The 116,387-nt window shown below is 41.2% G+C and overlaps 5 protein-coding genes across 5 annotated transcripts in view; 2 read left to right on the top strand and 3 right to left on the bottom strand.

The window, feature by feature from the left end:
* Positions 1 to 2,883: 2,883 nt before the first annotated feature.
* Positions 2,884 to 16,446, bottom strand: LOC106088754 (tetratricopeptide repeat protein 37). Its single transcript, XM_013254423.2, has 14 exons — positions 16,311 to 16,446; positions 16,037 to 16,251; positions 12,093 to 12,291; positions 11,431 to 12,026; positions 11,291 to 11,368; positions 10,912 to 11,227; positions 10,724 to 10,840; positions 5,114 to 5,481; positions 4,860 to 5,042; positions 4,595 to 4,800; positions 3,696 to 4,524; positions 3,453 to 3,627; positions 3,199 to 3,386; positions 2,884 to 3,114 (listed from the first exon to the last, which is right to left on the bottom strand). The coding sequence occupies exons 1-14, from the start codon at positions 16,398 to 16,400 to the stop codon at positions 2,961 to 2,963; spliced, it is 3,714 nt and encodes a 1,237-aa protein (XP_013109877.2). The 5' UTR covers positions 16,401 to 16,446; the 3' UTR covers positions 2,884 to 2,960.
* A 5,487-nt stretch (positions 16,447 to 21,933) lies between these two features.
* On the bottom strand, positions 21,934 to 37,853 carry LOC106088758 (inorganic pyrophosphatase). Its single transcript, XM_013254428.2, has 5 exons — positions 37,591 to 37,853; positions 23,321 to 23,439; positions 22,678 to 23,225; positions 22,507 to 22,616; positions 21,934 to 22,142 (listed from the first exon to the last, which is right to left on the bottom strand). The coding sequence occupies exons 1-5, from the start codon at positions 37,832 to 37,834 to the stop codon at positions 22,111 to 22,113; spliced, it is 1,053 nt and encodes a 350-aa protein (XP_013109882.1). The 5' UTR covers positions 37,835 to 37,853; the 3' UTR covers positions 21,934 to 22,110.
* A 10,741-nt stretch (positions 37,854 to 48,594) lies between these two features.
* Positions 48,595 to 66,087, bottom strand: LOC106088753 (E3 ubiquitin-protein ligase ZNF598). The gene is made up of 6 exons (XM_013254421.2): positions 65,673 to 66,087; positions 65,445 to 65,590; positions 64,759 to 65,328; positions 63,439 to 64,696; positions 58,132 to 58,329; positions 48,595 to 49,668 (listed from the first exon to the last, which is right to left on the bottom strand). Exons 1-6 carry the CDS (start codon positions 65,931 to 65,933, stop codon positions 49,471 to 49,473), a joined length of 2,631 nt encoding a protein of 876 aa, XP_013109875.2. The 5' UTR covers positions 65,934 to 66,087; the 3' UTR covers positions 48,595 to 49,470.
* Positions 66,088 to 77,175: 11,088 nt separating this feature from the next.
* LOC106088756 (zinc finger protein 181) lies at positions 77,176 to 83,184 on the top strand. Its single transcript, XM_013254426.2, has 3 exons — positions 77,176 to 77,432; positions 77,704 to 79,465; positions 82,481 to 83,184. The coding sequence occupies exons 1-3, from the start codon at positions 77,256 to 77,258 to the stop codon at positions 83,044 to 83,046; spliced, it is 2,505 nt and encodes an 834-aa protein (XP_013109880.2). The 5' UTR covers positions 77,176 to 77,255; the 3' UTR covers positions 83,047 to 83,184.
* Positions 83,185 to 110,097: 26,913 nt separating this feature from the next.
* LOC131997949 (caspase-1-like) overlaps positions 110,098 to 116,387 on the top strand; it is a 15,385-nt gene continuing 9,095 nt past the window's right edge. Inside the window, exons 1-2 of the mRNA XM_059369840.1 lie at positions 110,098 to 110,278; positions 116,156 to 116,387. The exon at positions 116,156 to 116,387 is cut by the window's right edge and continues 44 nt beyond it. Of these exons, the coding sequence (XP_059225823.1) occupies positions 110,098 to 110,278; positions 116,156 to 116,387 (413 nt within the window). The remainder of the gene's footprint in view (positions 110,279 to 116,155) is intronic.

Genomic DNA, 116,387 nt, shown 5'->3' with positions numbered 1-116,387 from the left:
TATAAAAAAAGATCTTCTCCAGCAGGATATTAAAGAGATCACACGACAAGCTGTCTCCTTGTCTGAAACCTCGTTTGGTATTGAATGTTTTGAAGAGATTCTTTTCCCTTCTTGCTGAGGAGCTTGTATTAGCAAGTGTGATCCTGCAGAGTCGTATTAATTTTCCAGGGACACCAAACTCAGACATGGTTTGAAATATCTTGGAACGTATAGGGCTTTTGAAAGCGGCTTTGTAGTCAACGAAGGGATGCTACGAGTTGACTTGTCCTTCTCAGGTCTTTTTCAGGATTTAGAGCAGTGTGATATCCAAATTTGATATCCAAATTTGATACCCAAAACAACCTCAAACCCAAATAAGTGGCAATATACAGGGTGGCTGATGAATATTGCTACAATGATGAATATTGCTACATTTTTTTTTCGGTGTATGGAATACATTTTTCTTTTATTCATGTTAAATTAAATTATTAAATTAATTATTAAATTATTATTAATTAAATTAATTAATTAATTAATTAAATTAATTATTAAATTATTATTATTAAATAGAAAAAAAGTTATTACATTTTTTTTTGGTAGCGGCTTTCATCAGCCACCCTGTATGACCATTTTTATACCCACCGCCGAAGGATGAGTGTATATTCATTCACAGCTGCCATATACAGCGATCTCCCGATTTAAGGTCTTGGGCCCATAATAGGATCATTTATTACCCGATTTCATTTAAATTCTGCCCAGTAGGCTATGTTAGATCCTTTAACATCCGTGTTCAGTATGGCCCCAATTCGGCCTATAGTTCGACATAGGTGTCATATAGACCGATCTCTCGATTTAACGTTTTGGGCCCATAAAAGGCGAACTTATTGTCCGATTTTGCCAAAATTTGAGACAGTGAGTTGTGTTATTCCCTTCGACATCCTTCTTATATTTGGCCCAAATCGATCAAAATTTAGATATAGCTGCCATATAGACCGATCTCCCGACTTAAGGTTTTGGCCCCATAATAGGCTCATTTATTGTACGATGTCGTCGAAATTTGGGACAGTGACTTAAGTTAGGCCCCTCGATATCTTTCTGCAATATGGCACAGAACGGTCAATATTTGGATATAGCTGCCATATAGATCGATCTCTCGATTTAAGGTCTTGGGCCCATAAAAGTCGCATTTATTGTCCGATTTTGCTGAAATTTCGGAAAATGAGTTGTTTTGGGAACTTCAACATTATTCTTCAATTTGGCTCAAATCGGTCCAGATTTAAATATAGCTGTCATATAGACCGATCTCACGATATAAGGTTTTGGGCCCATGAAAGGCGCATTTGTGGTCCGATTTCGCCAAAATTTGGGACAGTGAGTTGTGTTAAGCTCTTCGACAACTTTTGGCCCATATGGGTCCTGATTTGGGTGTAGCTGCCATATAGACCGATCTCTCGATTTAAAGTCTTGGCCCCATAAAAGACACATTTATAATCCGATTTCGAAATGAAATTTCACACAGTGACTTATGTTAGGCTTTTCGACATCTGTGTCGTATATGATTCAGATCGGTCTATATTTGGATATGGCTACCAAAAAGACCAATATTTTGTTCTGCAAAATTGAACATTGACTTGTACTTATTAGACCACTCAATATCCATATAGAATTTGGTCCCAATCGGACCATATTTCGATAAAGCTGCTATGGAGAGTGGAAAGCGAATATGATATTTAATTTATTTTGGAGCCGCGTCACCCCCTGAATACCAATCAAACTCTTATTTACCCAAGACACTTACCCACCCCCGGCACGGGATGACTGAGCACCACACCTGTTGGAACTCTCAGCCACGATTTGTGTGGCGTTCATAGTCATTATGAGAGGCTTAGCTGGGAGCTACTGGGAGACCGGCATCGGCCCTTGCTTAAACACTGAGTGCCTATTATACTCAATATGATAAGGCGAGTTATTGGTGCCTTTAAGTAACCAATGGCCATCACGTACCCGCGGTCCAACTGTGAGCACCACACAGACAGGAATATTAAGGTCTGATTTGTGTGGTATTCATGGCTGTCATGCTGCGAGCTGCAGGGCGCGTCCACATTTTGGAATGCGGATAAGCTATACGGATGGTATCGAGCGGAGAGTCTCAGTGAGAGGCCGGGCGGCACCAGCTTTTTCACAAATACTGAGTGCCTATGATGCTCCATATGACAAGGCGGATTTTTGGCCCCTTTGAAAAATCAATGGCCAACCTGTTCCCGCGGCGATCGTTCCTTTGGACCGGAACGAGCTTGCTCACCTACAGGAGCTTGACGAGGATCGCCACCTTCACATGAAAATATGGTTACAACAATAACAATGGACCGGAACCAGCTTGCTCACCTATGAAGCTTGACGTCACCCCCACATACCAATGTGGTAACGACAACAACAACATATTATTTAAAGACTACGGCTATGTTGGGTTCAAATGAAAGGTATTTGTACTTAGGCACGAATCTGATATCAACTTAGCTCTCAAACAGTAGAATAATAATAAAATAATATAAAAATATATTCAAATATATTGTCCCTATATTGTAAAGGAGCAGGCCACCGTATCGCAGATGTTAGCATGTCTGCCTATAGAAAAAATTGTCAGCGGTGGTTATCTCCTCCTAATGCTGGCGACATTTGTGAGGTACTGTACCACTTGGTATGGCAGACATGTTCCCAAAGAGGTGTCGCACTGCGGCACGCCATTCGGTCTCGGCTATAAAAAGGAGGTCCCTTATTGATTTGTGAAAAGTTTACCCCTGTTCCGTTCCGGAGCGTGTCAGCTCGTTTTTGGTAAAAAAATCGCTTTTGGCAAAACCGCCCATGAAAACCCTTTAGAATGTGGTGAAAATAGAACTCGACTGATTTGTCATGGTATAAAAGAATATAATTTTTATCACTATTTCTCTCTCAACACAATAACTTGAGTCTTATATCAAATTTCAATGGACTGCCAATAAAGCATTCCAAGCATTTACATTTCTTGGATGCAGTAGAATGGCTCTCTGTATCAATTTCAATGAGCGATTTTTATCAACAGGCTCTAGAGCCTTGCTGGCAACCAATAAAGTTTGAGAATCTTCCATAGCATTGCTCCTGAAAAGAGAATAAAACAGATATAGAAACAAATCACAAGGGCTCCTCTTAGGTTAGAGTTCGTGCTAAAAAAACTGAGCATACTTTTTTGTTTTGCTAGCATGCACCAGTGTTATGGCACTCAATGCTATTTGACTGGTTGCATTTTCGTATTGACGTTTGCCACCATAGTTATCCAGAAGGAAATTGGCCAATACCTTACGCAGTTGGGAGCAATTGGGGAAAATGTGCACCCTAGTCATCAAATAGGACAAGGCCTTGCGTGGTTGTTTCTGCAAATATGAAATGAAGGATGGATAATTAGAATTTGCATTTGCAATATTTTGCAGAGTACTCACATTCACCAAATAGTATTGGGCTGTTAAGAAGGCTATATCGGCAACATGCTCTTCCGAGTTTTCCCGTTTCTTCAACTCGGTCAATATGGTTTCGGATAACTGATTGTCTTGATGTAAAATGCCCAAGGCACAGGCGGAAAATAAGGCCTGTATAGGAGAATCCTTCAAAAGAATGCTACAAGAAAACCAGACCATTTTTCCGTTTGCAATTCTAAGGCAAATAATGCTGTACCATAAACTCACCATTGATACAATATTGTCTTGGTATCAGCTTCGCCCTGAAAGGCATAGACCATTGAGGCCATTGCCACCAAAATTCTTGAAGCTTTGTCATCTTCAATGCCAGCAACGGTTTTCAGCACTGACTTATAGACCGAATATGATTCTTGATGCTGACCTGCTTTATAATATGCCAAGGCCAAGCCGATCATTGGCTTAAACGAAGCATGGGCAATTTTGTTGAAAGCTATTATGGCCTCGTTTGGTTCGTTCAATCGCAAATGACTATAGCCCAAATTGGTATACATCAAATCGCGCTCCGCACCACTGGATCTTTCAGCTGCTTTGGCGTAGGCTTTGGTTGCCAGCCTATAGAGCCTATGTCGATCACACAGAAAGCCCAGAAATGACCAAGCACTTGTGGATGCTTCGTTTTCCTCGTTGATGGTATACCAGTTTATGGCATCAAATGCCACAACATCAGCGTACATGGAGTCCACGGCATGTTTATAATGGGGCAGCATACATTTCTCCTTGTCCGATAGAATATGGCACACCCAATGCGCATAGCCCAAAGACGATTCCGGATGATACTCAAACTGTTGACAATGACGGAACAGATCGACAGCTTCCTCCTCTTCGTTGATGCATTCAGCAATCATAGCTTGACCAATCCAGGCATTGCCATAAACAGGCGACGATTGTTGAGCTCTTTGGAAAGCTTGATTTGCCATTTTGATTTCATTCAATTTCAAATACAACACTCCCAAATTGGTCCATGTGGTATAGGATTTGCGTTCTAAATTCAGAGCTTGGACAAAGCAATGCTGGGCCATAGGTAAATTGTTGACAACTGAAAAAAAAAATGAATCATGGAAAACACAACATCCTTTTTCCAAACTATCCTCTACCCATTAACCTACGTAAATGCAAATTTATGACCCCCAAAAGATTCCAATTGTGCCATCTATTTGGGTCTTCCTTAATAGCCATTTGACAAGCTTTGGTGGCCATTTCCAAATGGGACTGTCCGTCTTCCGTCAAGATATTTGCACTGTAGTAAGAGCACAAGGCTAGCTCATACCAGAGATAAGTGTTTTGTTTCAACTTCAAGGCACAAGTGTAGAATCTGAAAGAAGAACACAACATTTAAAGAGCAGAATTGGCCACATGACATTGACACTTTACCTCAAAGCTAAGTTCAGCAAATCTTTGCGTGTTAGGAATGCAATGTCCGAATCTCGCTTGGCCAATTTTCCGCTAACATCCAGATTGGCCAAAGACTCTGGCATTCGGGCGGTAGAAACAAAAACTTTCGCTGTCAGGCGCCATAACCAAACCATGTTTAAGTTTTCAGGATTCAAGAAACATCTGCATGATGGAAACCAATGCCCCAAATGATACCATTTCTATGAGATATTTATGGTTAAGCGTTTTCTTACCTCTGTAGCATATTAACGGCCATTTGTAGATGATCCTTAGCACGGCCATAACGATGTTCCGAATTAAGAAAATTTGCCAAACCTATATGAGCTTCTGCCTTTCCCTTCAGGGCAGGCAAATAATCGGTGTGTTCCTTGAGCAGATTCTCAAAATCCTCTATAGCATCCGAATACATTCGTATGGTGGTTTTCATTATGGCCATCTGCAGTTTGGCATAGATGTTGGTAGGCTCCATTTCCAAAACTTTTTGAAATACTCTTATGGCCGAATTGTAAGAACCTCTAACGGCGTACGCATCTCCCAAAGACTCCCAATAAATCATGCAAGATACGTCGTGTTTAATGGCATTACGGAAGCATTGTATGGCCTGGAATAAGATATGAAAAAAATGTTTGGCACTCGGGGGTAAAACTAGCCATGCTCATTAACAATCTAAAGCTATTCACTTGAAATATTGCACGCGTTCTTCCTTTGTATGTAGGTCGTATGGTACGATTAATTGGACAAATATCGGCTTCTCCTTGGATAACCCAGGGGCGGTAATTATTCAGCATGAGTCTCAAACCTGACCAAGATTGTCCTTCTGAGCCGATAAAGTGGCTTTACTCCGCTGAGATCACTGGTGGGTAGTAGTTCAGGACCTGTTTACAAAATTTGGCTTGGAGCCTACGAATATTCTATTGAGGAACAGGGGGCAAACTTCACACATAGTTCAAACGGCGTGTCGCAGGGCGACACATTTGGTACATGACATAGTACCTCACAAACGTTGCCGGCATTAGGGGGGATAACCGCCGCTGAAAATTTTGCTGATATTTTTGCCAGGTTATTCAGCATTATAGGCGGTCCTGCTAACCTCTGCGCTACGTTGGCTTCCGGGTTCACTTTCCCTTATCCTTCAGAAACTTTTTGCAAAACTATTTTACTACGGTGATAAAATTTTTATACCCACCGCCATAGGATGGGTGTTAGTTATTCCGTTTAAAACACCTCGAAATATTTATCAGCAACGCCGTAAAGTCAGTTCGTCCGCCCGTCTGTCGAAATCACAATTAAAGCTAGCCACTTGGAAATTTGCACAGATACTTCTTATTAATGTATGTTGTTGTTATTGTAGCCACATTTTCATGTGGAGGTGGCGATACTCGTCAAGCTCCTGTAGGTGAGCAAGCTCGTTTCGGTCCAAAGGACCGATCACCGTGGGAACAGAGTGACCATTGGTTATTTAAAAGGCGCCATTAACTCGTCTTGTCATATCGAGCTTCATAGCTCCTCAGTATTTGTGCAAGAGCCGGTGCCGCCCGACCTCTCACTGAGACTCTCCGCTCGATACCGCTGATTGTTCGCGACTGCCGTTGCAGCTGCCCCATGTCGAGCATCCCACTATACGCAACCAGTGGACGCGCCCGGTAGCTCGCAACTAAACTTCTCGTGACAACAATGAACACCACACAGATCGGACTTCAATTTTCCAGCCTGTGTGATGCTCACAGCTATCCCATGCCGGGACTAATGTATGTCATTGGGGATTGCAAATGGGACATTTCGGTTCAGATCAAAGTGGTCCTTTGACTTGTTTGGCCCCTACAAACCGCAATTGACATCCGCTTGGGCTGAAATTTTGCCTTGAGTGTTCTGTTATGACTTGCAACAACCGACCCAAGTACGATTCAAATCCGTCTATAACCTGACATAGTTCCAAATAAACCGATTTCGCGATCGCAAAGCTGCAATTTTACGTTTATAACCTGATATAGCACCCATATAAACCGCCTGGAAGCCGTAATTTTTGTCCGATTTGGCTAAATTTTGCACATAGTGTTCTCTTACGCCTTCTAACAAGTGTGCCAAGTACGGTCTAAATCTCGATTATCCTTGTTATACCCTCCACCCTAAGATGGGGGGTATACTAATTTCGTCATTCTGTTTGTAACTACTCGAAATATTCGTCTGAGACCCCATAAAGTATATATATGCTTGATCGTCGCGACATTTTATGTCGATCTAGCCATGTCCGTCCGTCTGTCCGTTCGTCCGTCCGTCCGTCTGTCTGTCGAAAGCTCGCTAACTTCCGAAGGAGTAAAGCTAGCCGCTTGAAATTTTGCACAAATACTTCTTATTAGTGTACGTCGGTTGGTAATTGTAAATGGGCCATATCGGTCCATAACCTGATATAGCTGCCAAATAAACCGATCTGGGGTCTTGGCATCTTGAGCCTCTAGAGTGCACAATTCTTATCCGATTGGAATGAAATTTTGCACGACGTGTTTCGTTATGATATCCAATAACTGTGTCAAGTATGGTTCAAATCGGTCCATAACCTGATATAGCTGTCATATAAACCGATCTTGGGTCTTGACTTCTTATGCCTCTAGAGGGCGCAATTCTTATCCGATTTGAATGAATTTTTGCACGAAGTGTTTTGTTATGATATCCAACAATTGTGCCAAGTGTGGTTCAAATCGGTTCATAACCTGATATAGCTGTCATATAAACAGATCTGGGGACTTGACTTCTTGAGCTTCTAGATTGCGCAATTCCTAACCGATTTGGCTGAAATTTCTCATGAAGTATTTTATTCTTACTTTCAACAATTGTGTCAAATAAGCTTCAAATCGGTTCATAACCTGATATAGCTGCCATATAAACCAATCTGGGATCTTGACTTCTTGAGCCTCTAGAGGTCGTAATTATTATCCGATTTGCCTGAAATTTTGTGCTACGGCTCCTCTCATGACCGTCAACATACGCGTTTATTATGATCTGAATCGGTCTATAGCCCGATACAGCTCCCATATAAATCGATCTCTCTGTTTTACTTCTTGAGCCCCCAAAGGGCGAAATTCTTATTCGAATTGGCTGACTTTTTACGCAGGTCTCCAACATGTAATTTAATTGTGGTCCAAACCGGAGCAAATCTTTTCTTATATCCTTTTTTGCCTAAGAAGAGATGCCGGGAAAAGAACTCGACAAATGCGATTCATGGTGGAGGGTATGTAAGATTCGGCCCGGCCAAACAGCACGCTTTTACTTGTTGGACTCTAAAAGCTTTAGTTATTCATTTTGTCATCCCGTTATCATCCCATTTCCGACCCTACAAACTATATATATATATCGGATCATCCTAAAATTCTAAAACGATTTAACGATATCCGCGTGTCTGTCCAACAGATGTAATCACGCTACAGTCTTCAAAATTTGAGATATTGAGTTTAAATTTAGCACAGGCTCGTATTTCTGCTATACGAAGTTTAAGTTCTTAAACGGGTCACATCAGACCATATTTGGATATAGCTGCCATGTAGACCGATTTGGCGATTTAGGGTCTTAAGTCTATAATGGGCGCATTTATTACACGATTTCGCTGAAACTCAGAACAGCGAGTTTTATTAGACCCGTCTATATCCAAACTAAATATGGTCCAGATCGGAACATATTTGAATATAGATGGCATATAGACCGATCTGCCGATTTTGGGTCTTAGGCCTATAACAGGCGCATTTATTCGCTGAAATTTTGCAAAGTGAGTTTTTTTATGCCCGCCAATAACCGAACTAAAAATGATCCAGATCGGAAATTTGAAACAGTGAGTCATGTATTGTGTGAAAAAATTGTAAAAATTTCTCCCCCAAAAAGGTGTCGCACTGCGGCACACCGTTGGGACTCGGTTATAAAAAGCAGGTCCCATATCATTGAGTTTAAACTTGAATTAGACAGCACTCTTATTAGTATCAATACTAACATGAGGGACCAAGCCTTGGCGGAGTTCTTGAATACTAATGACCTAATAACACTCCCCCTTACCCTAATTTTTAGAAACGCTAGATCCCGGAGTGGGCTGGTGCGATTTAAGCGACATTATGTGTGTGCTCTCTTAAAATAACGTAAAAACAAAAATTTGGTGTCCAAATTTCGGATGGGGTACCTAGGGGGGGCCGCCCCACTCCCAAACCCTACTAAATATATATATTGACCTATCACGACAATATGGGACTCAAATGAAAGGTATTTAAGAGTAGAAAACGTATCTGATATCCAATTGCCGGACCAACTGTTAAGGGGACTACCCCATCCCCCAAAACAGTCCTAAATCGGACATATTTACCGACAATGGCAATATGAGACTCAAATGAATAGTATTTGCGAGTAGATTACGAATTTAATAACCAAATGTGGGACCAAGTTTCTTGGGGTCCACCCCTTCCTCAAAACACTCCCAAAAGGGAACAAATTTACGACCATAGCAATATGGGGCTCAAATGAAAAGTCTTTGGGAGCACGAATCTGATATCAATGTTCCGGAAAAAGTATTTATGGGCCACCCCATAAAACCACCCAAATAGGACTACCGCAAATGAAATAAGAGTAGAAAACGTATCTGATATCCAATTGTCGGACCAACTGTTAAGGGGACTACCCCATCCTCCAAAACACTTTGCGAGTAGATTACGAATTTAATAACCAAATGTGGGACCAAGTTTCTTGGGTTCCACCCCTTCCTCAAAACACTCCCCAAAGGGAACAAATTTACGACCATCGCAATATGGGACTCAAATATGAGGTGTTTTAGAGTAGAACAAGAATCTGATACATATTTTCAGGGACAAGTCACTGAGTAGCCGCCCCATCCCTCAAAACAGCCCCCAAAACGGTAATATTTGACGACTATGGAGCTCGAATGAAGGGAAAATGGGATTAGACTACGAATGTGATATCAACATTCGAGACCAACTGTCTAACCGACGTCCTACCCGCAAATAGGAGGTGTTTGCTCTCGATATTGATAGTTTTTAGGGCCCATACTCCAAACCAGACATATTTGCTGACTTTTGCAATAAGGGGTTTAAATACAAGGTATTTGAGATTAGCAAACGTATTTGATATTCAATTTTGAGGCCAATGGCAATATGGGGTTCAAATAAATGATATTTGACAATGATATTTTCAGGGCTAAGTGTTTGGACGACTACCTCATTCCACAAAACACCCCTAAACCGGACATATTTACCGACCATGTCAATGTGGGTATTGGGGAATAAAGCACGAAATTGATACCCTCTTTCGGGGCCAATTTTCTAGGTGGCCAAAAACACCCCACAAACGAAATACGAATTTACCGATCATGGTAATATGTGGCTCAAATGAAAGGTATTTTAGATTTAAAAACTAATTTAATAAACAATTTGGGGCCAAGCGTTTGGGGAACGCCTCATCCCATAAACACCCCTTAGACCAATGGCAATATGGGATTTAAAAACATGGTTTTTGAAGGTAAAGCAAGATGCTGATCCTGCAATGGAATCTCAACAGGTAGAGTACGCTGCTAATATTTTTTCAGGGCCAAGTGTCTGGGGGACCACCTCACCCCAGAAATTTGGCTTAAATAATGCCGTTGAACCCCGTTTACACTGCTCATTAAATCCGGATTTAAGGCTTTCGTCAGTGAAGGGAAAACAGATGATCGAGCCATTGAATTCGGATTTAAAGAGCAGAGTAATCAAGGTTATATATGTATTTATAATAGATAAATTATTATAATTTTTTTTTTTAATTTAGATAATCAAAAGTTTGAAGTGCAACTTCTTACAAACAATGAACTGCTTACTTACCTCATCGCAGTTATTCACATTCAAATAATGTAAGCCAAGTTTATAGTGAATGTGTTTGAACTTCTTGGGAGTTTTTAGCCGCTTCAGAGTATTCAGAAGTAAGGCAACATTCAAATCCTGATAAAAGAAAAAGTAAATAAATTCCCCTGTTAATAGCTGATCTTAATTCGCCCGCTTAATGTACAAACCTCTTCGCCAAATTGCTGATAAATGGCCGAAAGACTTTCCACAGCATCCTCATTTAGGGGATTTAAGGTTACACATTTCTCAAAGCATTTACGAGAACGTACCAAATCGTTCGAGGCAAAATATATTTTTCCCAAATGATAAAAACATTCGGAGCTATATGGACGTAAGCGAGTTGCTTTCAGAACACACATCAACGCACTACTGTAGTCCTGCAACTGATAATAATAGTTGCCTCTTAGAACGAGGGCTGGAAATGTTTCTAAATCTTCCCAAGTTGAGCCCAGAAATTGAATAGCCTCATCGGGGGAATCATAGCTGGGAGAGGTTTAGAAAGTCTTTGAGCCTATTACAAAAAAAATATTGCAGATCTAAACTTACTATAGGAACTCCGCTTTACACAGGTCGCTCATTTGTAGACGATTAAGATTGCGTGCGTCCCCCAACTTAAAGTAGCACCTAAGATAAGAGTAGAGGAATTACACGGAATTTGTGTACTTATAGAAAACAAACAAACCCACCTCGCTAAACCTCTTACAACATCTTCCGATTTCTCTTGGGCCTTCAGAATCTCCACAGCTGCGCTTAGTTTTTCCTGATCTTCGCCATAAGACACACAAATTGCATAGTCAACACTAGTTGTATCGCTCAACTGTTGCCACAGTGCATCTGCCAAGCCATAGGCTTCTAATTGCATTTCTGTGCAAGCCAATAGGCGCATAGCCACAGAGTAGTTTGGTTGTATCACAAGCACTTTATACAAACAATCTCGGGCAGCTACATATTGTTCGGCTCTATATTTGTCTATGGCCTGTATGAGTAGGGCCAAACCTGATTGTGGATTTAATACTGAAAGTTTTGAAGCATAAACCTCAATGGGTTGTGCGAGATTCTCCAATAAAGAGCTATTTCCAGTGTCATAGTTTTCACAATAAATTTTGCATATCCATTCGTAGGCATAAATATCATCGGGATAAAATTCAACCAGTTTACATGCATTGGCCAGGCATATATCCAATTGCTGTTGTTTGTAGAGTAGCTTGAGATAACGTTTGTGGGCAGGCAAATGATCGCCTAAAGTGTTATCGCTTATAATTTCCTCCAAACATGATTTATACTAGGGCGGGGAAGTCAAACAAAGGGGAGTAAAGGATGTGACATCACCGGTTTCCGTTTAACTTACCACACTTTCATCCTCTGCCTCGATGGAAAAATCATATCGCATTACCACTCTACCATAATACTTGAGTAGAATAGCCTTATGCGACTCCAAATCCGGGTTCGCAATAAGACGTTTGAAAATCTCCAAGCATTCGGGAGCAATTTTGGCATATGATGTGGAGACATTGTATAATTTTTCGAAATAATCCAAATGCTTTTCTCTGAAACAAAACAATGTGTCACAGAAGAGGAAAAAGTAATGTGACCAAGCTATCAACAAAATTCCTTATAGATCTATGTATTGATGGGAAAACAAGTAAAAGCGTGCTAAGTTCGGCTGGGCCGAATCTTATATGCCCTCCACCATTTGTTGAGTTCTTTTCCAGGTATCTCTTTTTAGGCAAACAAAAGATAAAAGAAAAGCTTTGCTATGCTATTGGAGCTATATCAAGTTATGATACGATAGAATTGAATGTAAGAGACCATAGAAGAAGTCATTTTGTAAAATTTCAACCAAATCGAATAGGAATTTGCGCCCTTTAGGGGCTCAAGAAGTAAAATAGGGAGATTGGTTTATATCAGGCTGTAACCGATGCAGACCATATTTGACACGTATGTTGAAGGTCATGGGAGAAGCCGTTTCAGCCAAATCGGAACCAGATCAGTTTATAAGGCAGCTCTAAAAGGAAGTCGTAACAAAACACGTAATGCAAAATTTCAGCCAAATCGGATAAAAGTTGCGCCCTCTAGAGGCAGTTTATATGACAGCTATACCATAACAGCTGAACCATATTTGCCAGTTGTTGAAAGTCATAACAAAACACGTCCTGCAAAATTTCAGCCAAATCGGATAAGAATTGCGCCCTCTAGTGGCCAAATCGGATAGGAATTACGCTCTCTAGTGGCTCAAGAAGTCAAGATTCAAGATGGGTCTATATGGCAGCTCTATCAGGTTATGGAACGATTTCAATCATACTTAGCACAGTTGTTGGAAGTCGTAACAAAACACCTCATGCAAAATTTCAACCAAATTGGATAAGAATTGCGCCCTCTAGAGGCTCCAGAAGTCAAGACCCCAGATCGGTTTATATGATAGCTATACCAAGTTATTGATCGATTTCAAACAAAAATAGCATAGTTATTTAATGTTATACTTAAACGATATGTGCAAAATTTCAGCTTAATCGGATAAAAATTGCGCGCTCTAGAAGCTCAAGAAGTCAACACCCAAGATCGGTTTAAATGGCAGCTACATTAAAACATGGACCGATATGGCCCATTTACAATCCCAACCGACCTAACATACTCCGTCGAAAGTTAGCGTGATTTCGACAGACAGACGGACGGACATGGCTAAGACGTGGGTCTTAGACGAATATTTCAGGGAGTTATAAAAAGAATGGCGAAATTAGTATACCCCCATTCTATAGTGGTGGGTATAACAAAATTAGTTTATAGGCGAAAAAAAATATAAAAACCTAGTTGAGAAAAGAATTGGAGCTAGGGTCAGAAGTTTCATATCATTAGAAAGTTTTTTAAGGCATATTGCTGAACCACTGTTCGTGGTTGTGGGCTGTGAAATCTTTTAAACCCTATAAGTCGATGGTGCCGGATGGCATAATGCCTGATATGTCATTGTTGTAGCAGTGTGTTGTACACTGAGGCGGATTCCATCGGGTCAATCCGGTATATATAACCGGCTGCCATGGCTGATATGTTGCAAAGGCCAGTATCGTGGGCCCGCCGATTCCTTGAGATTATTTTTTTTAAGGATCATTTTGCTAGTCTATGTGCGAGGCGGGGGGTAAGATTGTGTTTATCCTGAAGCGGAGAAACCGGTCCACTCTCTGCCCAAGTACTACAGACGAATCACTCTAATCCTACGTCTTAAAAACCCTGAAAAGACTACCAATTATAGATATAGAGAGAGAAACCTTCAAGATCCTTCAAAGGTATTTCGCTATCAGCATACTTACACAAAGGGTCAGTCGGAAGACAGTGCAGAGATGTTGCTTATATGGAATCAGTTAGACCTCCCCTTTCCAAACTTATTGTTCGAATGGCCGCTTTCTACGACAACCTCACGAATGAGTCCTGGACAGATGCTGTGAGTTGCAGATTGCCTAAGGACCCTCGGCGGAGTATCTCGCAAAACCGGATATCGCTTATCCTGCTGCTGAGGAAGCATTACTTGGGGCTGCCGATAGGAGTCCTTGCTGGTCATTGTAACGTTACCTCACGATGGACTCCTAAAGGGTATATGATAAGGTGGAGTTGAAGATCGTCGAGCACCTTTTGTATCACTGCCCCGGAATTGCACATATTCCTCTTGTCGTCTTAGAGTTTCAGCTGGCTGGCTGGACCATAGAATCAACGATTCGCCTTGTGACTTTTTATCCCCGACTTCTTTCTCCTTTACTACTAAATTTCCCATGTACAATCAATCCATTAGGGAACGGGGAATACTTCTCTCAATGAGTGCAGTTCGATTAAATTTTAAGCTCAATGATAAGGGATCCACTTTTTTATGCCGAGTCCGAACGCCATAGCGGCACTACTTGGTAAAGAAGTTTAAACATGGCAGGATACCTCACAAATATAGACAGCATTAGTAAAGGGATAACCACCACTGAAACCTTTCTGATATTCACGACGGGGTCTGAATCCAGTCCTTCGGCGTCACAGGTGGACATGTTAACCTCTGCGCAGCGTTGGCCACTTCTTCTATTGTTTTTGTCGCTTCTGCTTTGCTTTCACCTTCTTGGTGTGTATCTCAATCTGCTTTTCTCCGTCTTCTTTATTTTCAGACCTCTGCGTTTGCAGCGGAAACTTTAGGTTTATTACATAAACCAGTTATGTTGGGGTCAAGTCTGGATTTGCACTATATTTGACATTAAGTCGATCTAGCCATGTCCGTCCGTCTGTCTGTCGAAAGCATGCTAAGGAGTAAAGCTAGGCACTAGAAATTTTGCACAAATTCTTCTTATTAGTGTAGGTCGGTTGGGGTGGCAAATGGGCCAAATATAGCTGCCATATAAACCGATCATGCGTCTTGACTTTTTGAGCTTCTAGAGGGCGCAATTCTTATCTGATTTGTATGAAATTTCGCACATATTGTTCTGGAATGACTTCAAAGAACTGCTTCAAGTGTGTTCAAAATCAGTCTATATCCTGTTATAGCTGCCATATAAACCGATCTCCCAATTAGACTTCTTGAGCTTCTAAAGGGCGCAATTGTTATCTAATTTGGTTGAAACTTTGAACATGTCGTTTTGGTATGACTTCCAACAAATGTGTCAAGTAAGGTTTAAATCTGTCTATAACCTGATATAGCCGCTATATAAAAGGGCTTAATGCTTATCCGATTCGGCTGAAATTTTACACGTGATGTTTTGGTATCTATGCGAAGTAAGGTATAAATCAGTCTATATCCTGAAATAGCTGCCATATAAACCGATCTGCCCAATTGATTTCTTAAGTCCTAGACGGCGAAGAACTGTGCCATCTTGGCTAATTTTGCATATGTCGTTTTGAAATGGCTTCCTACAACTGTGGAAGTCATTCCAAAACGATATGACTTAATTCAGTTCATAAACTGATATAGCTGCCATATAAACCGATCTCCCAATTTGACTTTCTGAGCCTCTTAGGGCTGAAATTTTCGAGGTGATATTTTTCTTTGACTTGTACAGCATGACAAGTATGGTCCATAACAGCCAATAATTTGATATAGTTCATATATATTTGAAAAATAGTTCAAAGAAATTGACAAATGCGATCCATGGTGGAGGGTATATAAGACTCGGACCGGCCGAACTTAGCACGCTTTTACTTGGTTTTTTTAATACTCGAAATCTACTCAGTGTCAAAGGTCCTTTGCCTCAGTGTTATTTTCTAGGAATCAAACACATCTATGTACCTAATTCCATCTAAATCTAAGTTTTTGCGAGTTCAGTTAACACTTACGGCACCAGCTGTATCAACTGTTCATAGATTTTTGGCAATTCCTCGGTGGGGGCACAATTCGACAAACCCTGTAGAGCAACAGTTGGCGGTTGGGGTGATGAATACTCAACAGCTTTCCGTAAATATTTGGCTGCTTCTTGTTTATTTGAATTTTGGTAAGCAGCTCCCATCAAAAGATGACCCATATAGCTTGTGGGTTCAGTCTTAAGCACTTCCTAGGGAATAACGTTTTTAAAAAAAAACAATCAACTATGACTATTTCGTTTTCTAATACTTGACACTTTTTAATGGCCTCCTCATATTTTTCTGATTTTATAGCTTCTCGTATTTCTTTTAAAAGAGTTTTCATTTCTTTAGTAGCCATAATTGTGTCGTTTCTATATCGCAAATTTAGTTATTGCGGCAGAAACGCAGAACACAGCTGTTCCGAGTTTCCAATTGGATAATTCACAATAGCACACAACAGTGATGAGCATTCAATGTTACCACGAATACGAATATGCACACAACCATAAAGGCTGGCGTCTGACTTGAGATTTCAGTCCACATATTATAAATACATTTGAGCCTCGATTATCCGATTCGCTCGGGACCGAGCTTAGCAAGGAAAATAGAAAACACGGCTAGTAGATATTTTTTTAATTTAATTATTTTTATGTTTTTTTGTTTGCTTTTTAAAACACATATACATACATAAGGTCTATTCGCGTACTTTTCCAGCAAAAAATTGCAGGAGAGTAAGAACAGGCTTTAGTCTCTTTTACTATTTATTTGAATTAAACAGCTGTTCGATGCTGCAAATTTATGCTACGAAAAAAACCTCCCGTAGAAATTTACAAGCTCTCAATTACCAAATACAATGAGCATAAGAGGTAGCAACTAGCAACTGAGTTTTCTAGATGAATTTCAACCTACCTAATGTATGATTGGATATAACTAATCTCGTTATTTTATTTGTAAAATGTTGTATTATTGAATATTAAATGCCGCCGTAGCTTCTTAGTTCATCAAGTCGGCATAGGTTCGAGCCTTGGCGAATGCAGCGGAAAAACTTTTTGAACGCTGATCACCCACCAACTTACTTACAACTAGGTACCACAACAACAACAACCAACTGATGCTGGTGCTATAAATGGGGTTTTCAGCAAAGCTTTTCTACGTAGAATGGTAGATAACGCCTCTCGCTTTATTCCAGCGGCCCAAATTCCCGCTGATACGAGCGGCATTCGTTGCTTCGAAACTAAATACGGAAATTACATGGGTTCTCAAAGACCATAAGTTGAATAAAGACACTCGTTTGAGAATATCCATTTACCCAGCATCAATATTGATTTTATAAAGTGCACAGGTCTGATTCGCATGCCATTACAGAAGTAGACACCAGTTCGAGCAATGTGAACTTAAAGGACAAGAAGAAACAACGATTTTCCCCATGTGGGGCGATATCCCCGACACTGTTAAACTATCTATCCCAATCCCTCATTGCAGCGATCCCATATTGATTGCAGAGATCCGGGAGACAAAGCTGTCCAACACCTGCAGCCTGCACCAGGCCTGTTGTCAGCAAACGTAAGGATCGCTCAAGAAATGGAGGTGGAGGATTGGCCTTCGTGTTATACCATTCCGTGCAATATACACCCATCTCGCCTGCGCCTGGCGCTAGTGACCCCTACATGGAGTGTATGGGGATAGCAGTCAGGTCCGGTATTGCCGGATAGAGCTATACAACGTGTACATACCGCCGGTTGGTAGCTGTGTCCCAATTATGGCCAAGCTTACAACCCAAACATAAGTGGGTTAGTATTTGCCCATAATCGTCTGGTTCTAGGGTACACTTTAATGCGCATCATATTTCATGGCATTCCCCTCTAGGCATGGCATGGCTTTGGCAGAGTAGATTGACGGCTCCACGTTTTGCACGGTAAATGAGGATGCCCCCACTAGGCTTACGAAGAGGTATAGCAGCTCATTAGACATTTCCATTGCATCCCCCGATCTCCTGAGTGACGTATCCTGGCAAGCCGTCGTCTCTTGGGGGTCAGACCACCTCCCCATAATTCTCACCATCGACCGACCACCCGACTTCATATCTCTGAGCGCCGGACGGTTATCAATCAGAAGAAAGCCGATTGGACTGTCTTCAGAGAGTACACCAATCGCTGTTTCAGGGAACTATCACCCCCCTCGGATGTACCAGTTGCCGAGAGGAAATTCCGAGACATCATCAAAGCAGCAGCCGCTCGCTTTATACCAGCCGGTCGAATACCCCAAGTGCGACGCAGACAGTGGTACTCACAGACGAGCGTGATAGGATTCGTTGTTCGGACCCCACTAACACCAGAATCAGTGAGCTGAATTTAGGCAAGCTGAGGTCTACTGTTAAGTCACTCTCAAACCCTGATAGACGGGGTGACAGAACCTCAGACACTTGTGGCGAAGTAACCGTGACTGATCCGCCAGGTTGCTCAACCGTCAGTTTATTGTAGATCCCGGGAGTGACAGGGCAAGGAGGAGAGCCATTCGCCGTATCCGTGGTCTCCGAGTCGATGGGCAGCCATCACAATTTACTCTGGGCGAAGTTACAAATGTCATGGCGCCAAATCATCCAAGGCGTTGGACCCCGACGGAAACTCTACATTGATGTTGAAGAATCTGGATTCACCTGGAGTTGAGTACCTTACTACTGTCCTCAAACTGTCTTTGAACACTCTTATAGTTCGCAATGTCTGGAAAATGGGCAGAGTGATCCCGCTACTGAAGCCTGTAAAGGACCCGAGTTTGGGGGAGTTGTACAGACCGATCTCCCTTCTCTCACCAGTATCAAAGACGCTTGATGCATTACTCCTTCCGAGCCTCGTAGGAGAATTTCCATTTGCCGAGCATCAACATGGATTTCGAAGACTGCATAGCAAAATAATAGCTTTGCATGCCATCACCGCACACATTTGCCGTGGTTTCAATCAGCCTAGGCCATGTGATGGGACGGTCCTCGTGGCACTGGACCTATCGAAGGCATTTGACACGGTCAGCCATGCCAAAATATTTGAGGACATCGCTAACACGTCCCTCCAGCCAGGCCTGAAACACTGGGTCGCGAATTATCTGTGTGGCCGCCAGTCATTTGTGGAATTTAGGGATAAGAAGTGGAAGCACCGCAGAGTGAAACAGAGAGTTCCCCAAGGTGGGGTGATATCTCCGGGACTGTTTAACCTCTACCTATTCTCCATTCCACCCCCTCCAGATGGCATAGAGATCGTATCATATGCGGACGATTGTACGATCATGGCCACCCATTGATGTCATCTGCGATAGGTTGAACGTCTACCTTAAGGAACTAGATTTCCACCGCCCAGAAGCCTTAGGGTAGATCTACAGGATCTAGAGCGTGAGGTTCAACGCTACAAGAGAGAACCTCTAGATCAAGCGGCATATCAAGCGGGTCTGAACAACATTCATGCAGACACGGTAGCAGACGCGGTAATTGGCTACCGGGTGAATGTAGTCCTTGGAGAACGACCGCCACCCATTGCACCCGAAGAAATTGACCTCCCCCGGCAAATCAGAGTGGTTCTGGCTCAATTACGTTCCGGCAGATGCAGCCGCCTCAATTCCCACAGAGCTAGGATTGATGTCGACGTGCAAGATGTATGTCCCGATTGTAACCAGGGACCGCACGATACACGTCACCTGTTTAACTGCCCGGCCAGACCCACTCGATTCAGACCCAGATCCCTGTGGACGCACCCCATCTTAGTCGCAGAGTTCCTGGGTCTTGACACTCAACAGAATCAAGCAGACGAAAGATAGAACACAATAAACTGCTACAACAACAACAACCTATTAGTGCATCTGTGTTAGGTTAGACATCTATCTCAACGAGCTTGCCTCTTATTTCACTGCAATAAATCTTCAGCCACATTGTTCACTACCAATACACGTGAACTGAATGATGCGCTAAATGTGAAAGTCGATGGCCGCTCTTGCATATTCTCGCCACACGCCACAGCAATTTGGAATAGAAGCAAGTTCCTCGAGTCACTAGCCGGCAGCACTTGGGATGCTGATAGAGAAACCTACAAGGCAATAGTTGGTTATGCAGCGCCAGTAGGGTCACGTCAGCTATGTGACACGCAGTGGAATAATTGTGTCTCAGTTCATATAATTACATGCTGTCCAAGCAATACCTTCTGGGCTGTTATCGCAGGGACCATCGAAATCACCATCTTTTGTATAGGTATCCACCACCCAGAAGCCTTAAGATAGATCTACATGTTCTAGAGCGAGAGGTGCAGAGAGAACCTCTAGATCTAGACGGCAGCAGAATAGCTACCAGATGAATGTGGATCTTGGAGAACAAACACCTTTCTTATCATCTGCAGAAATTACCTCCCTCAGCAAACCTGGGTTCGAATCCTGGCGAGAGCATCAGAAAAATTGTTCAACGATGGTTTTTAGGTACTTTACCATGTAAAAACTTCTCCCCAAAGGGGTATCGTAGTACACGGCACGTCGTTCGCACTCGGACCATAAAAAGGAGGCCCCTTTAATTACATGCAGTCCAAGCAATACCTTCTGGGCTGTTATTGCAGGGACCATCAAAATCACCATTTTTTTTGTATAGGTATCCACCACCCAGAAGCCTTAAGGTGGATCAACATGTTCTAGAGCGAGAGGTCCAGAGAGAACCTCTAGGTCAAGCGGGTCTAAATAACATTCATGCAGACACGGCAGCAGAATAGCTACGGGGTGAATGTAGTCCTTGGAGAACGACCACCTTCCTTATCATCTGCAGAAGTTAACCTCCCTCGGCAAACCAGAGTAGTTATGGCTGAACTAGATTCCGTCAGATGCAGCCGCCTAAATTCCTATCGGGCTAGAATTGATGGTAACGTGCTGGATGTGTGTCCCATGTGTGAACTGGCACCACACGAAATACTTCACTTACTAACACCCAAGTCGCGGATATTTAGCAGAATCTAGCAGACGAATGGAAGGCTACCGTAGCTCAGAGCTTAACATTTCTGCCTATGACGCTGAACACCTGAGTTCGAATCCTGGCGGTGTGTGAACTGGGACCACACGAAATACTTCACTTACTACCACCCAAGTCGCAGAGTTCCTGGATCTGGATATTTAGCAGAACCTAGCAGACGAATGAAGGGCCACCGTAGCTCAGAGGTTAACATGTCTGCCTATGACTCTGAACACCTGGGTTCGAATCCAGGGACCACACGAAATCTTCACTTACTACCACCCAAGTCGCAGAGTTCCTGGATCTAGATAAATCCTGGCGGTGTGTGAACTGGGACCACACGAAATACTTCACTTACTACCATCCAAGTCGCAGAGTTCCTGGATCTGGATATTTAGCAGAACCTAGCAGACGAATGAAGGGCCACCGTAGCTCAGAGTTTAACATGTCTGCCTATGACGCTGAACACCTGGGTTCGAATCCTGGCGAGAGCATCAGAAAAAATTTTCAAAGTTGGTTGTAAGGTACTTTAGCATGTATTGAGTTACCCAAAAAGTAATTGCGGATTTTTTAAAAGGAAGTAAATGCATTTTTATAAAACTTAGAATGAACTTTAATCAGATATACTTTTTTACACTTTTTTTTTCTAAAGCAAGGTAAAAGTAACAGCTGATAACTGACAGAAGAAAGAATGCAATTACAGAGTCACAAGGTGTGAAAAAATTTGTCAACGCCGACTATATGAAAAATCCGCAATTACTTTTTGGGCAACCCAATAAAAACTTCTCCCCAAAGAGGTATCATAAAAAAGAGGCCCCTTATAATTGAGCTCATACTTGAAGGGCGAGTAGCTTGCCCCTGTTCCTTATTGGAAAGTTCATGACAAATTTGCGATTTGCATACATTAATTAATCAAGAAAATGCATATTTTTTGCGGTGCAAAACTTTGCCATTGTGTATTTAGGTAATATGTTTTAAATAAGAATGCCTCTTAAACTTTTCCTCGTGTTCATACGATACTACATACATAAGTATTTTAATGGGTTTTATGCCATTTTATGTTAACATTTTTCAAAAATATCAGAGTTGAGCCTTGTTTGTTTCACTTAAGATGAATAAAATGCCATTTATCAACTGAAATGAGAGAAGGGAAAAAACAGTAGGAATTACATCAACTCGAATACGATCGATTGTTGAAGGAAACAAAATTAGCTACAGACATAAAAAGCTTTATTAATAGAAAAAATGTGATACTTAATTATTTACAAGAAAAACTTATGGGGTAATCAAAAGTATGACAACTTAAAATTAAATGTTAAACCAAAAACCAATATTAAGCAAAGCATTTGTTAAAAAATAGGCCAAACAAAAAAAAACAATTTAAATTTCGAACTATTAATAATGCATTTGGGGCATACATAGGTGGGCATACTATTGTAGTAGTTATAGCTATACTACAGTTTAGAGTAGATGTTAGAGGGAAGGAAATGAATCTTACCTATATCGGTTACATCCTCAACGTCTCCACCTTCGGCAGCTTCGGATATAATTTTTTCAGCCTCTTCGGTATTTGTAAGGAATGGTGAATCGGTCACTGTTGTATTTAACCTAAATGGTAAAGTGTCTTCTTAGACTGTTAACAATTGGAAGTTTGAATGTTTTTAGTTACCGTGAGATGGAGCCTCCGTCCAATTGTTGGCTTATCAATCCCTGCCAGAATTTGTGTGTTTCAGACACCACATTGGTGGCAAAGGCGGCATTTTTGGCATCTCCATTGAAGGCAAATTGATTTTCTGGCTTGCCATCAGGTATCTTGTATATCTTAAACCATTCCACAGTTGCCCTCAGTAGACCGGGGAAATGTTTATCAACATCACCAATGTCATTCATTTTCTCGGCTAAAGGATCATTCACATCTATGGCAATAACTTTCCAATCGGTTTCGCCCTCATCGATCAAAGCAATGGTACCCAAAATTTTAACTTGTACCACATCACCACGCTTGGCTACACGATAACCAATTTCCAAAACATCTATGGGATCATTGTCGCCCTTGCAACCAGTGCTAGGTTCAATGTGATCCGGATTCTCCCAGGTTTGTGGGAAAGCACCGTAATTCCAAATGTAGCCCTTGTGTGGGAAACAGTTGGCCACAAAACGCAGTTTTCCCTTTTTAACATCTTGTTTGATGGGATTCAAAGGATTTTTCAAACTAATCTAAATGGCATAGACAATAAAAATGAGCACGCAATATGGCAATCAATTTCTCTTTAATTTCTAGAGGTGGGTGAGATTGTCATAACCAATATTACCTCCATTTTAGCGTTTGTCCAACGTGGCACTTCAACCACCATATTGTAAATTGTCTTCTCTTCATTGGCATACAGGGGAATGTCGTGCAATGGCGAGACACCTTTACCACTAGCAGTTTCTGCAACGAAAAAAAAATTTAACTTGTGAAAGTAAGCAAAACTTGACTAATTTATTTGGTAAGCATGCTGGTAACTTGTAAAATTAAGTAAGTCAGGAATTGTGGTATCCACACTCAACTGTCTTAAATATTCCATTTGAAGAACAAACGGAAAATACTCTTGCAAATCGCCTTATGATTGTTGCTGTTGTTGTTGTTGTAGTAGCAGTGTGTGGTACACTGAGGCGGTAGCCCTAGCCGATGAAGGAATTCATCGGGTCTAACCGGTAAATACAACCGGCTGCCATGGGATTGATCGCCTTATGGTGGTAACATCTAAGGGCTGAAGATGTCAAATAGGGAGATAAGTTTATAGAGGAACTATATCGGAATATGGACGTATTTGACCCGGTACGGGGTAGCTGGGATCACCACACAGGCCGGAACATTGAGGTCCGATTTGTGTGATGTTCATTGCTGTCACAAGAAGCTACGCTGCGAGCTACCGGGCACGTCCACAGGTTGCGTATAGTTGAATGCTCCATACGGAGTAGTTGCAACGGAAGTCGTGGACAATCTGCGGTATCGAGCGGAGAGTCTCAGCGAGAGGTCAGGCGGCACCGGCTCTTGCACAAATACTGAGTACCTATGAAGCTCGAATGACAAGGCGAGTTAATGGCGCCTTTAAATAATCAATGGACATCGTGTTCCCGCGGCGATCGGTCCTTCGGAACCAGTATACTCACCTACAGGAGCTTGGCTAGTGGACAAATCCCATGGCGGCCGATTGTACGCACCGGACTGACCCGATAGAATCCTCATCGGCAAGAACTGCCGCTTCAGTGTAAGTGTTCGTAATTTTTCCGTCATAGGAGAGGCACATCCCAAAGTTCCTTTCCCGCAAGCCTCCGGCCCTTGCCGGGATGGAAAACAATCCCGGACCCTGGTTTTGTTCGGTTTGCCAGAACCTCTTCCATCATCGCTCGGTGTCGGTGAGGTTTAACCGGTGCATGGAGTGGATACATATCCGATCTTGCTCTGGCCTTACATGAACTACGGCAGTATATTTAAACCGAATACATTCCAAGTTGCTGTGCGAATATAGACAGTGTCGGTGAGGTGTAAACGGTGCATGGAGAGGGGTCCATTTTCGAGAACAAGGATTGATGCCGACGTGCAAGATGTATGTCCCGACTGTGACCAGGGACCACACGATACACGTCACCTGTTTAACTGCCCAGCCAGACCCAGATCCCTCTGGACGCACCTCATCTTAGTCGCAGAGTTCCTGGATCTTGACACTTAACAGAACCAAGCAGACTAAAGATAGAACACAACAAACTGCTACAAAAACAACAAAAACAACAAAAACATTTCCGATCTTGCTCTGGTCTTATGTCACTACGGGAGTATAGACACACTAAATATGTTCCAAGATGCTGTGCGAATATGGGAGAGGCGAGGGCTGCCGCCTCAGCGTCATCGTCGCCTTCACCGTCATTGTCGTCGGACTATGTGACTCTCCCGTGCGGCAATATATGCAATATCCCAGCCCCAATATTGCCAGGCCAGTTCCGGGAAGTGATCATTTTTAACAATTAAATTGCAATGATCTGAGAGGCAAGATTTTATGAGTCCGTAGAACATATTGGTTACGGCGATCCAACAAACTTGACCTACACTTGCAGCTTGCACAAATGTCACGGATACAATGTGCTACGTAAAGAACGCTTAAGGAATGCAGGTGGGGAATTGGGCTTCGTGATACGTCTTTTCGTGCAGTATAGACACATCTCGCCTGCGCCTGGTGCTTGGTGACCCTAACATGGAGAGCATGGGGATTGCAGTTAAGACCGGTACTTCCAAGATGGAGCTGTACAATGTGTAAATACCGCCGATTGGTAGTTGGGACCCAGTTAATGGCCAGGCGTACAAGCCTGAAATAAATGGGCTATGATGAGGATGAGGGCATTTCCATTGCATCCCCTGTTCTTCTGAGTGACGTATCTTGGCTGGAGGTACACAAAGGTAATTTTCATTCCAAAAGCATGGAAACCGTACCATACGAAAGCGAAAGATTTTCGCCCTATTGGTCTGTCATCGTTCATTTTGAAAGTCAAGGTTGATAGAAACTTATCTTTGGGCAAAGATCTCTAGAGATCGCCTGTCTCCTGCATTGTAAAAATAATTGGACTTGAACCCAAAATAATATAACCCTAAGCACCCCTAGAAGGCCGTGAAACATGGTGACACCTCATTGATGATCTGTGGTTGTTTTTCTGTATTTGGCCCGTATCCCATTTTCAGGATTTGGGGCACAATGTGCGTTGAAAATCTCCATCCTATGGTGGAGGGTACACAAAATATTTCTCTAAATATTTCAAACCCATGTAAGTACAATAGTAGGGCGCCCCGGTAGCCGAGTTGGTAGCGTGCTTGGATTACCAGTGCAGGAGTCGTGGGTTCGATTCCCGCCAGAAACCTTTGTCTGTCGCTACTGTGGTATCACAATGGACTTAAAATTGTCTAAGTGAGTCTGTAAATGACTGCCACTCTTACATAACCTAACCATAGTAGATTCAATAGTATAAAAGTACCACGGCTTCTTGCTCTACTCTTAAAGTCCCATATTACCCCGATTGGAATACGTGTCCTTTAGATGGGTTTTGTGACAGCCCTCAGACACTGGTCCCTAATATTATTGTCAAATTCGTAATTTTTGGGTTATGGTCCCGAATTTAGAAACCAAACCAGATTCTTGTCCCCCAAATTCATACATCAAATTTGTGCCTTACTCTCAAAGTACTTTCGGCAAAAATGCAGGTTAAAGGGCGCAGCTCCCTATTTCACTAAAATTTTGTATCTAGATGTGGGTTGAGCCCAGGAACACGAATCAGAAGTCGGTTTTTGGGGCAAAGGCCTCTGGGCCGCTGAAGGACCAAAACTCCCCCTCATAGATTACAAATATGCTAAAACATGCCTAAAAAGTTGGACCCGGGAAGAACCTACGGCGTCTTGAAAATTTTGCACCTTGTCCACATAGGTAATGTAAAGGGTGATTTTTTTGAGGTTAGGATTTTCATGCATTAGTATTTGACAGATCACGTGGGATTTCAGACATGGTGTCAAAGAGAAAGATGCTCAGTATGCTTTGACATTTCATCATGAATAGACTTACTAACGAGCAACGCTTGCAAATCATTGAATTTTATTACCAAAATCAGTGTTCGGTTCGAAATATGTTCAAATTTTGACAAATTTTGTTCAGCGATGAGGCTCATTTCTGGTTGAATGGCTACGTAAATAAGCAAAATTGCCGCATTTGGAGTGAAGATCAACCAGAAGCCGTTCAAGAACTGCCCATGCATCCCGAAAAATGCACTGTTTGGTGTGGTTTGTACGCTGGTGGAATCATTGGACCGTATTTTTTCAAAGATGCTGTTGGACGCAACGTTACGGTGAATGAACACATTTCGAACCGAACACTGATTTTGGTAATAAAATTCAATGATTTGCAAGCGTTGCTCGTTAGTAAGTCTAATTATGATGAAAGCATACTGAGCATCTTTCTCTTTGACACCATGTCTGAAATCCCACGTGATCTGTCAAATACTAATGCATGAAAATCCTAACCTCAAAAAAATCACCCTTTAGGTATCAAATGAAAGGTACCAAAGAATAAATTACGATATTTATGAAAAAAAAATAAATTAAGCTCCTAAAGGAAAGAAAATTTTATCAAAAAAAAAATTTTTGCAAATCTATCGTAATTTACTTCTTCGTACCTTTCATTTGATACCCATATTGCCTATGTTACCTGGGTTACAAATTCTCAAGAACCCTTAGGTCCTTCGCGGGTTCAATTTTTAGGCATGTTGTTTGTTTTTTCGTAATCTACTATTGTCGAGTAGATTTAACAATAAAAAATATAAAAAAATTGGGGGTGCACCCTGTAAAGTGCATTTTTCCCTTGGTCCCTAATATTAACGTCAGTTTCTTTTTTTTTGGGTTGTGGCCCAAACAAATTGTAATTCTACACCCAAGCACCTATTGTGTCCGTTATTATTCCGATGGCACAACATTTCCGATCCGACGTGTTGACATCAGATTTTTATTCTACTCCCAAATACCTTGCAGTCCCATGTTATCCCGATCGGTCCACATGTCCGTTTTAGGTGATTTTTGAGGCGGGGCAGCCACCTATGACTTAACCCCAAATTTTTATATCATTTTCGTTTTCCACACTCAGATTCATTTAAAATGAATCCCATGTTGTCCCGATCGTCTTTTATTTTGACTGGCACTTTTTTGACAAAAAGGTGATGGTCCGATATCCAACAAGTAAGAGCGTGCTAAGTTCGGCCGAGCCGTATTTTATATACCCTCCACCATGGATCACATTTGTCGAGTTCTTTGCGCGGTATCTCGTTTAAGGCAAACAAAGAATAATGAATAAGAACTGTTATGTTAGTGGAGCTAAATCAAGTTATAGTCTGATTCAGACCATAAATGCATTGCGCCCTCTAGAGGCTCAAGAAGTCAAAATCCCAGATCGGTTTATATGGCAGCTATATCAGGTTATGCACCGGTTTCCACCATACTAAGCCGGGTTTTGGGAATCATAACAAAACACCTCATGCAAAATTTCAGTCAAATTGGATGAGAAATGCGCCCTCCAGCGGCTCAAGAAGTCATGATGATGGTTTATATGGCAGCTATATCAGGTTTTGAACCGATTTAGACATGCTTAGCACAGTTGTTGAAAGTAATACCGATATTTCAGTCAAATCGGACGAAAATTGCGCCCTCTAGAGGCTCAAGAAGTCAAAATCCCAGATCGGTTTATATGGCAGCTATATCAGGTTATGCACCTGTTTCCGCCATACTAAACCGGGTTTTGGGAATCATAACAAAACACCTCATGCAAAATTTCAGTCAAATTGGATGAGAAATGCGCCCTCCAGCGGCTCAAGAAGTCATGATCCCAGATCGGTTTATATGGCAGCTATATCAGGTTTTGAACCGATTTAGACATGCTTAGCACAGTTGTTGAAAGTAATACCGAAACACCGCGTGCAAAATTTCAGTCAAATCGGACGAGAATTGCGCCCTCTAGAGGCTCAAGAAGACCCAAGATCGGTTTATATGGCATCTATACCAGGTTATGTACCGATTTGCGTCATACTAAGCGCATTTTTTGGGAATCATAACAAAACACCTCACGCAAAATTTCATCCAAATCGGATGAGAAATGCGCCCTCCAGCGGCTCAAGAAGTCATGATCCAAGATCGGTTTATATGGCAGCTATATCAGGCTATGAACCGATTTGAAATATATTTAGCATAGTTGTTGGAAGCGATACCAAAACAACGCGTGCAAAAAAAATCAGTTTAATCGGACGAGAATTGCGTCCTCTAGAGGCTCAAGAAGTCAAGACCTAAGATCGGTTTGGCCCATTTACAATCCCAACCGACTTACATTAATAAAAAGTATTTGTGCAAAATTTCAAGCGCCTAGCTTTACTCCTTCGAAAGTTAGGGGGCTTTCGACAGACATACGGACGGACATGGCTAGATCAACTTAAAATGACATGACGATCAAGAATATATACTTAGACGCTTATTTCGAGGTGTTACAAACAGAATGACCAAATTAGTATACCCCATCCTATGTCGAAGGGGTATAAAAATAACGAAGGGGTATAAATAACCTAATATTCCTTCCAGAACATTCTAAACAATCTGTGAGGTACTTGATCTTTGGGTTACTTTTACAGTACAATAAAGGTTAAGGTTATACATATAAAGGTTCATAAAAAAAATCGGGGCTGAAAACTCCAAGCCATTTTGGGGTTTTGCTCTACCAACCTAATACAAACAATTCCCCAAAATTGAAATTTCTCAACCTCCAGACCATGACCCTGAAATTGTTCCACAACGTAGTAATGGTATAGGTTTTTCAGTAACGGGAACATTCTCTCCTCCCAAGGAAACATTTTCGGCCGTGGGTTCCTCTTGTGTCTGCTGCTGCAAAGAACAAATTCTATTTAAATGGATTTACGTCAGCCCACTTTGCTGCCGTAGTGAGAGCTGAAATCCTCAGCGTATTTTTTTGTCACCCTAATGTGGAGCGAACACCAAAAGTTATCCTACCATTAAAACTTAACAATTTTTTTTTTTTTTGTAAAACATATGTTTAATAAATATTTTGTTTACCTTAATATAAAGAACTAAAATCACCATTTTTGAAAGTTAATGAGAATTCGTTCGTGGTTTGCAAACAAAATGTTTAATTCAATTGCCCAATTTGTATACGTAGTGTGTATTTCAATTCCCAGAAAAAGTTTTATCTTATTATTGTATGAGGAAGATAAGCAGCATACTAATAATTTTAATCTATATGTGTGTATATAATAAATAGGAATTTCCGATAGGTGTCAACTATATAAGGACCGTAGCAAAGTCCATGTCCACAGATAGTCGAAAACACTTTCGATGAGTATCTCGGTATGGTTGCCAGTTAAGGTATAAAGATGTTATCACACTATATGTTCTTGTCTTATGACATGTCACTTTCTATGTATCATACAAATTTCATTCTCAATTTACGTACGATTCATCATTTTTGCTATCACCATGGATCGCATCAGTCTTGTTCTTTTCCCGGTATCGCTTTTTAGGCAAACATATGATAAAAACAAGAAGTCAAGATCCCAGATCGGTATATCTTGTTATGGACCGAACCATATTTGGCACAGTTGTTGGAAGTCATAACAAAACAGCTCATGCAAAATGTCAGCTAAATTGGATAGGAATTGCGCCCTCAAGTCGGTCAAGAAGTCAAGATCGGTTTATATGGCAGCTTTTTCAGGTTATGGCGAAAGAAATACGTCAAGCGAAATGTCAGCCAAATCGGATAGAAATTGCCCCCTCTTGAGGCTTAAGAAGTCAAGACCCCAGATCGGGTTATATGACAGCTATATCAGGTTATAGAACGATTTAAACCATAAATGTCACAGTTGTTGGAAATCATAACAAAACATCTCATGCGAAATTTCAGCCAAATCGGATAAGAATTGCGGACTCTAGAGGCTCAAGAAGTCAAGACGCAACTTCGGTTTATATGGCAGCTATATCAAAACATGGACCGATATGGCCCATTTACAATCCCAACCGACCTACACTAATAGGTAATTGTGCAAAATTTCAAGCGGATGGCTTTACTCCTTCGAAAGTTATCTTGCTTTCGACAGACAGACGGACGGAAAGACTGACGGACCGACAGACGTACGGACGTGACTAGATCGACTTAAAATGTCACGACGATCAAGAATATATATACATTGTGGGGTCTTAGACGAATATTTCGAGGAGTTACAAACAGAATGACGAAATTAGTATAACCCCCATCCTATAATGGATGGTATAAAAATTGCAACATTTGTGAGAAAGCTGGCCAAATCATTAAATTTGAAGTGGCTTTTAACCGATTGACAGCAAAAACAGCTGATTTCTTTATATTTTTATCAGAAAAAATAGAGCACCGCTCCAATCGAGAAAATAAAGTGAGCTATTTTGAAATGTAATTGTCTTATGTAAGTTTCATTCATATTACACTATGTGTGCAACTTTAATATATATGTCGTAAGACAAGAACATATGGTGTGATAGATCCTTAACTAGTAGTTTGTGAAGCCGTCATTAAGCGACATGTAGTGGTCTTATGACTTGTCACTTTTTATATTCACATGTAATTTAAAGTGTTTGTCAAAATTGTCAACTTACATAGGATTCAACGTTTTTGCTTCACAGCTGTTTGTTATTTTCGTATAACATAACCTAAAAATGTAAGCAAGTCTGACTTTTTTATGCGTAAAAATTGTTAAGTTGTGAGAAAGCTGGCCAAATCATAAATTTATTCAATTATTTAATTAATTAATTAATTATTTAACAATTCAATTTAGGGTTGCTTTCATTCGACTGACTATAAAAACAGCTGATTTCGTTATGTTTTTGTCAGAAGGAATAGAGCACGCTCTACTCTACACCAAAGAATTGCATGTGCTATTTTGAAATGTGATTTTCATATGTTAGTTTCATTTGTATCACACAACATGTACAACTCTTCAGGTGCTAAATTTGAAATGTCATAAAACACTTACATACCGTGTAATAGAGCCTTAAGCATTATGTATTAAGCATATATGGTACACAGTTACTTATTATGGCGGCCACCGTGGCACAGAGGGTGGCATGTCCGTCCATGACGCCGAATGCCTGGGTGCAAATCTCGGAGCGAACTACAGACAAATTGTCAGCGGTGGTTATCCCCTTACTAATGCTGGCTACATTTGTAAGGCACTCTGCCATGTTAAAACTTCTCTACCAAGTGGTATCGCCATGCGGCATAAAAAATGAGGACCTTTTTACCCACCACCGAAGGATAGGGGTATATTCATTTTGTCATTCCGTTTGCAACACATCGAAATATCCATTTCCGACCCTATAAAGTATATATATTATTCATCAGCGTAAAAATCTAAGACGATCTAGCCATTTCCGTCTCTGTTCAAATCAGGCTACAGTCTTTAAAAATAGAGATATTGAGCTGAAACTTCGCCCAGCTTCTTGTTTTGCCTATAAGCAGGTTAAATTCGAAGATGGACTATATCTTGATATAGCCCCTATATATACCGATCCGCCGATTTAGGGTCTTAGGCCCATAAAAGACACATTTATTATCCGATTTTGCTGAAATTTTGGACAGTGAATTGTGTTAGGCCATTCGAAATCCCATTTCAATATGGTCCAGCTCGGTCCAGATTTAGATAAGGCTGACATATAGACCGTTCGCTCTATTTAAGGTCTTGGACCCATAAAAGGCGCACTTATTGTCCGATGTCGCCAAAATTTGGGACAGTGAGCTAAGTTCGGCCCTCGACATCCCTCAACAGTCTGGCCCAGATCGGTCCAGATTTGGATATAGCTGCCATATAGACCAATCTCTCGATTTAAGGTTTTGGACCCATAAAAGTCGCATTTATTGTCCGATTTTACCAATATTTGGGACAGTGAGTTGTGTTAAACCCTTCGACAGCCCTCTTCAATTTGGCCCAGATCGGTTCAGATTTTCATATAGTTGCCATATAGACCGATCTCTCAATTTAAGGTCTTGGCCCGTTAAAAAAGCACATTTATTATCTGATTTCGCTGAAATTTGAAACAGTGACTTATGTTAGGCTTTTCGACATCCGTGTCGTATATGGTTCAGATCGGTCTATATTTGGATATGGCTACTAAAAAGACAAATAATTTGTTCTACAAATTTGAACAATGACTTTAATACATATGGCTTACATTCTGTTAATTCGGATACTCCAACTCATTATACAAATACATCTGAGACTCTATTGGATCTTTTTCTTGTTGGGTCAGTGGATAAGGTGCTGCTTTATGACCAACTTTCTGCTAGTTGTTTCTCCAGGCATGACATTATTTTCTTAAATTATAATTTTACTATGGAATACGAGGATAAAACTATTTGGTATAGAGACTTTAGACATGTAGACAACGAGAACTTACTGACGGATCTGCTCTCAGTGGAATGGAGTGCGATATACCACTACGTGGATGTGAACGAGAAAGTAAGATTTCTTGAAGAGAATGTGATCCGCCTCTACGAGAGATACGTGCCTTTGAAACGTAGGGTTGTCAAATCAAGGCAGCAGCCCTGGATAACCGGACGAGTGACTGAATTGATTTCTAAAAGAAATCGGGCTTACAGTAGGTGGAAGAGGTTCAGGACTAAAAGACTCCATGACGAATATAGAACACTCAGGAATCAGGTTGTAAAGGAGATCCGGGAGAACAAGATGTCGTTCTATGGTGAAAGGTACAACTCTGCTGTCACTTGCAGGCAAAAATGGGGCGTGATCAGAGACATTGGTATCGGAATTGGAAAGAAGACTGGCGAAGATGCGAATCTTTCCAAACCCGAACTCGATGATATGAACCGGCAATTTTTGGCCATTAATGTACCGTTTGCGCAAGGTAATGTTTACTTGGGCGGATTGCAGACTGACGTGAATGGCATTGACGAGCAATTCAGATTTCGACTTGTTGATCAATGTGACGTTCTGGAGTCAATTTTGAGGATAAAATCCAATGCCACAGGTGTCGATGGTATTGACCCTAACTTTCTGAAACCAATATTACCGAATCTTTTACCATTTATTACACATATATTTAACTATATACTTCTGTCATCGATCTTTCCCAGTGGCTGGAAGAGGGCAAAGGTTATTCCGGTACCTAAGTCCAATAATGATTTTAGACCAATAGCGATCTTGCCATTCTTGTCTAAGGCATTTGAGAATATTGTGTATGATCAGATAAATACATTTTTAAACAGGAATTTCCTTTTATCAGATAGGCAATCTGGGTTTCGTAAACGCCGTAGTTGTACGACTGCACTTATTGATGTAGTCGAAAATATTAGACGCAATATTAATGATAACCACGTAAGCTTTCTTGTCCTATTAGACCACTCTAAGGCATTCGATTCCGTGGATCACACGATATTGGCATCTAAACTTACAACCTTGTTTAATTTTGACGACACAGCAGTTCGGTTTATTGCATCATATCTGGACAGGCGCACACAGGCTGTTTACTCTAACGGTATGATGTCTGATTTCTTGGAGCTTACTCGTGGTATTCCTCAGGGTTCTGTGCTGGGACCACTATTATTTTCATTATATGTCAATGATATTGCAAGCATACCTGATGGATATGACATGCACATATACGCTGATGATGTGCAATTGTGTTTCTCTTGCAGGACGAGTGATACAAGGTCATATGTGGCGTGGATTAATTTGCAGTTAATTGCCATCAGTGATTGGGCAACCAAGAATGGCTTGAAGTTGAATCCTGATAAGACGAAGTGCATTGTTATCTCGAGAAAGTCTATAGATACATTGTCTTTGCCTAGGCTTGCCTTAGGTGACAAGACCATAGAGTATGTGCAGACTGCAAGGAATTTAGGGGTATTATTTGACAATACTCTGTCCTGGAATAGGCATATTGAGTTGGCTATAGGACAGATTTATGGTATGTTACGGACTCTTTGGTCTATTCACCAATATATTCCATTCAGTGTGCGTCACGCAATTGCTCATGCCTATTTACTACCTAAACTTTTGTATTGTTGTGAGATATACGCAGAATGTGACTACGTCCATAAGCGTAAATTAAAAGTAGTTTCGAATGACATTACACGATTTGTTTATAGTATCAGACGTGCGGATAGTATATCATCGGCTTCTAGACAGTTTTATGGGATGGAATTTGAAAATTTTTTGAAATTTCGTGCACTGACTTTCATGCATCGCTTAATTTATACACATGAACCCAAATATCTTTACGACCGGTTGGAAATCTCACGATCTTCTCGAACCAATTGCATGGTTCCACTGCAAAGTAACTACTTGGTATGTGACAGACAATTTTTTGTTTACACCATTCGTCTCTGGAACGCCCTCCCAATCAATTTAAGAAATAGTCCTAATGAAAAGAACTTTAAACTTAAGCTAAAACATCATCTCACTTAGGAAGTAATTTAATTTTGACCCTTTAAATATTAGCTCACATTTATTAATATATACATCAAATTACACTAATAATTATTTATCTTCTGTATAATTCTTTAATCATTAATTTCTTTGTTTATACTTAAATACCTATGTAATAGTATTATTTTTGTGAAACTATTAGTTATTGACATATATCGGATAGTACTGTAATTTATAAGTAATGCTTGTTGTACTATCATTACATTTTTATCAAATAAAAAATAAAAAAATAATAAGAGTACTTGTACTTATTGGACCACTCAATGCCCATGCTGAATTTGGTCCAAAATGGAACATATTTCGATAAAGCTACTATGAATTTTTCATTTTTATGCATTTTTCACCGGATTGTGAAGAAAGGCGGTTTACTTATATACCCGAGATGGTGGGTATCCAAAGTTAGGCCCGGTCAAACTTAACGCCTTTTTACTTGTTACCATTTAGCGTAAACTTTAATCGGACTGCCCTCGTTGATATGAGAGAAATACCCCCTGTTCCTTAATGGACGAAGCTCATTTTTGGCTCAATAGGAGCGTCAATAAGCAGAATTGTGGATTTTGGAGAAAAGATCAACAAGAGCTACCAATGTATTCAGAAAAAGGCACAGTTTAGTGCGGTTTATGGGCTGGTGGCATCATTGGACCGTACTTCTTCAAAGATGTTGCGAATCGTAACGTAACAGTTGTTGTTGTTATAGCAGTGTGTTTTGCACTGAGGCGGCAGCCCTTGCCGATGAAGAACTCCATCGGGTCAATCCGGTACGTACAACCAGCTGCCATGATGAGCACTATCGTCAGATGGATATCCAACTTTTTTTGCCCAAAATGCAAGAGCTTGACTTGAATGGTATGTCGTTTCAACACATGCCACACAGCACGCGCAACAATGGACTTATAGAGAAGCGAGTTCGGTAAACATTTTATTTCAAGCTCGGGACCGATCAATTGGCCGCCTAGATAGTGCGATTTTACGCCTTTGCATTATTTTTTGTGGGGCTATGTTAAAGATCATGACTATGACAAGCCCGTTTCAATTGACACATTGGAAGGCAACGTTGAAGAATTTTTCGTGAGATACCGGCGCAAATGTGGGAAAAGGTACGCCAACTAAGTGGATGGACCATTTGAGGCCCCGGCACGCGATAGCTGTGTAGTGTTCATTGTACTGTCTTCCAAGACCCATTCTCAAATTGTTGTTTAAACTAAAACTGAATTTTTCTTGAGAACATTTTTAAACCCAAACTAACGATAAATGTGATTTGAAAAATGTCAACCTGTGTTTAATGGGCAGGAAATAAATATGAATGGACACCTACTGACCGAAACATAAGAGGCATGTTTCAAAAACCGGTTATGTTTGTTTATCTCTAGAACCAAGTACTTTGAACAATATCTCTTCACAATAGCCGCTATCAAATGTCGCAATGAAATCAGTTTTAATATCTATCTGATTACTAAACACGGAGATCGATTAGTCACGCAGGGAAAGGAATAAAGTGGAATTTTTGAGGCAGAATGTCTACGTGACAAAAAAAATTCTTAGAGGGTTGGATTTTTTAACTTCGCCGTTGGGTTTATAACACCCTTAAACATTGATCTATGTATGTAAGAAGATTTGTGTCTAGGCTAGCTATGTTAGGTTTAAGTGGCAGCCTGTAATCAGACTCAAGCATTTAGTCCATACTAATAACACAGGAGCGGGTGAAGGAATATGCCTTCAAGTTCTTACCATTGAACCACAGCCAGAACGTTTTAAAAATCCCAATCAATAGCGAATGCTCACAATCGCTGATTTAAACAAAGATATGACAACCTAGAGTAGAACTACTCAAAAATGTTCAGTAGCAAGCTTTAGTCTAACTGCTTGTTTTCGCAGTTTTGCAAGTTTGTTTGCTCCACCATTTCCTTAGATATATCAGTAACCCGCACCCAGAAAATGTGAATTTTGAAGATCTTTAGATCAAATATGGTACTTGGCTTGATGCAGCAAAAGTAATCTGAAGGTGTCATTAGACCCAAATACCGCTAGTGGCCCAAGCCACAAAAACCCCGTTGAGCTAGAACGTAGGCAATATGATATTGTACTAAATGGAAGACATTGTTGCGAATATGCAAAAAATCAATAAATAATCACTCAAAAATTTCAAAACTTAAGGACAAGTAAAAATAGAACACTACTTTTGCAAGCACAGCATTGCAAAAATTTGAAAAACAATTTATCATGTGCTACATACGGGTTATTTCCCTTATTTCCCACAGTACAAGTGCTACCACAACAGCAGTTGGATGATTCGTAATGGGCTCTTATCAATAGTCACCATCATTACTGTATACAAAATAAAAAAAAAGAAATTGCATAAGCCTATGCCAGCGGACGGACGACGTTAATAAGAGTTAATTATTTGATAACAATAACTAGTTTAGTCTTCAACTATTTTATTTGATCCTATTAAACGGCAATGCTGTGGGTCAAAGTCATCACCGTCACTCACCACCGGACACATTGCAAACATTTTTTAAAGCAAACATGCCATACTTACTGTAGTAAATGCTGTAATTTGTTGAGTTGGGAGCACCCTTTTCAATTATCTGATAGTTGGACATATTGCGAACGGATTTAATTGCAGCACCAACTATCTTAAAGGACTTTGTTGCGTGGAATAGACAAGTTTTCTGATTATTTGATGACGAGAACAATTTATTTCCGAGAGAGAAGACAGCCGGTTTGCAAAGCACGTTATGCGAACCGGACGAAAGTATTTTTGTGAATAAGCGTGTCGACATTTGGCAATAGGTAAAAGGTAGTTTTACTGGACTTTGCAATTCGTGCATTGATAGCACGGTTTCAGTGTTATTGTGAATGATTGACCTACACTGTTTCCATTGTTCTTCAAAGTGGGAAATTTATATGTAAGATTTTTTGTACAACAAATCGTAATTTGAAGAAAGGAAAGGAACTTTTTACTTTCGGTATCACATCCTGAGGAATACTCAGGGTGCACTTATAAGGCGAGGACATGCGAACAGCTGAGTACAACTTTTTTATGATTGTTTTGATTTTGCAGTAAATCTAAATGTCAAAGGCTTGATAACACAGCTGTGATTCTTTCTTAAATCTTAAAAATATGTTCTATTTGGCCCCATATGCCACACATAATCAAAAAAACAGTGTTATAATGAAGAAAATACATATATAAAACACATTTGAAGAAGCTAAGTTGTAAAACAAAGTTTATTTCTAAAACCACTTTGACATATCAATTTTCGACATTTTCCACTCAAGGTAGTTTCGTTGGGGGTAGATTCTAGTTGTTGTGCTAATGACAATACCTCTTAATAGTGCCATGGGAATACTGCTTGTTCACAAGCAAGCATGGCGAAACAATAGGTCTATTCTCGTACTTTTCCAGCAAAAATTTGCAGGAGCAAGAGCCATTTTACTCTCTTTAAAAAATTTGCAAGCAAAAGTACGCAAACGACTTCCAGTAAAAATTTGCAGAAAAACAGCTGATTTTTGGTTTCGTTGGTTTTTTATTTGCTTGCTTGGAAAACGATTTTTTTTAACGAATGCTGGCGTTACTTGTGAGGTATTTTTCTTAGATTAACGTCAATTTATTGACCAGTGAGTGAAAAGGCTAGCCATTCGTATAGCTGTGATCTCCGTGCCGCTGGATAGCCATCACAAATTACCGTGCAATCCCTTGGCAGCGGGTTGTACGTACCGCATTGGCCTGATGGAGTCTTTCATCGGCCCGATGGGGCCTTTCAGTGTACAACACACTGCTACAACAACAACAACAACCGTGCACGAAGCTACGAATGTTATACATGGCGCCAAGTCGCACAAAGCGCTGGTTCCAGACAGAATCTCTACACTGATGCTGAAGAATCTGAATCTGCTTGGAGTCGATTACCTTACAACTGTCCTCAGCCTATCTAAACACTATTATAGTACCCGATGTTTGGAAGATGGGCAGCCTGATCCCGCTACTGAAACCTGAAAACGACACGAGCAAGAGGGAGTCGTACAGACCAATCTCCCTTCTCTCGTCAGTATGCTTTTGGAATGCTTCCAGCCCAAAGCTACATCTCCGGGAAGACAAACTCCAATTCGCCGTTAAAGAAAGATTCGCCCGGTACACAATCCGTCGCGTCGCCAATGCCATGTCGTCGTCCCAAGCCATCGGCCTTCCGCAGAACAAACGAATGCCCGAAATCCGAAGAGTGCCATATCCCTGACTACATCAATCAGAAGGCAGACCTCAACGACTCGCCCTCCGTGCAAGTGCAAAGGTGTCAGAGTATCGCATTTAGTGCTGCTCTCGGAGCACTCCTCCTCGCCCCCGATATCAGCATTGCCGCAATACCCTGTACCTTCTCCACCATACCGAGTAGACTCACCCTCTCCACGACACGGTATCACACCAAGCGCTCATTGGTGAAGATCAGTAAACCACAGCAAAGTACATTTAGTGGACCGCTCGTAGCCTATGTTCCAGACTCCGTTTAACTCTCCCCTCAACGTTCATTCTTCCGTTCTAGACAGCTCCACTCCATTAAGGACCAGTCCAATAAGGACTCGTCATATGTCCTCCTTCTGGTGAACAACACCCGCTCCGTCTTTCTGAGCTTTATGCCAAGCCCATTTGCCCTTGCCCATCTATACAGTTTTCTCACCATACCCTGAAGGGGATCTATTGACCTAACTTCCACGCCTGGGTTTAACGTTTGTGACTCATACATGGAACGTATGACGATAGGAGTCGGTGTTATTAACAGTTATTTAGTTATTACATCCTTATTTTCCCCTGGGGAATGAAGATGAGGCTTGGCGGCATATTATAAGCGGCGCGAATGCTTACATATCAGTGAGGCTGAAGGCTCTGACGCCGAACTATGTGAAGTAGAAGATTCAAAGAGCTTCTTTGACCATGGGAAGGGCGGAGCCGGATCTTATATACCCTCGACCATGGATCATGTGTCAAGTTCCTTGGCTGTTTTTTTAAGCAAACAGAGGATAATGGATTTTAATTGCTATGCTGTTAGATCTATACTAGGTTAAGAACCTATTCGGACCATTAATGGTTTTGATATTGAAGACAATACTGGAAGTCATTATACAAAATTTCAACCAAAACGAATAAAAATTGAGCCCTATGAAGACTCAAGAAATAAAATCGGGAAATCGGTTTTTATGTGAGCTAATGGACCGATTCAGACCATATGTGGCACCTACGCACAAAATTTACCCATATAATCGGGAGATCGGGTTATATTTCTTTAGGTGCAATGGATGGCGGTCTTGTTCGAGGTACTATATTCACTCGGTATCTGTCCGCCGCAACTGCCACCGTGTGGGCATGAATTTTGTCTAGCCCCGCTTGATACGCCTCTTTGTATTTTTTCGTGTTATGCTGCCAAACATACAGGATTTTTTTTTTTTAAATTTTCTTCAAAACAAATTGGACACCTTGTAGTTAAAATTTGTTTTAAGTTTGGTTGTCATTCGTAAGATAACAATGATGTCAACATACAACTGCTTACTGTTGCAAAAATTGTGAGATTTCACAAAATTAAATTGATGTTGAGCAACATTTCCGCATAATCGAAGTCAATACTAGGCTTAAGATTAAATTCAACATAATGACATATCGACTTTGAAAGCATTTATCAATGACAATAGATATCAGTTAATGTTTTTGCACATTTTAGAAAAATTACCACTAATTCATATCGAAATCTTATCAAAGCTATATTTCTACGAAAGAGTACACCACTATGCAAAAAAATCAAAAAACAATTTCTTATTAAATTTATATCGAATGATAGCATTCTAAGAAATTATTTTCATCAGCAAGTGTTAATTTAAGATTATTATAACTTGCCAACAAGCCTGTTTTTAGTATGTGCAAAACAAAATGCTGAAATTTATTCAAAAGAAGAAAGACGAGCCTGAAAAAACAGCATTCTTCGCTATATGTAGTGTTTAGAAATATATCAAATAAATAAATTAAAGCGTTAAAAGTTAAAAATTGATCTTTAATGACTTTAATGACATAATAATGACTTTAATGACATAACTCACACACTCAAAAAAAGTGACCCCATGTTTCAGTTAAAATTAACTAATTTCTAATAAAATTGAACTTCATACAGCGCTAACGACATTTTTATTCGATTTTAGCTTATGTTGTTGTTAACAATAGCGAAATCATATAAACTTCTTGCTAGTTTAACGATAACTTGATCAAGTTAATTTTTTCTTTATTCTATACATGTGGTAAACAATCGTGTATGACAATTTCAACTCATATATAATTAATTATTGGAATCAAATGTTTAAAATTTTTAATAATAAATTCAAATTTACAATTATTTTGCAAAATCTGTTTTTCTATTTGGGCCACTTTTAACTAAATCACAAGAAAGAATTCGTTAATGCGAACATATGACAAAGAATCGAGTAAGAAAATTTTAACTCGTTCTAAAGTAGGTTAGGTTAGGTTGAAAAGAGGGTGTAGATATTAATCCGCCCCATGCCACTATGGACATACACCTAAGTCAGTAATCTGCTTGTTGTGCACTCTAAAAACTATAAAGTAACCTCTAAAAAGAAAATTTTAAGTTAGTTATTCCGTGCTACTTACAAAATCCTTAATTGTTTTCAATATCACTCCCCTAAGTTGGTTCATGTCTGATATTGTGTCTCCACCTAAGTACTGGTATCTGTTGGACGCGAAAGCCGGGCAATGACAAAGGAAATGCTCCAACGTCTTATCATCTTCCCCGCATGCCCTACACATGCTATCACTTGCTGCACCGATCTTACATAAGTGAGCTCGTAGTTCTATGTGTCCCGTTATGATACCAATAGCTATACTGAACTTCTTCTTGCTTACTTTCAGTAATAGCCTCGTCTTTTCACGATCTGGATCCCCCATAGGATTTTCGCCGTCCTACCGACCGTTTCGCTGTTCCACAAAGTTGCATGCGCATTTGTCGCCCACTCCCTTAACTCGGTCTACGTCGACCCGAAAGGATTCGGGTTAATCAAGTTTATTGACGGCAGTCCTCTGACCTTCACCGCCATATCGTCTACCCTTTCATTTCCCCTTACTCCGTTATGGCCCGGCACCCAAACGATGCGGATTTTTCCATCCTCAGAGAAGGCGTTAATCTCCTTCTTACACTGCAAGACTGTTCGTGACCTTACCGTCCTGGTTGTTATTGCCCTTATGGCAATTTTTCTGTCGGTACAGATGTTCACACGCGTTAGCACCACACCACTTCTCGCATTCCGCGATCGCCCGGATCTCCGCCTACAGGACCGTATTATGGTCAGGCAGTCTGAAACAGATCTCAGTCCATGGGTTCTCAATGTAAATCCCCAGGCCCACTCTGTCCTCTAGCTCTGATCCATCCGTGTAACATGATCTTCCAGATGGCAATACTAGGGTTCCATCCAAGACTGTGCCGATGGCAACAGTGCCTCGCACTCGAGTTCAAGGTTCATCTCAGGTATTCGATCGGAAACCTCTTCCCTTCCTTCCAGGTTTCCTATCATCGCCTCGATTATACCACGATGGTATGAGCTGCTCCCATCCTCAATCCATTCTCCCAAGCCCAAGGCTGCCTCATACTTAATCTGTATGTCAATGGGTCGGATATCTAGAATAATCTCCAGTGGCCTAATGGGCGTGGTCCCCACCGCTCCGCCTATATTCATGTTCTCTGAACCTGTTGTGTGGTCCTTATGTTGCACTTTTTCTCCACGCTCCTGTAGAGCCAGTGGACTATCCTCGGATTCAGGCCCCATTTCGAGCCTACGGCCCGTCTACATAGTGCCCAACATCTGCCTTCTCAGTACGCTCCTGAATGTGACAGTTCCAATTCAGTTTCCTGTCCAACATCACACCTAAGAATTTGACCTTGTCAGATATCGAAATCGTCTTATTGAGGAAACGTGGTGCATTAAATTAACCCATTTTCGTCTTCCTCGTGAACAGGCATATTTCAGTCTTCTCTGGGTTAACATTGAGACCTCTGGGTCTAGCCCAGTCATATACCATAAGCAAGACCCTTTCGGCCCTTCTGCATAGCTCGTTCGGATCCTTACCCCTTAGACGTATTATAACATCGTCTGCGTAGCAGACTGATTCAAATTCCTCTTCAGTCAGCATCCGTAATAGGTCATTTATGGTGATCACCCATAGGAGTGGCGATAAATTGCCCCCCCCTGTGGCGTGCCCTGTGCCACTTTTTCCCTTATATTTATGTCATTAGACACACAATTTATCCACCTGTTCCTTAGCATATGGGTTATCCAGTCTCTAAGGACGGGATCAGTGTGTACGTTTTGGCATCGAAGGATTCTTCTATTTTATGCACAATCTCGTGCAGGGCAGTCTCCACCGACCTTCCCTTGACATAGGCACGCTGTTTGTATTTGAGCAGTTCGCTGGATGTCATACTCTTTATCATGGTGTCCACAATACGTTCCATCGTTTTGAGTAGAAAGGAGGTAAGGCTTATGGGTCTGTAAGCCTTTGGTTTCGCATAATTTGCCTTGCCGGGCTTGGGTATAAACACCACCGTTGCCACCTGCTAAACTTTCCGAGTATATGAAAGTGCTAGGGACGCTGTGAAAATTTTGGTCAGACGTGCGCCAGATAGTCTGTCTCTTTCTGTAGTAACGCCGGAAATATTCCATCAGGTCCGGGTGACTTAAATGGTTTGAAGCTCCTCAAGGATTTCTTCACCATAAGTTCCGTTATTATAAACCTTCGATCAACGTCATTATTCCAAGATTCCGGTGTCTCCGTGAGTCCCTTCGTATCCTATGGCAAATGGGTTTTCATCAAAAGCCTCAACATGTCCTCCGTTGTCTCTGCTCTTACTCCCATGTCGTTTACTAAAGTTTAAGTTTGGACATGGGTTTTTGAGAGAAACTTTTTTATCGTGGCGGCGTCATTAACGCTATCGACCTGTTCGTAGAAAAGCTTCCAGGAGGCACGTTTTTCCGCTCTGGTAATCTTATTGTATTCCTTGAGCCGTGTGTAATACACATCCCAATAAACTTCCGCCTTTTTACGACATGCTCTGTTAAAAAGTCTGCGGACCTCTTTCCCAATATCCCCCGTCGTCTAGGGTTTTTCTTGGACTGATTTCCTTTCCCGAAGAGGACAACTGTCTTCGAAGGAACCCACCAGTGCAGTCGTAATCCTGTTGACATTTTCGTCAATGTCTTCTTTGCTTGGACAATCTTAATTATCTTGCCCAAGTTTCCTTCTAAGTAGCCTTCCGAATTTTGTCCAGTTGGTTTATCGGATTATAGTCTGTTCTAAAGTAAATGCTGGAATGAAAATTTTCGATCGACGTTTTGCCAACACACACAAAGAAATTTGTGTGCGTGTATGTATACGTGTGCGTACATGAGCAGAGAATATGCGAGAAAGAAGATAACAACAAAGAGAATGCAAACAAAAATCTGGCATCGTAATATCGTCAAACCTGGCCATCTGTCTGATTTTGCTAAAAATTTATACAAAATTAGTTGAAGAGAATAATTTTACTCTACGTAAAACTTCTGTTAAACCATCAAAAATTAAAGCTTCTAGGAACCGAACAAGGATGATCGAGAGACCGGTTTGTACGGGAGCTATATCAGGTTATAGACTGACTTGGACCGTAAGTTATACAGATGTTGGAATTCGTAACAGAATACCGCATGCAAAATTTCAACCAAAACCAACAAAAATTGAGCTTTGTATGGACTCAGGAAATCAAATCGGGAGATCAGTTTATATAGGAGCTACAGATAAGGTCCTCCTGATGGCTGGGGGATTTGACGTGGTTCTTATCCAGGAACCATGGGTGTGTGGAGGAATGGTACGTGGACTAAGAATTCCGCGATTAAAACTTCTCAATGGTACCGGGAATGGGAGACACAGAGCCTGTATTCTTGCAAAGGGTAGTCTAAATGTTTTTCTTCTTCCGTCGCTTAGCACGAAAGATTTAGTAGTAGCCAGTCTTGAAATAAACAAGTCTCATTACTGGCTCAGAACAAATCCTGGGTAGGATACATCCGAAGCCTCTAGGCTAAGATTCTGTCCTCGAGACCTATTACGGTGGGGTATATCCTGAAGTCAGAGAATGCATGGACAATGTCTAGTGAGGAAACACTAGAACTACTTGTTGATACACATTTCCCGGGAAATTCTCCAACGGACAACGTGGCGCCAGAAGAGGTTGTCACTGATATGCATTCGTCGGAGGCCATTAAAAAATAGTGTCTGAAGCGAAAATCCTTTGGGCGATAAGAAGTTTCGATGGAGGGACACGAAGGTCGCTTTCATTCCGAAAGCAGGAAAACCCTACCACACGAAGACGAAGGATTTTCGTCCTTTTAGTCTGTCATCCTTAATGCTGAAGACTCTTGAGAGGTTGATAGAAACATATATTAGGGCAAAGATCCCTGGAGATCGCCTGTCGAGGCAGCAGCATGCATATAGTAAAAGCAAATCCACTGAAACAGCCCTCACGACCTAGTCGGCTACAAAGAGGCATATATAACGGTAGCATTTCTTGACATTGAAGGTGCTTTCAATAATGCAGAATCGACGTCAATCATGAAGGAGTTGGAGTTTCTAGGCATCAACTCTACCGTAAGAAAGTTATTAATAACGTACTTACTAAAAGATGCATTACGGCAGGCTTGGGATCTGTGGATCTAAAAGGATGGGTCAGTAGAGGAACATCTCAAGGAGATAGCCATTAACAATATATTATTGTCTCTGAAAGAAAAAGTCGTAAAAGTGGTCGCGTATGCTGATGACGTGGCAATTGCGGTTAGGGAAAAGTTTTCCAGTACTCTAAGAGATATACTTCAGGAAGCTTTACGTGCAACAGCAAAGTGGGCTACCGAAAGTGGTCTGGGTATAAATCCGTGCAAGACAGAAGTAGTTCTTTTCAGCAGGAGGTACAAATTGCCTACAGTGGAACCAGTCTCCTTGGGGGAAGAGGATGTTCCATTTACAGAAAGCGCAAAATATCTGGATGTTTTGCTGGACAGGAAATGTAACTTCAAATCCAACATTTTGGAAAGGGCAAGAAAGGCAACTTTTGCCCTATACACCTGCAAGAGAGCCATTGGCAAAAGTTGGGGGTTTGGACCGCGTGTTATGCAATGGGTATATACTACAGTTGTCAGATCTATAATGCTGTATGGTGTTGTGGTCTGGTGGATGGCGCTTCAAAAATCCATCTACTGCTCAATACTTAACGGGATCCAAAGGATGGCTTCTTTATGCATCACAACCGCACTGAGGACGACATCATCCGATGCACTGAATTTAATGCTACATCTTATGCCTCTGGACATTGTGGCTACCCAAATTGCAGCGACCACAGCCGTGAGGTTAAGGGAGCTTTCTCATTGGCCATGTGGCGGCTACGGACACTGTATCATCCTTGATATAATATCCGATGTTCCAGGCAGTGTGGATTACACGCTAACTGAGCCACTTTTTGATAAAACTTACTGTACCTCTATTCCTGATAGAACCGATTGGAACTACGATATCCCTAGTAACAGAAGTTATATAGACTTCTATACGGATGGTTCCAAACTAAACGACCAGGTGGGCTTGGGGTGTACTCTAAAGATCCAAAACTGGTCATATCGAAAAGGTTACGTGACCACTGCAGGTGTATCAAGCAGAGATCCTTGCAATTAAGGAAGTGGTGGAATGGCTAAGATATATTGCCATTACGACGATTGGCATACATATCTTCTCAGACAGCCAGGCAACCATTAAATCCCTGGAGAACGTATTTCTGAACACAAAAACCGCCCTCGACTGTCGCAGATCTCTCAAAGAGATGGCTGAACAGTTCAAAATTCACTTGTTCTGGGTGCCGGGCCACAGAGATATCCCAGGGAATTGTAAAGCGGATGAGCTTCCGAGACTAGGAACTACCCTACACATTTCAGGGACACTGGAATCTGTGGGTATGCCTCTAGCGACATGAAAGCTAAGTTTTCAGGACCAGGCCTGAAGGACAACGAATGATAGATGGTCATAAAGAGGAGGCTGTGAGCATTCCAAAACTATGTGGCCTAATCCAGACTTGAAGAGGTCTACTGCTTTGCTGTCATTGGCTAGAACAGACGTCTCAGTCATTGTATCCGACAGGTTGCCAGCAACGACTTTTGCAAAAGCTGTAGGGGCATCGAAGAAGAGGAGACTATAGATCACCGTCTGTGTGTGTCCCGCACTGGCTGTTAGAAGGAGTTCCACTTTAGGTTCTCATTTCTTTGAGAACCTGTCTGATTTAGCGGATGTGAACATTCGCAAGTTATTGGGCTTTTTAAAGCGATCTGGATAGAAACTAGAAATCATCTTCCTTCTTCTGTTCCTGTGGCATCCCAATGGACGAAAACGTCTGAGTCTGATGGCAGACTGCCACTTAAACCTAACCTATATCAGGTTATAGACCGATTCGAACGTACACACTCAGTTGTTAAAAATCATAACAGAACACCACGCACTAAATTTCAAAAATTGCGCCTTTCAGGGGCGCAAAAGTCAATACGGTTTATATGGGAGCTTTATCAGGTTATATACCCATTTGAGCCGTAATTGGCACAGTTGTTGAACGTCATAACAGAACACTTTGTGCAAAATTATAGCCGAATCGGACAATAATTGCGGCTTCCAGGGGCTATATCAAGTTGTAGACCGATTTGGACCGGTTGTTTGAAGTCTTAACAGAACATTAAATGCAAACCTTCAGCCAAATCGAACAAAAATTTCGGCTTGCAAGGGCACAAGAAGTCGTTCGACCACTATCGTGCTTTCGACAGACGACTCAGAACGTCGAGACGATCAAGAATATATATATTGGGTTGCCCAAAAAGTAATTGCGGATTTTTTAAAAGAAAGTAAATGCATTTTTAATAAAACTTAGAATGAACTTTAATCAAATATACTTTTTTTACACTTTTTTTCTAAAGTAAGCTAAAAGTAACAGCTGATAACTGACAGAAGAAAGAATGCAATTACAGAGTCACAAGCTGTGAAAAAATTTGTCAACGCCGACTATATGAAAAATCCGCAATTACTTTTTGGGCAACCCAATACTTTGTGGGGTCTTAGACGAATATATACTACCATCCTATGGTGGTGGGTATAAAAATATGCCACTATGGATGTGATGAAGAAAGCCATTGAACGAGCATAGACCATAGATTACATTGGCGCAGCTTGCAACTCAGTTTTGGTCAACTCAGAACATAGTCAGAGCAAAAATGAATGGATTTGGAAATTTAGATTACTTCCACACATATTGGTCATTTGAATAAAAACCAAATATTCTACGTTTATTTGTTTTGGCTACTAGAGCCGGTCATTTGAGTAAATCCTTCTTTCGTGCGTTTGCTGACCACGAGAATGTGCCGAGGTTACCATGTAAAAGAAAAGAATTCAGAAGTAGTAAAGCCCCGGATTTGCCTACCTGGAGCTGACAATAAAGAGGCCACTATATACGGTATTTATTTCATCTTTATTCTTCTGTTGGAGTGTATTTATCTTTTCTTCCCGTTTTCTTTGTGTTATCTATTTCTTTTTTATTTTATCAAATAACATTTCATTGTTTCACATACACATTTACTTATATTTGTTTATATAAAAAACTAACACTCTTTGTTTTATATAAATTATATATTTTTGATGTAGTTTATATAACGTAAACAGTATTAAGTTTTCTTATTTTATTTTGTTCTGAACAAATTGAAATCACCATTTGTTGCACAATATATGTATGTATGTATGTATGTATATATTATAATGTATTGTTGTTGTTGGTTGCTGTGATTGTTTGCATCATCATAGACGAGAATTTTGTTAATTCAGATATAGACCAAATTATTTAAAACCTAATTTGAACTTAGCAATTGTAAATAGTACACAACGACTGATAGAGATAAAACATAGGAATATTGTAATAGTAATTTTATAAATTCAGAATTTGCGGACCAGCAAAAATAGTTTTCATTTGTTTTAAACAAAGTATTGTGGGGTCTCCGTTTTCGTTTTAGAAGTGTTCCAGCTCTTAATTAGGATAGACTTAAATAAAGCTTTGAGAAACATACTTTGCGGAAACGTACATAAAATAAATACGTAAAAATCAAAGCGTTGTAAATCGTTTTTCATAAAATAAAAAAGATTTTTTAGATAAAAATTAAAGTAAAAACAGAAAACTGTAAAAGTATGCATGTGTATGCATTTACACATATGCTATAGTAGTATGTATATAGAAAACTTATCCGATGATTTATTAGAGCATATTGAAGCGAATTTATCATCTCAACGAATGAACGAACGAACGAACGAACGCACGATACATGATCATTATTCCATCTATGCCTTGGTAGTGGTTTTACGATTACCGCTTAGCTCTGGGAAATTCTGTACAATATCATGCATTTTTTTATGGTCAGCCATATCGATTGGCAGCAATACTTGTTTGCAGGTTGAACATACTTCCATCGTGGGCAGATTTTTACGTTGAGCTGGTGGCAAGGTATTTAAACGCTGTTGATGTACCAAGTAGAGAGACTGTAAATGAAAAAAGGTAAAATTAGTTCACATAGTGTCAAATATATGTATATGGAGGCCACCGTAGCGCAGAGGTTAGCGTGTCAGCCTATGACGATGAACTCCTGGGTTCGAATCCTGGCGAAAACATCATACAAGTTTCCAGCAGTGGTTATCCCTTCCTAATGCTGGCCACATTTGTGAGGTACTGTATGGCAGCTATGTAAAAACTTCCCCACAAAGAGGTGTCGCACTGCGGCACGCCGCTCAGACTCGGCTATAAAAAGGAGGCTTCTTATCATTGAGCTTAAACTTGAATCCGACAGCACTCATTGATATGTGAGAAGTTTGCCCCTGTTCTTTAATGGAATGATCATGGGCAAACTCGCATTTGCAGTGTCAAATATATAGGAAAAAGTCTCCTTCCCATCGTATACAAGATACTTTCGAGTATACTGATTTGGGAGTAAAATCTAAAGTCATCGAGACAACTGAATCCCATCAATGCTCAGCTGAGAGCTGCAGGAAGCGTCCACAGGCAAGGGATGGTGGAATAGAGTGTGCATAGTGTTTTCTCATGGACAGTGATAGATCTATTAGTTATTTGCCATTCCTAAGACTCTATCGACCTCCCTACACAAAACTTCTGGATCCCTTCCCCTTACTTCAAATCTCTCATTGGCAAGGCTTCTCAGCAGACCATTCATAGTAGTTACCTATGAAAGCGGCTACAGAATAACCCTTGCGGCGTACCATTAAATATCCCGCCCCTCTCCTATATGACATGAGATCCTCATCGTAACTATAAAATTAAAACGGATTGGGTATATTGGTTTCGAGTAATTGCTACATGCGCATGGTTCTCCGTAAAATTAATAAACAAATCTGTGCTGATGGAGAACATGGGCGTCATATGGCCCATGAACAGTATGATGTCGTTGACGTAGTTTATGTGTCAAATCTGAATCGATTTGGGCCAAATTGAAGAGGGCTGTCGAAGGGCCTTACACAACTCATTGTCCCGAATTTCGGCGAAATCGGATATTAAATGCGCCTTTTATTGGCCCAAAATCTTAAATCGAGAGATCGGTCTATATGGCAGCTATACCCAAATCTGAACCGATCTGGGCCAAATTACAGAAAGTTGTCAAAGAGCCTAACGCAACTCACTGTCTTAAATTTCAACATAATCGGATAAAAAATAAAAAAAGCATAAAAATAAAAAGTCCATAGCAGCTTTATTGAAATTTGGTCCGTTTTGGACCAAATTCAGCACGGGCATTGAGTGGTCCAATAAGTACAAGTTATTGTTTAATTTTGTAGAACAAAATATTTGTCTTTCTTCGTAGCCATATCCAAATATAGACCGATTTGAACCATATACGACACGGATATCGAAAAGCCTAACTTGAGTCACTGTTTCAAATTTCAGCGAAATCGCATTATAAATGTGCTTTTTATCGGGCCAAGATTTAAAATCGAGAGATCGGTCTATATGGCAACCATATCCAAATCTGAACCGATCTGGGCAAAATTGAAGAGGGCTGTCGAAGAGCCTAACACAACTCCCTGTCCTAAATTTCGGCGAAATCGGACAATAAATGCGTTTTTTACGGGTCCAAAACCCTATATCGAGAGATCGGTCTATATGGCAGCTATATCCAAATTTTAACCGATCTGGGCCAAATTGCAGAAAGTTGTCAAAGAGCCCAACGCAACTCACTGTCAAAAATTTCGGCGAAATCGGACAATTAATGCGCCTTTTATGGGCTTAAAACCTTATAACGAGAGATCGGTCTATATGGCAGCTAAATCCAAGTCTGGGCCGATCTGGGCCAACTTAAAAAGAATGTCGAAGGGCTTAACGCAACTAACTGTCCTAAATTTCAACAAAATCGGATAAAATATGAGCCTTTTATGGGCCCAAGACCTTAAATCGAGAGATCGGTTTATATGGCAGCTATATCAAAATCTGGACCGATCTGAGCCAAATTGAAGTAGAATGTTGAAAGGCCTAACACAACTCAATGTCCCAAATTTCGGCGAAATTGAATAATAAATGTGCCTTTTATGGGCACAAGACCTTAAATCGAGAGTCGGTCTATATGGCAGCTATATCCAAATCTGTACCGATCTGTGCCATATTGCAGAAAGATATCGAGGGGCATAAATTAATTCACTGTTCCGAATTTCGGTGACATCGGACAATAAATGCGCCCTTTATGGGCCCAAAACCTTAAATCGAGAGATCGGTCTATATGGCAGCTATATCCAAATCTTGACCGATCTAAGCCAAATTGAACAAGGATGTCGAAGGGCCTAACACAACTAACTGTCTTAAATTTCAGCAAAATCGGACAATAAATGCGCCCTTTATGGGCCCAAAACCTTATATCGAGAGATCGGTCTATATGGCAGCTATATCCAAATCTGGACCGATCTAAGCCAAATTAAAGAAGAAGGATGTCGAAGGGCCTAACACAACAAACTGTCGTAAATTTCAGCAAAATCGGATAATGAACGCGCCTTTTATGGGCCGAAAACCTTAAATCGAGAGATCGGTCTATATCCAAATCTGGACCGATCTGGGTCAAATTAAAGAAGGATGTCGAAGGGCCTAACACAACTCACAAATTTCAGCAAAATCGGATAATAAATGTGGCTTTTATGGGCCCAAGACCCTAAATCGGCTGATCGGTCTATATGTGGGCTATATCAAGATATAGGCCGATATAGCCCATCTTCGAAATTTATCTGCTTATGAACAAAAAAAGGGTCTGTGCAAAGTTTCAGCTCAATATCTCTATTTTTTAAGACTGTAGCGTGATTTCAACATACAGACAGATGGACATGTGTAGATCGTCTTAGATTTTTACGCTGAAAAAATATATACGTCTTTATAGGGTCGGAAATGGATGTTTCGGTGTGTTGCAAACGGAATGACAAAATGAACATACCTCCATCCTTCGGTGGTGGGAATAAAAAGCATTCTTATACCCTCCACCATAGGATGGTGGTATACTCATTTCGAAATTCCGTTTGTAACACATCGAATTATTGATCTGAGACCCAACAAAGTATATATATTCTTCATTGTCTTGAAAGCACGCAAACTTTCGAAGGAATAAAGCTAGGCGCTTGAAATTTTGCACAAATATTGGGTTGCCCAAAAAGTAATTGCGGATTTTTCATATAGTCGGCGTTGACAAATTCACAGCTTGTGACTCTGTTATTGCATTCTTTCTTCTGTCAGTTATCAGCTGTTATTTTTAGCTTGCTTTAGAAAAAAGGTGTAAAAAAGTATATTTCATTAAAGTTCATTCTAAGTTTTATTAAAAATGCAATTACTTTCTTTTAAAAAATCCGCAATTACTTTTTGGGCAACCCAATACTTCCTATAAGTGTAGGTCAGTTGAGATTGCAAATAGGCTATATCAGTCCATGTTTTAATATAGCTGCCATATAAACGGATTCTGGTTCTAGACTTCTTGTGCCTCTAGAGAGTGCTATTCTTACCCGATTTGTCTTAAACTATGGTCTCCAACATTCAAACCATATATGGTCCGAATCGGCCCATAGCCTCAAATAGCTCCCTCCAATAGCATAGCAATTCTTATCCGTTATCCTTAGTCTGCACACAAAGAGATTTCAAGCAAAGAACTTGACAAATGCGATTCATGCTAGAGGGCATATGAGATTTGGCTCGGATGAACTTAGCACGCTTTCATTTGTTGAATATGAATCTGACGGTTTACTCAGAAGAGAATGACCGATCGGCGTTTCTCCAAATCCAAATTCAAAATTTGCTCATGAAGATTCCAAAAGGGCAAAGTTTTCGCATATCAACGAGTGCTGTCCGATTCAAATTTAAGCTCATTAATAAGGACCCTTCTTTTTATAGCCGAGTCCGAACGGCGTGCCTCTTAGTGTTAACGTTTTTACATGGCTTCTTTGCATGGCATAGTACCTCACAAATGTTGCTAGCATTAGGGAGCATAACCACTGCTGAGTATTTTTCTTCTCGTCAGAATTCGAAGACAGAGGATCTCAACGTCATGCTTGCCTCTGGGCTACGGTGGCCTACGGCATTTCTCCAACGACTGAAAGCCCTTGCTCTCTATAGGGAGCTTGTCAATCATTCCTGTCATCATTCCGTGCAGTATAGAGCCATCTCGCCTATACCTGATGCTAATGACACCTTCTAGGAATGTATCAATCCCTTGGCAGCCGGTTGTACGTACCGGATTGACCCGATGGAGTTCTTCATCGGCCAGGGCTGCCGCCTCAGTGTATAACACATTCCAACAACAACAATAAGGAATGTATGGGGATAGCAGTCAAGACCAGTATGGCCGAGATATCCTGGCAAGCTGACCACCCCGTTTCGCCGTATGTTTAGGAATCAGAAGAAGGACGACAAAGGACGCTTCAGAGAGAAAATTCCGAGGGGTGTTCGACCGCAGCAGCCGGTCGAGCACCCCAAGTGCTGCCCAATTTCACGCGCAGGTTTTACTCACATACGAGCGTGACGGGATTCGTTGCATGAACCCCACTACCCACAAACTCAAGTGCGGCCCAATTTGCCCCGCAGACGGTACTCACATACAAGCGTGACAGAATTCGTTGCATGGACCCTACTAATCCCAGACTCAGAATTTATGGCTAGAACATTGCAACTTAGGCGCCGGTTGAGGCAAGCTGTGGTCTACTGGTAAGTCACTCTCGGATCCCGGTAGAAGAGATGGCAGGATCTCAAACAACTGATCCGAAGAGATGCATCAGGTTGTTTAATCGTCAATTTATTGAGCATCACGAGAGAGACAAGACTAAGAAGAGAACTATCTGTCATATCCGTAGTCTCCGAGCCGATGGACTGCCATCACAATTTACCGTGGACAAATCTACGAATGTCGATAGTGGCGCAAAGTTGTTGTGACCACAGGTCTGCATGCGGAGGTAGCGTCAAGTTCCTATAGGTGAGCAAGCTCGTTCCAATAACTCGCCTTGTCATATCGAGCATCATAGGCACTCTCACTGACTCTCCGCTAGATACTTCGTAAGGAGCATTTCACTCACTATCCGCAGGCTGTGAACGCGCCCAGTAGCTCACAGCTAAGTTTCTCGTGACAACAATGAACAACACACAGAACGGAGCTCAAAGTTCCAGCCCGTGTGTTGCTCATAGTTATCCCAAGTCACTTAAGGCACCGGCCCCCGACGGAACCTCTACACTGATGCTGAATAATCTGGATCTACCTGGAGTCGAGTACCTTAAAACTGTCCTCGATCTGTTTATAAGCACTTTAGTACTCGATGTCTGCAAGATGGGCAGAGTGATCTCGCTACTGAAGCCTGAAGGGGTAGTCGTACAGACCGATCTCCTTTCTCTCAGTAGTAGCCTCCCCAAACTCGTTGTAGAATTTTCATTCGACGACCAACAGCATACCCGGTAAAGCATTGTACCATGCCAAACTACCTGAGGACATCTACAACACATTCTAAAAACTACCTGAGGACATCTACAATACCTTTTGGGCTGTTATCGCAGAAACCATCCAAATCATCATCTTGTGGATGGATACCCACCGCCCAGAAGCGCTACACGAGAGAACCTCTAGATCAAGCGGCATATCAAACGGGTCTGAACAACATTCATGCAGACACGGTAGCAGACGCGATAATTGGCTACCGGGGGAATGTAGTCCTTGGAGAACGACCGCCACCCATTGCACCCGAAAAAATCGACCTCCCCCGGCAAACCAGAGTGGTTCTGGCTCAATTACGTTCCGGCAGATGCAGCCGCTTCAATTCCCGACGTGCAAGATGTATGTCCCGATTGTAACCAGGGATCGCACGATACACGTCACCTGCTTAACTACCCGGCCAGACCCAGATCCCTGTGGACGCACCCCATCTTAGTCGCAGAGTTCCTGGGTCTTCACACTCAACAGAATCAAGCAGACGAAAGATAGAACACAATAAACTGCTACAACAACAACAAGTCAAGACTAGAAGGCTGGATCACGAATTATATGTTTGGTCGCCAGTCGTTTGTGGAATTTAGGAATAAAAAGTCGAAACCCTGTAGAATGAAACAGGTTGTTGTTGTAACCACATTTTCATGTGGTGGTGGCGATCCTCGTCAAGCTCCTGTAGGTGAGCAAGCTCGTTCCGATATAAAGGACCAATCGCCGCGGAAACTTGGTGGCCATTGGTTATTTATCGATCATCATAGGCACTCAGTATTTGTGCAAGAGCCAGTGCCGCCAGTCTCACTGAGACTCTCCACTCGATACCGCTCATTGTCCGCGACTGCAGTTACAGCTACTCCATATGGAGCATTCCACTATCCGCAACCTGTGGACGGGCCCGGTAGCTCACAGATAAGCTTCTCCGTGACAGCAATGAACACCACACCGATCGGACTTTAATTTTCCAGCTTGTGTGGTGCTCACTGCTATCCCATGCCGTGAAACAGGTAGTTCCCCAAAGCAGGGCTGTTCAACCTCTACTTATTCTCTATTCCAACTCATCCTTACGGCATTGAGATCGTGCCATGGCATTGGCTCCCATCTTTGGTGTCATCAGCGAAAGTTTGACTCAACCAACTCAACGATCTTGCAACTAATTTTGCTGCCAGAAATTTGAAGATATACACGCATGAGGTAAATGATAAGCTGAATGTGAAATTCGATGGAGTAAAGTTTCCGACCATTGAATGTTTCGAAACAGTTTGTGCCCATTTTGACAGCATTAACACTTCCTCTGCACATGCCACTGCAATTTGCGATATGGTCAGAAGTATGTGGTCCTGGGAGATGGAACGGCGCCTATTGCACACGAAGAAATTGACATTCCCCGGCAAACCAGAGTAGTTCTGGCTCATTTGGGTTACGGCAGATGCAGCCGCCTAAGTTCCGTCAAAGCAAGAATTAATGTCAAGGTGCGGAATGTGTGTCCCGGTTATGAGCTGGGCCACACGACACATGTCATCAGTTTAATTGCCCAGTCCCAACGTAGTAGCAGGGTTCCTGCATCTAATCAATTATCAAACGAAAACAAGTAAAAAGGCATTAAGTTCGGCCGGGCAGAACTTTGGATACCCACCACATCGGGTATATATATAAACCCCATTTCTGTTATGAACCCCAGAACTGTTATGCTATTGGAGCTATACCAGGTTATGGTCCGATTCGGACCATAAATGAATGCTGAACATTGTAGAAGTCATTGTGTAATATTTCAGTTCATTCGGATAAAAACTGCGTCTTGTAGGGGACCAAGAAGCAAAATCGGGAGATAGGTTTATACGGAGCCGTATCAAGCTATTGATCGACTCAGACCACATTAGACACGTATGTTGAAGGTACAAAATTTCAGCCAACTCGGATGAGAATTGCGCCCTCTAGAGGTTCAAGAAGTCAAGATCCCAGATCGGTTTATATGGCAGCTATATCAGGTTCTATACCGATTTACGCCATACTTAACACAGTTATTGGAAGTTGTAACAAAAAAACTCATGCAAAATTTCAGCCAAATCGGATGAGAATTGCGAGCTGTGTTGGCTCAAGAAGTCAAGATCCAAGATCGGTTTATATGATAGCTATACCAGATTATGAACCGATTAGAATCATGCTTAGCACAGTTCTTAGAAGTGATACCAAAACACTACGTGCAAAAATTCAGTCAAGTCGGACTAGTAGTGCGCCCTCTAGAGGCTCAAGAAATCAAGACCTAAGATCGGTTTATATGACAGCTATATAAAAAAAAGACAGATTTAAGCCATACTTAGCACAGTTGTTAGAAGTGATACCAAACCACCACGTGCAAAATTTCAGCCAAATCGGATCAGAATTGCGCCCTCTAGAGGCTCAAGAAGTCAAGACCCAAGATCGGTTTATATGGCAGCTATATCAAAACATGGACCGATTTGGCCCATTTACAATACCAACCGACCTATACTAATCAAAAGTATTTGTGCAAAATTTCAAACGGCTAGCTTTACTCCTTCGAAAGTTAGCGTGCTTTCGACAGACAAACGGACGGACATGGCTAGATCGACTTAAAATGTCATGACGATCAAGAATATATATACTTTTTGGGATCTCAGACGCATATTTCGAGGTGTTACAAACAGAATGAATACCCTACGGTGGAGGGTATAAAAAATAGTAAAACTTTTACCAGAAATCTTCCTCTCAAGAATTTTGAGATAAATGTTTGTTTGAATTTTTAGCTATAAAAAAAATCCTTTACTCTCGTCTAGGCAATTTGTCCCCAAAAACTTGAACTTATATGATGGGTTAACCATTTTTTCCATAAGTTTCATTGGTCCACTTTACATCAATTGGGCATAAATGGAAGGAGAGATTGTTTTTATGAGTTGAAGAAAAAAATTGCCTGCTGCAAACAATCAGGACACAGATATTACAACACTTACCATATATAACACTCATTTTTTCTTTTTTGTTGTTCAGTTATTACCTGTTGTTTGTTTATATCCGGCAATAGCACTACTAGTTCCGGAAATACTCCATCAAATTTATCCTTTAAGGCAGCTTGGCAATGTTCATAATAGCTATCAGCTTTCACCACACCATCTCTATACATTTGAGATATATATCGGAACTCTTCTAATGCTTCCATTGATTCCAGAATATCTCTAAAGTATAAAATTAATCTCTAAAAAAAAGAAGTAAACAAATTGCATTTTAATTGGTGTTTGTATCGGTTTAGATGATAATAAAACTAGATTATAAACTCTATGGTGTTGTACACAGAGGAAATTTCCTTTCATAAATGTAATGAACCGGGTTTCATAACCTTTTGTTCATAAATATTATGAAATGTTTTATTATATTATTAAAAAAAAAGTCTTATTTATTTATGAAAATTCCTAAAGAAAAATATTATGAATATCATTTATGAAAAAAGTTCTTATATTTATGAAACGTTGTTTCATACATGTAAAGAAAATTTTCATAATATTAATAATTTTTCAAGTTTTTTGCCTGTTAGGGCGAGATCTTTAAATTTTTAAAATTTTTGTTTGTTTCTCTTTCGAGACGAGCTCAATGATCGGAGATGCAAACGGAAAAGGAAAGCCAAAGATAGCAACACACACCAACCACTATGGGACGCGTTTCGTCTTTTGTTAGGAGACTTTTTAACCATATTATGTGTGATGGCTTCTAGGGCTGCGCGTTGGTATGTTGTATTTGAATCGTAATAATAGCGAAAACGCATGTATGATACAATTACCAAATTAACCACACTCGACAACCCTGTCTATTAGCTGTACTTTTCCTAATGCATGTATTTTAGTGTAATGACAGACATTCTTTCTGAGACAAATAACACTTCTTCCGTACTACACATGATTTTGTAAACCTGTTGGAAGTTGTATTGATGGCTTCGAACTCTAAGACAACGGCAATGGCTCTTGCTGTTGCTCCGTATGTCAAGGTTCGAATCCTGGCCGGACTCTGCCGAATTTTTAATTTTTTTTAGTTTTTTGTGAGATCATTAAAATTTTATGTTTTTGAAAAATTTCAAATTCGGCAGAGCGGTTAATGAAATAAGCCTGAGGATACGCGATATTTTCAATTCCATAATTTAGGTTAGGTTAGGTTTAAGTGGCAGTCTGCCATCAGACTCATTTAGACGTTTTCGTCCATTGTGATACCACAGGAACAGAAGAAGGAAGATGCCTTCTAGTTCCTACCGTTGAACCATCCAGATCACTTTAAAAAGCCCAATAACTTGCGAATGTTCACCTCCACTCAATCAGACAGGTTCCCAAAGAAATGAGAACCTAAAGTGGAACTCCTTCTTACTGCTAGTGCGGGACACACACAGAAAGTGTTCTATAGTCTCTTCTTCTTCGATGTCCTCACAGCTTCTGCAGTTACTGGCAACCTTCAATCTTTCAGCATGTTTTTCGATAAGACAGTTGTTGTTGTTGTAGCGGTGAGTTGTACACTGAGGCGGCAACCCTAGCCGCCGGTACATACAACCAGCTGCCATGGGATTGACAGTGACCTGTCATGGCGGACACAATAACAGCAAAGCGGTAGACCTCTTTAAGTCTAGATTAGGCCACATAGTTGTGGAATGCTCACAGCTCCCCTAGATTAGCCCACATAGTTTTGGAATGGTGATATATAATATCGGAAGCGGACCCTCAGCCTTACTACAAAACAATATGGAACTCAAATGAAAGATAGTTGGGAGTAGAGTACGAATTTGATGTAAAAAATATGGATCCAGGTATCTAGGGAGCCATCCCCACCCTAAGCTCCCTTTGAACACCCATATTAGCCGATAATGGCAATATAAGACTCAAATGAAAATTATTGATGAGTAGAATAGGAGAAATGGAGGACACCGTAGCGCAGAGGTTAGCATAGCAGCCTATGGCGCTGTACGCCTGGGTTCGAATCCTGGCGAGACCACCAAAAAAAAAAATTCCCAGCGGTGGTTTTCCCCTCCTAATGCTGGCAACATTTGTGAGGTGCTATGCCATGTAAAACTTCTCTCCAAAGAGGTGTCGCACAGCGGCACGCCGTTCGGCTATAGGCTAAAAAAAGGAGGCCCCTTATCATTGAGCTTAAACTTGAATCGGACTGCACTAATTGATATGTGAGAAGTTTGCCACTGTTCCTTAGTGGAATGTTCATGGGCAAAATTTGCAATTGAATGCGAATATGGTATTAAAGGTATTTAAGAGCACGAAGCTGATATCTATTTTCAGGATCAAGTGTCTGGGTGTCGGCCACATCCCTAAAACACCTCAAATGTCGGATATATTTGACGATCTTTGCAATATGGGGCTCAAAAGAGAGGTATTTAAAAGTAGAACACGGATTTGGTATCCAATTCTGTGCTAAGATATTAGGCGACCGCCCCACACCCTTATTGCCATGGTGTGATTGGCATTTGGCCCCACAAGCGGATACCAAATTCGTGTTCTACTTTCAAATACCTTTCCTCTGAAACATTTTCCACACATTTTCTTTTGGGATGGGGCGGCTTTTAGGGGAGAGTCCGTCCCCTTACGATATCAACCAATTGTATGGCATATTGCTCTTTCCAGACCAACTTACACAATCTGTGAAAATATATCACTTGATCCCAACATAAATTTCATAATATTACGATTTGAGGATTGATTTAGGGGTTAACCAAGTTTATTGACGGCAGTCCTCTGGCCTTCACCGCCAAACCGTCTGTCCTTTCATTTACCCTTACTCCGTTATGGCCGGGCACCCAAACAATGCGGATTTTGCCATCCTCAGAGAAGGCGTTAATCTCCTTCTTACACTGCAAGACTGTTCGTGACCTTACCGTACTGGTTGTTATTGCCCTTATGGCAATTTTACTATCGGCAAATATGTTCACACTCGACGTCTTCGCGTTAGCACCACACTACTTCACGCATTCCGTGATCGCCCGGATCTCCGCCTGCAGGACCGGACCAATCCAAGACTGTGCCGATGGCAGCAGTGCCTCGAACTCGACTTCAAGGTTCATCTCAGGTATCCGATCGGAAACCTCTTCCCTTTCTTCCAGGTTTCCTAACGACGCCTCGATTATACCGCGATGATATGAGCTGCTCCCATCCTCAATCCTTTCTCCCATCGCCTTAAATCTCATAGCCGCAGTGGCTGCCTCATAATACTTAATCTGTATTTCAATGGGTCGAATATCTAAAATAGTCTCCAGTGCCCTAGTGGGCGTGGTCCTCATCGCTCCGCCTATGTTCATGTTCTCTGAACCTTTTGTGTGGTCCTTATGATGCTCTTTTTCTCCATATCAGTCCACCAAACTACTGTGTCGTATGTAAGTATTGTTCTATTCACGCTCCTGTACAGCCAGTGGACTATCCTCGGATTCAGCCCCCATTTCGAGCCTACGGCCCGTCTACATAGTGCCCAACATCTGTGAGCCATCTCAGTACGCTCCTGAATGTGACACTTCCAATTCAGTTTCCTGTCCAAGATCACACCTAGGTATTTGATCTTGTCAGATATCGAAATCGTCTTATTGAGGTGCGTTAAATTGGCCCACCTTCGTCTTACTCGTGAACAGGCATATTTCAGTCTTCTCTGGGTTAACATTGAGACCTCTGGGTCTAGCCCAGTCCTATGCCATATGCAAGACCCTTTCGACCCTTCTGCATAGCTCGTTTGGATCCTTACCCCTTGGAAGTATTATAACATCGTCTGCGGGTTCAAATCCCTCCTTAGTCAGCATTCGTAATAGGTCATTTATGGTGGTCACCCAGAGGAGTGGCGATAAAATTCCCCCTTTGACGTGCCCTGTGCCACTTTCCCCCTTATATTTATGCCATGGGACACACAATTTATCCACCTATTCCTTAGCATATGGTTTGTCCCATCTCTAAGGACCGGGTCCACCCGGTACTGGTCTAAGGATTGGATCAATGTGTTGGTCCGCACATTGTTAAAAGCCCCCTCGATGTCAATGCATACCGCCAGTGTGTGCCTTTTGGCATCAAAGGGCAGTCTTCACCGACCTTTCCTTGACATAGGCATGCTGTTTGTATTTGAGCAGTTCGCTGGATGTCATACTCTTTATCATGGTGTCCACAATACGTTCCATGGTTTTGAGTTAAAAGGATGTAAGGCTTATGGGTGTGTAGGCCTTTGATGTCGCATAACTTGCCTTGCCGGGCTTGGGTATATTGGGTATAAACACCACCCTTGCCTCCTGCCACGCTTTCGGAGTATATGCAAGTCCTAGGCACGCTGTGAAAATTTTGGCTAGACAAGGCGCCAGATAGTCTGCCTCTTTCTGTAGTAACGCCGGAAATATTTCATCAGGTCCGGGTGACTTAAATAGTTTGAAGCTCCTCAAGGATTCCTTCACTATAAATTCCGTAATTATAAACCTTCGATCAACGTCATTATACCAAGATTTTGGTGTCTCCACGAGTTCCTTCGTATCCTGTGGAAAATAGGTTTTCATCAAAAGCCTCAACATGTCCTCCGTTGTCTCTGCTCTTACTCCCATGTCGTCTACAAAAGTTTCAGTTTGACATGGGTGTTTGAGAGAAATTTTTTGTCTTGGCGGCGTCATTGACGTTGACGACCTGTTCGCAGAAAAGCTTCCAGGAGGTACGTTTTGCCCATTTTTGATAAAAAAAAAACCATTAAATTTATACTTTTTTCCAACTTCCTTCTATTTGTTTAGGGATTCTTTCCCAAATTTTATCGTCTCATTCTCCCTTTTATTTCGATTCAGAAACCCTACTTTTTTCCCTGGAGGATAGAAGTTTGTTTAGAACAAGGGAAAAGGGAGTATGGAAACAATCCCAGGACAACTCCCAATCCCAAAAAACTCACCGGGAATTGTTATTCAGAATAGGGCTGTATAATTTAATCATACTAAACCTGTGTTGCTGCACATGACAACTAGACGAGCTAAAGAATTTAGCAGCAGTTAGATAAGAATAGAAATCAATCGTTTAGACCCTATGGAGATTCAGGAATTTGTAGAGTTTTTTCTATAAAGTCGACTGTTCAAAATATTATCACATTAACTGTCTTCAATCTAAGAATGGCGTACCCCTGTGATGTTGGACGCCCGAGTTCAGATTCCAACGGGAACATCATAGAAAAATTCTGCTGCGATAATCCCCATACTGCTGCTGGCATATTTGAGATATCCAGCAACTAAAAAAACTTAATTGGTCTGAACGCATTGATAGCAGAATACTCTGTTCCTTAATGGAATATTTATGGGAAATATACACACAATTTATTATACCTGATTTCGCAGCATAGCATCTGTTGGGGGCGTAAATGTATGAGTAGGTAAAATGCTGTAACTCTCTCCCAACGAACTGGTAAATGTCAGGTTATTTGGTGACTTGGCTACCGAATTAACGGTAACATTAGAGTGATACTCCGCCGGTGTTGTTTTATTGGTCTGCGGCGATGGCGGTGGAGATGTGGATGGCTTTTGAATATTGTTATTTACATGATTGTTCGTCGCTTTATTTTCGATGTTATTATTGTTGTTTGGTTCCTTGGCTTTTTTCTCCTTAGCTTTCTTATCCTTTTTATTGTTTGCAATATTTGTAGCATTGCTCTGTAGGTTACCATTGGTTAGGACCGGAGGCGATGATTTAGGGGTGGTAAAGCTATTCGTTTTTGGTAGAACTGGTGCAGGAGCCACTTTGTTTTTGCGATTTTCCAATTCCTTCTGTCGTTTTTCATTGACTACAGCCTTGACCCAAGTATTAGAGGCAGGTGCCGACGACCTTACTGGCGCTGCACCACCTAAAGAAGGAAAATCTTGAGATGTTAGTTTAGGAGCACTTCGGGCTTCGGCTTCTTTACGAGCTTTTGCTTCAAGTTCTTCTTTTTGGACCATTTGAATTTTCTGAAAATTAGCAGGATTAGCTACAGAAACGTAGTCATCTACCAGAGTGCGATGCTTGGCAGCCACAGTAGAAACGGGCAGTTGTAAACCTGATGTGGACATATCTTCATTTAAGGCAACTGCTTTGCCCTTTTTCGATTTGCCAGCAGGCAAAGCAGGAAAGTCCATTGCGCTGGGTTTCTTTGCGGGACCTGCAGTAACGTTGGCTGCTGGTCGATTTGAAACATGAATAACCATTCCACTGCTTGTACTTGGACCATTCTTTGGTGCAGGTGTCCGTGGTACAGCACCGGTGGCAGGAGTTGGTTTCTTCTTGAGCATTGCCGAAATTGGTTGTTGTTGTTGAGTTTTGGCTGCATTGTTAAAGCCACCGCCGTCGCCATTGATGCCACTGTTCGCACTATTACCACCCAATGCAGGGAAATTTTCCTTTGTTCTGGCCAAACCGGACACACGATTATGATTGATAATGGTGGGTGGCGGCGGTCTCGTTAGAGATAGACTAGGGGCACTAGAACCACCGGCAAGAGATGGAAATTCTTGTTCACTGCCGGGATTAATATTGGGGCGAGATTGCGCTACACTCGGTTGGCTATAGGCAGGCTCTTCAATTTCAGGTTCTGCTTCATTGTTGTTGTTCCTGCAGAAGATGATGATTATGGTACAAAAAAAAAATTAAACAATTTTTTATCGTATACTCACCCTCCTCTGGTTCTCATATTTGCCACCCCCTGCTCCGTTTGTCCTGTCCTACCTCGTGGTCCCAGCGTAATTTCCAATTGCAACGTTCGCGTCTGCTTGGCCTGTTGCTTGTTCATGCCCCTGCCATGAACATTTGCCACATGAGCTTTATAATCGATCTCAGAACGAAATGCGCCAGTAAATTCCACCGTAGCACAATTTCCCTCCTCGCACAGGAAGTGGTCTTGCCGAAAATGTTCAACCAAAGCCGAATAGTCGCGATAGAATTCATTGCATCCATCCGCATCACAAAAGTGACAATAGTAATGATCAAGTCTCAAGTGACGGAACAGCAAATCCCGATCTAAATATCGCTTATTACAATATTCACATAGAGGATGGCCGCGATGCGAACGATTGTCCGGATCACCTTTGGTCCGATGTATGCCCAACTCTGCTTGCGTATAGCATCGCCGTTCAAAAGTAAATATTTTCAAATGCTCCACGCACAAATCACAATAGAAATGGTCATGCTCTTTGCGAACATGATTGCGAAGACCTTGGAAAGTACGATAAGGTGGACAATTGCAACTGCAAGATATTTAAGAAAACAAAAACAGTGTTATAGATTGTTTAGAAGAGAACAAGAGAGAGCATTGAAGCCAAAAGAGATATCAACAATTCGCATGCAGTAGTGACTCTCTTACTTGGGACAGGGGTGATCGAGTAACTCGAAAAACTTTTGCTGTATATCACTGGTGTAAAAACAGATCTTGTACTTTTTACTATAGAACTCTGACCGATTTTTGGCCTCCAACTCACGATATGGCAGCTTATCGTAAGTGAATATAACCTAGAAAAAAGGCCAATTAGTCACAAAATATTACTTTTCTTATTAGAAATCCGTTTTTGCACGTTGTCGCAGACAAGATTACCTTTGATAAGACCTGTCGACAGATGGGGCACTCATTCTGCTCGCACAATACCCTCATTCGAGTGGAACATTCATAACACACAGGGTGGTCGCACTCTCCTATCGAAAAGATTTCCACAGTTTTGAAACAAACGACACAGGCATTGTCATCCGCAGTAGAAGCGATGGACACATTGGTAGACGACGCAGTAATGGGTCGTTCGGAAGGTGCTTTTCCAGCTTGGAATGGCTTCTTTGAGGATTTCTTGTTTTCAGCACTCATAATGGTACGTAAGGGTATAATTTATAACGTTTAGAGTAAGATTTTAAGTAAATTGTTCGACTTTATGCTCCCGTTGGATTACCACGAATGTTGTCTTTTCCCCTTGGTTATGACGTGAACGAATTGTCTGTGCCTGTCACTTGTCACTTTACACATACACACAAAAACGTCGCCTTTATCGTACGGTGAGAGTGCACACTAATATTCAATAAAATTCAGATGCGTTCACATAGTCATGGGTCGTCCCTAGGCAAATTTATACAAGGTAAAGCATAGATATTCAATAGGTATAGATATGCCATCGACTCTTTTAAGAGGCACTATAAATAAACTAAGAAAATTAAGAGAAAAACGAATTTCAAAATAACTGTATATGAACAATGAATGAGTTCTCAATGGATTGTGGAAACTTTTTCATTTTTAAACTTTAAATTATTTTTACAAAACAGATTTTAAATTTTATTGTTAGCTTCTTTTTTAATTAACTTGTGTTTTTCTGCAGTTTTAGCGTTCATCCAATTCCATTTGTTCCTCTCTTAGGTGACACTTAAAGCCAAAGCAGAATGATCGCGTTGAGCTTGGGCGTCGCGTTGCATAAATACAAATTTGCGCATGAATCCCACAAAAGCGACACAGAAAATTTAAACAAATTTTAAATTTGACGCTTGACTGCGAGCGTCATTGCGTGTTGCCACATGTTTGGTAGTGTTTTTAATCGTCAAAGTCAAACATTGTTTAACTTTTGCGAGTTCATTTTTAATATTTGTTGGCAAAGTTGAATTTTTCAACGCAACGCCCATTAACGGCCCTTAAGAATGAAACAAAAGAAAATGTCAGATCTCTAATCTTAGTTCGCCGTTGTTATAGCAGTTCGTTGTGTTCTATCTTTCGTCTGCTTGATCCTGTTGAGTGTCCAGATCCAGAAACTCTGCGACTTAAGCTGACTATTCTGTTCAGCTTTTCAAGCGGAATGCTGTCAAACTCCATATAAAAAAAACCTCGTCGTCGAAACGTTAGCTAAAAGTAGGCGGATAAGTAGTACTCTGTTTATAGTGAGGAAAATTATAAAAAATCAAAGTGGCAACACTTGAAAGCATTGCGGTCATCGTTTTTGTATGTTTTATTGGTTTCAATGGTTCGATTTTCTTCATTTATTTGCTGTCAAATAAATTAAATAGTGAAAACAATAAGTGCAGATAAAAAAAAAACGTGTTTTGGAATGGAAACAAAAACATTTGATTGCTGTTCCGCTCGCGGAACAATTAAAAAATTTAAGCGACTATTTCGAAAGCAGAATAGAATACCAAACGTAAGCGTGGGTCTGGTTGGGCAATTAAACAGTTGACGTGAGTCGTGTGGTCCGTGGTCCCAATCGGGACATACATCCTGCACGTTGCCATCATTCCTTACTCAGTACTACTTGAGGCGGCTGTATCTGCCAGATCGTATTTGAGCCAGAACTACTCTGGTTTGCCGGGGGAAGGGGGGCGGTCGTTCTCCAAGGACCACATTCACCCGGTAGCTAATAACCGCATCAGCTACAGTGCATGAATGTTTTATAGGCCCGCTTGATCTAGAGGTTCTCTCTTATAGCGCTGAACCCCACGATCTAAATCGTGAAGATCTATCCCAAGTGCTGCCGGCAATTGACTTAAGGGCCTTGTTTCTACTTTGACTTTATCGCAAATTGCTGTGGTATGTGGGTAGAATGTGAACGAGCTGTCAAATGTGACGCCAAGTATTATGGGAGACTTTATGGTCGGAATAATTTCTGACAGGAGGAACGTGTTGGCGATGTTCTCAAATAGTTTGGTATGGCTGACCGTTTCGACTGTCTTCGATAGGTTCAGTGCCACAAGGCCTGGGCTGATTGATGTGTGCGGTGATGGCATGCAAAGCAGTTGTTGTGTTATGAAGTCTTCGAAATCCATGTTAATGCTCGACGAATTGGAAAGGAATGGAAATGGAATGAACTAGGTATAACTTCTATGGAACGTGTTCGCATTTTCTTCGTCGCCGTTTTTTTATAATGCGTTTTATCAGTTGTTCGGCCGAAAAGTCGTAGTCAGTACTAGGCTTACGCTAGACTGTTAAATATTGTAAAACATAGGCAGTGTGTCGAAGGGTAACAACGTTGTAGGGATAGTAAAAATATGACGTTGGTGGTAAAAATTTTTGAGTAGCCCAGAGGCTGGTAAGAATTTTGACAGCACAGCAAATTTTGACATTTCACTGAGCAAAGTCCCATGTCAGTAATTGTAATTTTATTTGAGTTTTAGTAACCAACTTGCGTGCGGCATAACTTAGCCGCCTACATTGTGAGCCATAGCGATACCTTTTGCCAACACACACAAAGAAATTTGTGGGCGTGTGTGTATTTGTATGCGTACATGAGCTGAGAATATGCGAGAAAGAAGATAACAACAAAGAGAATGCAAACAAAAATCTGACATCTGAATACCGTCAAACCTGGCCGGCTGTTAACAGCTGTTAGCGTGAGACCACTTTTTTAAATCCGCCTTCATTGTGAGCAGATGTCACTAAATTTAATCGACTTATTTGGCATAAAATAAGTAAAATAATAAAAAATTATGGTTTATTATCATTGGCAACGGGATTCTAAAAGGTTGTTATTTAATAATAATGGACAAAAGCACAGTTTTGTGTTTGTAGTTTATTAAAATGATGGCGACGCCGTTTAGCGTCTATAGTTTGTTGACCTGGCATGATTTTCGTTCATCATTTTCATTTAAACCATAGAAAAAATAGAAGCAAATTTGTATTTGCATTCATGTTTCTTGAAGTAATGATTCGAGAAAAAGGTTACATTTACAAAATTTCCTAAAATAGGGAAATAATTAATACAGATGTCTTTAAAATACAATAGCATTACTTGTCTTACTCACCGTGTTTTCCTCTTTTCCAAAGCAAGACCTAAAATATCTCCATTGAAAATTTTTGAAAAATATTCATTACGCAACTAATTATTATTTTCTGACTTTATCCTGTTTTTTTAAGTGGCGCGCACATCTTGTTTACTTTTGATTTTTGACAAACGTCAAAATGTATCACTGTTAGAAAAAATGGTCGATTGGCACAGCAAAATGAAATTACTTTCTCGCCGCCTTCGTTATACACCATTCCGTGCAGTATAGACCTATCTCGCCTGCGCTTGACGCTAGTGACCCATACATGGAATGTATGGGGGTAGCAGTCAGGTCTGGTACTGCCGAGATAGAGATATACAACGTGTATATACCGCCGGTTGGTAGCTGTGTCCCGATTAATGGCCAGGTCACGGCCCCGACATAAGTGGGTTGCTATCTGGCCATGGTCGTCTGGTTCTGGGGAATTTTAATGCACATCACTCGTCACGTCATTCTCCCCTAGGTAACGACCAGCGTGGCATAGCTTTGGCAGAGCAGATAGATAGCTCCACGTTTTGCACGGTGAATGAGGATGCCCCCACTAGGATTACGAGGAGGTGCAGCAGCTCGCCAGACATCTCAATTGCATCCCTTGATCTCCTGAGTGACGTATCCTGGCAAGCCGTCATCTCTTTGGGGTCAGACCACCTCCCCATAATCCTCACCATCGACCAACCACCCGACTTCATAACCTTTGAGCGCCGGACGTTCATCAATTACAAGAAGGCCAATTGGACCGGCTTCAGAGAGTATACCAATCGCCGCTTCAATGAACTGCCACCCCCTCTGATGCGCTTGTGGCCGAGAGGAAATTCCGAGACATCATCAACGCAGCAGCCACTCGCTTTATACCAGCCGGTCGAATACCGCAAGTGCGACCCAATTTCCCGGCGCAAGCAGTGGTACTCGCAGACGAGCGTGATGGGATTCGTGCTATGGACCCCGCTAACCCCAGAATCAGCGAGCTGAATCTGGAAATAAACAGGGTAGTCAACAAACATAAGCGGAATTTGTGGCTGGAACACTTGGAGCAATGTAACTTAGGCACCGGTGCAGGCAAACTGTGGGCCACTGTTAAGTCTCTCTCGAACCCTGGTAGACGGGACGACAGGACCTCAGTCACTTTTAACGAGATAACCGTGACTGATCCGAAGAGATGCGCCAGGTTGTTCAACCGTCAATTTATTGTGCATCCCGAGAGAGACAGGGCAAGGAGGAGAGCCATTCGCCGTATTCGTGGTCTCCGAGCCGATGAACAGCCATCACAATTTACCGTGGGCGAAGTTACGAATGTCATCCGTGGCGCCAAATCTTCCAAGGCGTTGGGCCCCGACGGAATCTCTACATTGATGCTGAAGAATCTGGATTTACCTGGAGTTGAGTACCTCACCACTGTCCTTAACATGTCATTGAACACTCTTATAGTTCCCGATGTCTGGAAAATGGGCAGAGTGATCCCGCTACTGAAGCCTGGTATAGACCCGAGTTTGGGGGAGTCGTACAGACCGATCGCCCTTCTCTCACCAGTGGCTAAGACGCTTGAGGCATTACTCCTCCCGAGCCTCGTAGGAGAATTTCCGAGCATCAACACGGATTTCGGAGACTGCACAGCACAACAACAGCTTTGCATGCCATCACCACACACATTTGCCGTGGCTTCAATCAACCCAGGCCATGTGATAGGACGGTCCTCGTGGCACTGGAACTATCGAAGGCATTCGACACGGTCAGCCATGCCAAATTATTTGAGGACATCGCCAACACGTCCCTCCAGCCAGGCCTGAAACGTTGGGTCGCGAATTATCTGTGTGGCCGCCAGTCATTTGTGGAATTTAGGGATAAGAAGTCAAAACACCGTAGAGTGAAACAGGGAGTTCCGCAAGGTGGGCTCTGTTTAACCTCTACCTATCCTCCATCCCGCCTCCTCCAGACGGCATAGAGATCGTATCATATGCGGACGATCGTACGATCATGGCATCAGGCCCCCACCCATTGATGACATCTGCGATAGGTTGAACGTCGACCTCAACGAGCTTGCCTCATATTTTGCTGCAAGAAATCTGAAGATATCCGCCACCAAATCTTCAGCCACACTGTTCACTACAAATACGCGTGAGGTGAATACTGAGCTGACTGTGATGGTCGATGGAGAAATGATTCCGACCATCAAGTGTCCCAAAATACTTGGCGTCACATTTGACAGCTCCTACACTTTCTCCCCACATGCCACAGCAATCTGCAATAAAGTCAAAAGTAGAAACAAGGTCCTCAAGTCACTCGCTGGCAGCACTTGGGTTGCAGACAAAGAAACCTTGTTGACCACGTACAAAGCAATTGGCCGGTCTGTGGTAAGTTATGCAGCGCCAGTGTGGTCTCGTCAACTTTGTGACACGCAGTGGAATAATATTCAGATCTGTCAGAATGCCGCCCTCCGAACTGCGACGGGCTGTCTCCTCAGTTCTCATGTGGACCACCTCCATCAGGAGACAAAGATCCTACCAGTGCGAAGACATAACTACATGCTGTCTAAGCAATACCTTTTGGGCTGTTATCGCAGAAATCATCATCTTGTGGATAGATACCCACCGCCCAGAAGCCTTAAGGTTGATCTACACGATCTAGAGCGTGAGGTCCAGCGCTACAAGAGAGAACCTCTAGATCAAGCGGCATATCAAGCGGGTCTGAACAACATTCATGCAGACACGGTAGCACACGCGTTAATTGGCTACCGGGTGAATGTAGTCCTTGGAGAACGACCACCACCCATTGCACCCGAAGAAATCGACCTCCCCCGGCAAACCAGAGTGGTTATGGCTCAATTACGTTCCGGCAGATGCAGCCGCCTCAATTCCCACAGAGCTAGGATTGATGCCGACGTGCAAGATGTATGTCCCGATTGTAACCAGGGACCGCACGATACACGTCACCTGTTTAACTGCCCGGCCGACCCACTCGACTCAGACCCAGATCCCTGTGGACGCACCCCATCCTAGTCGCGGAGTTCCTGGGTCTTGACACTCAACAGAATCAAGCAGACGAAAGATAGTACACAATAAACTGCTACAACAACAACAACAACAACTTTCTCGCCAGTGTAAAAAACAACCCCCTACGTCATTTTTGCACGCTCATAACTTCCGAATGCTGAACAGAATACTCTGCTGTAGTACTAAAACAAAACAGTCCCAGTAATGCTAATCATTAATCGAATTTCCACAATCGATTTTTTGCTATCGAAGTCGATTCCCATTCAGTGTTTCGCGTCGAGAAAACACGGCAACTCTGAACTCATCCAGACGTATATTTTTTATTTATGTTGGAAAAATTCAATAATTTATAAATTTTTCGGAAAAGCACTGATTTAACAGGCATCTAAAGTGCAAATTTTTGCAAATAAGATGCCTGGCTTGGTACCATTGGACATGGACTTTGATGTAGCGGAGGAGGAGACTTCAACATCTCAAGACATTTCAAAAGTTGAAAATACAAATAACCTGAGCGCGCAAATAAATGCAACCAAGAGGCAGCATAAGGAGATTGCAGCGAATCAAAGCGACATTGAAATCCCCGATCTTCGGGAAAGATTAAAGAGACATAAGCAGACGGACGACAACCCATTTGGCATTCTAAGTGTACTTTCCCAAGTGGATTTTGCATCGACATCTACTGCAGCAAATGAAGACACCCAGGCCAACGATGTCAATAAAAATAACAACAACAACGACGCTGAATCCAAACCAAAATGGTGTCCACCAATTTTTATTTTCAACGTAAACATCAAGGCGCTTGTTGACTCCTTAAGGGAAACCATACCTAAATTCTCATTCAAGGTAAAGAATATGAATAAGAATAAAAGTAAAATATTTTTCGCTGATCCGTCCGTTCACTCATCAATGATGGCCCTTTTGAGGGAAAAGGGCATTCATTCTTACTCATTCACACCAAAGGAATTGAAACAGCCTTCCTTTATTTTGCGGGGTCTCACAGCTAGTACTGAAATAAAAGATATAAAGGAAGAATTGGATGAAATTGTCCCGAACACTGTAACAAATGTTACAATCTATAAAACTCAAAGAAACAGTAATACTGGCCTTTTCTTGGTATCCTTATCTCCTGGTAAGGGCCTGTCCGATATCTCTGGTATTAGGGGCCTACAAAGTCAAATTGTCTCCTGGGAAAAGCCGAGGAGAAAAGATTCTGAAATACAATGCCGGCGTTGTCAACGCTGGGGTCACATTGCAAAGAACTGTAATTCGAAGTACAAGTGCGTCAAATGCGATAAGACTCACGAACCTGGAGAGTGTCAACGCACTAAGGAGGATTCGTCAGATCCCTATTGTACCAATTGTGGTGAGGTGGGACACCCGGCGAACTGGCGGGGATGTCCAGCGTATAAGAAACATGTTGCTGCCCGTCAGCAAAGAGTAGCCAAGGCAATTGAGGAGAAATCTCTTGCTAGGAACAATGTCACTAGGGCGGTAGGCTTATCTGCGATAACTCCTGGCCACACATTTTCCAACCTTTTTAATTCACGTCCTGCACAGAACACTGTTCAGCAACAGAGACCACCTGTCATTGACCAATTCTTGAAATTAGCTTCTCTATTTCTGGAACCTGAAGAGTTGACTTTGGAGCAAGAGATCAACATATTTTTATCTGACTATTCAAATATGCCGAAAACAGAGGCCAAAATCGAATTTTTGCGCCTATTAAATAAAGTGCGAGTTAATTATGGACCATAGGCTCATAAAGTTTCTGACTTACAATGTACGATCTCTAGTTGATACTAGTCGTCAAATCGACCTTAAAAACTGCCTGCATCGGAACAAAATAGACTTTGGCTTCATTCAGGAGTGTCACCTGAAAGGAAATAGAAAAGCAAAATTAGATGGATACAATTTCATTTATAATAACTGTTCAGTCGGAGTTGGTATTGCTATTAGAAATACGATACAATATAATCGAATATTTTTGAATGACGTCGGAATAATTACTGCGCTGGCACAAATAGAGTTTGCAAATGATGACACACGTGGTAGATTTTTAATTGGATCAATTTATGTGCCTTGCAATTACACTCCGCAAAGATTCGAGGCTGATCTAAACAAGTTATTGCAACTGTGTGGAAATTTTGATGGTTATATATTGGGTGGCGATTTGAACTCGAAAAGTCCTGTATGGGGTGATTTAATTGAAAATTTGAATGGCAAGCTATTACGAAAGTGGCTTGAAGATAACAGCCTGGACGTTTATCGGCTATGTGACTCCTCACCTTCATACCCAAATGGCTCTTCGTTTCTGGACCACTTTCTGATCAGCCCACATCTGCTGAACAGGACTATGCCAAATTTTGAGATCACCACTTTACCCTCTTTTTCGGACCATTTCCCAATTAGACTATCTCTCCGTGTAAATCAGCCGGAACTCCTCTTGAGGGCTCCACGAACATGTACGTCATATAAAGACACAAATTGGCCCAATTTTATCCAGGATATGGACTCTGCATCCTCCCGCATTATGCCTCTTTTTACTTCCAATCTTGAAAATCACGAGATTGATACTTTAATTGGTGATTTCAATGCGGCTTTTAATTCAATTCATAATGCCCATACTAAACAAAGCCTTTTCCAAGGATATAAATTCCCACTTTCCGAAAAAGCGAAAAAATTTTATAAAATTAAACATCTATGGCAGAAAGAATTAAAAAAAATATTTCACCGGACGGGGAACCGTTTAAGCACTGAGTATATCGTATTATCGAAACAAATACAATTGATTAAAACTATTATCAAGGAAACTGTCAACATGGAACAGGCTGATCATTTCAACAAGAGATTGCAGAATATTAAACCAAGTCCATCCGCTTTCAAACAAATTTATCAACTTACTGGGAAAAATAAATCACCATTTTGCCAGCAAATTGTCCAAAACGATAGCATACTCACCAACAGCTCCGATATTGCACACCAATTTCAAGAATTTTATTCAGAAACTTTCCGAAAAAGACTGCCTTTGCACCCAGTTAGAGATTTACATTCGAGAATATCAGATTGTATAAATGTCATTCCTCGCCATATTTATACCTTTAACGATGAATTTAACGCAGTCCACAACCAAGATAATTTCCACTTCACGAATGCTGAAAGAGTCAAGGACATTATTCAATGTATGAATAATAAGAAATCTAGCGGTTTAGACGGAATTTCCAACTTTGTACTGAGAAAATTCCCGGACTCAACCATAAAACTACTCACATTGATTTTCAATCACTGTATAAACAATGGCTACTTTCCGTCGGACTGGAAAGTTGCAAAGATAATTCCAATCAAAAAGAAAACTGATTGTATGATTCCGTCCGATTATCGTCCGATTTCCCTCTTATCCAACGTTGGGAAAGTATTTGAGCTCGTCCTAAAAGAAAAGATTGAAAACGGTTATGTTATTGAACCCTTACCTCAGTTCCAGTTCGGATTCAGGAAAGCACATTCTACCCAGCATGCACTGCTTAAATTTCACCATGACATCTCTATCAATCTACGCAATCAATCATGCACTTTTGCTATATCACTTGATATAGAAAAAGCATTTGACTCAGTCTGTCATTTGGGCATTTTATATAAACTTATTCAGTTGGAGACTGATCCCCATATTGTGAAGATTTTGGCCAACTACTTCACGAACAGACGATTTTGTGTCGATATACAAGGTACAACATCTGCATTAGGAGCCGTCGAAAGTGGAGTACCTCAAGGAAGTGTATTGGCTCCACTTCTTTTCAACATATTTCTTCATGACTTTCCTCATGCAGCACAAGATTCGCAGGCCATTTTATATGCGGATGACTGTCTTATCTATGCCCACGATATATCTCCAGAAATCGCCCTTGAAAAAGCATCTGCACACCTGAGACTCATCAACGAGTATTATGACAAGTGGGGCATTAGAATAAACGCTGCCAAATCTCATGCGATTTGTATCAGGAACGCCTCTGGCAAATGTCCAAGATTCGTGGTACCCCAGAGTAAAACACTTAACCTCTCTCTGAATGGCGTCATAATTCCTGTTGAATCCAAAATCAAATATCTTGGCATTACATTTGACAAGATGTTAAAGTTCAACATGCATGCCAGACAAGTACTGCAAAAGACGAGAAGAATTTTGGGGTCATTTTCATATATACTAAATAGTAAATACTTGCCGCAGTCCACTAAACTACTGCTCTATAAGGTGGCTATTAGACCGGTGTTAATCTACGGCTTTCCAATTTGGTTCACCATCTCCCCCACTGTAGCCAAAGAATTGGAAATCTGTGAAAGAAAAGTCCTGAGAAAATGTGTGAACAAATATTATCAAAATCGCACAAAAAGATATGCAAATACTTACATCTACAATTCCTCAGGTATTGAACCTCTATGCTCCTATGGGTTAAGGCTCCAAAAAACTTTCATTGAAAAGCTAGCCACGCATGAAAATGACCTAATGAAGGAAATTTATGAATTAGAGAAAAATTCAACATGGGCTGATTCAGCTTACCTGTCCCCAGTGGCCATAATAAATGAAAACATTGACAACGATTCAGCCCACTTCAGCATAACAGAATTTTTCAACAAGACATCTGTAGGAACACATCGTGGATGAGAAATGATTAAACGATATGTTAATATTTTATAATATAATAATAATATTTTATAATATAATGATAATATATAATAGTTATATATATATATATATATATTGTATATATAATACTATACGATAGTATATAATAACATATAATTTATAATATTTTTATATGTATTCTAAATACTCACAATGAGCTTAGCTCAATTCGTTTTACGTACTTAACTCCAAAAACCAAATAGTATATAACATGTTCAAATGTTCTGTCCATTGCATATGAACATTTCTTTTAAATATATACACACAAGCCTGTGATATTTACATTTACATTTATAAACTGGTTATCCATGTCGCTCTGTAAGCTATTGTTATTAACAGAATATTGTTATCTCGTTATAGTTGTTGTCTAGTTATAAGTAAATTTTTGTATTAACAGACACTCTTTGCTCTGTAAGCAACTGTAAAGGCCGAGAGCAAGCCTTTTTGATTTTTCACTTTGTTTTGATATCCATATTCATATCTATTCAATTCATTGTAAAGCACGTAGCCAAGTATCCATATCATCGTGTATTGGAACGAGACAATAATAGTTCCGAATATAATTTTTTTTTATTGTTATCGATAAGTAGTACATGCAAATGTAATCGAAAAAGAAGAAGACTCAAATAAACACACACTTAATCACTTAATCAGTGTTTCGCGTCGCTTGATGAAAAGGAAAAAAATTAAAAAATTAGAAAATTTATTTTAACGTGTCTAAGATCAGATTTACATTATGGCCGCTGCCGTTTTGGATCAAGATGCCCTTCAGCAAGAGCTGAAAAAGAGAAAAATATGTCGTTTCTGCCTATGTCAGACAATACCAAATCTGACTAACATATATCAGCGTGATACTCGTATTAAAACTTCAGCCCCACTCCCTATACAAATAATGGCAATAGCATCTATTGAGGTACGTAGGAGTGTGAAATGTTATGGATTGAAATATTAAATGGTTTTAAGTCAATCTTAAGAATTTCTATGGTATGTTGTAACCTCTGCATGTATATTCCCGCCTTTTGTAATGCCGTCAGGCAACATGGACGACAAGGTCATTCACGGCACATTAATGCTTTGATTAATAAATGAATTGTAAATAGTTTTTATATGTACAAAAAACCTAATTGTTTGTAAGACCAACGTAAAACTTGCCCATGTTTAATAGCAGTTTTGTTTTCTTATAGGTCTTTAGCAATGATGGAATGCCTTGTTTTGTCTGCTCTGATTGTACAGCAATTTTTGAATTTAGTTATCAATTTAAGCAGATGTGCAAGAAAGCGGACAATTTATTACGACAATATCCTTTGACTGGTAAATGGCCTCAGCAATTGCCGCAGCCAATATTGGGGACACCAACGCAACAAACTTTGTCTCCCATGGGTATAAATAAGCAACGTGCCCAAACCACACAAATTCGCATCCAATCGGCCAACAAGCAGATCGTTCTTCAGGAATCTCCAGCACAAATAAGAAAAATTCTAAATGCTGCGCCTGTGCCAGACCCGGAACCTCCGCAGCCTGCGCGTCCAAAATCAGAAATATTTGATGACGATTTAGCAACGAGCTTTCTGGCCAAACTTGAAAATAACGATGAGATATCAATAGATGACATCCAGCAGCTTGTGGGTTCTGAAGATGCAGATGAAATGGATTACGCTGATCCAATCCAAAAGCCAACAACTGTCGTTGAGACTTCTTTAAAAAATAAGCCAAAAAAATTATTGAATAAGGCATCTGTGCGAATACTCAACAAAGATGCTGGTCTTGATCAAGAGCCAAGACTTAGTTTGCCGAAAATTAAAAAGGATCAAGATGGCAAAATGGAAATCGTTGCCGAAATTCTAAACGTTGATGAGCCCTATGAAAACGAGTCGGACCCGAAAAATGCAGAAGTTATTGAAACAAATGTTTACCCTTGTCCTCACTGTGAGCGATCTTTTCCCTTGTTGCAGCTTAGAGATATACATATAAAAAACCATACACGGGACAGAAAATTCGATTGCGAGGAATGTGATAAATCGTTTTTCTCCAAATATGACCTGCAACGCCATTCGTTTACACACAACGGCGAGAAACCATTTAAATGTTCTGCCTGTGACAAGGCTTTTTCGCGCTCCAGTCTTTTGCAGAGGCATGAAAAATCGCACACTGACATTCCCAAGTTTATATGCGTTACGTGCGAGCGACCATTCATATCAAAAGAGGCCATGGAGAAACACGCAGAACGTCACAAAATAAATCGCCCTTTTCAGTGCAAGTTGTGCAACAAAGTGTTCGCCTTTAAGCAAGGCCTGGAACGCCATGAAGTTATACACTCTCGCCAACAGCCATATCCTTGTCAATATTGCAACCAGAGCTTTTCGACTACTACCAAATTGGCACGTCACTTGACTGCACATGCTGGTCAGAGACCATATCCATGCAAATTTTGCAAGAAATCATATCTGTTGTCACATCATTTGACTCGACATTTAAGATCGCATAGAAATCTTTTAGATACTTCCACGGTGGTCTCATTTATGTGTAGCAGGTGCGGCTCCAACTTCGATACACGTGACCAATTGATTGCTCATTCTACAACACATGCTACTAAAGATAATCTGTCTTGCCCTCTGTGCAAGGAAAGCTTTGATAACATTGAGATGTTGACAGCACACATAGGTTCCCATTCGGAGGGTGAGGCATATGCTTGTGAATTCTGCGATTTGATCTTTATGACACCTGAGAAATTGCTAATACATACCGATGCTGAGCATGCCCAAGAAATGGAAGCCTACCACGAAGATGATCGCGTACAGGCCGATTTGAAAACCCAAAACCAGGAAGGAGCTATTAATTCATCAAATATCAGCGACGAAACCTTTCAAACAACAGTTGATGAAATTCTCTTTGATGAGTCTTCAGAGTATGCAGAGAAGCCCGAAAGTCAGATAATCATAAAAACAGGTAATTGAATATTTAAATTGAATGTTTCATGCATAGGTTAGATAATGGTGAACGTTAAATACTTACTTTGGCAAAATGAAGTTTGACACGCAGACTAGCAATAGCGACAGTCCAAAACTTCTGCCAGAAATGCAACTCACGAATCCAGCACTCATAAGCCGAATAACTAGAATAACGGGAAACTTCTCTCATATCCATGAGACCGTCCAAATATAGTTTTGCGAGTCTGAACGACACCTTTTCGAATTTCATTTGTTTCTTAAATGTCGCCAGCAATAGTGGGGCGATCAGATTCGCTTAAAACATTTTTGTTGATTGTAAAACTACAGTAAAGATAAATCTAATACTCAATTGGCAATAAAACCCACAATCCCGACAAATGGAATCCGAGCTCGTTATCACTCGTCCGCCTTAACGTCTTATTAAGATAATAATCCCCGCACAAAAATTTTGCTCGCTAACAACTCGTCTGCCGTGACTCTTTATTAAGATAATAATCTCCGCAGAAAAATATTCAGTTAGTATACTTTGCACTGTTAATTAGAGCACGCTACTAACTAGGCGATCTGGTCCCTCTCAAATTTTTATGACTTGCAATGTTCTCTGACTCAGAGCCCTTGGCAACTCAGCGCTGCTTTTGGCACAACTTTGTCCGCAGTATGCTCTGATGGTCATCGGCTTGCAGTCCAAGAGATTCGACGGATGGTCTTGCGGTTGAAAAACTCATTCTATTACAATACACAAACAGCCAATGCTACAATACATCGCCAAAGCAGAGGACCTCATTCAATCCAATGGAACGACCTCCCTCCCCAAAGGTGCTTGCAAAGTATGGGTAACTCAGGTCCTATAATTCCTTTTAAATGGCTTGAAGAGTGTTGTCGTTCTTGATGCAGCAGTTTGTTGTGTTCTATATGTCGTCTGCTGTTGAGTATCCGCAACTTAGATGGGTTGCATCCAGAGAGATCTGCGGCGAGTCGAGTGGGTTCTTGTTGTTGTTGTAGCTACATTTTCTTGTGGAAGTGGCGATTCTCGTCAAGCTCCTGTAGGTGAGTAAGCTCGTTCTGGTCCAAAGGACCGATCGCCGCGGGATCTGGGTGGCAATTGGTTATATAAAGGCGCCAATAACCCACCTTGTCATATCGAGTATCATGGGCGCTCAGTATTTGTGCGAAAGCCGGTGGCCCCTGGCCTCTCACTTCATACCGCTGATTGTCCGCGACTGCCGTTGCAGCTACTCTGTATGGAGTATTCCACCATCCGCAACCTGTGGACGCGCCCGGTAGCTCGCTGCTATGCTTCTCGTGACAACAACGAACACCACACAGATTGGACCTCATTGTTCCAGCTCGTGTGATGCTCACAGCTATCCCGTGCCGGGAGTCAAGTGGGTGTGGCTTGACAGTTAAACAGGTGACGTGTGTCGTGTGGTCCCTGGTCACAATCGGGACATACATCCTGCATGTTGACATCAATCCTTACTCTGTTGGAATTAAGGCGTATTTGATCAGGGGGAAGGGAGGCGGTGGTTTTCCTAGGACCACATTCACCCGGTAGCTATTTACCGCATCTGCTACCGTGTCTGCATGAATGTTGTCTAGGCCCGTTTGATATGCCGCTCGATCTAGACGTTCTCTCTTGTAGCGCTGAACCTCACGCTCTAGATCATGAAGATCTACCTTAAGGCTTCTGGGCGGTGGATACCTATCCACAAGATGATGTTTTAGATGGTCTCTGCGATAATAGACCATTAGGTATTGCTGAGACAGCATGTAGTTATGTCTTCGCACGGATAGGATAGTTATGTCTTCGCACGGATGTCTCCCGATGGAGGTGGCCCAGATGAGAACTGAGGAGATAGACCGTCGTTCGAAGCGCGGCATTCTGACAGATATTATTCCACTGTGTCACATAGCTGACGAGACCATAGTGGCGCTGCTTAACTTACGGCCAACGGCCAATTGCTTTGTTAGTGGTCAACAATGTTTCCTTGTCAGCATCCAAAGTACTGCCGGCAAGTAGTTTGAGGACCTTGGTTCTGTTGTTGTTGTAGCAATGTGTTGTACACTAAGGCGGCAGCTCTTGCCGATGAAGGAATTCATCGGGTCAATCCGGTACGTACAACCGGCTGCCAAGGGATAAGGACCTTAGCTCTACGTGTGTCATGTGGGGAAAATGTGTAAGAGCTGTCAAATGCGACACCAAATGTTTTGGGACACTTGATGATCGGCCACCTTGTTTACTACAAATACGCGTGAAGTGAATAATGAGCTGATTGTGATAGTCGATGAGAGAAACGCATCAGCTCATTATTCACCTCACGCGTATTTGTAGTAAAAAAGGTGGCTTAATATTTGTTGGTACATATTTTCAAATCTCTTGTAGACGTTTAACCTGTCGCAGATGGGTGCACGATCGTAAAACTGTCCGCATAATTTTACGATGCTGATTACCTAGGTTGGAGGCCACCGTATCACAGAGGTTAGCATGTCCGCCTATGACGCTGAACGCCTGGGTTTGAATCCTGGCGAGACCATCAGAAACAATTTTCAGCGGTGGTTTTCTGTGGTTTTTCCTAATGCTGGCAACATTTGTGAGGTACTGTGTCGTGTAAAACTTCTCTCCAGAGAGGTGTCGCACTGCGGCACGCCGTTCGGACTCGCCTATAAAAAGGAGGCCCCTTATCATTGAGCTTAAACTTGAATCGGACTGCACTATGAGTGATATGTGAGAAGTTTGCCCCTGTTCCTTAGTGGAATGTTCATGGGCAAAATTGGCATTTGATTACCTAGGTTATTCCCTCACAAGTGTCGCTAGCACCAGGAGGAGAAACCACCGTTGAGAATTTTTTCTTACGTTTTTGCCGAGATTTTAACCCACTTAGGCGGACATGTTACCAGTGAACAAAGGTGACCCCACTTTTCTTCTTCAATTCTTCAATTATAAACAAACATATTGTACTTTTTGTATACAGGAGTAGAGTATAACGCACTAATTGTCATATCTTTTTTTTAGAAAAAATGTCTCCGCAAATAATAAACCAAATTGTGATCCAGAGTGTAGCGGAAAATACCAAAGGGGCGGATGAAACCGAAGATAACAACAGCCTTCTGGTACCACTGAAACAACGTAAAATTCAAACTAATACGAGTAGAACTGAATCTCAACCCATGGCACAAAAATCGACACAACCTTCGCCACAATTGCGACGAAAAATTCCTTTAAATCAACCGACCATAGAGAAAAGCCTACCTTCAATTGCAGATTCGTTGCTTAAAATGCCCAAGGGTGTTACAGTTAAGAAAACCGTAATTAAGAAAACCGCACCAAACAATACCCCCATGAAAATGCAAACTTTGAACAAATTTCTCAATAAATTGGAAGTTTCGAATAAATCACAAGGAAATGTAGACCGTTTGACATCGAATAATAGTTCAAGTGTTGTTAAAATGAAGATTGGCGACAAAAACGTTAAGGTACAGAAGATGCGTGTAACAAAGGCCCAAGCTGAGGCTATGGCCAAGGAAGGCAAAATAAAAATTAAGGATGGGCAAATGATTTTGAACAGAAGCGTTCTTTAATTTAGGCTATTCATTTAGTTTGTTCAATTTCTTTGTAATAAAAAATAGATTTCTATGACTCCCTATACATACATATACATACTTTATTATTGTATTTATATATATATAAAAAATCTTCAATTTATATAAACATACTCGTGTTATGTACATTTCTATTTTACATTTAACATTTTATTAGATGTTTTGTTGTAAAATCAAACAATAATAAAGACGAAAATAACATTCTGCTTAAAATATGAACATTTCTTTTATTTATATAAGTTTAAACTTGATTAATTAACTGTAACACTTATTTCCATTCTTTAGTAGTTTACTTGAAAAAACCGAATTGACGACCCCTAAATGCGTTTGAATCATGAAACGAATGAATGAAGAGATTAACGCCTTCTCTGAGGATGGCAAAATCTGCATCGTTTCGGTGCCGGGCCATGACGGTGCAAGGGGAAATGAAAGGGCAGATGATTTGTCGTGAAGGTCAGAGGACTGCCGTCAATAAACTTGGTTAACCCGAAGCCTTTCGAGTCGACGCAGTACGAGTTGAGGGAGTGGACGACGAATGCGCATGCAACATTGTGGAACAGCGAAACGGTCGGTAGAGAAGACGAGGCTATTACTGAAAGGAAGCAAGAAGGAGGTCAGTATAGCTATTGGTATCATAACGGGACATAAAGGACTACGAGCTCACGTATGTAAAATCGGTGCGGCAAGTGATAGCATGTGTAGGGCATGCGTGGAGGATGATGTTGTTGTTGTAGCAGTTTATTGTGTACTATCTTTCGTCTGCTTGATTCTGTTGAGTGTCAAGACCCAGGTCTGGCCGGGCAGTTAAACAGGTGACGTGTATCGTGCGGTCCCTGGTTACAATCGGGACATACATCTTGCTCGTCGGCATCAATCCTAGCTCTGTGGGAATTGAGGCGGCTGCATCTGCCGGAACGTAATTGAGCCAGAACCACTCTGGTTTGCAGGGGGAGGTCGATTTCTTCGGGTGCAATGGGTGGCGGTCGTTCTCCAAGGACTACATTCACCCGGTAGCCAATTAACGCGTCTGCTACCGTGTCTGCATGAATGTTGTTCAGACCCGCTTGATATGCCGCTTGATCTAGAGGTTCTCTCTTGTAGCGCTGGACCTCACGCTCTAGATCGTGTAGATCAACCTTAAGGCTTCTGGGCGGTGGGTATCTATTCACAAGATGATGATTTGGATGATTTCTGCGATAACAGCCCAAAAGGTATTGCTTAGACAGCATGTAGTTATGTCTTCGCACTGGTAGGATCTTTGTCTCCTGATGGAGGTGGTCCACATGAGAACGAAGGAGACAGCCCGTCGCAGTTAGGAGGGCGGCATTCTGACAGAACTGAATATTATTCCACTGCGTGTCACAAAGTTGACGTGACCACACTGGCGCTGCATAACTTACCACAGACCGGCCAATTGCTTTGTACGTGGTCAACAAGGTTTCTTTGTCTGCTCCCCAAGTGCTGCCAGCGTGTGACTTGAGGACCTTGTTTCTACTTTTGACTTTATTGCAGATTGCTGTGGCATGTGGGGAGAAAGTGTAGGAGCTATCAAATGTGACGCCAAGTATTTTGGGACACTTTATGGTCGGAATCATTTCTCCATCGACCATCACAGTCAGCTCAGAATTCACCTCACGCGTATTTGTAGTGAACAGTGTGGCTGAAGATTTGGTGGCGGATATCTTCAGATTTCTTGCAGCGAAATATGAGGCAAGCTCGTTGAGTTAGACGTTCAACCTATCGCAGATGTCATCAATGGGTGGGGGGCCTGATGCCATGATCGTACAGTCGTCCGCATATGATACGATCTCTATGCCGTCTGGAGGAGGTGGGATGGAGGATAAACAGAGCCGGAGATATCACCCCACCTTGGGGAACTCCCTGTTTCACTCTACGGTGTTTTGACTTCTTATCCCTAAATTCCACAAATGACTGGCGGCCACACAGATAATTCGCGACCCAACGTTTCAGGCCTGGCTGGAGGGACGTGTTGGCGATGTCCTCAAATAATTTGGCATGGCTGACCGTGTCGAATGCCTTCGATAGGTCCAGTGCCACGAGGACCGTCCTATCACATGGCCTGGGTTGATTGAAGCCACGGCAAATGTGTGTGGTGATGGCATGCAAAGCTGTTGTTGTGCTGTGCAGTCTCCGAAATCCGTGTTGATGCTCGGAAATTCTCCTACGAGGCTCGGGAGGAGTAATGCCTCAAGCGTCTTAGCCACTGGTGAGAGAAGGGCGATCGGTCTGTACGACTCCCCCAAACTCGGGTCTATACCAGGCTTCAGTAGCGGGATCACTCTGCCCATTTTCCAGACATCGGGAACTATAAGAGTGTTCAATGACAGGTTAAGGACAGTGGTGAGGTACTCAACTCCAGGTAAATCCAGATTCTTCAGCATCAATGTAGAGATTCCGTCGGGGCCCAACGCCTTGGAAGATTTGGCGCCACGGATGACATTCGTAACTTCGCCCACGGTAAATTGTGATGGCTGTTCATCGGCTCGGAGACCACGAATACGGCGAATGGCTCTCCTCCTTGCCCTGTCTCTCTCGGGATGCACAATAAATTGACGGTTGAACAACCTGGCGCATCTCTTCGGATCAGTCACGGTTATCTCGTTAAAAGTGACTGAGGTCCTGTCGTCCCGTCTACCGGGGTTCGAGAGAGACTTAACAGTGGCCCACAGTTTGCCTGCACCGGTGCCTAAGTTACATTGCTCCAAGTGTTCCAGCCACAAATTCCGCTTATGTTTGTTGACTACCCTGTTTATTTTCAGATTCAGCTCGCTGATTCTGGGGTTAGCGGGGTCCATAGCACGAATCCCATCACGCTCGTCTGCGAGTACCACTGCTTGCGCCGGGAAATTGTGTCGCACTTGCGGTATTCGACCGGCTGGTATAAAGCGAGCGGCTGCTGCGTTGATGATGTCTCGGAATTTCCTCTCAGCCACAAGCACATCAGAGGGGGGTGGCAGTTCATTGAAGCGGCGATTGGTATACTCTCTGAAGCCAGTCCAATTGGAGTCCGGCTCTCAGAGGTTATGAAGTCGGGTGGTTGGTCGATGGTGAGGATTATGGGGAGGTGGTCTGACCCCAAAGAGATGACGGCTTGCCAGGATACGTCACTCAGGAGATCAGGGGATGCGATTGAGATCTCTGGCGAGCTGCTGCACCTCCTCGTAATCCTAGTGGGGGCATCCTCATTCACCGTGCAAAACGTGGAGCTATCTATCTGCTCTGCCAAAGCTATGCCACGCTGGTCGTTACCTAGGGGAGAATGCCATGACGAGTGATGTGCATTAAAATCCCCCAGAACCAGACGACTATGGCCAGATAGCAACCCACTTATGTCGGGGCTGTAGGCCTGGCCATTAATCGGGACACAGCAACCAACCGGCGGTATATACACGTTGTATATCTCTATCTCGGCAGTACCAGACCTGACTGCTAACCCCATACATTCCATGTATGGGTCACTAGCGTCAAGCGCAGGCGAGATAGGTCTATACTGCACGGAATGGTGTATAACGAAGGCCAATCCCCCACCTCCATTCCTTGAGCGATCCTTACGTAGCATATTGTAGCCGTGACAACTGTGCAAGCTACAGGTGTTGATCAGCTTTGTCTCCTGGATCGCTGCGACCGATATGCTCTTCCGACTCATAAAATCTACAATCTCATCAATCTTGCCTCGCAGTCCATTGCAGTTTAACTGCAAGAACGATACATTTCCCGACACTGGCCTGGCAATAGTAGGGCTAGGGTTCTGTCGTTGCGTAAATTGCCGTACCGGAGAGGTCGGGGGGGTCACATAGTCCGACGACGAGGACGCCGAAGGCGACGACGGCGACGCTTGTGACCCACTGCTGGCTATGTTCGCACAGCACCTAGCGACATAGCCAGTATGACTATACTCCCGTAGCGAAGGTAGGCCAGAGCAAGAACGGAAATGTACCCACTCCAGGCACCAGTTACACCTCACCGACACTGACCGATGATGAAGGCGGTTCTGGCAAACGGAACAGAACCAGGGTCCGGGGTTCTTTTCAATCCCGGCACGGACCAGAAGCATACGGAGAAGGCACTCCGGGATGTGCCTCTCCCATGACGAAAAAAGACGAACACGTACACTGAGGCGGCAGCCCTAGCCGATGAAGATTCCATCGGCTCAATCCGGTGCGTACAACCGGCTGCCATGGGATTGTGGAGGATGATGAGACGTTGGATGATGATGAGACGTTGGAGCATTTCCTTTCGCGTCCAACAGATACCGGTACTTAGGTGGAGATTCAATACCAGACATGAATCAATGGAGTGATATTGAAAACAATTAAGGATTTTGTAAGCAGCACGGAATTCCTAACTAAAAATTTTCTTTTTAGAGGTTACTTTATAGTTTTTAGAGCGCACAACAAGCCGATTACTAGCTTAGGTGTATGTCCATAGTGGCATGGGGCGGATTAATATCTACATCCTCTTTTCAATCTAACCTAACGGTAGAAACAATTATAAAGAAGTTATAGCTGCACTTCAACGTAAGTATGGAGGAGAACATAAGCAAGACATATACAGGATGGAATTGAGAGGACGAGAGCAGAAGTCAAACGAGACGCTGCGGGATTTCGCTACTGAGGTCGAGCGACTTGTATGTAAAATAGTGCCTGTAAATTCTTCGCAAGAGTCACCTTTAAAGCTAAACTGAGCTATTCCAGCAGGGCATGATATGGCTTCCATGGATAATGGCCCCACAATCTTCGTAGCCATAGTTCAACAGGAAAACACCAACTTAACTACATCCGGTTACATCAATGGCGAACGGCGCATTCTAACGTTGAATAGGGGCGAATTAAAATCTCTCATTAGTCCGATATGGTAAAAGGAGGGATATCCTCGTTAAATGGAGTGAGACGGCGTACACGCACGGGGGATCACGCAACAGTCAAGGGAAAGGTTGTTATGGACTTGACTATCCCCAATAGATCTGTTAAATATGATTAGTAGCCAATATTGTGGACGAAGTTATAATTGGCACCCATTTTATGATTGAGTTCGGTCTTAGCCTGGATAATAAGCATCGTGTGATGGCCTGGTTCAACATCGAAATACCGCTAAATATGGGTTATGGTGAGGATGTCCATTTTAGACGTCTGACTACAAACTATCCCGGCCGATACGGGATGACTATGAGCACCACACAGGCTGGAACTTTGAGTTCCGACTTCTGTGGTGCCCATCGTTATCACGGGAAGCTTAGCTGAAAGCTACCGGGCGCGTCCACAGGTTGCGGATGGTGGAAAGCTCCGTTTTTATGCGGAGTAGCTGCAAATGCTGCCGCGGGCAGTCAGCGATTTTCGAGAGGAGAGTCTCAGTGAGGAGTCAGGTGGCACTGGCTCTTAATTAAATACTGAGTGCCAATGATACTCGATATGACAAGGCTAGTTATTGGCGCCTTCAAATAACCAATGGCCAACATCAGCGTCTGTTCCCAGGTCAGGGGTGGCTGGCGGCGAGCGTCGGATCTTGGAGCAAGGGGCTCGCTACAACGAGGGATACATGCAATCCCACAAAACCCATGTGGTTGGGGCGATGGGCCAGTAGCCTGCCCCCGGAAAACATAGAACTAATATGAAAAACAAAAAAATAGTAAAAACGGACCCCCCAATGTTGACGACCCACGCAAACGAAAAAAGGACCATGATTTGCGGATCTGCACCTGGAATGTCCGCACTCTTTATAGAGAAGGTGCAGTATACGCGCTGGCGGATGTATTAGAGAAGTACAAGGCAGATATAACCGCGAAGTGCGATGGACTGGGAATGGCGTCACTACAACACCAAACGGTGACAAACTATACTATAGCTGCCATAATACGAGGCATGAATTTGGCTGTGGATTTGTGGTTAGTCGGAGACTGGAATACCTTGTCTCCAGCTTTACTCCGGTGGACGAAAGGCTAGCCACAATCCGCATAACAGCCAAATGCTTCAACATCAGCCTTATTTGTGCCCATGCCCCGACGTAAGACAAAGACGAGCAGACCAAGGATATTTTCTACGAGCGCCTAGAGAGAGAATATGACCGCTGCCCCGCCCATGATATTAAAATCGTTCTGGGAGATTTTAATGCGAAGATAGGGAAGGAAGACATTTTTGGTCCAACAGTCGGAAAGTTTCGCCTCCATGAAATAACGTCCAGTAATGGGTTGAGGCTGATAGATTTCGCCGCGGCAAAAACCATTGTAGTTAGAAGCACCAGATACCAACATAAAAATATTCACAAAACCACATGGCTGTCACCCGATCAAAACACGAGAAACTAAATTGATCACCTTGTGACAGATGGAAGGCATTCATCCAGCGTGTAAGATGTACGATCGATCCGTGGAGCGAATATAGATTCGGATCATTACCTTGTTGTAGCAAAGGTTCGCACCCGTTTGAACATGGCGAGGAAAGTACGATCTGACACTGCACGGAAGCTGGACATTGAAAAGCGGCAAACACAACAAATGGCAGCGGCATACTCCACTCGACTGACCCAACTGCTTCATGAAAGCACTCCTTGTTTCGATGATATAATGGCGCAGTGGCAAACTATTGCCAACTTCAAGGAAAATACCGCGAAATCCGTACTTGGGTACCGGAAGCCTCCTCCAAAGAACCCATGGTACGACCAAGGTGTCGAGATGCTACTAAAGCCAAGAATGTGGCATAGAGAAAAACCCTGCAATCAGTAGCAACGCGCCAGTCGAAGGAGAGGTATCGGGAGAAAAGGAGAGAGGAGAAACGTCTATTCTGCTGAAAGAAAAAGGAAATGGAAAGACGTGAGTGCGAGCAAATTGAGATGTACAGGAGTCAGAATAACCGGAAATTCTACCAAACAATTAAACACCAAACCGATGGCTTTGGTGCAGGCACATCCTCCTGCAGAGACAAAGAAGGAATCTGGTAACTGACACAGACAACATGCTGAGGATATGGAAAGAACATTTTACCCAACTGCTAGTGTCCGATGTTGGCGGCGAAGAGGATACCGCAGAACCAATACCTTATGATGGTATAGAATGTTTACCTCCTAGTCAGAATGAGGTCCAAGTAGCAGTAAACCGACTAAAGAACAACAAGGCAGCAGGAGCCGACGGGTTACCCGCTGAACTATTTAAGAACGGAGGCGACACGCTGATAAGGCGTATGCATCAGCTTATCTGCGCAATCTGGCTAGAAGAACGCATACCCGATGATTGGAACCTCAGCATACTATGTCCCGTACTCAAGAAAGGAGACAAGACGGAATGTGCCAACTACAGAGGAAGAGATACTCTCGAGCGTACTGTGTGAAAGATTAAAACCTTAAGTCAAAGAGATAATTGGGCCCTATCAATGCGGTTTTAGACCAGGTAAATCCACCCTAGACCAGATATTCGCACTGTGCCAAATCCTGGAAAAGACCCGAGAAGGACAAATTAACACCTACCATCTCATTGTTGACTACAAAGCCGCCTTCGATACTCCTTTACGTTCACAAGTATTTCAAGCCATGTCTGAGTTGGGTATCCCTGCAAAATTAATAAGACTCTGCAGGATGACACTTGCTGATACGCGTTCCCCAGTAAGAATAGGAAAGAATCTCTCCGAACCATTTAATACCAAACGAGGTTTCAGACAAGGAGACAGCCTTTAATATCCTGCTGGAGAAGATTATACGAGATGCAGATGGGAATAGATATGGCACACTAATCACAAGAGAGCACATGCTACTCGTCTATGCCGACTATATCGATATCATAGTTCGGTCACCGGAAGTAGTAACTGCAGCCTTTGAAGGAATCGAAAGAGAGTCAGTGAAAATGGGTCTGGCAGTAAATGGAGATAAGACGAAATGGATGGTTTCAATTCCCAAAAAGCCTTGCACAACCGAGCAGATAAAGAAAATGGAGAAAGTTGGGAACCACAACTTTGAGATAGTCAGTAACTTTGTCGACCTCGGCACCGCCGTAACCGAAACGAATGACACCAGTTTTGAGATAAAGCGAAGAATAATACTGGCAAACAGATGCTACTTTGGACTAAGTAAGCAGTTTAGAAACAAGGCCACCTCTCGACAGACGAAGACTACATTTTACAAGACACTGATACTACCCGTGCTGTTATATGGTTCTGAAGCATGGGTACTTGTGAAAGCAGATGAGGCAGTGCTTGGAGTATTTGAGAGAAAGATTCTTGGTAAATTTTTTTGACCAGTTTGCGTTAACGGAGAATATAGGCGACGTATGAACTACGAGCTGTATGAGCTGTATGACGACGATAACATAGTTACACGCATCAAAATACAACGGCTGCGTTGGCTGGGTCATTTTGTTAGAATGGATGAAGAAGCTCCAGCAAAGAAGTCTTTTGAAGGCAAACACGGTGGTACACGCAAACCGGGAAGAACAAAAGCTCGATGGAAAGATCAAGTTGTGGGAGACACCTCGAAACTTGTTGCCAGAGATTTTAGAATGAGCGCAGAAGATCGCGGCACTTGGAACGCTATTCTACGTTTGGCTAGTGGAACAAATATTCTGTCATTGCCAATTAAAGTAAGTAAAGTAAGACTACAAACTATACAAAGACAATATTTCGGAATGGCGAACCAACTAAAAGGGTGCCATTGAATGGGGATGGCGAAACAGGTAAAATGCCTCCTCATCCGCATCGCATGGTGAAAAGTTTTGATCGTACTCTGGAAGGACATCTCCAAAAAGTGGTAGGAAGCGGCCAGAAATGATACAAATTTTGCCTTTTTGAGGAGAAAATTATTTCATATCAGGGTACCTTTCTTCGAGCGCAGTAAGAAAGGTAAACCACCAACCGCCGATACTCTAAAACTTTTTTAAAAAAAGCTTTTATTTTGCTTTCTATTCTAAATATAAACAAAAATAAGTCCTAATAGGTTTCAGCTGGACAAAAAAATACAACGACATACTGTAAAGATTAAAAAATTTTTCTTTCCAGCAATAACTTTAGGATGAGTTAAATTCTTCTTACTCGATTGTTTGTCATATGCTCGCAGTAACGAATAATTTTTTGTGATTTAGTCAAAATTGGCCCAAATAGAAGACCCGTTTTGCAAAATATTTGTAAATTTGAATTTATTAATGGTACAAATTTCAAACATTTTATTCCAACAATAAATTTCATATGAGTTAAAATTGCCAGAAACGATTGTTTCCACATGTACAGAATGAAGAAAAAATTAATTTGATCAAGTTATCGTTAAACTAACTAACTAAGTTATGTGATTTCGCTTTTGTTAACAACAACGTAAGCTAAAATCGAATGAAAATATCTTAAGGGCTATATGAAGTTCAATTTTATTGAAAATTAGTTCATTTTAACTGAACCATGGGGTCACTTTTTTTGAGTGTGGTTATATATTAGAGTTATGTTCACATATCTCTTGATCAAATTTCTTGAAGTCATTAAAGACCAATTTTTAACTTTCTACGCTTTAATTTATTTATTTGGATATATTTCTAAACACTACAAATAGCGAAGAATGCCCTTTTTTAAGGTTCGTCTTTCTTCTTTTGAATAAATTTCGGCATTTTGTTTTGCACATACTAAAAAAACAGGCTTGTTGGCAAGTTATAAATATCTTAAATTAACACTTGCTGATGAAAATAATTTCTTAGAATGCTATCATTTAATAGCAATTTAATAATAAATTGTTTTTTTGAATATTTGGCTTAGTGGTGTATATTTTCGCAGAAATATAGCCAAGATAAGATTTCGGCATGAATTAGTGGTAATTTTTCTAAAATGTGCAAAAATATTAACTGATATCTATTGTCATTGATAAATACTTCATGTTGAATTTAATCTTAGTTGATAAGAATAAATAGGTCTGTTCGCAGTATTTTCCCAGTAAAAATTTGCAGGAGAGTAAGAGCCTTTTTACTCTCTTTAAAAAATTTGAAAGCAAAAGTACGCGAACGACTTCCAGTAAAAACTTGCAGAACAACAGCTGTTTTTTGTTTTGGTTGATTTCTTATTTGCTTGCTTAGGAAAACAATTGTTTTTAAATAAAAAATGCTGGCGATATTTGTGAGGTATTTTCCTTAGATAAACATCAATTTATCGACCCGAGAGTGGCAAGGCAGGAAGGCAAGATATATTCATTTACAGGTAGTGACAGTTGCCCAACAACAAAATATTGAGTGCACCATCAGTGATAAGTGCAACTCTGATTTTGTGTATGTTACTAGTTCGTCCCATTTTTCGTTGTTTGTGTGCGCTATGATTCTTAACTATAATACACACACACAACCAAAACTCGTTGATAGATAGTGCACTTCGAGAAAAAAACAAGTAAAAGCGTGCTAAGTTCGGCCCTCTACCATGGATCGCATTTGTCAAGTTCTTTTCCCGGCATCTCTTCTTAGGCAAAACAGGATATAAGAAAAGATTTGCTCTGCTATTAGAGCGATATCAAGATATAGTCCGGTTTGGACCACAATTAAATTATATGTTAGAGACCTGTGTAAAATGTCAGCCAATTCGAATAAGAATTGCGCCCTTTGGGAGCTCAAGAAGTAAAATAGAGAGGTCGATTTATATGGGAGCTATATCGGGCTATAGACCGGTTCAGACCATAATAAACAAGTAAGTTGATGGTCATGAGAGAATCCGTCGTACAAAATTCCAGGCAAATCGGATATTAATTACGACCTCTAGAGGCTAAAGTCAAGACCCAAGATCGGTTTATATGACAGCTATATCAGGTTATAGACCGATTTGAACCATATTTGGCACAATTGTTGGATATCATAACAAAACACGTCGTGCAAAATTTCATTTAAATCGGACAAGAATTGCGCCCTCTAGAGGCTCAAGAAGTCAATACCCAAGATCGGTTTATATGGCAGCTATATCAAAACATGGACCGATATGGCCCATTTACAATACCAACCGACCTACACTAATAAGAAGTATTTGTGCAAAATTTGAAGTTGCTAGCTTTACTCCTTCGGAAGTTAGCGTGCTTTCGACAGACAGACTTTATGGGGTCTCAGACGAATGTTTCGAGTAGTTACAAATGACGAAATTAGTATACCCCCTATCCTATGGTGGAGGGTATAAAAATGTACTCAGCTGTTTACGGTACACTGCCTGTTAATTGTGTCATGCCGCTGGGCAGCCATCGCAGTTTACAGTGCACGAAGCTACGAATATCATCCGTGGCGTCAAACTCTACACTGATGATGAAGAATCTGGATCTGCTTGGAGTCGAGTACCATACAATTGCCCTCAGCCTGTCTAAACACAATTTGGGTACGCGATGTTTGGAAGATGGGCAGTATGATCCCGCTATTAAAACCTGGAGAGGACACGAGCAAGGGGAAATCGTAAAGACCGATCTTCCTTCTCTCACCAGTAGCCAAGACGCACGAGGGCCTACACCTCTCGATCCTCCCGTTGAACCATTTCTAATCGCCGAGCATCAGCATGCGTTTCGAAGGCTACATAGAACTACAAGTGTTTTATATGCCATCACCGTACACAAAACTTAAAACAACGTTCTTAAGTCCCCTGCCGGCAGCACTTGGTGTACTGACAACGAAACCTTGGCCTAACCACCTAATGCTTCTGGATATTGTCGTGAAACGAACACATTTCGACAGATTTTTCCGTTTGTTTTTTTTTTGTTAAATGGTGTTATAACGCGAAAACCGAATATAGTTCCGGCGTTAATGTAGAACAACCGACTTCAAGTAAAATTACAACTTCATTTGGCGAGTTTCTGTACCTGAACACTGGCTGCTGCCATGAATCTTCATTTAAAGAAAATATTTTTTACTGGTAATTAACAATATTTTTATTTTTTACTTACCTCTGTCTTTTTGATCCATTTTGGTGTAAGCTTTTGTATTTTCATGTAACGGCTGCTTTTCACAAAATTTGCTCACTCTTGGGCTCTCTTCTGTTGGCAAATAAAGTAGGCGAATGACTTCCAGTAAAAAATTGTGCAAATTTGCACAAATTTTTGAGTTCCGAGTTCTTTCAATTTATTCTTTCTTTTTTAGCCATTTTGCCACACAATTGTCGTTTTTTAACTTCTCACAACCAATGTTGGTTTGTACTGTTGCGCGGTTCCAATGATGATATATCATGGTATTCGTGATTATAGATTGGGCCAGTCCACATTTTTTGTGATTCATATTGCATTTTATGGCTTACGTTCAGTGGGCATTCGAGCAGCAGGTATTAAATCTGTTCGCGTACTTTTCCACTAAAAATTTGCCATTAAAAATTTGTAGAAGAATAATAATTATCATATGCCGGCAAAGGAATGCGAACGGCTTCCAGTAAAAATTTGCAGAACAACAGCTGTTGAAGCTGTATCTGTATCAGCCGATACCTAGGAAGGGTGAGGCGAAAAATCCTACGAATTTTCGGCCTATCGCGATATGCGCCGCGCTTTCCAAGGTTAGGGAGAGCATAGTCAACCACCATCTTGTGGTGTATTTAGAGTCCAATGGCCTTCTTAGTGACCGCAGAAATCGCTCCACGGCCGACCTGATGGCGTTTCTGTCGGAACGATGGAGTCGATCTATACATCAGTTTGGTGAGAGTAAGGTCGTGGCACTGGATATATTCAAGACATTTGATAGGGTCTGGCACGGTGCACTCCTATCAAAGCTTCTCACATTTGGGGTCGGTAAAGACTTCGCCCGATTTATATAAAGCTTTCTAGAGAATCGTACTATTCGAGTTGTTGTAGATGGGTTCTCTTCTGATGAACACAAATTAACCTATCTTTTTTTTTATTTTCATTGACGATCAACTAAGTCAGACTTCGAATCGAATCTACTGACTTGCTGACGACTGCAATCTCTGTCATTTATATTCATTGGATCACAGGCCGAGTCTCCATGAGATTGGAGACAAGAGGCGGATTATGGATGATATACTCCCTCAGGACTTGCTGACCGTTAGCTATAAACGTAGTATTATCCAACGTAACTAACTTTGTTTATTGTAAGCCCTTTAGCAGATTCTTCTACGTAAAAAGGGCCTTTCTTTTGTTGTAAAACCAAAAACTCTTTAATGGCAAAAGTGTTTCGATAGTTGCAAACGATTATTCGTGTATTGGGCCAATAATTATTCTCTTGTGTCTCTCCACTAGAGAGAAAGGGTGAGTATTTGAGCGTATAGACCAGTGGTTGGCAAAAATACTTACTTTGTACGTACACAAGAAAATAATCCCAAGCAGACCCATAGGCTGGAATATAATTGCATTGTGTGCTTTTTGTTTTGACTGAGCGAAAAGCAGTCAGAATATTGAGCAGCTCGAACAAGTGCTGATGGTAAAATCGAAAAGTGAAAGTTTTTAAAGTTTCGGTACAAAAATGCTGGTATGTCCAATCACAAAAATCATCACACACACAAATGAATGTCAGGTATAAGAAAACACAGCATGCATTTCTGAGGCACATACATTATTTGAAAACATTTACGCGATAAAGAAATTTGCATCACAAAATAGGTATTTAAATGTGTGAAAACAACAATTTTTATACCCACCACCGAAGGATAAGGTCATATTCATTTTGTCATTCAGCTTGCAACACATCGAAATATCCATTTCCAACCCTATAAAGTACATATATTTCTGATCGTCGTAAAAATCTAAGACGATCTAGCCATGTCCGTCCGTCTGTCATTTGAAATCACGCTACAGTCTTTAAAAATACAGATATTAAGCTGAAACTTTTGTCTAAAGGCAGGATATGTTCGAAGATGGGCTATATCGGACTTTATCCTGATATAGCCCCCATATAGACCGATCCGCCGATTAGGGTCTTAGGCCCATGAAAGCCACATTTACTATCCGTTTTTGCTGAAATTTGAGATAGTGAGTTTTGTTTGGCCACTCGATATTCTTCTTCAATTTGGCCCCGATCGGTCCAGATTTGGATATAGCTGCCATATAGACCGATCTCTATATTTAGGGTCTTGGACCCATAAAAAGCCCATATATTGTACGATTTTGCCAACATTTTGGACAGTGTGTTGTGTTAGGCCCTTCGACATCCTCCTTCAATTTGGCCCAGATCGGTCCAGATATGGATATAGGAAGGGGGACTGCACTCTGACACATCCTTTCATTTGAGTACAATATATTCTCGGTCGTCCTACATGACAGTTTGATGTTGTTTTTTGGGAGGAGAGAGGGCCGCTCCCCCCGACGCTAAGACCCAAAAGACAATTTATTTCAGTCCTTTATTGTTGTGATGAACAAGTCCTGCTGAACGACAGGACTGCTGGACGTAACCCAGATTCTTGAATCCTTATATCAGCATTAGATTCGAACTCTACTGACATATATCTTTCTTTTAATTCACATATTAATTCACATATTATTATATGTTTAGTGGGTGGGCCGGTTCCAGACTCTATCACAAATATGTATACTTCCCAAAGACCTTTCATTTGGTATCCATTTTGTGACGTAGAATATTCATGCCCGTTTAAGGGATTTGGGGTTGGGGAGGCCCCGTAGACCCCTTGGGCCGATGTGTATTCAACTTCCAAACACCTTCCATTTGATATCCATATTGTCCCAATTGGTTAATAAGACCTGCTGGGGGGTTTGAGGGGTGGTGAGGCGCCTCAGATACCAAGGAATAAATTTTTAAATCAGATTCTTACTCCACTTTTAAATACCTTTCATTTGATATCCATACTGTCTCAATTGCTAAATATGCCCTACGGGGTTTTTTTGGGGGGTGGGGAGGCCCCTCAGACACCAAGCAATACATTTTTATGTCAGATTTGTACTCTACTTTTAAATACCTTTCATTTGATACCCATATTGCCCGAAGCGGCGAAAGAGTGCTGCTGGGGGTTTTTGGGGGTGGAAGTTTTTCGCTGAAATTTAGATCTTTCGTTGATCTTTAGAAAAAATTTGCTTTAAATGTCTTAAGATATAATTTCTATGTAGGTCCGACCCGAGCTAAAGTTTTGTCACTAGAAAATGTTACGCTGAAATTTTGTCTTTAGAAAATTTTCATTGAAATTTGTTTAGAAAAAACTTCGCAAAAATTTTGTTTTTACTTAGAAATTCATTACAATTTTATCCTTAGAAAAAATAATTTTAAGGCAGCCCTGGCCTCAGCAAAATGTTGTTTTAAAAAATGTTAGTTAAAATTTTTTGTTTAGGATAAATTTAATTTGAATTTTACTTTAGGACAAATCATTTTGAGGTGTGTGAAGGACTCGAGCCCAAGGACCCCCCTGGCTACGTCCCTGCTTGAGTTTATGAAATTTCCTCAAGAAAAACCCAGTTTTTCCAAATGGAAAAAATGTTTCCCCGATCACGAAAAAAAAATCCCCTGTTTGGGGAAATTTTACGTAATTTGACAACACAGCATCGAACACCTGTTTTAAGAAAATCAGCTGTTTAATTTAAATGAATAGCAAACAAGTAAAAAGGAGTTAACTTCGGCCGTGCCGAACTTTGGATACTCACCACCACGGGTATATATGTAAACCACCTTTCGTCAAAGTCCGGTGAAAACTGCATACCTTGTGCCCCATAGCAGGTATATCGAAATATGTTCCGATTTGGACCAAATACTAATAAGTACAAGTCATTGTTCAATTATGTACAACAAAATATGGGTCTTTTAAGTAGCTATATCTAAAAATAAACCGATCTGAGCCATATACGACACGGATGTCAAAAAGCTTAACATAAGTCACTGTGTCAAATTTCAGTGAAATCGGATTATATATGCTGCTTTTATGGGGCCAAGACTTTAAATCGAGATATCAGTCTATATGGCAGCTATATCCAAATCTGGATCAATTTGGGTCAAGTTTGAGAAAAACGTCGAAGAGCCTAACATAACTCACTGTCCCAAATTTCGACAAAATCGGACAATAAATTGACGTTTTATGTACAAAAACCTTAAATCGAGAGATAGGCCTATATGGCAGCTATATCCAAATCTGGACCGATCTGAGCCAAATTGAAGAGGGCTGTCGAAGGGCCTAGAACAACTCACTGTCCCAAATTTCAGCAAAATCTGATAATAAATGTGGCTTTTATGGGCCTAAGACCTTAAATCGGCGGATCGGTCTATATGGCAGCTATATCCAAATCTGGACTGATCTGGGCCAAATTGTCGAAAGATGTTGACGGACCTAACACAACTCACGGTCCCAAATTTCAGCAAAATCGGATGATAAATGCGGCTTTTATGGGCCTAAGACCCTAAATCGGCGGATCGGTACATATGGGGGCTATATCAAGATAAAGTCCGATATAGCCCCTCTTCGAACTTAACCTGCTTATGGACAGGAAAAGAATCTGTTCAAAATTTCAGCTGAATATTTCTATTTTTAAAGACTGTAGCGTGATTTCAACAGACAGACGGACGGACATTGCTAGATCGTCTTAGATTTTTACGACGATCAGAAATATATATACTTTTTAGGGTTGGAAATTGATATTTCGATGTGTTGCAAACGGAATGACTAAATGAATATACCCCCTATCCTACGTTGGTGGGTATATAAAAAAAATAGAGTAAAGGCTGTACTTACTCTCCTGCAAATTTTTACTGGAAAAGTACGCGAATGGCCATGTTTTGTAACGGTCGAACGACTAAAGATAACGGCTTGATTTTCGTTACGGTTGCCTATTAGGGCAGGTCAATGATTTCATAATATACCAAAGTGGAGAGATACGGGTTGATTGACAATGAGAATCAATATAACTAGAAAGAAAGGTTCTCAGAAAATAAATTGCCAGACATAAAGGCGGAGTGGACACAGGCAAAAACACCACTGGCGGACATTTCGGGTGTTTGGTTAGGGCCTCATCATCAACGAAATCGTGTTCGCTGAAATTTTGCACAGAGGAGGAGGCCACCGTACTACAGACGTTAGTATGACCACCTATATTTATCAGCGTTGGTTATCCCCTCTCAATACTGACAACGCTTGTGAGATAATATGCCATGTAAAAACTTCTCCCCAAAGAGGTGTCGCACTCGACTATCAAAAGGAGGTCCTCTATCGTTGAGCTTAAATTTGAATCGGACAGCACTCATAGGTATTTGAGTTGTTTGCCCCTGCTCCTTAATGGAATGCTTATGGGCAAGACCACCAGAGGTCTTTCTACTCTTATGGACATGATCATATTTGAATATAGCTGCCAAATATATGTTTCTCCTCATCTCTTCAGATCTTGAACCCATATAAGACCCATATATTAACCGATTTCACTGGAATTAGGTACGGTGAATTATGGCGAGCTTGGTTCAGAACAGTATTTATTTATGTTTTAATTATCTACTAAATGACTACACAACAAGACTATGATCTTATAGTTGCGTGCAGGCTTATTATATTTCACAAAGTATCCCTCTTAACAAAAAACAAGTTAAAAGGCATTAAGTTCGGTCGGGCCGAACTTTGGAAACCCACCACCTCGGGTATATATGTAAATCCCATTTCTTCACAATCAGGTGAAAATTGGATTACTTAAGCTTAGTCTAATAATATGTCACTTTTCAATTTTGTAGAACAAAATATTGGTCTGTTTTGGCAGATGTATCCAATTATAAACCGATCTGAACCATATTAAGGTCGGATATCGTGAGGCTCAGAAAAACTAGCTGTTTAAAATTTCAGCGAAATCGGGTAATAAATAAAGTTTTTATGGGCTTCAGAGACCTTATCGGCAGATCGGTTTATATGGCAGCTATATCTAAATATAGTCCGATCTGAACCACATTTAGGTCGGATGTTATGAGATCTTAACCTACTCACTGTTTCAAATTTCAGGAAAATCGGGTAAAAAATAAAGCTTTTATGGACTTCAGACCCTTTATCGGCAGATCGGTATATATGGCAGCTATATCTAAATATAGTCCGATCTGAACCATATTTAGGTCGGGTATCAAAAGGCTCAAAACAACTCACTGTTTTAAATTTCAGCGAAATTGGTTAAAAAATAAAGCTTTTATGGGCTTCAGACCCTTTATCGGCAGATCGATCCATATGACAGCTGTATCTAAATATAGTCCGATCTGAACCATATTTAGGTAAGATATTGGGAGGCTTAAATAACACACTGTTTGAATTTCAGCGAAATCGGGTAATAAATAAAGCTTTTATTGGTTTCTGACCCTTTATCGGAAGATCGGTCTATATGGCAGCTATATCTAAATATAGTTCGATCTGAACCATATTTAGGTAAAATGTTGGGAGGCTTAAAATAAAACTCTGTTTAAATTTCAGCGAAATCGGGTAATAAATAAAGCCTTTATGGCCTTCAGACCCTTTATCGGCCGATCGGTATATATGGCAGCTGTATCTAAATATAGTCCGATCTGAACTATATTTAGGTAAAATGTTGGGAGGCTTAAAATAAAACTCTGTTTAAATTTCAGCGAAATTGGGTAATAAATAAAGCTTTTATGGCTTTTAGACCCTTTATAGGCATATCGGTCTATATGGCAGCTATATCTAAATATAGTCCGATCTGAACCATATATAGGTAAGATGTTGGGAGGCTTAAAATAACACACTGTTTGAATTTCAGCGAAATCGGGTAATAAATAAAGCCTTTATGGCCTTCAGACCATTTATCGGCAGATCGATCCATATGACAGCTGTATCTAAATATAGTCCGATCTGAACCATATTTAGGTAAAATATTGGGAGGCTTAAAATAAAACTCTGTTTAAATTTCAGCGAAATCGGGTAATAAATAAAGCCTTTATGGCCTTCAGACCATTTATCGGCAGATCGATCCATATGACAGCTGTATCTATATATAGTCCGATCTGAACCATATTTAGGTCAGATGTCGGGAGGCTTAAAATAACTCACTGTTTTCAATTTCAGCGAAATCGGGTAATAAATAAAGATTTTATGGCCTTCTGACCCTTTATCGGAAGATCGGTCTATATGGCAGCTGTATCTAAATATGGATCGATGTAATCCATATTTAGGTCAGATTTCGGGAGGCTGAAAATAACCCACTGTCGCAATTTTCAGCGAAATCGGGTAAAAAATAAAGCTTTTATGGTCTTCAGACCCTTTATCGGGAGATCGGCCTATATGGTAGCTACATCTAAATAAAGTCCGATCTAAACCATATTTGGGTCAGTTGTCACTGCTACTACTCACTGTTTCAAATTTCAGCAAAATCGAATGAAAATCAAAGTTTTTATGGACATTAGACATTTTATCGGGAAATCGGTCTATATAGCAGCTATATCCAAATAAGGTCCGATTTGGCCCTTTCAAGAACTTAACCAGCGTGCATCTAAAAGACGTATCTGTGTCAAGTTTCAGCGCAATATCTCAATTTTTGAAGGTTCTAGAGTGATTACAACAGACGGACGGACAGACACACGGAAATCGTCTTAGAATTTTACGACGATCCGAAATATATATACTTTTAGGGTCAGAAATGTGTTGTGTTGCAAACGGAATGACTAAATGAATATACCCCCTATCCTACGGTGGTGGGTATAACAAGTAAAAATTGCTAAATTCGGCTGGGTCGAATCTTATATACCCTCCAACATGGATCGCATTTGCCAAGTTCTTTGAATTGCTTTTTCAAAAATATGAGCAATATGATGTTATTGACCGATGTGGACCTTTCTTGTCATGCTGTACAAGTCATGGAAAATATCACTTTGAAAATTTCAGGCAAATTGAATAATAATTGCTCCCTCAAAAGGCTAAGAAAGTCAAATTGGGAGATCGGCTTATATGGCAGCTATTTCAGGTTATGAATCGATTTAGATCATACTTCGCACAGTTATTGGAAGTTATACTAGAACGACATATGCAAAATTTCAGCTAAATTGGATAAGAATTGCGCTGTCTAGGACTCAAAATGTCAAATCAAAAGATCGGTTTATATGACAGCTATATCAGGATATGGACTGATTTAGATTATACTTAACACAGTTGCTGAAAGGCATACTGAAACAATAGGTGCCAGATTGCAGCCAAATCGGTTAAGAATTGCGTCCTCTAGAAGCTCAAGAAGTCAAATCGGGACATCGGTTTATATGGGAGCTAAATCAGGTTATAGACCGATTTGAACCGTATTTGGCACAGTTATTGGAAGTCGTAAAAGAACACCACGTGCAAAAATTCAGCCAAATCGTTTAAAAATTCCAGCTTGTAAGGGCTCAAGAGTTCACATCGGCCGATTGGTTTATAGACCGATTTGAACCTTACTTGGCACATTTGTTGGAAATTATAACGAAGCACCACATGCAAAATTTCAGCTACATCGGACACAAATTGCGGCTTGTAAGGGCTCAAGAAGTCAAATTGGGAGATCGGTTTATATGACAACTATATCAGGTTATGGACCGATTTGATCCATACATGGCACAGTTGGATATCATAACAAAACACGTCGTGCAAAATTCCATTCCAATCGGATAAGAATTGCGCCCTCTAGGGGCCCAAGAAGTCAAGATTCAAGATCGGTTTATAATGCAGCTATATCAGGTTATTGGCCGATTTGAACCATACTTAGCACAGTTGTAGGAAGTCATAGCGAAACACGTCGTGCAAAATTTCATTCCAATCGGATAAGAATTGCGCTCACTAGAGGCTCAAGAAGTCGAGACCCCAGATCGGTATATATGGCAGCTGAATCAGGTTATGGACTGATTTAAACCATACTTGACACAGTTGTTGGACATCATAACGAAACACGTCGTGCAAAAATTCATTCCAATTGGATAAAAATTGTGCCTTCTAAAGGCTCAAGAAGTCAAGACCAAAGATCGGTTTATATGGCAGCTATATCAAAACATGGACCGATATGACCCATTTACAATCCCAACCGACCTACACTAATAAGAAGTATTGGTGCAAAATTTCGACAGACACATGGGCGGACGGACGGACGGACAGACTGACTGACATGGACGACGACCAAGAATATATATACTTTATGGGGTCTCAGACGAATATTTCGAGTAGTTACAAACAGAATGACGAAATTAGTATACCCCCATCCTATGGGGGACGGACGGACAATCTGTACGTCCGTCCGTCTGTCTGTCGAAAGCACGCTAACTTCCGAAGGAGTAAAGCTAGCCGTTTGAAATTTTGCACAAATACTTCTTATTAGTGTAGGTCAGTTGGTATTGTAAATGGGCCATATCGGTCCATGTTTTGATATAGCTGCCATATAAACCGATCTTGGGTCTTGATTTCTTGAGCCTCTAGAGTGCGCAATTCTTATCCGATTTGAATGAATTTTGGGACGACGTGTTTTGTTATGATATCCAACAACTGAGCCAAGTATGGTTTAAATCGGTCCATAACCTGATATAGCTGTCATATAAACCGATTGGGTCTTGACTTCTTGAGCCTCTAGAGGGCGCAATTCTTATCCGGTTTGAATGAATTTTGGCACGACGTGTTTTGTTATGATATCCAACAACCGTGCCAAGTATGGTTCAAATCGGTCTATAACCTGATTTAGCTGTCATATAAACCGATCTGGGATCTTGACTTCTTGAGCCTGTAGAGGTCGCAATTATTATCCGATTTGCCTGAAATTTTGTACGACGGATTCTCTCATGACCATCAACATAGGTGTTCATTATGGTCTGAATCGGTCTATAGCCCGATACAGCTCCCATATAAATGGATCTCTCTATTTTACTTCTTGAGCCCCCAAAGGGCGCAATTTTTATTCGAATTGGCTGACATTTTACACAGGTCTCCAACATATAATTTAATTGTGATCCAAACCGGGCCATATCTTGATATCGCTCTAATAGCAGAGCAAATCTTTTCTTATATCCTGTTTTGCCTAAGAAGAGATGCCGGGAAAAGAACTCGACAAATGCGATCCATGGTGGAGGGTATATAAGATTCGGCCCGGCCAAACTTAGCACGCTTTTACTTGTTTTTACTTGTTTTATTTATTTGGATATAGCTACTATGGGTTCATGTTTCACCGTATTTGACGAAATGTTACTTACATATACGGAAGGTAGGGAGTAATCTTTCCGTCGAACTTACTAGCAAGAACTACCAAAACATAAGCAATTCGTTATCTCGTAAACCAATCGAACAATTTCTTTCTAATTTTGTAGGTGTTTGAAATCAAACAACAAAAAATTTGCTCAGTTAACATTTAGGGCACAAAGCACACGGAAATTAAAATTAAGTTAACTTTCAGCTGAATAGAAGACGAAATGGCAGAAGTTTCGTAAGTATTTTTTGGATCTTTTTAATAAAACGCGTTATTGTTTTGCATACATAATCCTGTAATCTTGTTGTGCAGGAACTTATGAAATAAGTAAGAGCGTGCTAAGTTCGGCCGGGTCGAATCTGGGGAACCCACCACCATGGACTCTGCTAAAAATTTATACAAAATAATTTTAGTCGAAAGGCATAATTTTATTCTACATACCAAACATCTGTTAAAGACTGATTTGGACTTTACTTTGCACAGTTGTTGGAAGTAAAAACGGAACACCACATACAAATTTCATACAAATCGGACTAAAGTTGCGGCTTGTAAAGGCTCAAGAAGTGAAATCGGGAGATCTGTTTAAATGGGAGCTATATCAGTTTATAGACCGATTTGAACCGTGCTTGACACGGTTGTTGGAAGTCATAACAGAGAAAATTTCAACCAAATCGGACAAAAATTGCGGGTACCAGGGGCTCAAGAAGTCAAATCGGGATATCTGTTTATATGGGAGCTATCTCTAAATCTGAACCAACATGTCCCGTTTGCAACGGGCCCCAACGACCTACATCAATATTAAGTATCTGTGCAAAATTTCAAGCGGCTAATTTTATGCGTTCGTGATTCTGACAGACGGACATTGCTAGATCGACTCAGAACGTCGAGATGAACAATAATATATATACTTTATGGGGTCTTAGACGAATATTTCGAGGTGTTACAAAGAAAATGATTAGATGAATTTGTGTTTGTATATTTGTTTGTTGCGTGTAGACTTAAAAACGTCTGAACCGATCTTCTTGAAATTTTCACAAATTGTGGCTAGTGGTCCGGAAAGAGCAATAGGCTATATAATTATTTGATATCTCAAGGGGGACGGACCTTCCCCCTTACCCCTAAAGTACCACCCAAAAATATAAGTGGACAATATGGTACTCAAATGAAAGGTATTTGGGAGTAAAATACAAATTTGATATCAAAATTTGGGTCCAAGTACCTAGGGGTACCCCGAACCCAAAACCCCTTCAAATAGACATATTGGACGATAATGACAATATGGGACACGAATGAAAGGTGCTCGGGAATATATTACGAATATGGCTAAGAAAGAGGAAGAGACTACATAATTTGTTGATATTGGAAGGGGCGGACCCTGTCCCCGTTACCCCAAAAACACCACCCAAAATCAAAGTCGACTGATCGGGACAATATGGGTATCAAATTAAAGGTATTAGAGAGGAGAATACAAATGTAGTATTAAAAGTTGGGTCCAAAGAACCCGGGGGTCACTCCAAACCCAAAAGTTCCCCAAACAGAGATATTGGACGTACATATCAGTTGGGTCCAAAGAGAGACCACTCCAAACCCAAAAGTTCCCCAAACAGACATATTGGACGTACATATCAATATGGGAGTCAAAAGAAAGGTATTCGGGAAAATATTACGAATATGACATAAAAAATTATGTTTGACGTATTAGCGGGTAGCCCCACTCCCAAAAAGCCCCCTAAATGGGAATTTTACACGATCATAGCTATATGAGACTCAAATGAAAGGTCTTTGGGAGCAGATTACGAATATGACATTAAACTTTGTGTCCAAAGAATCTAGGGGGTGCTTTGCCTCCTAAAATCGCCTTCAATAGGCTATTTGACCAATTAAAGCAATGGGGGGATCAAGTGATCATTCAAATTTGTGCTCAAATGGCAGATGGGGTGTGGCGCTCCTCCACTCCTATAGACGGCAGTATACACCAATCATGCCAATATGGGGTTACATTAAATGTATAAGGTTGTGAACTGTGAATCTGATGTCGTTATTTTCCTCACATATCTATGGGTTCGCCGCCATATCTCCAAAATTGTGACGATTCGTTCAGAGTGATAGAAGAAGATGCAAAGCTTAACATCAAGGCGGCTGCCAGTCATCGATAAGGGGCCTCCTTCTTAAAGTCGAGCCCAAGTGGCGTGCCTTAAATTTGACAAAAACAAAATGCTATTCGTTAGTAAATTAAAAAAATAATTACATTTCATTTCACTTAATTCACCTTTTAAAATCATCATCAACTTTTCCTCGGCATCTCCACTGGACTTGACAAATTTTTCCCCCCGGCACGGGATAGCTGTGAGCTGCAACATTGAAGTCCGATCTGTATGGTGTCCATTACTGTCAAGGGAAGCTTAGCTGGGAGCTACCGAGCGCATCCACAGGTTGCGGATAGTGGAATGCTCCATACAGAGTTGCTGCAACGGTAGTCGCGGATAATCAACGGTCGAGCGGAGAGTCTCAGTGAGAGGCCGGGAGACACCGGCTCTTGCACAAACGCTGAGTACATATGATGCTCCATATGACAAGGCAGGTTATTGGGGCCTTTAAATAACCAATGGCCAACCCGTTCCCACGGCGATCGGTCCTTTCAACGGGAACGAGCTTGCTAACCTTCAGAAGCTTGATGAGGATCACTACCTCCACATGAAAATGTGGCTACAACCAAAACATCGGTTTATATGGGAGCTATACCAGGTTATAGACCGATTTGAACCGCACTTAACACATTTGTTGAAGGTCATAAGGGAACACCATGTGCAAAATTTCAGCCAAATCTGATGAAAATTGTGCCTTCTATACCAGGTTATAGACCGATTTGGACCGTCATTGATACAGTTGTTGGAGGTCATAACAGAATGCTATGTGCAAAATTTCAGCCAAATGGAATGAAACTTGAGGCTTCCAACCAGGGGCTCAAGAAGTCAAATCGGGAGATCGACTTATAAGGCAGCTATACCAGGTTATAGAACGATTTAGACCGTACTTGACACAAATGTTGGAAGTCATAATAGAACACTTCATGCAAAATTTCAGCCAAATCGGACAAAATATGCGGCTTCCAGGGTCTCAAGAAGTAAAATCGGAAGATCGGTTTATATGGGAGCTAGATCCAAATCTGAACCGATATGACCCATTTGCAATCTGCAATCTGACCTATATCGATATTTAGTATTTGTGGAAAGTTTGAAGCGGCTATCTCAACGCGTTCGACCGCTATCGTGATTTCGACAGGCGGACGGACGGACATGACTAGATCGAATCAGAATATCGAGAGGATCCAGAATGTATATACTTTATGGGGTCGCACATCAATATATTTTGAGGTGTTACAAACGGAATGACTAGATTAGTATACCCCCATCCTATGGTGGCTAGCGAAGCAGTCCACCGGAATGCTAGTGAATACATATATTAAGAAGTACCAGATGAAATTCCTTACATGTTTAAAAATAAATGGTTTCATATGGCTACGTCACAACATCATTCTTAAATTTAGTATAAACGATTTTGCAACGTTTTTGTAAACAAAACTCTAAAGTTTTTCACAAAATATGTTAACTTGCAGGAAATTTCGAATTATGTTTTGCGTGTACATATCATTTAATTTGTATATCGTATCCACCACCACTACACATATCAATTTCCGATACTTCAAAGTATATATACATCGGATCGTCGTAAAATTATAAGAAATTTAACGATGTCCATGTGTCTGTCCGTCCGCCTATTGTAATCACTCTAGAGCCTTCAAAAATTGAGATATTGGCACAGATACGTCTTTTTGATGCATGCTGGTTAAGTTCTTGAACTGGCAAAATCGGACCATATTTGGATATAGCTGCTATATAGGTCGATCTGCCGATAAAGGGACTAATACTTTGAAATGCTTTATTTTTTATCCGATTTTGCTGAAATTTGAAACAGTAAGTAGTTTGAGGCTTCTCGACATCTGAACCAAATATGGTTCAGATCGGCCTATGTTTAGATATAGCTGTCTTATAGACCGATCTGCCGATAAAGGGTCCAAAGTCCATAAAAGCTTTTTTTATTACCCGATTTCGCTGAAATTTGAAACATCTGACCCAAATATGGTTCAGATCGGAATATGTTTAGATATAGCTGCCATATAGAACGATCTGACGATAAAGGGTCTGAAGGCCATAAAAGCTTTAGTTAATACCCAGTGAGTAGTTTTAAGCCTCCCGACATCCGACCTAAATATGGTTCAGATCGGACTATATTTTGATACAGCTGTCATATGGATCGATCTACCGATAAAGGGTCTAAAGCCCCAAAAAGCTTTATTTTTTAACCAATTTCGCTGAAATTTGAAACAGTGAGTTGTTTTGAGCCTCCCGATATCCGACCTTAATATGGTTCAGATCGGAATGTATTTAGATATAGCTGTCATATAGACCGATCTGCCTATAAAGGGTCTAAAGCCCATAAAAGCTTCATTCATTACCCGATTTCATGGAATACAGGAAACAGTGAGTAGTTTAAGGCCTCCCAACATAGGACCTAAATATAGTTCAGATCTGAATATATTTAGATATAGCTGTCATATAGACAGATCTGCCTATAAAGGGTCTAAAGCCCCAAAAAGCTTTATTTAATACCCGATTTTGCTGAAATTTGAAACAGTGAGTTGTTTTGAGCCTCCCGATATCCGACCCTAATATGGTTCAGATCGGTTTATATTTGGATAAAGCTGCCAAAAAGACCAATATTTTCTTCTACAAAATTGACTTATATTTATATGTGCTTAAGTTATCTAATTTTCACCGGATTGTGACGAAAGGTGGTTGACATATATATAGCCGAGGTGGTGGGTACCCAAAGTTCGGCCGTGCCTTTTTACATGTTTTTCATTCCGTTTCCAACCCATTGAAATGTCTCTTGATTATTAAGAATAATAAAAACCCCAGTTGTTCTTTTGCTAGGGAATACACGATGAACCGGAATCGGGGCTATGCCTTACTGTTCTTCCATAGTGAATATGCTGATAAAGCGAAACGCCCAGGAGCGCTTGCAGATTTAAAAGATGTCGAAGATGCATTCAAAAGAAAATTATTTGAAGTCGAAACATTTCTAAACAAAAAGGCCAATGATGTTATTCGCAAAACAGAAGAATGTAAGTACGAGTATGTATATAATTGAACTTCAAAACTCTTAAACATTTGAAGAAATAGGCGAAACAGCGGTTTTTTTGGCAAATATTTAGTATAAGCAATGGATGTATATAATTTTTTGCATACCACTATAAAACGAACGTACACGCAAAAAAAAAATTTGAAATACCTTTGCCACAAACCAATCTCTTTTATTGGGGAAAAACTATTGTTAAAGATTGCCCCTGTTCCTTAATGAAATGTTCATGGGTAAATTTGCATTACTATTTATACCCTACACCACTACTGTGGTGTAGGGTAGTATAACTTAGTGAATTAGTTTGTAACACCCAAAATGATGAGAGATAGACCCATTGATAAGTATACCGATCAACCCAGAGTCACTTTCTGATTCGATTAAGCTATGTCCGTCTGTCTGTCTGTCTGTCCGTCCGTCTGTTAATTTGTGTACAAAGTACAGGTCGCAGTTTTCATCCGATTGTCTTCAAATTTGGTATAGGCATGTTTTTCGGCCTAAAGGCGAAGCCTATTAAAATTGGAAAAAAATCGGTGCAGATCTGGATATAGCTCCCATATATATGTTCGTCCGATTTTCAGTAATAATGGGATAAAATGGTCATTTGTTAACCGATTCTCTCGAAATTTGGCAGGAAGGATTTTTTTACGACTCTCGACACTACTGATGTCGGAAATCGGTTCAAATTTAGATATAGCTCTCATATATATATGTATATATATATATAGCCCGATGTTCACTCCACTGCAAAATATTGCACAACGCTTTCCTCGACTACTTCCTCAATGTCTATAAAGTTTGCTCGAAACCAGTTCAGATTTAGATATAGCTGTCATATACATATATATATATATATATATATATATATATATATCGCCCGTTTTTCACTCCTAGAGCCACAGCAAGCATATATATATACACCAATCTTGCCAAAATGTTGCACAATGCTTTCTTCGATGACTACCACAATATACATAGAGTTTGGTCAAAATCGGTTTAGATTTTGATACACTTTACTTACTTTAATTGGCTATGACAGAATATTTCTTCCACTAGCCAAACGTAGAATAGCGTTCCAAGCGCCTCGATCTTCTGCGCTCATTCTAAAATCTCTGACACCAAGTTTCGAGGTGTCTCGCACCACTTGATCTTTCCATCGGGCTTTTGGTCTTCCCGGTTTGCGTGTACCGCCGTGTTTGCCTTCAAAAGACTTCTTTGCTGGAGCTTCTTCATCTATTCTGACAACATGACCTAGCCAACGCAGCCGTTGTATTTTGATGCGTGTAACTATGATATCGTCGTCATACAGCTCGTGGTTCCTACGTCGCCTATATTCTCCGTTAACGCAAACTACTCCATATATTTTACGAAGAATCTTTCTCTCAAATACTCCAAGCACTGCCTCATCTGCTTTCACAAGTACCCATGCTTCAGAACCATATAACAACACGGGTAGTATCAATGTCTTGTAAAGTGTAGTCTTCGTCTGTCGAGAGATGGCCTTGTTTCTAAACTGCTAACATTGTCCACAGTAGCTTCTGTTTGCCAGTATTAGTCTTAGCTTAATCTCAAAACTGGTGTCATTCGTTTCGGTTATGGCGGTGTCGAGGTAGATAAAGTTACTGGTGTGGTTCCCAACTTTCTCCATTTTCTTTATCTGCTCGGTTGTGCAAGGCTTTTTGGGAATTGAAACCATCCATTTCGTCTTATCTCCATTTACTGCCAGACCCATTTTCACTGACTCTCTTTCGATTCCTTCAAAGGCTGCAGTTACTACTTCCGGTGACCGAACTATGATATCGATATAGTCGGCATAGACGAGTAGCATGTGCTCTCTTGTGATTAGTGTGCCATATCTATTCACTTCTGCATCTCGTATAATCTTCTCCAGCAGGATATTAAAGAGATCACACGAGAGGCTGTCTCCTTGTCTGAAACCTCGTTTGGTATTAAATGGTTCGGAGAGATTCTTTTCTATTCTTACTGAGGAACGCGTATCAGCAAGTGTCATCCTGCAGAGTTTTATTAATTTTGCAGAGATACCAAGGCGGCTTTGTAGTCAACAAAGAGATAGTAGGTGTTGATTTGTCCTTCTCGGGTCTTTTCCAGGATTTGGCGCAGTGTGAATATCTGGTCTAGGGTGGATTTACCTGGTCTAAAGCCGCATTGATAGGGCCCAATTATCTCATTGACTTTAGGTTTTAATCGTTCACACAGTACGCTCGATAGTATCTTGTATGCGATGGGGAGGAGACTTATTCCTCTGTAGTTGGCACATTCCGTCTTGTCTCCTTTCTTGTGTACGAGACAAAGTATGCTGAGGTTCCAATCATCGGGTATGCGTTCTTCTAGCCAGATTGCGCAGTTAGGCTGATGCATACGCCTTATCAGCTTGTCGCCTCCGGTCTTAAATAGTTCAGCGGGTAACCCGTCGACTCCTGCTGCCTTGTTGTTCTTTAGTCGGGTTACTGCTACTTGGACCTCATTCTGACGGAGGTAAACATTCTATACCATCACCAGGTATTGGTTCTGCGGTATCCTCCTCGCCGCCAACATCGGACACTAGCAGTTGGGTAAAATGTTCTTTCCATATCCTCAGCATGTTGTCTGTGTCAGTTACCAGATTTCCTTCTTTGTCTCTGCAGGAGGATGTGCCTGCACCAAAACCATCGGTTTGGTGTTTAATTCTTTGGTAGAATTTCCGGACTTCATTTTGACTCTTGTACATCTCAATTCGCTCATACTCAAGTCTTTCCATTTCCTTTTTCCTTCTGCGGAATAGACGTTTCTCCTCTCTCCTTTTCTCCCGATACCTTTCCTTCATCTGGCGCGTTGCTATTGATTGCAGGGTTGCTCTATATGCCGCATTCTTGGCTTCAGTAGCATCTCGACACTCTTGGTCGTACCGTGCAGTGTCAGATCGTACTTCCTCGCCATGTGCAAACGGGTGCGAACCTTTGCTGCAACAAGGTAATGATCCGAATCTATATTCGCTTCACGGATCGATCGTACATCTAACACGCTGGATGAATGCCTTCCATCTATCACAAGGTGATCAATTTGGTTTCTCGTGTTTTGATCGGGTGACAGCCATGTGGCTTTGTGGATTTTTTTATGTTGAAATCTGGTGCTACTAACTACCATGTTTTTTGCCGCGGCGAAATCTATCAGCCTCAACCCATTACTGGGCGTTATCTCTTGGAGGCTAAACTTTCCGACTGTTGGACCAAAAATGTCTTTCTTCCCCATTTTCGCATTAAAATCTCCCAGAACGATTTTAATATCATGGGCGGGGCAGCGGTCATATTCTCTCGCAGATTTAGATATAGCTCCCGTATATATGTTCGTCCGATTTGCAGTAATATTGCAATAAAATGGTATTTTGTTAACCGATTTTCTTGAAATTTGGCAGGTGAATTTCATTGTAAATTTCATGGAAATCGGTTCAGATTTAGCTATATATATATCGCTCGATTTTAACCTCTAGAGTCACAACAAGAGCATTTATTGACCTATTTTACCAACATTTTGTACGACGCATTCCTCAACGACTGCCACAGTATCTGAGGAGTTTGCTCGAAATCGGTTCGGATTTAGGTATAGCTCTCATATATAAGTTCGTCTGATTTTGAGAAATATTGCAAAAAAAGTGCTCATTAGTTAACCGATTTTGTCGAAATTTTGTAGGATGGATTTTGTTATGACTATCAATATAACTGGTGAATTTTATAGAAATCGGCCCAGATTTACATATAGCTGTCATATATGTATATGGCCAGATTTTCACCCCAAGAGCCACTGCAAGCGCATTGTTTGACCAATCTTGCCAAAATTTTGCACAACGCTTTCCTCACGGACTACTACATTATCGGAGATGTTTTTCTCGAAATCAGTTCAGAAATAGATATAGCTCCCATATATATGTTCATCAGATATTGGGTAATTTGCAATAATGTTGTCATTTGTCAACCGTAGTTATTACAGTTTGAACATATTTGCTCGCCGAGGTCCATCAAAATTGGTTCAGAATTGCATATAGGTCCCACATTGTGTTTAAAGGGTAGGTGTAGGGTATTATACAGTCGGCACCACCCGACTTTCGCCCTTTCTTATTGGTTTTAAAGTAACTATTGGGTTGCCCAAAAAGTAATTGCGGATTTTTCATATAGTCGGCGTTGACAAATTTTTTCACAGCTTGTGACTCTGTAATTGCATTCTTTCTTCTGTCAGTTCTCAGCTGCTACTTTTAGCTTGCTTTAGAAAAAGGTGTAAAAATGCATTTACTCTCTTTTAAAAAATCTGCAATTACTTTTTGGGCAACCCAATATGTAGAATTTCGTTTCACTATTGAACGTTAATCGTGAATTTGTTACTTTTGACGGAATTTTGCATTTGGTAATTTTTACGCAAAAATTATTATACCCATCACCATAGGATGGGTGTATACTAATCTAGTCATTTCGTTTGTAACACCTCGAAATATTGATCTGGCACCCCATAAAGTGTTTATATTCTGGATCCTCTCGACATTCTGATTCGATCCAGCCATGTCCGTCCGTCTGTCGAAACCACGATAGCGGTCGAACGCGTAGAGCTAGCCGTTTGTAATTTTGCACAGATACTTAATATTGGTGTAGGTCATTGAGGATTGAGCCCCTGGAAGCCACAATTTGGCTAAAATTTTGCACATAACATTTTATTATGACCTCAAACAACTGTGTCAATGACGGTCCAAATCGGTTTATAACCTGGTATAGCTCCCATATAAACCGATCTCCCGTTTTGACTTCTTGAGCCCCTGAAAGCCATAATTTTTATCCGATGTGGCTGAAATTTTGCACATGGTGTTCTGTTATGACTTCCAACAACTGTACAAAGTACGGTTCAATCAAGAACCTGATATAGCTCCCATGTAAACCAGTCTCTCGATCATCCTTGTTCAGTTCTTAGAAGCTTTAAGTTTTGCTGGTTTGACAAAAGTTTAGAATCGGACAAAAATAGCAGCTCCCCGGGGATCAAGAAGTCAAATCAGGAAATCGGTTTATATGGGAGCCATATCAGGTTATGGACCGATTTGGACCGTACTTGGTACAGTTCTTAGAGGTCATAACAGAACCGAAAAAAAATTGGGGCTTCCAGGGGCTAAAGAAGTCGAATCGAGAGGCCGGTTTATATGGGAACTGTATACAAATCTAAACCGATATGGCCCGTTTGCAATCCCCAACGACCTACATCAATATTAAGTATCTGTGCAAAATTTCAAGTAGCTAGCTTTACGCGTTCGACCGCTATCGTTATTTCGTCGTACGGTCAGACGGACGGACGGACATGGCTAGATCGACTCAGAACGTCCAGAATATATGTACTTTATGGGGTCTTAGACGTATCGTATATTTCGATGTGTTACAAACGGAATGTAACCGTAACCACCCCTTCCTATGGTGGTGGGTATACAAATTGTCAAAATAATCGTTTTGTTTGTTGAACATGTTATTATCGATCAATACCATGTTGAATTGATCAAATTTAAGTCAATAGTTTTTCTGTGGAGTAAAATTAAAATAAGCTCCATTAATTATGACCCACCAATTTTAATTGATAAATTGGCATTTGCGTGTGTTTAACCTAAATTAGCCCCAACTGTTGCAGGAAAAATTGTCCAAAACGAAAATACACCCTGAATGTTTTGCTGCTGCTCCCCATATAGCGTATATCATGTTCTAACTTTCTTTACACATGTTCTAACTTACTTTATTTCTTGGGGCCAAACTTTCTATCATCCAATTAAAATATTTTTTTTAATAAAGAGTTTTAAAACTACTCAATTCACTAATTATGCTTTTCTGTTTTTGTTCTAAAAAAGATGCTAAAATGGATCACGCTGGCAGAAATTGTATTGCGATTATCATATCAACCAAATTAAGTCGTGAAGGAAATCTCCGGGCTTACGATGATACCTATGATGCAGATAAACTGCTTAAATTCTTTACTCCCGATCGATGTCCTAGCTTGGCGGGTAAGCCAAAGTTATTTTTTATCCAGGCTGAAAGTGCCAATGACTCTAGTGTTTGTACGGATACAAGGGATGTGTATTT

The sequence above is a fragment of the Stomoxys calcitrans genome, chromosome 5 (assembly GCF_963082655.1).
Source record: "Stomoxys calcitrans chromosome 5, idStoCalc2.1, whole genome shotgun sequence".
In the NCBI taxonomy this organism is placed as follows: Eukaryota; Metazoa; Arthropoda; class Insecta; order Diptera; family Muscidae; genus Stomoxys; species Stomoxys calcitrans.
This window is presented reverse-complemented; position numbering and strand designations above follow the sequence as displayed.

What these genes read in the sequence shown, in the direction of transcription:
- LOC106088756 (XM_013254426.2), top strand. Translation starts at nt 77,256, where the DNA reads ATGGCCGCTGCCGTTTTGGATCAAGATGCCCTTCAGCAAGAGCTGAAA. An exon ending in TGGCAATAGCATCTATTGAG is followed by an intron (nt 77,433 to 77,703) that starts GTACGTAGGAGT and finishes GTTTTCTTATAG; the next exon opens with GTCTTTAGCAATGATGGAAT. An exon ending in TCAGATAATCATAAAAACAG is followed by an intron (nt 79,466 to 82,480) that starts GTAATTGAATAT and finishes TCTTTTTTTTAG; the next exon opens with AAAAAATGTCTCCGCAAATA.
- LOC106088753 (XM_013254421.2), bottom strand. Translation starts at nt 65,933, where the DNA reads ATGAGTGCTGAAAACAAGAAATCCTCAAAGAAGCCATTCCAAGCTGGA. An exon ending in GTCGACAGGTCTTATCAAAG is followed by an intron (nt 65,591 to 65,672) that starts GTAATCTTGTCT and finishes CCTTTTTTCTAG; the next exon opens with GTTATATTCACTTACGATAA. An exon ending in CGGATATAAACAAACAACAG is followed by an intron (nt 49,669 to 58,131) that starts GTAATAACTGAA and finishes TTTCATTTACAG; the next exon opens with TCTCTCTACTTGGTACATCA.
- LOC106088754 (XM_013254423.2), bottom strand. Translation starts at nt 16,400, where the DNA reads ATGGCTACTAAAGAAATGAAAACTCTTTTAAAAGAAATACGAGAAGCT. An exon ending in GTTGTAAGAGGTTTAGCGAG is followed by an intron (nt 11,369 to 11,430) that starts GTGGGTTTGTTT and finishes CTCTTATCTTAG; the next exon opens with GTGCTACTTTAAGTTGGGGG. An exon ending in CATGCTAGCAAAACAAAAAA is followed by an intron (nt 3,115 to 3,198) that starts GTATGCTCAGTT and finishes TTCTCTTTTCAG; the next exon opens with GAGCAATGCTATGGAAGATT.
- LOC106088758 (XM_013254428.2), bottom strand. Translation starts at nt 37,834, where the DNA reads ATGTCGACACGCTTATTCACAAAAATACTTTCGTCCGGTTCGCATAAC. An exon ending in GGACAAACGCTAAAATGGAG is followed by an intron (nt 23,226 to 23,320) that starts GTAATATTGGTT and finishes TATGCCATTTAG; the next exon opens with ATTAGTTTGAAAAATCCTTT. An exon ending in TGAGGATGTAACCGATATAG is followed by an intron (nt 22,143 to 22,506) that starts GTAAGATTCATT and finishes CTCTCATTTCAG; the next exon opens with TTGATAAATGGCATTTTATT.